Source organism: Hemiscyllium ocellatum, chromosome 2 (assembly GCF_020745735.1).
Source record: "Hemiscyllium ocellatum isolate sHemOce1 chromosome 2, sHemOce1.pat.X.cur, whole genome shotgun sequence".
Lineage (NCBI taxonomy): Eukaryota > Metazoa > Chordata > Chondrichthyes > Orectolobiformes > Hemiscylliidae > Hemiscyllium > Hemiscyllium ocellatum.
Window position 1 is genome coordinate 137,351,212 of NC_083402.1, and position 144,179 is coordinate 137,495,390.

The 144,179-nt window shown below is 43.1% G+C and overlaps 1 protein-coding gene across 1 annotated transcript; it reads left to right on the top strand.

The window, feature by feature from the left end:
* Positions 1-24,318: 24,318 nt before the first annotated feature.
* Positions 24,319-113,128, top strand: LOC132829112 (neuromedin-K receptor-like). Its single transcript, XM_060846435.1, has 5 exons — positions 24,319-24,924; positions 90,852-91,028; positions 97,220-97,370; positions 108,521-108,717; positions 112,345-113,128. Exons 1-5 carry the CDS (start codon positions 24,506-24,508, stop codon positions 112,658-112,660), a joined length of 1,260 nt encoding a protein of 419 aa, XP_060702418.1. The 5' UTR covers positions 24,319-24,505; the 3' UTR covers positions 112,661-113,128.
* The last annotated feature ends 31,051 nt before the right edge of the window (positions 113,129-144,179 follow it).

The window sequence follows — 144,179 nt, forward strand, 5'->3', positions numbered from 1 at the left end:
TATCATTTATACCATAGGAGATGAAAGTGTTGATTGGCTGCTGGAGTATAGCCATGCAGAATGCACAGTTAGATGAAGCTAAAAAGACATTCTGCTTCATACAAGTTACTAATGATGTATGAATTTAAGTGCCGGTGTGATGCTAGGGATATATCTCTATATACCAACGACTGGCAAATTGTTTCAACAGCATGTCCACTCAACTATTCACGTGCAAGGTAGTGACTACATGTAACCAGCCTCTGTTTGCAATAAGTGTGATTCCACAATTGCACACTTGCTTAGTAATAGGTAAAAACAAAGACTGCAGATGCTGGAAACCAGAGTCTAGATTAAAGTGGTGCTGGAAAAGCAGGTCAGGCAGCATCCGAGAAGCAGGAAAATTGACGTTTCAGGCAAAAGCCCTTCATCAGTGTATCTTGCTGCAGTCATATTGGGTCCTGACGAGGGCACACCTTGAGCATTGTGTGCAGTTTTGGTCTCCTAGTCTGAGGAAGGACAATCTTGCTATCGAGGGAGTCCAGTGAAGGTTCATCATACTGATTCCCGGGATGGCAGGACTGACATATGAAGAAACACTGGATCAACTGGGCTTGTACACACTGGAATTTAGAAAAAGGAGGGTGGATCTCAAAGAAACACATAAAATTCTGGTGGGACTGGACAAGCTAAATGTAGAAGGAATGCTCCCGATGTTGGGGAATTCCAGAACGTGGGGTCACAGCCTAAGAATAAGGGGTAAGGACTGAGATGAGGAAGAATTTGTGAACCTGTGGAACTTTCTAGCACAAAGAGCTATTGGGACCAGTTTTTTAGATACATTCAAGAGGAAACTGGATATGTCCCTTGTGGCCAAAGGGATCAAGTGGTGTGGGAGAACGTAGGAGTGAGATACCGGGATTGCATGATCAGCCATGATCGTATTGAGTGGTGGTGCAGGCTCGAAGGGCTGAATGGCCTACTCCTGCACTTATTCTCCATGTTAATGTGTATGAATTGAGCTGATAACAAATTTGGTTTCATCAGTCAGGCTTGCTGTGTAGCAGACTTATGCTTATCAGAAACTACAGTATATTAAAATAGACAATGGCTGTTTGGCAGACAGAAATAACATACGCACACCTTGTGCCTGTTTCAGCAGAACAAAATAGATGACTTCTATCATCTATTTCATTTCTCAGGGCAATGCCTTGACCAATCAGCTCCTAGTTTAAAACTTAAACATAACTTGGCAATGAACTGTCAGTCATTCTCTGACTGATTCATTCTTCATAGTATAGCAACCCTTCCTCTTACATTGGTAACTTTGAAATCTAAGTGGTGAGCCCAAGATGAAAGGTTTTGACAAAAATCTGTCTTTTTCAGCAATATTCAATTTCTGCATGAGTGAAACAAGGAATTTTATTACCTGGGCCCACAAAAATAACAAAGATTGACATTAAGTACACATTCAAACAGGGGTAATAAGCTTAAAAAAAGGGGTGGAGGAGGTTGTTTAACAGGAAAACAAAAGACTATTAAAGCTCTTCTATTTCTTGGGGTTGATAGATGCTCAAGCTGAGAGCATTTGTTTAATTGTTGACTTGCATTCTACAGCAGTGTAGCCGCTTTCAAATCACGTTCCAGTGAATGGTCACTGGCTCCAATTGCTTTTTCTGATTTCAGTGTTGAGAGATGTTGAGAGAGAGAGAGAGAGAGAGAGAGAGACTTCCAGTTTCTTGTTGCCCGCTGTTTATATTTATTTTTCTCTCTGTTTTATTCCTGAAAAATTGTATCTTGAAATACAAACACCTTTTGGGTTCCAGTGGGTCAGCCATCAATTGTTTTTTTTTGGAAACTGAATGAACTCCAAGCGACTTTCAGTATCACGTATAACTTCCACAGACCTGTGAATCAATCAGGAGATATAGATTTGAGTGCCAGTGCCTTCCACAACAATGTTCATTTCCTCTCAGACCGATTCTTGTTTATCGCTGGATTCATGAACTCGTCTCAAACTGGTCAGGTGATCACAGCAGTCACTTTAGATCATAGAACAGTACAGGCCCTTCAGCCCTCAATGTTATGTCAGCCTTTCATCCTACACTAAGATCAGACTAACCTATATACCCTTAATTGTATTATCTTCCACATGCCTATCCAAGAGTTGCTTAAGTGTCCGTAATGTATCTGACTCTACTTCCACTCCCAATAGTGCATTCCCATGTACCTATCACTGTCTGTGTGAAGAACCTGCTTCTGACATCTCCCTAAACCTTCCTCCAATCAACTTAAAATTATGCCCCTTCGTGATAGACATTTAGATCAGTATTAGTCCCTATTTAAAATTCACTTTAGTGCACAAAGGTGATGGAAATTGAATATTGGTTCTCCGTGTTTATGTGACTAAGGGATTAGAAATCACATCTTGAACAGCCTCAGCATTCCTTCATGTTAATTGGGGAGGATTTTGTGGCAGAATCTAACTAAATTTCACCAAAAAAAGCAAAATCTTGCTCTTATACCCAGTCACCCAAGGACAAATCCTAATAGATTTGTCTTTAATAGAAGTTTCTGTGACCTCTCCAATGTCTCCTTGATCCAGCAAACAGTTCAGTCACCAGACTGTGCCAGGTCCTGTTCTTAGGAATGAAATTCTTAATGCATTTCAGTGCATTAATGGTCTATACATAATGTAGGATAAAAGCTACTGTTCAGTCAGCTTAAGTGTTTGGTTCCCATGACGCTAAAGACCTTTTTCAATTGATCTGCTCAGCTAGGTGGTGAATTGCTACTCATATCTGAGAAATCATTCCAGGGCCTGAAGTGGCTCATTCTCCCATGGCAGCTCATTCCCCACAGGGAGCCACTGCTGGCAATATCTCTCAGGCTTGATTTCAGATAGCCTGGCATTGCCTCCAGGCTCCAACTGGTCTCAGGTCCCTTCTTATCTGGAGTTATAATTTGATTGAATGATGAGCAACTTTAAAGGGCTGAATAGCCTGATACTACGTTCTATTGCAGAAAACAGTGGAACTCCCATTCATCCCAATGGTGCTGCAAAGAAACAACACTGGTCCTGCAGCACACAAAGCTGTTATTGCAGCAGTAGGCTCAATCCTCGCATCTGAGAATGTGGGAAAAAGAGTTTAACCCTCAATCCTGTTCAGCCAGCCACAGAAACAACAGCCATGCCCTGATCCAACTCCTTCGACTTATTTCTCATATTGCTATTAGTTAACAAAAACATTTCAACCTCATCGTTAATCTTAACAACTAACTAAATATCGCCTTCCATTTACATAAAAGAGGCTTTGTTTTATTCATTTGTGAAACGTTATTTATTCCCCCTCCTGTAATTGCCCAGTTACGACAGGTAGTTAAGAATCAAACAAAGTACTGTGAGCCTGGAATCACATATAGGCCAGCCTAGTGAGAATGATAGATTTCCTTCCCAACATGATGTCAGTGAGTCAGATGGTTTTGTACAAAAATCAATATTGGTTACATGTACACCATTAGGTTAGCTTTCTCTTCATTGGATTCGGATTTCCCAATCTAACATGGTGGGATTCAAATATTCGTCTGGGATTCTAGATTACTAATCCAGTGACATTTCAACTATTCCACAGCCTCCCAGATTTTCAAACATTTCCTACCTTTGTGGATAGAAGCGTTTCTGTTCAATACAGAAAGGTTCAATATAGAATACTTAGTCTGATTCCTATTCTGTCTCCCGCTGCTCAGTCAGTCTCTGAACCAGGTCAATAATCTGCCCTAACTCTAAAGAGCTTCAACTTGAACCAACAGGTTTTTTTTCCCCGGGAGAGTTATGGGATATTTCTTTCCTTTTTCTCATTTCTCAGCTAATAACATCAGGATGTGTTTTTAAGGAGTGTTTAATGCATTTAGTTCTGTAAGTTTTGAGAACGGGCAACAAAAAGCAGGTGGTCTTCCTAAGTCCAAATGCAAAGTTAAAAATCACAGGATATCTGGTTATAGCCCAACAGGTTTATTTGGAAGCACTGGCTTTCGGAGCGCTGCTCTTTCATCATGTGGTTGTGGAAGTTAAGATCATCCTCACAGGATTTATAGCCCAAGGAGTCCAGTGTCACGGAGATGTGATACAGTAAACAATTTTAGATTAAAATTTTCATCTTTTATAATGGGATATTCTGGTTTCTGTTCTGTGATATGTAAATCCCAGAACTTCTTTTAAATTCCATTCTCGCGATAGCTCAGCTTTTAAAACAATAGGTGTGAAGTCTGTCTATGTCCCAATGCTATGTCAGACTGACAAACCCTCTGTATAGTTTTAGAGTTTTACATGGATTCATGCAGTTTTTGAGCAAAATAAAATGCAATGTAATTCTGCAAAAACCAATCACCCCATAAGCTTATATGTGTGTGCATGTAGGAGTGACAGATTGAGTGTGTACGTGAGTGTGTGCTTGTGGTGTGAGTGCACATGATAGAGTGTGTGTGTGTGTGAATATATGTATGGGCATAAGTTTGGTTAAGTGTGTGTGTAAATGTGATGGGGTATGTGTGAGAGGGTGCGTGTGTTGGTGTGAGTGTGGGGAATGTATGTGTGTGCATATGAGAGCTTATGTATGAGAGAGGGTCTACGTGAGTGTGTAAGTATGTCGGTGCGTATATGTGTGTGTGTCATGCAGTGGGGTCACCTGTAGTGTGACATGAACCCATGGTCCCACTTGAGGCCATTCCCATGGATACCATGGTATAAAAGATGAAAATTTTAATCATGATTGTTTACTATATCACAAAATATTATGTAAATGAAGAGAGACACTAGAATGCTGCAGTACAGATGCCCAAATGTATAAATCACAAAATGCATGTTCAACTTTAGGATGGAAAATGGAATGTTGCAAGGAGGATGAAGTTTATGAGATAATTAGGGAAATCTCACTAAACTGTACAGGGTATTAGTGAGCCCACATCTAGAGTAATGCAAAACATTTTAGTATCTTTACTTAGAGTTATAAACCTGCATTGAAAGTAGTTCAGGGAAGGTTGAACAGGATGATTCCTATGTGGGTGGGTTTGGCTTTGAGGGAAGAGTGGACAGGTTGGGCCTATACTCATTGGAGTTGAGAAGAATGAGAAATTATCCTACTGAAACACATAAGATCTGGAGGCTTGAGATGCAAAGAGGGGTTTTTCTTTGTGGAGAAGCTTAGGCTTCAGGGACACAAAAACAGAAAATGCTGCAGGAAAACAACAGGTCTGGCAGCACCTGTGGAGAGATAAGCAGAGTGAACAAGAACAAAGAAAATTATAGCACAGATATAGACCCTTCAGTTCTCCGAGCCTGCACCGATCCAGACCCTCGACTTAAACCTTGAGTCCAGTGACCTTCTTCAGTTTTTATTTTGTTTTGGAATTAGAGGGATCTCCCACTTAAGGCAGAGAGAAGGAAGATTTCTTCCCTGAGAGTTGTTCTTCTTTAGAATTGAGAAATTGAGGCATACTCCAGGCTAGGTCAGAAATATATTCAATCTACAAGTGATATGGAGGTGTCTGGGCAGAGGTGGTGCTGCAGGCAGGAAAAGGAAGTTAGGCCACAATCAGATCATGATTGTATTAAGTGGTGGCACAAGCTCGGTTGTCCAAATAGCCTAACTCCCCTCCTATTTCTTTTGATATTACAATACAGGAAAATAGTGTGGGATGACAATTGCTGAATGGGCATGGTATCCATCCTCGTTCTCCTCCACACCATCATAGAATCCCAACAACGCAAAAGCAGGCCATTCAGCCTATCAAGTCCACACCACCCCTCCAACGAGCATCCCTCCCAGGCCTACTACATCTCAGTAGCCCCATTTTTCCCACAGCCAGTCGACCTAACCTGCACACTTTTGGACTGCAGAAGAAAACTAGAGCACCCAAAGGAAACCCACGGAGACATAATGAGAATGTGCTAACTCCACATGGACACCCAAGAATGGAATCAAACCCAAGTGCCTGAAACTGTGAGGCAGCAGTGCTAACCACTGAGCCACGGTGCATCACCTCATTATCTTCTCTCTCTCTTCACTCCTTTTCAGTGATGAATCTGAAGAAAAGGATGAGAGAAAGAAGAATAGCTGCACACAGTAGCCTTGGGATTAAGAACGATGTGTAGGTGCCAGTGTTGGACTGGGGTGAAAAAGATCAGAAGTCATACGACACCAGATTAATTCCATTGGGTAAAAACAAGGACTGCAGTTGCTGGAAACCAGAGTCTAGATTAGAGTGGTGCTGAAAAAGCACAGCAGGTCAGGCAGCATCCAATGAGAAGGAAAATCGACATTTTGAGCAAAAACCCTTCATCAGGGACAGAGCAGCTTTATTCCTGATGAAGACTTTTGCCCAAAACATCGATTTTCCTGCTCCTTGGATGCTGCCTGACCTGCTGTGCTTTTCCAGCACCACTCTAATCTAGACTAGATTATAGTCCAACAGGTTTAATTGAAACCATAAGTTTTCAAAGCGCTATTCCTTCATCAAGTGAAGTCAGACTTCAACCTGTGGAGAGAAAAGGAGGTTAAAGGTGGTGACACCCTGCTATAGTGGTCCACTCTTGGCAGGCATTATGCGTCAGTTTTGTTTTCTAAGGAGACAGAGAGGTAGCTAGATGAGTCATGATTGAGCAAGCACATTTGAAGAGTGTTGTAAGTTGCATGATACAGGCCAAGTATTATGGACCAGACCAGACCCCCTCAAACTATTGTAAGAAGGTAGCCTACACCTTAACTTTATCTTATTTTAAAGGTAGATGTGAAGTGCATGTTCCAGAAGCAATGTGACTGATGAAACTGCTTGATGTTAGGCAAAACACCATTTATAGAAACAATGCAGTTAAAGTACAAACAAAGGAAAGACGAATTTAGAATAACTGTTGGAAAACTTAATCAAAGAATAAATACAGTACCTATTAATAATTAACTGCTCCAATATATTCATATCCCACAAACACATCCCTTGGCAAAAAAGCCAAATTCAGACACAAATTCTTACATGCAGTTCTCCAATCTAGGAGGAAAAATATCAAGAGAAAATTCAGAAAGAATAGCAGCTAGGAATCATTCACTGAAGCTTCCAACTCTTTTGAGACCCCAAAGGTTTCTGTTGTTTAAAGCTAAAAAAAATTAGGAAGCCAGGTGTGTAAGAGTTGGCCACATCCATGCTTTTTCCATCGCTCCCACTTTAACAAAAAACCTAAAGACCTCACAAGTTGTTTACTCAAATCATCTTTGGAGGCGGTTCGGCATATCTGCCTTACAATCAATCTTCAAGAAAGAAAAGGACAAAATAACCTTTTAAAGTGACAGCATCATCACAGCTCCCCACTTTAAAAAAAAATCAGAATAAAAATATGGCTTTTTTAAAAAAAACCCTTAGTCTTACTCTATTAGTACACCACAATACAAATACCTTACATTGACTCTCAGCATGCAAGTGTTCGCTACTACAATCTACTTCAGTCCATTTGCTCCCGCCACCGAATACCTCCATCTTTCTTCATCGACAACATGAAGGCAATTACAATTTCTTATCCTGCTACGTATATAACTTTTAAATTGAATGGTTGCAATAATTAGGTCAATCTAAATTGTTTGGAATTTTTGTCCTTAAATTTCTCCAAGAGGTTTAAAGGATTATAATCAGTATATACAATTGTTTCAGACACATTACTGGTGATATCAATGTTGAACTGCCAACACCAAGTTCCTTCTCAATCGTGGAATATGATGAGTATTCAATTTTCTGGAAAATTATGCAATAGGTCTTTCTATCTTCTCGCCATCTTCTTATCAGAGCACGGCACCGACACCCACATCACTCACATCAATAGTTACCTTGAATGGTTTTGAGTAATTAGATGTACTTAACACTGGAGTAATGGTTAACACAGCTTTCAGGCTGTCAAATGCCTTTTGACAGTCCACCATCCACTGAAGTTTTCTTTCAGTGAATCAGTCAGTGGAGCAACCACACTGCTAAAATTCAGTACAAACTTCCGATAAAACCCAGCAGTTCAGGCAGCATCCAAAGTGCAGCGAAATCGACGTTTCGGGCAAAAGCCCTTCATCAGGAACAAAGGCAGTGAGCCTGAAGCGTGGAGAGATAAGCTAGAGGAGGGTAGAGGTTCTTATCTCTCCACGCTTCAGGCTCACTGCCTTTATTCCTGATGAAGGGCTTTTGCCCGAAACGTCGATTTCGCTGAACTTTGGATGCTGCCTGAACTGCTGTGCTCTTCCAGCACCACTAATCCAGAATCTGGTTTCCAGCATCTGCAGTCATTGTTTTTGCCTTCGATAAAACCCACTCAATCCCAGGAATAGTAACCCTGCTGTCTTGATCGATGGTATAGGAAACTCCCCAATCACCTTTGTTTTCACATTCTGTGGGGCCATCTGTCCATGTCTGATAAGCCCAGTGACTTGGGCTTTTCAACATTTACTCTTAGCCAGGTTTATCACTAAACCGGCCTCCCAAAATCAATCAAACAATTCCAATAGATGCGGCAAATTTTCCTTCCACATGTGACTAAAACTCACCAGGTTGTCAATATACACCAGACAATTGGGTGATCCAGAAATGGCATATTTTTCATATCAAATGGCATGACTTTAAATTGGTAAAGTCCATTCGCTGTCACGAAAACTAAAATTGTCTTCGCTCTTTTGGATAAAGGTACCTGCCAGTATTCTCTGAGTAATTCCAATTTAGAAATATAAGTTGCTTGTTTCACCTTCTCAATACAGTCTTCCAAATGTGGGATAGGATATGAATCAGACTTTGTAACTACATTGACTTTGCGATAGTCTACACATAATCATTAGGTACCATCTGCTTTTGGCACCATTACTATGGGTAAGCTCCAGTCACCGTACCTCACTTCAATTATGTTATCCTGGAGCATGCGTTCAATCTCTTTTTGAACCTGTGCCAATTTTGGAGGGTTAAGTCTATAAGGATGTTCCTTAATTGGAACAGCATTTCCCATCTCAATATCATGCATAATTAGATTAGTACCTACCAGCTTATTCCCACATATCTCCCTATGCAATAGTAATAGCTACTTCAGGTCATTTAAAATTTCCACTGGAAGTTAATGCCCAATTTAAGTTGAGGAATGTCCAATTCAGAGTCCTCTGAACTTGATTCTTCACTCTGTGTTTTAATCAGTAACATATTCTCCTTTTGCTTGTCTTCCCCTCCAAAATATCTTTTGAGCATATTCACATGACATACATTGTGAGATTTCTTTTAATGATATGTCCGGCAAAATTCAATTACATAATTTTGTAATTCAGGCCAGCAAAAATGTTTTTGCATTTTGGTTTGAATTTTCCTTACTGCCAAATGACCGCCTATTGGTAATTCATGTGCTACCCTCCTTTCTATAACCCACAGGTAATATAACTTGATGAACCTCTGCCCATTTATCACCTTATTGAATATGTGATGGTCTCTATTCCCTCACCAAGATATCATTTTTAAGATAGTAACATTCTGAGATACATTCAGATTATTTTTCTGTTCCTGCCTTTTTATACAATTGCTTTGATTTTTCATCTTTCTGTTGTAATTCAGTTAATTTTTCTGAACTAAAAGTATCCACTTTTTCCTCCATTTTTCTTCTCAACCATTTGGTCAAACATGGTCTCTGATAATTGTACTTCAACTTCCTTATCTTTATTCTTTGATTTCTCCTCCTGCATCAGCATGTGGCTTTGCGACCTTGTTATCACGCAGTCAGGAAAAATCCAAGGATATACTTCCTGTAACACCTCAGTTGCCTGATTTTCCATTTTCAACCACATTAGACAGCACTCCCATGTGTGATCTGGTTTTATCATTACCATGGATAAACTGTATTCCTGGAGCTGAGAGCTCCTCCAGTAGATTAGATTAGATTAGATTTCCTACAGTATGGAAACAGGCCCTTCCACCCAACAAGTCCACACCAATCCTCTGAAGAGTAACCCACCCAGACATATTCCCATCCCCATTACTCTACATTTAACCCCAATCAGTACTCCGACCACTGCTTTTCCACTTTTCACTGGACACTCAAACCTCACTTTATATAATGGGGTAGAATTAGAATTAGAATTAGATTCCCTACAGTGTGGAAACAGGCCCTTCGGCCCAACAAGCCCACACTGACCCTCTGAAGAATAACCCACCCGGGCCTATTCCCATCCCCTATTACTCTACATTTACTCCTGACTAATGCACCTAACCTATACATTCCTGAACACTATGAACAATTTAGCATGCTCAATTCACCGGCCTGCACATCTTTGGACTGTGGGAGGAAACCAGAGCACCCGGAGGAAACCCACCCAGACATGGGGAGAATGTGCAAACTCCACACAGACAGTCGCCCAAGGCTGGAATCGAACACAGATCCCTGGCGCTGGGAGGCAACAGTGCTAACCACTGAGCCACCGTGCTGCCCTACCTCTCACTTCACCATGAATTCCACAATTTAACTCTTTTTCTGGCAATAGCTCTTCTGAATTACATATCTCATCTCTCAACATCAAAGATTGACATGCTCTTAAAATTGTAATTTCTTTATCTGTTCCTCCTGGCATATGCGAATAAACCGTAGTCTCACAAATAAAGGGTTTAAGAAGATCTTGCACCTTCTTCTCAACCAATTCTTGACCAGGGTGTACATTCCTTAGCTTCCACTGTGTTTTCCTTTACCACTTCAATATACTTCACTGGTTTATCCTGTTTTCCCACATCATCTTTCCAACTGTTTCTTCTAAACCACCAATGTTGCCACTACATGTGGCGTACTTTATTGCAGTGGAAACACCTGAACTTTTTAAAAAATTTGTCTTTCCCCTAATGGGTTTCCTTTTTAGCCTGTGGTAAGCATTATTTATTATCTTCAATGAGATCTCCTTTTCCCTTTCCATCTGAGGATTTCTCTTTTCCCCAATTTCTATTCCTCACAGATTGAAAATGATGGTGGAAGCCAAACTTTGATTTATGAACTTATTCATAACCATCAGCCATCTCAGCTGCTAATCTTGCTATTTGAACTCTCTGCTCTTCCACACTACTTCAGGAAGTGAGTTTTTGAACTCCTCCGAAATAATCATCTCTGTAAGAGTATCATATCTTTGATCTATTTTCAATACCCTTTGTCTAATCCTTTCAAACTCAACATACCTTTGACCAAGATCCCTCTTAGATTCTTGAGACGTTGTCTGTAGGCTGCTGGTACTAGCTCATTTGCACTTAAAATGGCATTCCTCACCTCCTCTTACTCCCCAGATACCTCCTCTGAAAGCAATGTGAATACCTCACTAGCTCTACCAACCAATTTTGTTTGGATCAACAAAGCACACATGGCCACTGGCCACTTCATTTGTTTAAACAAAATAAGAAAGGCTTCGACATCCTTCTTGTTGAATTTAGGCAATTCTTGGATATACTTAAACAGTTCACAACAGTCCTTTGGGTTTGCTCTCTATCACCGTCTTCATCACTACTCCCACTTTTCACCTCGACCTTTTAAGTTGACCCTGCTCTTTAATTGCCAACTTCCGAAGTTCAAATTCTCTCTCTCATTTTCCTCTGCTTCTAACCGTGATCCAAAACTGTTTAATTTCCTTTTTGCGTTCAAGCTGCTTCATTTGCAATTGTATTTTAGCCAGTTCCAAAGATTTTGATGGCATTTCCGGCAATTTTAAAAGTCGAGCTATTGCTGCAATTAATTCTCCTTTCATCCCTGACCCAAGCAACCCCAGGTCCAGCTTGTCTGACAATTTCAACAGCTTTGCCTTGTTCACATTTTGTAAAGTTCCCGAAGTCACTTCTTCCACCCCCAGAAAACCCTGAGTGACCGAAATAAACCAATCGCATTCAACACCCGAAACAAAAGATACTAACACTTACCACTCGCCACCTTTTCAATCCGACAATCCTAAACCCAACTTGGAATTATAAATTTCGATCCCAACAAGAGCTTCCAATTTGGTATGGATCAGACCAGACCCCCTCAAGATATTTTAAGAAGGTAGCCTAGACTCTAACGTTTTCTCATTTTAAAGGGAGATGTGAAATGCATGTTCCAGAAGTCATAGAGTCATAGAGCTGTACAACACGGAAACAGACCCTTCGGTCCAACTCGTCCATGCTGACCAGACATCCTAAACTAATAAAGCCCCATTTACCAGCACTTGGTCCATATTCCTCCAAACCCTTCCTACTCATATACCCATCCAGATGCCTTTTAAAGGTTCTAACAAGTACCAGCCTTTGACACTTCCTCTGATAGCTCATTCCATAAGCACACCACCCTCTGCATGAAAATGTTGCCCCTTAGGTCCCTTTTAAATCTTTCCTCTCTCACCCTAAACCTATGCCCTCTAGTTCTGTACTCCCCCACCCCAGGGAAAAAAACCTTGTCTATTTACCCTATCCATGCCCCTCATGATTTTTAACACCTCTGTATGGTCACCCCTCAGCCTATGGCACTCCAAGGAAAACAGCCCCAGCCTATTCAGCCTCTCTCTCTAACTCAAACCCTCCAAACCTGGCAACATCCTTGCAAATCTTTTCTGAACTCTTTCAAGTTTTACAACATCCTTCCTATAAAAGAGGCCAGAATTGTACACAATATTCCAATGTCCTGTACTGCTGCAACATGACCTCCCAATTCTTATACTCAATGCTCTGACCAACAAAGGAAAGCATACCAAACGCCTTCTTCACTATTCTGTCTACCTTGGACTGCACTTCCAAGAAGCTATGAAGCTGCACCCCAAGGTCTCTTTGCTCAGCAACACTCCCGAGGGCCTTACCATTAAGTGTATAAGTCCTGCCCTGATTTGTCTTTCCAAAATGCAGCATCTCACATTTGATGCAATGTGACTGGTCGAAGTACTCAATGTTAAGCAAAACACAATTTATTTAAACACTGTAGTTAAAATGCAAACAAAAGAAAGAGGAAATTAGAATAAATTAGCTATTAGAAAATATAACTGAATAATACAAACAGTACCTATTACAAATAAGTGTTCCAATATAGCAACATCCCATAAACACACCCCTTGGCAAAAAATCAAATTCAGACACAGATTCTTACATGCAGTTCTCCAGTCCAGGAGGATAAAACATGAAGGGAATGTTCAGAAAGACTAGCAGCTAGGAATCATTCATTGAAGCTTCCAATTCTTTCGAGACCCCAAACATGCTTAAAGCTAAAAAAAAGCCAGAAAGCCTGGTCTATGAGAGCTGGCCATAACCAGACTACTTCCATTGTTCCAACTTTAAAAAAAAATGCAAGGCTTCCCAAGGTGTTTACTCAATTCATCTTCAGTAGCCAGTTTGGCATCTCTGCCTTAAAACCTCTCTTTAATAAGAAACCAGAACAAAATAACCTTTCAAAGTGACAGCATCATCACACCACTAAGGAATTTAAGGGCATGTATAATGAAGAAAGTGACCTCAGGCATGTGCACATAAATACGTGCCATGAGGGTAGATGTGGAGCCTTATTGTAAGACATCAAATGAGAGGCAACTTTAACAAGGCAGAATTGTGAATGGTTCACTGTTCAATTCTTACTTTAAAAGATGAAATGAATGATGGTGCCCAGCATTCTCATGGAAGAAAAGGAGATAATAACCTGGTATCTTGAGGAGGTCAATCAATTTTCCAGCACTGGTTTGCACTCCCAGGGTCGAGAGTTGTCAGTGCCAGTCCATGCCCAGCGGTTTAGCTCTCTTGCCTTTGATTTTTTTTCTTAAGGAGGGCAAGTGGATGGGAAGCAATTCTTCTTTTGTGGCTTACTTCCAAATTCTGCTGTCCTCTCAGCTCAGATGGTGTCCTTGCCATCGTTGTATAATAATATTGCTGCAAAGTAATGAAACATCGGAACAGGAGAATCCTATTCAGCCTCTGAACTATTCAAAACTATCATGGCTCATCTGTAGGAGCAAATTACTGCAGATGTTGGAATCTGCACTGAAAAGAACAAATGCTGAAGATCACAGCGGGTCAGGCAGCATCCATGGAGAGACAGAAAGCTCATGTTTTGAGTCTTTATCAGATCTGACTTGAAGTTTGGGGTGTGAGGGGTTGACGTGCTGGAGGAGAAAGGATGTTGATAGTTCAGATTAGGTGATTGCTCCAGCATCTGCAGACCTCACTTTTTCCATGAAATATAACTAAGTCAACCCAATAAAATCAACTGAAACTCCCCCTGCAGGTTACTGTTGGGTGACCAAATTACTGCAGATGCGAGTGGTATAGGTACAATGACCGCCATATTGAAAATGTATAAGTCAATCCGAAGTCATTTATTAAACAAAGGCCTTCGGGAGAGCATAAACATCTGACCACATCGCAGCCAGACCTCCACCCTCACAGATTACAGGCAAGTATCAAGGTTTATATAGAACCACAAGATAATCATGTGACACAGATCAGTTTGAGCTCAGAAGGTGTTGTGGATTTGCTCAGTCACAAAAAGCGGAAGTTATGGCTGCCTTAGCCCTCCTGGGTAACCACAGACCGTCACCACGGAGATTTCCCTTCAATGGGCTGTGTGCACCAACTCTCACGTAATAGTTTGCAAAAGAAGGCTCAGTACCTATTTAATTTTAACCCTTCATTTTCCGTCTTCAATCCACCCCCCTCTCGTGATCGGAGGCAATAGGGGCTGTGGGTTCTAGACCCACTTACAACCAAAACCCAAGTGAGTTCCCATCACTCTGCTGGGGGTGGGGCTGTTGGACAGTAACATCAGAATAGAGACTAGCTGTTGGCAAAGTGCGAGCAGCTAAGATTCTACACATGAACTGAAAGTGCCAAAACGACACAGCCAACAGTTATAATAACAATGAGAACAATCTGAATGTAAGGGCCCAAGAACCGCCCAGTAGCCATCCTCGCCACCCAAGGGATAATAATCATTACATTGCTTCCCTTCCTGTCGGATCTTATCAGCCCCCAGGCATAAGTGATCTGCGAGGTTAATGATATTGTCGGAAGTGCCCGGAATGTAGGTACAACACTCAGGGCCAATAACAACACAGGTGTCCACCCTGTGCCTCTAGTAAATGGTCAAGGGTCAGGTGGTTCTGCAAAGCGCCTGGAGTATCATTTTTGTTTTCTCCCTATCACCACGCCCATGTTTTATGGTCAGTTTCTGTATGGGTCATATGTCAATGTTTAAACTCTGGTCTTGCGTCCTTCCAAACCACACTAATCCATTTATTAATTAGTGTATATGTCCAAGGCCCGTTCTTCAGTGCAAAAAACCATCTTTTTTACAGCATTCACCCATGTTCGTTACTTCTGAGGTAACAATCACTTTTGCACCCTTACATCAGTACTCCCAAGGCAGCCACACATTCTTGACTCCTAAACCATTTTATCAAAAGGTCTATGAGATTGTACTGACCTCTCCATGTTTAGTCCCGACGGCTCGGGTAGAGGCTTGATCACCAAGTTCTGAAAAAAAATGTGCTGCTGGAAAAGCGCAGCAGGTCAGGCAGCATCCAAGGAGCAGGAGAATCAACGTTTCGGGCATAAGCCCTTCTTCAGGAATCCTGAAGAAACGTCGATTCTCCTGCTCCGTGGATGCTGCCTGACCTGCTGCGCTTTTCCAGCAACACATTTTTCAGCTCTGATCTCCAGCATCTGCAGTCTTCACTTTCTCCTGTTCACCAAGGACAGACAAGGACACAGACATCACCAAGAGAAAGCGACCACTTTAGCAATCTCTCCTCAACTTTCTTTTCACTAAAGTGCATGGTAATTATCATCTCAATCCATTCGCAATTGTTGTTTATTCTTTCTTTAAATTTATCCATCTATCTTAAACTTATTTTATGGCTTATTCTAGACATTTGATATGTTCCCATGCAAATTTTGACCAAATTCAAAATTCTGTTTTGAGAACTCTTATAACAATAACTCTTTTCATAAGCTTAAACATTTTAGGTCGGCACAATTCTATTAATACTCGCCCACAGTGGCTAATAGGCAAAGGGCCCGGGTGAAAATGGACAAATAACACTCTGAAGCTTACTAAACGGAGTTACACAAAGGCTATACTACCCGCACCCAACAACCCGCGCTCTTGGTCCCCGCACAACACCCACCAGCTCCGAGAGGGGTCCGTCTGCAAAGGAGAGGGAGGGTGAGGATTCTCAGTCAGTGCCCATATATTTCTTCAGCTGGGTCCAGTGTTTCCAGACCCCCTGCCCTCATATTTCAATACAAGAGCACATATCCCTGCTGATGATAACCCCATATAGGGACCATTCCAACTGGGGGCAAAGCCAGTGTTACGGGGTAGAGTCTTAATCGTAACTTAGCTACCTGCCAGTGAGACCTCCGGACAATCTTCTGTTTATCCTGTTTGTCCCTGTTTTACAATCCCCCTTCAGCCGGGGTTTCCCGGGTAACGGATTTGGTGGCTGGCAAAAGGACAGCCTCCCGATTCACCCTCTCATGTTAGAGACTGGTCGTCCCGTATTCAGCATTTCTACAAGGTCATGGTTAGTATATAAAATTATATTTCCTGTCATGACTATGGGGTTCACTGAATCTTAGAGCCCATGTGGCACAGTCTAACGCGGCTGTACATTTGGACAAGCTGTTAACTCCGGGCCCCTCTGCAGTGGAGTAGTGTCCAATAGGGTCGCTGTTTGAGGATATGGATCTGGGTTATCACTGCCGACTAAAAACCCCCCCTCGTAGTTGCAATAAATATCTTTACTCGCATCTGGCAACTCCGGCCTGGGGCTGACATTAACTCTACTTTTAGTTTTGTATAGGAGCCATCGTGTTCCGGTCCCCCAATCAACTGGGTCCACCCTTATTACCAATTGTTGTATGGCCTCGACCAATTTGGCAAAGTCAGGGATAAAATTCCTGCGGTAATTAAACAAGCCCAAGACCGTTCTCACTCCACTGTCACAGGTCGTGGCATTTGTTGTATAATGGTCTTCCTGTCTGCAGGCATTTCTTTTGTGTTTTAGGAGATTGAATGTTTTCCCAATCTGAGTTTTCTTTAGATTAGATTACTTACAGTGTGGAAACAGGCCCTTCGGCCCAACAAGTCCACACCGACCCGCCAAAGCGCAACCCACCCATTCACCTCCATTTACCCCATTACCTAACACTACGGGCAATTTAGCATGGCCAATTCACCTGACCCGCACATCTTTGTGACTGTGGGAGGAAACCGGTGCAAACTCCACACAGTCAGTCGCCTGAGGCAGGAATTAAACCCAGGTCCCTAGCGCTGTGAGGCAGCAGTGCTAACCACTGTGCCACCGTGCCTTTGGATTGGCTTTTAACCCTCTGTCATGCAGGTGTTTCAGGACTAAGTATAGAGCCTCCTTGATGTCCCGGGTTTGGACTTAGAAGCCGAGGAGAATGCTATTGATATATTGGGGTAATGTACTGCCAAGGGCAGACTGATCTCTCTGAGCACATTACTCATTACACAGTGAAACGTGGCTGGATTATTATAGAATCCCTGAGGAAGCCTGGTCCAGGTGTATTGTTTATCCCCAAAGGCAAATGCAAATTTATCTTGGGAATCACAGTGGAGGGGGAATAGATCAGAATTCATTTGCAGAATTCATCCTGTACAGAAAAGATTTTATGGGACGGGGAGAACCCATTTAAGATTGTGGAATGACTAGTGACTGTAGGGTGTAATTCGGAAGTGACCCCGTTTTAGGGCCATATAATCAATTGTGAAATGGTAACTCCCGTCAGGTTGACTAACCGGCCATGTGGGGAATTAATAGTACTGGGGAGTCTCTCAGAGAACTCCCCTCTCCCCCGGTCCTTCCACAAGTTCCACAACAGCCCTTCTGGTTTCGGGTTTTACAGGGTTTTGCTGATGCGGCCTGTGTTCAGAGCCCTCCATGACGATGGAGTCGATTTTAATCAGGTTTGTATCTAAATTAGTGTCCGGCTCATATCCCCAGGACGGAGGCACAACTGGCACCAAAGGCGTAGACATTTCGTTGCTAATTGTGTCCTACAGCGGATGTACCCTGGACAATGCCCAAGTGGCTCGCGTAAGTTCCCATATTTTCCTTTCTTCCATTGGGACGGGGCCAGATTAATTCACCCTTCCCAGTTTATAGATACAGAGGCTCTCATATCCACCAGCATCTCACACCGTCTGCCCCCTACTCCAGCAGACAGGTAAATCTTACCCTCCTTATTAGCCCGTGGGGCTGTTGGATGTCAGTCGGTCGTGTTATGGGGGTGGTTGTCGGTTTGACGTGTTTTCCCCAACAAGTATCCTCAGAGGGGCCCCTTTAGCCACAGTACTGACAGACACACACTCGGACTTCAAATTGTTCTGTTTTGGGGCCCTACACTTCCTGGTAAAGTGACACATCTTGCCACAATTTCAGCAAATGTGTTTTGATTTTGTTTTTGTCCTAGCACCCACACTCTCTTGTTTAATGAACACGGGGGATTTTTCTCCCATCCCTGAGCATTCCTAATAGATCATAAAGAATCGCTCTCCATACTCGAAGGCGCCCTCCCTTTCTACTGTTCAGTATTAGTTATTTTTGCCCAGTTGGTGGGCGTTTTGCTCAATCCACCCTGACTTTCGGCCTTAAATCTGCCAAGAGGCTCCTATTGGTCCTTTATTTATACTTTCGGGACCAATGGCCATGTTGGCAGCAATTATCATCCCTCAAAATAAAATTATAATTGACATTGGTAAAAACACCACCTACATTTCAATTCACCATGGATTTCCAAAATGTCGACTTAATTCAAAATATTCCTGGAACTTGAGTTCTAGGGAACAAAAACGAATATTACACAAGACCACACGTAAGCATCAATGAACAAACGTACATTCAAAACAGACCACAACAAGTTAACACTATGTTCGGTATTCACAGTATCAAAAGCTGTGGATTCTCTCTCTCTGCAACAGCAAGAGGTGGTCTCTTTCTCTCTCTGTAACAGAAGAGGTGGTCTCTCTCTCTCTCTCTCTCTGTAACAGCAAGAGGTGTTCTCTCTCTCTCTCTGCTGAAAATGTGTTGCTGGTTAAAGCACAGCAGGTCAGGCAGGCAGCATCCAAGGAACAGGAAATTCGATGTTTCGGGCCAGAGCCCTTCATCAGGAATTCCTGATGAAGGGCTCTGGCCCGAAACGTCGAATTTCCTGTTTCTTGGATGCTGCCTGACCTGCTGTGCTTTAACCAGCAACACATTTCAGCTCTGATCTCCAGCATCTGCAGACCTCACTTTTTACTCTCTCTCTCTCTGCAACAGCAAGAGGTGGTCTCCCTCTCTCTGCAACAGCAAGAGGTGGTCCTTCTCTCTCTGCAACAGCAAGAGGTGGTCTCTCTCTCTCTCTGTAACTGCAAGAAGTGGTCTCTCTCTCTCTGTAACGGCAAGAGGTGGTCTCTCTCTCTCTCTCTGTGTAACAGCAAGAGGTGGTCTCTCTCTCTCTCTCTGTAACAGCAAGAGGTAGTATCTCTCTCTCTCTGCAATTTCCTTTTCCTTTCTAATTTACTCAAAATTTCTGCCAATTGTTTCATGCGATTGCAATTGAATGTGCCATCAGGTGGAAATGGCTTCTCAGTTCTTTATGTCCATTTCACCCATTTGTTGAGAAAGTTTTGTTTTGGAATCAGACCCTCAATGAACATACATGTACACTAAATGTGTTCCCTCTTGACTGTGTGCCTCATGAGAGACTTTGCTTCCCAATCTTTTGACAACTGTCTCTCACACAAATAGTCCTTTAATTCGAATATTACAATTTAAATTCGAATATTACAATTTACCAAGTTGACCAATTCACACAAAGAATTTACCAAAATGTCCAGTTTCTCAGAGGGGCCTTTAACCCCTATTTCTCTAAGTCGTGATTCTAAGATACTTTTCTCCTCTGACCACCTCCTTGAGGATTCTGAGGTATTGCCGATAAGGCCATTCCATTGATGCGCCAGAAGGACCCCGGTTTCCTTGATCCTACCTTTCTTTAGTCCTGAGAGCCAATTTTGCTGTTGACTAAGGGCCGAGGACAGAACCCAATCCCTCCTCTCTATTCAGTGAGTGAATGCCTGTCCATCATATACTGATTAATGGGAGACCCTGGGGGTCCCTTTTGAGCTTCCTGTCCCGGTATAATAATGATTCATTGCTAAAGTAAACATAACTGAATTGTGATCACGCTCACCAAGGTGCTCACCTACCTCCAAATCTAACACCTGGCCAGGTTCATTCCCCGGTACCAAATCCAATATGGCATCGCCCCTTGTTGGCCTGTCTACATACTGTGTCTGGAAACCCTCCTGCACACATTGGACAAAAACTGACCCATCTAAAATACTTGAACTATCATATTCCCAGTCAATATTTGGAAAGTTAAAGACCCCATAACAGCCACCCTGTCACTCTCACTCCTATCAAGGATCATCTTTACTATCCGATTCTCTACATCTCTGGAACTATTTGGAGGGCTATAGAAAACTCCCAACAGGGTAACCTCTCCTTTCCTGTTTCTAATCTCAGCCCATACTACCTCAGTAGACCCAAATCCTCAAACATCCTTTCTGCAACTGTAATACTGTCCTTGACCAACAGTGCTACACCCCCTCCCCCCTTCTTTTACCATTTTATCTGTTCTTACTGAAACATCTAAACCCCGGAATCTGCAACAACCATTCCTGTCCCTGCTCTACCTATGTCTCCAAAATGGCCATAACATCGAAGTCCCAGGTACAGACCCCTGCTGCAAGTTCACCCACCTTATTCCATTTGCTCCTGACATTGAAGTTGACACACTTCAAACCAGCTTCTTGCCTGCCAGTGCCCTCTTGTGACGTTGCAGTTTGAGCTCAGAAGGCCTTGTGGTTTTGCTTAGTAACTGGTTGCAGATAAAAAGTAGAAGTTGTGGCTGTCTCAACTCTGCTGGGTAACCACAGACCATGACCACTGAGGTCCACCTGCAACAGTCTGTTTGCAACAAATCTCACGTAATAGTTTGCAAAACAAGGCTCAGTACGAATTTAATTTGAACCCTTCATTTACCGTCTTCACAGGAATCTGTATGAAAACAAAAAATGCTGGCGATCGCAGTGAGTCAGGCAGCATCCATGGAGAGAGAGCAAGCTAACGTTCATCAGCCATGGCCGCTCCATGACCCATTGTGATCTCTAGCATTTTTTGTTTTCAGTACTGGTGGGTGACTTTTTTTTAAATCAGAAGGTCCAGTGGTCATGAGTCATTGAGGTGTACAGCACAGAAAAAAAAAGCCCATCAGCATTGGTCAATGGCCATCTGGCTATTCTAATCCCATTTTCCATCATAGCCCATAGCCTTGTATGCCTTGGCATTGCAAGAACACCACCAAATTTTTCTTATCTTTGAGAAGGGGTTCTGCCTGCACCAACCTCACAAGTAATGAGTTCCATATTCCACCATCCTCTGAGTGAAAAGAAATCCTCCAAACCTCTCTAAACCTGCTGCCACATACCTCACATCTACACCCACCCTAGTCCTCCCCCTTTTGATCCCTCCATCAAAGGGAAAAACGTCATCCTGTCTGCCCTCTCGTGCCCTTTGTAATCGTATTCATTTGGATCATTATCTCACCCTCAGTCTCCTCTGCTCCCAGGCAGCAATCCCAGTGCAGTTAGTAATATTGACATGATTTGGAGGTGCCGGTGTTGGACTGGGGTGGACAAAGTTAATAATCACACAACACCAGGTTATAGTCCAACAGGTTTAATTGGAAGCACTAGCTTTCACGGTGGCACAGTGGTTAGCACTGCTATCTCACAGCACCTGAGACCCGTGTTCAATTCCTGACTCAGGCGACTGACTGTGTGGAGTTTGCACGTTCTCCCCGTGTCTGCGTGGGTTTCCTCCGGGTGCTCCGGTTTCCTCCCACAGTCCAAAGATGTGCAGGTTAGTTGAATTGGCCATGCTAAATTGTCCGTAGTGTTAGGTAAGGGGTAAACATAGGGGTATGGGTGGGTTGCGCTTGGGCGGGTCGGTGTGGACTTGTTGGGCCGAAGGGCCTGTTTCCACACTATAAGTAATCTAATCTAATCTTTCAGAGCGTGGACACTCACCTGATGAAGGAGCAGCGCTCCTAAAGCTAGTGCTTCCAATTAAACCTATTGGACTATAACCTGGTGTTGTGTGATTTTTAACTTAGTAATAAGCGGCACAGTGGTTAGCACTGATATCTCACAGCGCCAGAGACCCGGTTCAATTCCTGCCTCAGGCAACTGTGTGGAGTTTGCACATTCCCCCTGCGTCTGCGTGGGTTTCCTCCCACAGTTCAAAAATGTACAGGTTAGGTGAATTGGCCATGCTAAATTACCTGTAGTGTTCGGTGAAGGGTTAAATGTAGGGGAATGGCTCTGGGTGGGTTGCTCTTTGGAGGGTCGGTGTGGGCTTGTCGGGCCGAAGGGCCTGTTTCCACACTGGAAGTAATCTAATAGTGAGGCAGTCTAGACCTAGGTCTCTGTTGAATTAGGCGAAAGTGAGAACTGCAGATGCTAGAGATCAGAGTCAAGCTTAGAGTGGCGCTGGAAAAGCACAGCAGGTCAGGCAGCATCCGAGGAGCAGGAAAATCAACGTTTCGGGCAAAATCCTGATGAAGCGTTGATTTTCTCTGTTGAATTAGCCCGCTCAATGATCCTTGCTGTTAGATTTCCAACAGCGGGTTTTGCAAAGCTACCCGGAATGTTGTTAACACTTACTGCTGGAAGGAGAGGTGTGTGTGTGAGGGGAAGGCAGAATTAAAATTATCGCTAATACTAGATTTTTGTCTCTGTCAAGACTCGAGGCCTTAGGGTGAACCCCAGGAGGTGAGACATATTCCAGGGCAGATCGTAAATTCAGGGGCGCGCCTGTGTGCTGGTCGCACTGTGAGGGTTTCATTCAAGGGACAGCACTCCACTGCTTGAGCTACTTTCGCCTGGAATTGGAAAACAAAATAAACAATTTATCCATTGCCAACAAATGTGATGTGGGATTGTTGCCAGATTGTATCCAGCCTGTCTGGACATTCCAATGGCGATTCGCAACCGTGCAATCGCCCAATCCCATTGCAGCACAGCAAGATCCCACAAACAGCAAGTGTAAGGAGTAACCCGTTCAAATTCTACCAGGCTGTGGGAGAAATGTTGTTCAGGGAGGGAGGGGAGCTCTCTTCCTTACCTTCTGACCCCATGCCCTCTCAGTGGTCAGTGGGCGGCACGGTGGCACAGTGGTTAGCACTGCTGCCTCACAGCGCCAGAGATCCGGGTTCAATTCCCGCCTCAGGCGACTGACTGTGTGGAGTTTGCACATTCTCCCCGTGTCTGCGTAGGTTTCCTCCGGGTGCTCCGGTTTCCTCCCACAGTCCAAAGATGTGCGGGTCAGGTGAATTGGTCATACTAAATTTCCCGTAGTGTTAGGTGAAGGGGTAAATGTAGGGGTATGGGTGGGTTGAGCTTCGGCGGGTCGGTGTGGACTTGTTGGGCCGAAGGGCCTGTTTCCACACTGTCAGTAATCTAATCTAATTCTGTCTGGTCAGGGGCTTAAGTCGTCACATCAGAGCTCAGGTTTTCAGGCGTCAAACCGAGCAACGCCTTTTTTTCAGAAATGGTAAGGGGAACAGGGTGTTGCTGTTGTTTAAGGGTTAAGGGATTCCAAATCTATTGGAGCTTTTCCCGAATTGCGATCTCTGATCCATAATGGAATACCGAGCAAAGGCAGTTCGTTGGGTTAGAGCTCACACCTAGCATGAGCTATCAGACTGGAGGGGCTGAGTGGCCTCTTTATCGAACTATGTGAATGGTGTTGGGGCATGGGACCAAGCCTCAAGCCAGACCTGAAGGGTCAGCCTGGAATTGGAGCTCAGGGTGGGAAGGGTCTGACCATGACAGAGTGTTCAGAGGAATATCTTTCAGCAGCGCGCTCTGACCCGCACTCAGACAGGAGCTGGGTCCCTTTCTCCTCGCAACTGGAAGGAACTCCGCTTGTGGTGCCGAGAGTGGATGCCCCTCCCACATGCCGGTGAGAGTGAGGTTCCTCACATTAGCCCCCTCCCCTCAGATCACCCTAACCTACCCTCTGACCATTTCTCTGGACCAACAGGCTGCTAGCGCCTGTGCCCTCCCTACCCAGAGCTGGGAGGCTGCCATCTCTCTCTCTCTCTCTCTCCCCAGCCAATGGGGTGGTGGGGGTGCTGGATCCGGCCTATCCACACCCCCGGCTGTGTCACTGGGTCCTCCCTCACCGCCCCACCCTCCCCTCCCCTACACAGCAGATTAAAAGCGAACCCAGTCTGCTCCAGCCGCTTAGACTTCTGTGTTGGTTTAGAACTGGCGAGGAGGTGGGTGGGGGGGAGAGACAGCTGATACAGAAGGGGGCACATCCCACCCCCCCTACCCCCATCACCTCAACCCTGCCCCCTTCCCCAACCCCCTTTCTCCCCAGGAACATACCGAGGCGGGTTGCACTCTCTGCAGGGAGGGATGGGCACTCTGCCATGGAATGGCACCAGCCTTTGGGCTAACGAGAGCCGGACAGATGCCCCCGGGCAGGGGCATTCGCCTTGGGCGAACCGCACCAACCAATTCGTTCAGGCCTCCTGGCAGATCGGCCTGTGGTCACTCGCCTACGGCTCGGTGGTGCTGGTGGCGGTGTTCGGGAACCTGGTGGTCATATGGGTCATCCTGGCTCACAAGCGCATGAGGACGGTCACCAACTGTTTCCTGGTCAACCTCGCCTTCTCGGACGCCTCCATGGCCGCCTTCAACACCTCGGTCAACTTCATCTACGCCCTGCACAATGACTGGTATTTCGGGGAGACTTACTGCCGCTTTCACAACTTCTTCCCCATCGCTGCAATGTTCGCCAGCATCTACTCCATGGCTGCCATCGCTGTCGACAGGTAAGCGGGCTCTCTCTTCCCCACTCGGGCTGTCAGGAGCAGGCAGGTTGGGGTACCCCAGGAGAGGGCACCCACCCATTCCCCTATGCCACCCCATCTCCTCCAGCAGCCCCAGGGTGAAGGTCGCTATGGAACTCCAGGTTCCTCGCTCTGTCCCCCTGTTCTCTTCTCTCTTTCTCTCTCCCTCTTTCTCGCTCGCCCCCCCCCCCCCTCTCTCCTCATTGACCATGGAAACAGACCCACACTATTCCCCCTCTCCGAGGACTGCAGGTCTCTTGCTCTGCCCCCCTGTTCTTCTCTCTCCCTCTCCTCACTGCTCAGGGAAACAGACCCACACTATTCCCCTCTCCGAGGACTGCAGGTCTCTTGCTCTGCCCCCCTGTTCTTCTCTCTCCCTCTCCTCACTGCTCAGGGAAACAGACCCACACTATTCCCCTCTCCGAGGACTGCAGGTCTCTTGCTCTGCCCCCCTGTTCTTCTCTCTCCCTCTCCTCACTGCTCAGGGAAACAGACCCACACTATTCCCCCTCTCCGAGGACTGCAGGTCCCTCGCTCTGCCCCCCTGTTCTTCTCTCTCCCTCTCCTCACTGCTCAGGGAAACAGACCCACACTATTCCCCTCTCCGAGGACTGCAGGTCTCTTGCTCTGCCCCCCTGTTCTTCTCTCTCCCTCTCCTCACTGCTCAGGGAAACAGACCCACACTATTCCCCCTCTCCGAGGACTGCAGGTCCCTCGCTCTGCCCCCCTGTTTTCCTTCTCTCTCCCTCTCTCTCTCCTCACTGCTCAGGGAAACAGACCCACACTATTCCCCCCTCTCCTCTAGCAGCCCCAAGGCTGAGGGTCTCTATAGGACTGCAGGTCCCTCGCTCTCCCCACCCCCTCCTTCCTCTCTCTCTCTCTCTCTCTCTCCTCTTTGATCATATAGAAGCAGCCCCACACTATTCCTTCCAAACGGTAGACGAGACAGACCCCCCGGGTGGGGGAAAAAAGTTGCATTTTCGAGAATTTCGGGAAAAAAAGTGACATTCTGTCTCTCCCCCGCCTCCACCCCCGTCACCCGAAAGTAAGAGTTGGTGGTTCAGTCCTCGCTCTCATTCAGTCAGACTGTGATTCAGCGACAGATCTGACTGTAGGGAGACCGGGACTGCAACCTCGACAGCTCATCCTGGAAAGTGAGAGAGTGTAACTCGGAAGGTCACAGTCTGGAGAAGCTGCAACACGGTTGGGAGACTTAGAAATTCTAAAATGCAGATGCTGGAATCCTGCCGGGTATACTTTTGGAAATCCTGAGACTGAGCAAACCAGGCGGTTGCGGACAGAGCCAATGGATGCGCTTTTGACAGGGATTGGAAAAGAGAGAGAATAGACAGACACTATAGGGCCGTCCTATCGTTTCTTTATCAAATCGGGGGCTCAACGGTTGCATTTTTACAAAAAAAATAAGTGGCTTCTTTCAGTTTCTGATCTGTTCGGTCAATCGTACCTGCAAATTGCTAACTGGTTCACGGCTCACATCATCATCAACGTGAGAAATAGTCCGGACCAAAGGTATTTGGCGTTAACTCTCCCTCCACAGGCCATTACCTAGTTGGGTTCTCCCTCCCTCATGCTGAGCATGACCAGCGTTCCCAGCTTCAGATTTTCAGCACATGCAGTGTTTTTTGCTTTTGTTTTGTTAGAGATGGGCCGGTTAATTCGGAATGAACTGGAGGAAAATGTAGCCGGGTTGCTCTTGGGTCGGGGGTATCTCTCTCGCTTAACCTTCATTCGGCTCATCTGAGCCCACACTGACCCTCCGAAGAGCATCCCACCTAGACCCCCCCAGTAACCTCATAGCCAACCCACCTAGCCTGTACATCCTTGAACTGTGGGAAGCAAACAAGAGCACCCAGAGGAATGTGCAAACGCCACGCAGACAGACAGTCATCTGCGGTTGGATTCGAACCCAAGTCCCTCGCGCTGTGGAGGCCACAATGCTAACCACTGAGCCACTTGCTCAGTACTTTTTAAGAACTTGCTGGATTTGCCTATTACTGGCTGATTGTACAGACAGACGACTTTGATAATAACCAGAACAAACATTTTTGGCCATGCATTGGAGCACAGAAATGTTAGGAAGCCTGTCAAACTGCCTCTGTCATTCAATGGCATCAAGGATGATCAACCTCAGTGTAACTTTCAGCACAATGTCCATATACTCCATGTTCAGCACCATCCCGATATACCTCCATGTTCACCATTATCTCCATAAACTGTACTTCCATGTTCACCACTATTTCCATATACCTCCATGTTCACCATTATCTCCATACACCTTCATGTTCACCATTATCTCCATATACTCCATGTTCACCATGATCTCCATATACCTCCATGTTCACCATTATTTCCATATATCTCCATGTTCACCATTATCTCTGTGTTCACCACTATCTTCATACACCTCCATGTTCACCATTATCTTTATATATCTCAATGTTCACCACTATCTCCATATATCTCAATGTTCACCACCATCTCCATATACCTCCATGTGTAATTAGCCTCCAGAATTAGTCTTGAACTTAATCAATGATTGAGCTTCATCCATTTGCTGGGTAGAGAATTCCACAGATTCATCATGGTCAGAGTGAAGAAATTCCTCTTCACCTCAGTCTTAAAAGGCCTATCCCTTAATTCTGAGATTGTATGCCCTGGTTCGCCAGCTAGGGAGTACTTTTTTTTAACATGACTATTAAAATCCACCTCTGAGCCCAAAAAGGAAATAAAGCCTATAAGGTGGGGGTTGCCTTTTGTGGAAGAAGGTTGGACAGGCTCAGCTTTAATCATTGGAGTTTAGAAGACTAGGATATGACTTGATGGTTGTTCCACACCCTTACCAGCCTTACCCTTCACTCTAATAGGAACATAATGCCTCTGAACTCCCAATACTTCTGAAAGCCTCCCACATGTCAGACATTTCTTTACCTGCATAAGTCTACTCCAATCAATTTTGAAAGTTCTTGAGTCATAACCATTAAAATCTACCTTACTCCAATTAAGAACTTTAGCTTTTATGGAAATTAAATCCTTTTCCATAACTATTTCAAAACTAATCGAATTATGATCACTAATTCCAAAATGTTCCCTACTAACACTTCGGTCACTTGCCCTGTCTTATTTCCCAAAAGAAGATCAAGTTTTGCTCCTTCTCTATTACGTATATCTACATATCGATGAAGAAAATTTTCTTGAACACATTTAACAAAATCCTCACCATCTAAGCCATTAACACTATGGCAGTCCCAGTCAATGTTTGGAAAATTAAAATTCCTACTATTACAATTCAATAATTCTTACATGTATCTGAAATTGCTTTAAATACTTGATCCTCAAATTCCCTCTGACCATTGGGTTGTAATCCCAATAAGGTGAACATCACTTTATTTTTCAAATTTCTACCCATATAGTTTCACTGGATGATCCCTCAGAAATATCTTCTCTAGTTGCAGTAGTAATGTTTTCCCTAATCAAAAATGTAGTACTGCTCCTCTCTTGCCTCCCTTTCTACCCGACCTATAAGATTTAAAACCCAGAACATTGAGCTGCCAGTCCCATCCCTCCTTCAGCCATGTTTCTGTAATAACTATGATATCCCAGTCCCACATTCCCATACATTCCCTGAGTTCATTAGCCTTACCTTAAGATCCCTAGCTTTGAAATAAATGCATTTTAATTCTTCAGAGTTGTCTCACTCTCTGACTTGTTCTTCTCTGCCTTTTCTGATTGAGTTGCTCTTTTCTGATTCAAAACCATCCTCATCTGTCTTTCTACTTTTACTGCTGCTTCGGAATTCCCCACCACCCCAGCTCCTGACTAGTTTAAAGGATCCCGAAATAGAACAAGCATATCTCCCCGGATACAATGAGGTCTGCAAATGCTGGAGATCAGAGTCGCGAGTGTGTTGCTGGAAAAGCACAGTAGGTCAGGCAGCATCTGAGGAGCAGGAAAATCAATGTTTCGGGCCAAAGCCCTTCATCAGGAACCAGATTCCTGATGAAGGGCTCCAGCCCGAAACATCGATTCTCCTGCTTCTCGGATGCTGCCTGACCTGCTGTGCTTTTCCAGCAACACACTCTCGAAGCATATCTCCCCATCAGGGTATTTGTTCCTTTCCAGTTCAGTTGAAAACCATCCCTTTCAAACAGATCCTTTCTGCCCCAGAAGAGATCCCAATTATCCAAAAATCAGAATCCTTGCACATTGCACCACCTTTTCAGCCATTGATTTGTCTGCCCCCTCCTTTTGTTCCTACTCTCATTAGATCATGGCACTGGGAGTAAACCAGAGATTACTACCTTTGAGGTTCTGCTTTTTAACTTTCTCCCCAATGCTCTATATTATGCTTTGCAAAGCCTGAACTCTTTCCCTAACTGTGTCATTCCTACCAATGTGTACAACATCTTTCACCTTCTCACTCTCTCGTTTAACAATATGCTTCTTAACCCTGGCACCAGGAAGGCAACATTCTATCCCAGATTTATAACAATTATTCTTTTAAATCTTGACAAACTCAGCTTAATGTAAGATTCATTCTTAGTGCCCAAGATGCAACTGCCACTTCTATTTTCCTCTGAGAGACTATTCCCTTCAACAGTATCCAAAACAGATTATCAGTTTGAGAGAGGAATACCATTCCTGACAGTCATCCATCTATCTAATTGATCCTGCCTCTGTAGTCACCTCTCTAAATTTACTAACTGTTGGAAGAATATTTGGTCTTGTGGAATGTTTAAAAGCCAGGGGTCGTCCACTTCAAACAGGGATGAGGAGAATTCTTTTCTCTCTTATGGCCATGAGTCTTCAGAACTCTCTTTTTGAAAAGATGGTGAAAGCTGAATCCTTGAATATTTTTTAATGCAGAGGTAGATAGATTCTTATGAAGGGAAAGTTTATTGAGGAGTGTGGAAATATGGAATTGAGGTTACGACCACATCAACCATAACATTATTGAATGGCAGAACAGGGTCAAGGGGCTGAATGGTCTGCTCATGCTCTTGTTTCATATGTACTCAATATAATATTTATGTTCTGTTAGTAGACTCTCACTGATGATGTTGCCAAGTATGGTGACAAAACGTCTGAAAACAAACCTTCCAGCTCAGTGAGCAAACTTAACATACTTATCATCAAACGGCGCTATAAACCTTCTCAAAGTATTGCTTTCTGTCCCTTCTCTTTCCTGTCCATAATCCAGTCATTCCCTTTTATTATTTCTGTTGTCTGCCTTACTTGTCTCCTATTCATTCCTCTGAATCATTCTTCTGGTGCTTTCTCAATCCTTCAAAGTTTGGGAGAAGATTTGTAGCTCGGGTGCTCGTTGTTGTGGTTCTGTTCGTCGAGCTGGGAATTTGTGTTGCAAACGTTTCGTCCCCTGTCTAGGTGACATCTTCAGTGCTTGGGAGCCTCCTGTGAAGCGCTTCTGTGGTGTTTCCTCCGACATTTATAGTGGCTTGTCTCTGCCGCTTCTGTTTGTCAGTTGCTGTCCGCTGCAGTGGCCGGTATATTGGGTCCACGTCGATGTGTTTGTTGATAGAGTCTAATGGCACTCATCCACAGACTCTATCAACAAACACATCGACCTGGACCCAATATACCGGCCACTGCAGCAGACAGCAACTGACAAACAGAAGCGGCAGAGACAAGCCACTATAAATGTCGGAGGAAACACCACAGAAGCGCTTCACAGGAGGCTCCCAAGCACTGAGGATGTCACCTAGAAAGGGGACGAAATATTTGCAACACAAACTCCCAGCTTCTCCATCCTTAAATTTCATTGATTAACAGGCAGAGCTGGTCCTGCTGTCAGTTAATGCCCAGTACTTTGCATGTGTTCTCAGCTTGCAGTTGCAATCAGTTATGCTGTAAAACATTTGGTGTTGAAAGATGCATGGAAATGTTTAACTAATGACACATTTGAGAACAATCCCACCAAATGTTTGCACTTACAATCGTTGCTCATGTATGTAAACACTGTGATTCAGATGCATAGCATGCCTACAGGTAAAAGCAACTCAAATTACACTCCCATTCAGGAAGAGGACATTGTGGGCATCAGTACCATTCAGCACTATTATAGAATGAGGCAGAGGGGTTACAATTAACCAGAAAATGAATTAAGCCAGTCATACAAATACTCTGGCTTCAAACACATGTCTGGGCTGGGAATTCTGCAGTGCGTAACTCACCTCCTGTCTATCCAGTGCTTGTCTGCCATCTACAAGGCATAAGCCAGGTGTGTAATGGAATACACTCCACTTAGAGTCATAGTCATAGAGTCATAGAGATGTACAGCATGGAAACAGACCCTTCAGTCCAACCCGTCCATGCCGAACAGATATCCCAACCCAATCTAGTCCCACCTGCCAGCACCCAGCCCAAATCCTTCCAAACCCTTCCTATTCATATTCCCATCCAAATGCCTCCTAAACATTGCAATTGTACCAGTCTCCACCATATCCTCTGGCAGCTCATTCCATACACGTTTGACCCTCTGTGTGAAAAAGTTGCCCCTTAGGTCTCTTTTATATCTTTCCCCTCTCACCCTAAACCAATGCCCTCTAGTTCTGGACTCCCTGACCCCAGGAAAAAGACTTTGTCTATTTACCCTATCCATGCCCCTCATAATTTTATAAACCTCTATAAGGTCACCCCTCAGCCTCCAACATTCCAGGGAAAACAGCTCCAGCCTGTTCAACCTCTCCCTGTAGCTCAGATCCTCCATTCCTGGCAACATCCTTGTAAATCTTTTCTGAACCCTTCCAAGTTTCACATCATCTTTCCGATAGGAAGGAGACCAAATTGCACGCAATATTCCAACAGTGGCCTAACCAATGTCCTGTACAGCCGCAACATGACCACCCAACTTCTGTACTCAATACTCTGACCAATAAAGGAAAGCATACCAAACACCTTCTTCACTATTCTATCTACCTGTGACTCCACTTTCAAGGAGCTATGAACCTGCACTCCAAGGTCTCTTTGTTCAGTAACACTCCCTAGGACCTTACCATTAAGTGTATAAGTACTGCTAAGATTTGCTTTCCCAAAATGCAGCACCTCGCATTTCTCTGAATTAAACTCCATCTGCCACTTCTCAGCCTATTGGCCTATCTGATCAAGATCCTGTTGTAATCTGAGGTAACCCTCTTTGCTGTCCATTACATCTCCAATTTTGGTGTCATCTGCAAACTTAATAACTGTACCTCTTGTGCTCACATCCAAATCATTTATGTAAATTACAAAAAGTAGAGGACCCAGCACCAATCCTTGTGGCACTCCACTGGTTACAAGCCTCCAGTCTGAAAAACAATCCTCCACCACCACCCTCTGCCTTCTACCTTTGAGCCAGTTCTGTATGGAAATGGCTAGTTCTCCCTGTCTTCCATGAGATCTAACCTTGCTCATCAGTCTCTCATGGGGAACCTTGTCGAATGCCTTACTGAAGTCCATATAGATCACATCTACCACTCTGCCCTCATCAATCCTCTTTGTTACTTCTTCAAAAAACTTAATCAAGTTTGTGAGAGATGATTTCCCATGCACAAAGCCATGTTGACTATCCCGAATCAGTCCTTGCCTTTCCAAATACATGTTCATCCTGTCCCTCAGTATTCCCTCTAACAACTTGCCCACCACTGACATCTGGCTCACCAGTCTATAGTTCCCTGGCTTGTCTTTACCGCCCTTCTTAAACAGTGGCACCACACTTGCCAACTCCAGTCTTCAGGCAGCTCACCTGTGATATCGATGATACAAATATCTCAGCAAGAGGCCCAGCAATCATTTCTCTAGCTTCCCACAGAGTTCTCGGGTACATCTGATCAGGCCCTGCAGATTTATCGACCTTTAACCATTTCAAGACATCCAGCACTTCCTCCTCTGTAATCTGGACATTTTGCAAGATATCACCATCTATTTCCCTACAGTCTATATCTTCCATGTCCTTTTCCACAGTAAATACTGATGCAAAATTCTCATTTTGTATCTCCCCCATTTTCTGTGGCTCCACACAAAGGCCGCCTTGCTGATCTTTGAGGGTCCTATTTTCTCCCTAGTTACCCTTTTGTCCTTAATATATTTATAAAAGCCCTTTGGATTCTCCTTAATTCTATTTGCCAACACTACCTTATGTCCCCTTTTTGCCCTCCTGATTTCCCTCTTACATATACTCCTACTTCTTCTAAGGATTCACTCGATCTATCCTGTCTATACCCGACATATGCTTCCTTCTTTTTCTTAACCAAACCCTCAATTTCTTTAGTTATCCAACATTCCCTATACCTACCAGTGTTTCCTTTCACCCTGACAGGAATATACTTTCTCTGGATTCTTGTTATCTCATTTCTGAAGGCTTCCCATTTTCCAGCCATCCCATTATCTGTGAACATCTGCCTCCAATCAGTTTTTGAAATTTCCTGCCTAATACCGTCAAAATTGGCCTTTCTCCAATTTAGAACTTAAACTTTTAGATCTGGTCTATCCTTTTCCATCACTATTTTAAAACTAATAGACTTATGGTTGCTGGCCCCAAAGTGCTCCCCCACTGACACCTCAGTCACCTGCCCTGCTTTATTTCCCAAGAGTAGGTCAAGTTTTGCACCTTCTCTAGTCGGTACATTCACATGCTGAATCAGAAAATTGTCTTGTACACACTGAACAAATTCCTCTCCATCTAAACATTTAACACTATGGCAGTACCAGTCGATATTTGGAAAGTTAAAATCCCCTACCATAACCACCCTATTATTTGTACAGATAGCTGAGATCTCCTCACAAGTTTGTTTCTCAATTTCCCTCTGACTATTAGAGGGTCTATAATACAATCCCAATAAGGTGATCATCCCTTTCTTATTTCACAGTTCCACCCAAATAATTTCCCTGGAAGTATTTCTGGGAATATCCTCCCTCAGCACAGCTGTAATGCTATCCCTTATCAAAAATGCCACTCCCTCTCCTTTCTTGCCTCCCTTTCTATCCTTCCTGATGCATTTGTATCCTGGAACATTAAGCTGCCAGTCCTGCCCATCCCTGAGCCATGTTTCTACAATTGCTATGATATCCCAGTCCCATGTCCCTAACCATGCCCTGAATTCATCTGCTTTCCCTGTTAGGCCCCTTGCATTGAAATAAATGCAGTTTAATTTATTAGTCCTACCTTGTCTCTGCCTGCCCTGACGGTTTGACTCGCTTCTGTGCTCAACTGTACCAGTCTCAGATTGATCTCTTTCCTCACTATCTCAGTGGGTGTCACCCCCTCCCCCCCACCTTACTAGTTTAAATCCTCCCGAGCAGTTCTAGCAAATTTCCCTGCCAGTATATTAGTCCCCTTCCAATTTTGGTGCAATCCGTCCTTTTTGTACAGGTCACTTCTACCCTAAAAGAGATTCCAATGATCCAAAAATGTGAATCCTTCTCCCATACACCAGCTCCTCAGCCATGCATTTATCTGCTCTATCCTCCTATTCCTGCCCTCATTAGCTCATAGCATTGGGAGTAATCCAGATATTACTACCCTTGAGAACCTCCTTTTTAAATTTCTGCCGAACTCTCTGTAATCTCCCTTCAGAATTTCAACCTTTTCCCTTCCTATGTTGTTAGTTCCAATGTGAACAATGACCTCTTACTGGCCCCTCTCCCCCATGAGAACATTCTGCACCCTCCCTGAGACATCCTTGATCCTGGCACCAGGGAAACAGCACACCATTCTGCTTTTTTGCTGCTAGCCACAGAAACGTCTGTCTGTACGTCGGATTACAGAATCCCCTAACACAATTGATCTCTTGGAACCTGATGTACCCCTCGTTGCATTAGAGCCAGTCTCAATACCAGAAACTTGGCTCTTCGTGCTGTGTTCCCTGAGAATCCATCACCCCCTGCATTTTCCAAAACAGCATACCTGTTTGAAATGGGTATATCCACAAAAGACTCCTGCACTAGCTGCCACCTCTCTTACCTTTCCTGGAGTTAACCCATCTATGTGACTGTATCTGAGACTTTCCCCCCTTCCTATAACTGCCATCCATCACATACTGTTGCTGTAGCAAATTCCTCATCACTTCTAACTGTGTCTCCGACCGACCCATTCGATCTGATAAGATTCGTATCCAATAGCATTTATGGCAGATATAATCTGCAGGGAATCCTTAAACTCTCTTTAAAATCCCACATCTGACAAGAAGTACATATCACTGTACTAAAGGCCATTTTTGCTCCTTCACAATTTACAGACCCAGAAAATAACACCATCTTATTTCTCTACAAAACACTGCCCCAGGTTAAATTAATAGTTATGGCTTATATTTTAAGTTTAATCAAAAACAAAGAATCAAGAAAGAACGCACTCTACTCACTACTGCAGCCTTTCTATTGGACAGATTTAAAACAACAATTATCTTATCTGATTCTGTGCTGTGTACTTCACCCAAACAGGTTCCTCCAAGATTAGTTGTGAAATTCACTGTTTGTTAATTTTCCCAGATGCACTCCAATGTCCAGCAACACATAAAAGGCAGTAACTGTACAAGTTCTCTCGTTCTCTCCTGCACTGTCCTCACCATGTGCTTCCTTTGTCGTCTTCTCCCTTTTAAAACTGCTGTTGTTTTGACTTTTTTTTCCCAAAATCCCAAAACAGTGCAACAGCATATAAAACAGTAATTGCTGCTCCTGGAATTTGAGGAAATCACCTCCAGCACCTAAAATACTTCAAAAAAGGAGCAGCTGTTACAGCCAGAAATTTTTCCTGTCCTCCATCTTGGATTACCTCACTTGCCTTGATAAATACAACTCCAACAAAATTTAAGAAGCTCAACACCATCCAGGGCTGAAAATGTGTTGCTGGAAAAGCACAGCAGGTCAGGCAGCATCCAAAGAGCAGGAGAATCGATGTTTCGGGCATGAGCCCTTCTTCAATACCATCCAGACAAATCAAACTCATTTCATTGGTGCTCCATCCACTACTTTCAACATTGACTCTCTTCACCACCAACACAAAGTGGCAGCATCTACAAGATGCATTGCAGCAATTCACCTAGGTTCCTATAACAGTAATCCCCAAACCTGAAATCTCCCACCTAGAAGGACAAAGGTAGCAGGTGTATGGGAAAACCACCCCTTCAAAATGTTCTCCTCCACACCACACATCATCCTGACTTGAAACTATATCACCATTCAGTCACTGATCCTGGGCCAAGATCCTGGAACTTCCTACTTATTGGTACTATGGGTAATCCATGTACAATAATAAAAGCCTTGGAGTTGATGCTGATTTCTATGTGTGAAAGTGAATTCAGTTTTTGCAAATGATGGCCAATTCCAACATTAGCTTTTCCCCTATATCAAAAACCCCAATCCCTGGCTATGCCCAAGTCGACATGGGTAAGCAAGTTGAGTCTTTCTGACTTGAATTGGAGATCTCTAAGTGTGTTACTACATTTTCATTCCTCTCAGAGAACCATTAGACTGAAACACCACTGAAGAGTCAGCAATGCAATTAGAATAAAATCAAGGAATTAAACTGGATTTGAATTGAAAAAGACACTGAAATCCATTCAGGGCAAACCAGATATATTGTCACGTAGAACTGGAAAATATCCTACTTCTTAAGAATTTTAGATAAATGAATAGTTACTGGATAAATGTGCACATGGAAAATTCATATGTCCACTGTCTTAATGACAAATCCAAATTCCACAACTTACCACTGAACAGACCTTTACTGGTGCTCAATGATTAACTGAAACTAAATAATATTACAATGCCCCCATCTCTAGCATTCAACTGTAAGAATAGAATCGAAGGATAATATTAACTTTGGGTCCAGATCAAACAAATCAAAATGAGAACTGGTTGTATCAATCTGGATTGTATTCACTTAAAATTTAAATATTGAGGAGTGATTTAATTGAGATGTTTAAAAGATTATGCTAATCCATTAGGGAAGATGCAGATAAATGATTTTCTCAGGGCAGGGTGGGAGTCTGAATAAAGGAGGCACGATTTTAAACAGATAATTACTGTAGGATATTCAGGAGTGATATCAAGCAACACCCAAGGAAAGGGGAAATCACTTCCCCATAAAGGTCGTGAAAGCTGGGACAGGATTGGGATTGGGTCATGGATCAGGGATGTGGTACAAAGATGGAGAAAAGGATTGGAAATCCACCTGGACATGACTGAACATCACAGCTCACATAAGAGGCTAACTGACGTTCTCCTGTACATATGCTCCTATGACATTATATCACTGTTAGATTCATAGTTCTTGTAAGATGGATAAGGTACTTCATTCAATACAAATTGGGATTGTAAGTGTATCTCTCAACCCCATCCTTAATTGTTACAACTGAGGTTGGAGTACGGCATCTGTAACTCTCGATGATCTTGGTCACTTCCCCACGGCCAGATTCCTCTTTAATTTTGAGCTGCAGTTCAAGCCATAGTTTTGCCATGTGTTGGTCAGGGCCCCTTTCCCTGGTGGATGTGGTGTACTCCAATAAAATGCACAGGCGTATCCTGCAACATCCAGCATTCAGCCCAAAGGTGTCCCATTTTGTTGGAATAGAAGCAGCCAGGTCTCCATGTGTCACTGCAATCCTCAGCATCTTCCTTCTGCCCTGAATGGTGGGTCTCCTTTCATGCTTGGCTGTTTGCCTTCATTTTTTTCTCTTCCCACTTTCTATCCTTCTCAGATTGGGGGGGGGGGCTTCCTTTCAGATAAGAGCTTCCAGATGGATTCATAATCATTGGGTGGCATGGTGATTCAGTGGTTAGCACTGCTGCCTCACAGCACCAGGATCCCAACCTTGGGCGACTGTCTGTGTGGAGACTGCACATTCTCCCCGTGTCTGCGTGGGTTTCCTCCGGGTGCTCTGGTTTCCTCCCACAGTCCAAAAATGTGCAGGTCAGGTGAATTGGCCATGCTAAATTGCCCATAGCGTTAGGTGCACTAGTCAGAGGGAAATGGGTCTGGGTGGGTTACTCTTCAGAGGGTCGGTGTGGACTGGTTGGGCCAAAGGGCCTGTTTCCACACTGGAGGGAATCTAATCATCAAGCACCTTAGCTCCTAGTCTTTATGTTGAAACCTTTTGGTCTTCCGTATGTGTCTTATTGATGTGGAAAGAATTTTAATTCCAAAAGGAGAATCACAACCTTGAGCTTCTCGTATGTGGCGTGTACTTTAATTGTCATATTCAGTTGCTTTATCCTCTCAAACTCAATGCAGCTCTGCGCAGGCTGCTTCTAGATGTTTTCAGAGTTCTGAATGTAAGTCTCAAGGAGCAATTTGGGCACTGACGATAGCCTTTTTGGCCATCTCCCAGTCTGCAAACTCAGAATGCAGGAAGACAGATTGCAGATCTTCAGAAAGCATGGCATTAATTTCATGAGCTTTGCCAGTCAGCATGTTCTGCATAAGCAGCATCCAGCTTTCCATGGGCCTCTTCATTTGTTTGGCTATTCTTCCAAACAAAACAAAAAAATGCCTTTACTTTCGGATGGCTTGGACACTTTTAAACAGCTCCACACTTAGCCCTGAACTGGAGGCATATATTTCCCCTTCTGAATTTCCTCTGAACTCAAGGGCATTCACCTTTCTCAGTTCCAGACTTTCCACATTTGAAATTTTTCACTCCCTCTCTCTTTTGCATCTTTTTTTTCTTTTTAACTTCCCTTTCTCACTCACAATCTATCTCCTTTTCCAATCTCTCTTATTTTTCTCTTTGAAATGCTTTTCTGTTTTCTTTTCACCTCTCTTCCTCTTTTTGAAATTCTAGTTTTAGCCTCTTCTGTTCTAACTGAATCTTTGTCACTCATCTACTTCAAGTTTTATACTTCCTCTTGCTCTTTTACAACATCCTGATTGTTGGATTCTAGGTTTCGAATTCCTTGTCTTGTAGCTTTTGATCTCCACTATTTTCAATTGCCCAGCCATAGTTTTTAGTTTGTCAGTGAGCAATGCCTTTTACGCATTAAAGTTTACTCTGCTGTACATTTTCTTTAAAAGTTGAAATTTTAGTTTGTGTGACTTTTTAAACTCTAAACAAGAAACTTTTACTGGCATTTTGTTTTTAATAAATGCCCTGCTTCTGATTATGTGTTCTTGTCTATATGTTTAATATTGGACAAGCCCCGAATATATGTTATGAACAAGGCTGGAGAGTCCCACACCTCCCTTGTCACAGCAAAGTTTAAATGTAACCATAGTGGTGATGTGACCAATTAACAACAGATAGTTGTTTAGTACCAGAAGCAAACTTACATAAAATTGCTAAGATTCTTGATGAAGAGTTTGGATTATTCAAACAAAAACAGAAATGACTGGAGAAACTCAGCAGGTGTGACAGCATCTGTGGACCAAAAGCAGAATTAACACTTCGAGTCCAGTTTGAAGAAGTTTCTTCAATTTCTGTTGTAATATCAGATTTCCAGCCTCTGCAAGTCCTTTGTTTATTTTGGATTATTTAAGTATGTACATACATACCTTTTTAGAAATATAACTAATTCACATACACACAAGGATGAGGAAAACAAAGCATTGAACATTTTGCATAGTGTTAACTTTTTAAAGTACTTTGGTCAAGTAACAGGTAAATTGATTGTTAAGAAAAGAGAATGAGACATGGATTGCCCCAAACAATCTGACTCTGAAGCTATCCTGCACACACAACTTTGCAGTGGGTCTCTTCCTGGGTAAGCTGCACTTGAGTGAATTCTCTTTGCTTGGCGGGACAATTTCAAAGAAAATCCTCTTCATAAACTCTCCTGAGTGGTAAAGACGACTTTCTGTGGTTTTTCAGTCCACATACACTTTGCTGAAAGAGATTACACAGAGAAAAAAAAATGAGGGAGCAATGGACTGTTGCTCTTTAGGTAGAGTAAAGTCTCTCTTACTGTGTTCAAGAATATTCCACTCACAAATTGAGCCTCGTGAACGCTTTCTCCAGACTATATGACTCCAACTGAGCTCCCTGCTTCTTGCAAGGTGCAAGATTGTTGCTGTTGTACCCAATGTCTTTTTATTAGCAAAGTGTCCTTTGTTTAAACATTCAAGACATTCTATACGGTCCACACAATCTTTCAAACAGCAATATTTGGATCACATCTCTTTATAGCAGCAAAGGCAAACCAACTTGCACAATATAGTGACACTTTTCAAATTCACTTTGTACAACATACTGGAGTGAATGATACTCAGCAATCTTAAGAGTCATCTTTTGTCTTTGTTGCACAGTGGTATGTTTTTTTCTGAGTGTAGGAGATGGAAAAAATCCAGATATTCTGAACCTAATAGGAAATCTTTCCAGATGAGTCTCACTTTTGGGAGTACAAAGATCCTGGATGACCACAAAAAAATTTACATTATAACCAGTAACATTTTCCTTAAAGTGGACAAAGTCTAAGATTTAATGGAGTTTCTAAGAAAATAAAGCCACAACATTCCATGCTTTTGAAGAGATAACAATGAACTTCCTCCAAACTAAAGGAGTTGCCATGGGCACTCGCATGGGCCCCAGCTATGCCTGTCTCGTCGTAGGATATGTGGAACAGTCCATCTTCCGCAACTACACTGGCACCATCCCCCACCTTTTCCTCCGCTACATCGATGACTGTATCGGCGCTGCCTCGTGCTCCCATGAGGAGGTTGAAACAGTTCATCAACTTTACCAACACCTTCCATCCCGACCTCAAATTCACCTGGACTGTCTCAGACTCCTCCCTCCCCTTCCTAGACCTTTCCATTTCTATCTCGAGCAACCGACTCAACACAGACATCTACTATAAACCGACTGACTCCCACAGCTACCTGGACTACACCTCCTCCCACCCTGCCCCCTGTAAAAACGCAATCCCATATTCCCAATTCCTTCGTCTCCACCGCATCTGCTCCCAGGAGGACCAGTTCCAATACCGTACAGCCCAGATGGCCTCCTTCTTCAAGGACCGCAGATTCCCCCCAGACGTGATCGATGATGCCCTCCACCGCATCTCCTCCACTTCCCGCTCCTCCGCCCTTGAGCCCCGCCCCTCCAACCGCCACCAAGACAGAACCTCACTGGTTCTCACCTACCACCCCACCAACCTCAGTATACAGCGTATCATCCGCCGTCATTTCCGCCACCTCCAAACTGACCCCACCACCAAGGATATATTTCCCTCCCCTCCCCTATCAGTGTTCCACAAAGACCACTCCCTTCGTGACTCCCTCGTCAGGTCCACACCCCCCACCAACCCAACCTCCACTCCCGGCACCTTCCCCTGCAACCGCAGGAAATGTAAAACTTGCGCCCACACCTCCTCCATTACTTCTCTCCAAGGCCCCAAGGGATCCTTCCATATCCGCCACAAATTCACCTGCACCTCCACACACATCATCTACTGCATCCGCTGCACCCGATGTGGCCTCCTCTATATTGGGGAGACGGGCCGCCTACTTGCGGAACGCTTCAGGGAACAACTCTAGGACGCCCGGACCAACCAACCCAACCACCCCGTGGCTCAACACTTTAACTCTCCCTCCCACTCCACTGAGGACATGCAGGTCCTTGGACTCCTCCATCGGCAGAACGTAACAATACGACGATTGGAGGAAGAGCGCCTCATCTTCCGCCTGGGAACCCTCCAACCACAAGGGATGAACTCAGACTTCTCCAGTTTTCTCATTTCCCCTCCCCCCACCTTGTCTCAGTCGATTCCCTCAAACTCAGCACCGCCCTCCTAACCTGCAATCTTCTTCCTGACCTCTCCGCCCCCACCCCACTCCAGCCTATCACCCTCACCTTGACCTCCTTCCACCTATCACATCTCCATCGCCCCTCCCCCAAGTCCCTCCTCCCTACCTTTTATCTTAGCCTGCCTGGCACACTCTCCTCATTCCTGATGAAGGGCTCTGGCCCGAAACGTCGAATTTCCTGTTCCTTGGATGCTGCCTGACCTGCTGCGCTTTAACCAGCAACACATTTTCAGCAATGAACTTTAATATCCAACGTTAGAATGGTGATATAATCTACAATCGAAACACAACTTATATTCTAACAGCAGTATTCATTAATGCTAAACATTGGTAATAGATTGTGATTGAACAGTCCATAGCACACATCAGACAACAAATGTGATAAAGATGATCCAATCGATTTTGCAGCAGTTTCCTCCAAACTTTAGCAACACAGAAACAGAAGTAGTCTGTTCACCTTGTCAAGCCTCCCCTGCAGTATGACACAGTGACTGTGATAGCACTGCTACCTCACAGCGCCAGGGACCTAGGTTTGTTTCCAGCCTCAGGCAACTGTCTGTGTGGAGTTTGCACATTCTCCCCGTGTCTGCATAGGTTTCCTCCCACAATCTAAACATATGCAGTTTAGCTGAATTGGCTATGATAAATTGCCTCTAGCTTTTAGGGATGTTAGGTGCATTAGTCAGGGGAAGTGTCAAACAATAGTATAGGCAGAATGGGTCTGGGTGGGTTACTCTTTGGAGGTTTGGTGTGGACTTGTTGGGCTGAAGGGCCTGTTTCCACACTGCAAGAATTCTTCTTCTTCTGCCAATCACTACAATCACAGGTAATCGAATGCCTTTTACTTCAGTGCTTTTACTCACCACATTTCCATAACCATGTACGCCGTTGTCAATCAGAAATGTATTAGCCTCTATCATAAAAACAGTCAAAGACTAAGCTTCCACTGCCCTCTGGAGTAAAGCATTCTACTTTCCTGTCTGTTAGCTAATCATTAATCCATGCCAGAAGATTATCTCCCAGCCAATAATCTTTTATTTTTATAATCAGCTTCCTGTGGGGAACATTATTAAAAGCCTTCTCAAAATCCAAGTATACCATGTCCATCAGCTCTCTTATCAATTTTCTTAGCAACAGCTTCAAAAAAACTCCAACACATTCAGCAAATACAATTTTCTATTCACAAATCCGTGCTGCCCATGCCCAATCAGGTCATTATTATCAGATTCAGGAATAGCTTCTTCCCTGCCGTTATCAAACGTTTTGAACAGAGCTCTCAAATGTTAATTCTGACCTCTCTCGCTCTCTCCACCTTCCCTGCAGCTGTAACACAGTGTTCTGTACTCTGTTCTGCTACCTTGATGCATGGTATGGGAGCGTTTGTATGGTACGATCCGCCCAAGTAGCATACAAAACAACACTTTTCACTAAATCTCAAAACATGTGACAACAATCAATCAATCAATCATTATTAACCAGGTTTCTGTTTTTCCATTCTTTATAATAATATGTTTTGAGATACAGTGAAAAGTGTTGTTTTGTATGCCACTTGGGCAGATCGTACCATACAAACACTCCCATACCATGCATTTTTTCTACTATAGATGTAAGGCTAAGTGGTCTATAGTTCCCATTGTCTCTACGTCTCCTTTCTTAAAGAGTGTGCTGACATTTGCTATATTTCAATCCACAGGAATCATTCCAGAATCTGATGACATGGTAAATCATCAAATCTCATTATAACTTCACAAATGATCACAGTTCTTTACTCCTGAGCTTGGAACTCTCTCTCAGGTGCCATGCTGAGTTGTCATGGACTACCTCAATAACCGATCACTCACCATCCTTTTTTTTGCCTCTATGCTCGTCTTCACTTCCAAAATCTGGTATTTATTCACAGACATAACTCCAGCTTCTCACCAACAGCTAGCTTTACTGTTAAATTTAAAATATTCGTGAGGTTTTTCCGTAAGCTTTAATCTTGCTCAGTTACTTCATCTGTTTGTGGCCTTTTCACCGCCCCCTCCATTATCTGCTGTATTGGAGTATTCTTGCAACTCCTAGGACTTTTCTAGAGCCTTGACTCTAACACCAGCTGCGTATTAACTCCTAGAACTTCTCCCTGAATTCTAACACACTAAAGCCACGTAGTTCAGTTGCTTTCCCAACAATACAACTTGAAGTCGCACTAGCTAATATGGAGGCGAAAGTGAGGACTGCAGATGCTGGAGATCAGAGTCAAGAGTGTGGTGCTGGAAAAGCACAGCAGGTCAGGCAGCATCCGAGGAGCAGGAGAATTGGCATTTCATGCAAAAGCTGGTGAAGTGGTTTTACCCAAAACGTCGATTCTCCTGAACCTCGGATGCTACCTGACCTGCTGTGCTTTTCCAGCACCACACTCTCAACTTGAGCTAACATGGAGGCAGAAGTGGGTGCTGCAAATGCTGGAGATCAGAGTCAAGATTAGAATGGTGCTGGAAAAGCACAGCAGGTCAGGCAGCATCCGAGGAGCAGGAAAATCGACATTTCGGGCATTGAGGCTGGGAGTCTTAGGAGTGGATAGATAAATGGGAGGGGAGGAGGGGGTAGGAAGAAGGTAGCTGAGAGTACAATAAGTGGATGGAAGTGGGGGTAAAGGTCAGAGGGGAGGGTGGAGTGGATGGGTGGGAAGGAAGATTGACAGGTGGGAAAGGTCAGGAGGACGGTGCTGAGCTGGAAAGTTGGAACTGGGGTCAGGTGTCCAAGATCCACAAGCCTGACTACCCCGGCTGACCCATCGTCGCAGCCTGCTCCTGCCCCACTGAGTTCATTTCCATCTACCTTGATACTGTCCTATCCCCCCACTCTAATCTAGCTAACATGGAACCTATTTTACTCTCACTCCCTTTCACACGTACCCATTGACCTTCAGACGTGCTGCCTGTCAACACTGGAGATTTAGGGCCTTGAACTGTCCTGATTCGAATGACCATCTCCGTTTATTGGCAGAAATGCATACAGTAATTTGGAACAGTCAAATATAACAGCCCCTTGAGACTGGTCTGAATGTTACATTCTCACAGAATGTGGGCTTCTGCAGCACAAAGAATATAAATAGAGGGCTTCATCATAAGGCAGAACGCGATAATGTAATGTGCTTTGCCAGCAATGACCACTTTTTTTGCTGGGCTGCAGGCAGTGGCCAGAGCTTGTGATGATGGGGTGGCAGTTGACAAAGACAATTTCACTGGGATTGTTGAAATGAGATTCAAATTGGTAAAACATGACAGAATGGCATCACAAGAAATAATGGAAGCACACATCATTTGTAAGATTTTTAGAGAAATAAATACACACTTACATAATTTTTCACTAATGCATATGACAATATACAGCTCCTGGCTATGGTAAGTCTGCATTATTCATCTGTGACTGTTGTATTAATATCAAATGTGCCACCTATGCCATCTATGAGGCCCTACAGAGTAGGAGTTCCAAGCCTAGAGGAAATATTTGTTGAAACAGTGCAGTTGCTTTCACAAACATCCCCTGAAAACTGTGAGAACTGTAAAAAGAAAGAATTCTGCACTAATGAGTTATGATGTCCTTTGGCGCGAATGAAAATTGCTGCAAATCATTCTGTTTACTCAATGGTACTTCAGTTCCTGGAATCGTATTCTAGCTTTAAATGTTATCTAAGTGCCAAGATCCTGTGGTATAAGTCATAACTCTGTAGGTGCATGTGTGTGTGTGTTCGAGTCATAGAGATGTACAGCACAGAAACAAACCCTTCAGCCCAACCCGTCCATGCTGACCAGATATCCCAACCCAATCTAGTCCCACCTGCCAGCACCCAGCCCATGTCCCTCCAAACCCTTCCTATTCATATACCCATCCAGATGCGGTTTAAATGCTGCAATTATACCAGCCTCCACCACTTCCTCTGGCAGCTCATTCAATACACGTACCACCCTCTGTGTGAAAAAGTTGCCCCTTAGGTCTCTTTTATATCTTTCCCCTCTCATCCTAAACCTATGCCCAGGGAAAAGACCTTGTCTATTTATCCTATCCATGCCCCTCATGATTTTATAAACCTCTATAAGGTCACACCTCAGCCTTCGACGCTCCAGGGAAAACTGCTCCAGCCTACTCAGCCTCTCCCTATAGCTCAGATCCTCCAACCCTGGCAACATCCTTGTCAATCTTTTCTGAACCCTTTCAAGTCTCACAACATCCTTCCGATAGGAAGCAGACCAGAATTGCAAGCAATATTCCAACAATGGCCTAACCTATGCCCTGTACAGCCGCAACATGACCACCCAACTCCTATAGTCAATAGGGCGGCACGGTGACACAGTGGTTAGCACTGCTGCCTCACAGCGCCAGAGACCTGGGTTCAATTCCCGACTCAGGCGACTGTCTGTGTGGAGTTTGCACATTCTCCCCGTGTCTGCGTGGGTTTCCTCCGGGTGCTCCGGTTTCCTCCCACAGTCCAAAGATGTGCGGGTCAGGTGAATTGACCATGCTAAATTGCCCGCAGTGTTAGGTAGGGGCAAATGTAGGGGTATGGGTGGGTTGCGCTTCGGTGGGTCGGTGTGGTCTTGTTGGGCCGAAGGGCCTGTTTCCACATTGTAAGTAATCTAATCTACTCTGACCAATAAAGGAAAACATACCAAACGCCTTCTTCACTATCCTATCTACCTGCGACTCTCCTTTCAAGGAGGTATGAACCTGCACTCCAAGGTCTCTTTGTTCAGCAACACTCCCTTGGACCTTACCATAAAGTGTATAAGTCCTCCTAAGATTTGCTTTCCCAAAATGTAGCACCTTGCATTTATCTGAATTAAACTCCATCTGCCATTCCTCAGCCCATTGGCCCATCTGAGCAAGATCCTGTTGTAATCTGAGGTAACCTTTTTTTCTGTCCACTACACCTACAATTTTGGTGTCATCTGCAAACTTACTAACTATGTCTCTTATGCTTACATCCAAATCATTTATATAAATGACAAAAAGTAGTGGATCCAGCACCAATCCTTGTGGCACTCCACTGGTCACAGGCCTCCAGCCTCCACTGACTTATGTTCATCACTGACTATTGAATCACTGCGGTCTGTATGGTGAAGGCGCTTTTCTAAGGGGCTAGCTAAGAAGTTAAGAATTTGATCCAGTCACAATGAAGAAACAGTTGTCACTGTGCATCCCTTAGCTGGTACTGAGGTACCGATCAAGTAGATTGTCAAATTCTTGATGATGCCAAACATTTTGAATGCTTTTGGAGCTGCAATCATTCAGGCAGTTGGAGAGAATCCCAAATCTTCACTTGTTTCCTCTATGACCTGGGGAGACTTTGGAGAGGCAGGAGGTGAGTCTCTCGTTGTAAAATGTGTAGGTTCTCATTTTTAAAATTCAAATGACCTGGTATTCATTAACAACTTACAATTAAGCTTTATTTCAAGGTTTTTCATGGCGAGAGCAGTAACATTTGAGGAAGATGCCTTCACAGTCACACCATGCTCTGAATAGGACAGCTGTTACTTTTATAAGAGCTCTTTGGAAGGTCTGGTATGCTGCAACATTTCAGACAGTGCATTCTGATTGTCGTCTAGAAGTATGAGCGTGCAAGCTGAAGAGGTAGCCCTGACAACCAGGCACATGGAAAATCATTATATTTGGTGGCGTTGACATGATTTGTTAACAAATTTTTGAGAATTTAACAAGCCAGACAGATAGTAGTTGACTTACAGACAAAATGTTTACGGATCTTCAGAAGGCATTTGAGAAAGTGCCACACTTTCTTTTTGCCTCATAGCACTTTCTTCAGTGCCACATTTTCTTCAGTGCCTCATAGCACCAGAGACCAGGGTTCAATTCCCGCCTCAGGCGACTGTCTGTGTGGAGTTTGCACATTCTCCCTGTGTCTGTGTGGGATTCCTCTGGGTGCTCCAGTTTCCTCCCACAGTCCAAAAATGTGCAGGTCAGGTGAATTGGCCATGCTAAATGGCTTGTAGTGTTAGGTGAATGTAGGGGAATGGATCTGGGTCGGTTGCTCTTCAGAGGGTTGGTGTGGACTTGTTGGGCCGAAGGGCCTTTAAAAAAAATAGGTTGCGAGACAGCATTAGGGCTGATGGATTCACAATTTGGTTGTAGGCATAAAATAGAGTAGAAGCCATTTTCAGGATGATAAGTGTGCATCTAGTTGAGTGTCACAAGGATCACTGCTTGGGACCCAGGAATTTACAATGAATAATTCTGTTTCAGAAAAAGCGATCAATTATAATATGTCCACTTTACAAAGAATCAAAACAAAGTAGGAAAATAAGCCATGAGGAGGATATAAAAATATTACAAAGGCATATAGTTTGCTAAAGAGATTGAGCAAGAAGGTGGCAGTTGGAATATAATGTGCAGATGTGTGAAATTATCCGTTTTGTTAGGAAGAAAAAGAGTCAATATTTTTTAAAAGGTGGCAGAAGTGTAAATGTTGGTATTCAAAACGTTTGATATCTTTATACAGAGTCACTGAGAGTATGTAGGTACAGCTGTGAGCCTTTCAGGAGGACAGTAGAAAGATTTTAGGATTGTCTTCAAAGTACTCCTGAAAAGGCCAAATACTCCCTCTGACTCATGGCAGGCACTGACTCATGACAATCACTGACCTGTGACCGACAAAAACTTAAAAAGGATTATTCAGGAATGCACTGAACACACTGAGAGACTTTGGGTACGCAGAAGCAAATTCAAGACATCAGAGGGATCACACAAATACACACACATCCAACAACCCTTCTAGCCGACCCTTCAGCCATCACCTGCTCTGCACGTGGCAGAGTCTGAAGATTGGCCATCTCAGAAACCATTGAACTGGAGTGGAAGCTAGGCACGCTTGATTCAATGGGGCTACTTGGGAAGATGATTCAACTAACGTTACTTTATAGAACAACTGGTTTGAAAAACTCTTTTGAAGCGAATCTTACGGTTTGGGAGAGGTGGGAGAGTGTGGAAATGTATTAGCGTTCATTACTGATGGTTTGAAACCTTAAACCAATTTTGAAAAGACTGTGCATTTGATATACTTGTTTTGTTGGGATAGGACCACCACAAGTTTGATGAGTAATGAAATCCTACTGGACACCACTGCCCTGGACTGGTTTCTAAAATGTGGGGCCTGTCAACTAAGCCTGATTGAAAAGAAAGGAGCAATATCATCTGGAGGTTTGGAGAATGAGTAGTCATTTCTTGGAAACGTACAATTCTGAGAGGCTGCTCCCCCGGCTGCAGAATCTCAAATTAGGCAGCAAGAGACAGACGTTACTGCCTCTCAACCCGATGCCAGCTCACAGGTGTGGTGGGTTGGCATTAAAGCAGGTGGCTCCATGGTTTTTCAGCTTATCGAAAAGACAGAGAGGTGGGCAGAGGGGGTGGGGTTGCCTTGTTAGTTAAGAACAAAATTAAATCAATGGTATTAAATGACATAACGTCGGAAGATGTGGAGTCTGTGTGGGTGGAATTGAGGAACCACAAAGGCAAAAAAACCATAATTGGAGTTGTGTATAGACCTCCTAACAGCGGTCAGGACCAGGGACGCAACATGTACCGGGAAATAGAGAAGGCATGTCAGAAAGGCAAGGTCACATTGATCATGGGAGACTTCAATATGCAGGTGGACTGGGTAAATAATGTTGCTAGTGGATCCAAAGAAAGGGAATTCATGGAATGCTTACAGGATGGCTTTATGGAACAGCTTGTCATGGAGCCCACAAGAGAGCAGGCTATTCTGGACCTAGTGTTTTGCAATGAACCAGACTCTATAAAAGATCTTAAAGTAAGGGAACCCTTAGGAAGTAGCGATCATAATATGGTAGAGTTCAGTCTGGAGTTTGAAAGAGAGAAGGCAAAATCGGATGTAATGGCGTTACAGTTGAATAAAGGTAATTATGAGGGCATGAGAGAGGAACTGACAAAAATAGACTGGAAGCAGAGGCTAACCGGGAAGACAGTAGAGCAAAAATGGCAGGAGTTTGTAGGTATAATTGAGGACACTGTACAGAGGTTCATTCCCAAGAAAAGAAAGATTATCTGGGGAGGGATTAGACAACCATGGCTGACAAAGGAAGTCAGGAAATGTATTAAAGAAAAAGAGAGATCCTATAAAGTGGCTAAAAACAGTGGGAAATCAGAAGATTGGGAAGGATACAAAAGCAAACAGAGGATAACAAAGAGTGTAATAAGAAATGAGAGGATCAAATATGAAGGTAGGCTAGCCAGTAATATTAGAAATGACAGTAAAAGTTTCTTTCAGTACATAAGAAACAAACGACAGGCAAAAGTAGACATTGGGCCACTTCAAACTGATGCAGGAAGCCTAGTGATGGGAGGTAAGGAAATAGCAGGAGAACTTAACAAGTACTTTGCGTCAGTTTTCACAGTGGAAGACATGAGTAATATCCCCAAAATTAAAGGGAGTCATGGGGCTGAGTTGAGTATGGTTGCCATTACGAAAGAGATAGTGCTAGAAAAGTTAAAAAGTCTTAAAATTGATAAATCTCCTGGCCCCGATGGGATACACCCTAGAGTTCTGAGAGAGGTGGCTGAGGAAATAGCAGAGGCATTGGTTGAGATCTTTCAAGAAAGGATCAAGGCAAAAGATGGAAAATTATAGGCCAATCAGCTTAACCTCAGTTGTTGGTAAAATTCTAGAATCCATCATTAAGGATGAGGTTTCTAAATTCTTGGAAGAGCAGAGTCTGATTAGAACAAGTCAACATGGATTTAGTAAGGGGAGGTCATGCCTGACAAACCTGTAGGAATTTTTTGAAGAGGTAACAAGTAGGTTAGACCAGGGAAACCCAGTGGATGTGGTCTATCTAGACTTTCAAAAGGCCTTTGATAAGGTGCCACACGGGAGGCTGCTGAGCAAGGTGAGGGCCCATGGTGTTCGAGGTGAGCTGCTGGGATGGATTGAGGATTGGCTGTCTAACAGAAGGCAGAGAGTTGGGATAAAAGGTTCTTTTTCAGAATGGCAGCCGGTGACGAGCAGTGTCCCGCAGGGTTCGGTGCTGGGGCCACAGCTATTCGCATTATATATTAATGATTTGGATGAGGGGACTGGGGGCATTCTAGCGAAGTTTGCAGATGATATGAAGTTAGGTGGACAGGCAGGTAGTACTGAGGAAGTGGGGAGGCTACAGAAGGATCTAGACAGGTTGGAAAAGTGGTCCAGGAAATGGCTGATGGAATTTAACGTGAGCAAGTGTGAGGTCTTGCACTTTGGCAAAAAGAATAAAAGCATAGACTACTTTCTAAATGGTGAGAAAATTAGTAAAGCCAAAGTACAAAGGGATCTGGGAGTGCTAGTCGAGGATTCTCTAAAGGTAAACATGCAAGTTGAGTCCGTGATTAAGAAAGCGAATGCAATGTTGTCTCTTATCTCAAGAGGATTGGAATATAAAAGCAGAGATGTGCTACTGAGACTTTATGAAGCTCTGGTTAGGCCCCATTTGGAGTACTGTGTCCAGTTTTGGTCCCCACACCTCAGGAAGGACATACTGGCACTGGAACGTGTCCAGCGGAGATTCACATGGATGATCCCTGGAATGGCAGGTCTAACATATGAGGAACGGCTGAGGATACTGGGATTGTATTCATTGGAGTTTAGAAGATTGAGGGGAGACTTAATAGAGACGTACAAGATAATACATGGCTTGGAAAAGGTGGACGCTAGGAAATTGTTTCCGTTAGAGACTAGGACCCGTGGACACAGCCTTAGAATTAGAGGGGGTCAATTCAGAACAGAAATGCGGAGACATTTCTTCAGCCAGAGGGTGGTGAGTCTGTGGAATTCATTGCCGTGGAGGCCGGGACGCTAAATGTCTTCAAGGCTGAGATTGATAGATTCTTGTTGTCTCGAGGAATTAAGGGCTACGGGGAGAACGCTGGTAAGTGGAGTTGAAATGCGCATCACCCATGATTGAATGGCGGAGTGGACTCGATGGGCCGAATGGCCTTACTTCCACTCCTATGTCTTATGGTCTTATGGTCTTATGGTCTATGTGTATGGGGGTGGGAATCCTGCCTTTTTCATGACCTGCCGTGTCCCAATAAAGCTGCACAAGGAAGCTTCTGCTCAGGAGAAGCACCAGTTAAAAAAGAAACAGTAATACTTAGAAATTAACGTACACATCATACAGGCACTCTCTTTGTAAGAACAGGTCATTCTGTTATAATGCACGTTTCATCATGCGAATTTGATTGATGAACTGGGGACACTGTTTCTAAAGCGCGAGCTTTTAAAACATGTTAGGGTTGTAAGGCGATCACAGCACCAACACTTTAAGCACTTTTTCTAAAGCGTGATTTTTCTACAACATGGGGTTGCACAAGAACGCAACCATCATATTATGGAAGAACTGGCTATATATTAAGACAAATTAGAACAAATATGTTTCATCAGCATGCTTTACCAATTTTCTCCTCTGGGTTGGAGTCAAATTGAAATTGTTAAGCAGTTACTTACGTAGCCAATGGTGATTTATGCTCCATCGGAGACTTTATCAAGTGGGGGGCCCACAGTTGTCTAGGCCGAGTGCCAGTTTATCAGGCATTTGTAACAGGCCTCCCAGAGAGAGGTGATGGGGGCGTTCCCACTGGTTCTTTAAAATGTTGCACTTATTAAAATGTGTCATTGATTTCAGAATAAGGGATTGGGTATATATGACGGAAATAGGGAGATATGTCTTTATCCTGAGGGTTGTGAAACTTTAGGATTTTGTAATTCATGGACCTATGGATAGTTAGTGCCTGAGTACATTCAATACTGAGATGAATATGTTTTAGGGCACTAAGTGAGTCAGGAACATAGGGATATCGTGGGAAAGTGGAGTTGACCGAGAGTTTTAGCTGTGAATTTGCTGAAAAGGTAAGCAAGCTTAATGGTGCATATGACCTACTCTTGCTCCTATTTATAATCTTCGAGTCATAGAGTCGTTCAGCACAGAAACAGACCCTTCTGCCCAACTCGTCCATGCTGGCCCAAATTTCCCAAACTAAACTCGTTCCAGTTGCTCGCCTTTGGACCATATCCTTCTAAACCTTTCCTATTCATGCCCCTGTCCAATTCTCTTTTAAATATGGTAACTGTATTGGCATCTATACTTCCCCTCTGGCAGTTCATTCCACATACGACCACCCTCTGTGTGAAAATGTTGCACCTCAGGCCCCTTTTCAATCTTTCTCCTTTCACCTTAAAAATATGTCGTCTACTGCCCTTTTGATCTCCCCTAGCCAAGGGAAAAGACCTTTTCTATTTACCTTATCTATACCCCTCATGATGTTATAAACCTCTATTAAGTCACCCCTCAACCTCCTATGCACCAGTGAAAAAGGTCCCAGCCTATCCAGCCTCTGCCTATAACTAAAACCCTCCAGTCCAGGCAACACCCTGGTAAATCTTTTCTGAACCCTCACCAACTTAATAATATCCTTCATGTAGCAGGGTGACCAGAACTGTACACAGTACTCCAAAAGTGGCCTCCAACGTTGTTATGTAATTTGTTACGTAACTACAGTATAAAGACATTGAAATAAGGCAATCCATAATTATTCAATGTTTATTTGTATGTGATGAATTTTATTACCTGCTAATATATTCAAAGGTGAAGAACATATAAAGTAGAGCTACCTTCCTGTCCACTTGACCCCTGCATTATGGGGTGTCTGTAAGGCATCATTGTGTCACCATAGCCTTACCAAATCATAGGGGCTGCTGTCTCATTAGAGAGAAGCAACTGGTGGTGATTTAACCTGAGAGCCACCAGACCTCAGTGGAGGAAAAAGGTTGAGAAGGAGAGTCCTTCATGGTAACCTCAAACCAGTGATGGGAATTGAACACACACTGTAAACCAGCAATCCAGCCAACTGAGCTAAGCCAATTCCCTGGTAAGGCAGCAGCTAGCCCACAGCCATTTCAGCCCATTGAAATAGGGAGATATGTCTTCATTCTGAGGGTTGTGAAACTTTGGAATTTTGTAAACCTTTAAGTGGGTCATTAACCACCATCTAAACCCTTCATTCAACCTCCTTCGCAATTCTCCTGCTTGGGGGCTGAGGCCAAAAGATGGTCAACCATTTGTCAGTTATGGCAGCATGAACTGTTGTTGGATAGGACACTTTTGGCAGCCCCCCGTACCAATTTAGGGTACACTCCCTTTGACTCTTCCACCTGAACTCTTTAATCTGGATCATACCCCTGCAGCATTCACCCTATCCCCTCCCTCTCCCTACCGCACTGAAGGTTTTTATCCCAGCATGCACAAAATCCTCAGAGTTACCCAAAATCAAGGAAACATAGAGTCAAAGAAAGGTGCAGCAGGGAAACTGACCCTTCAGTCCAACTTGTCCATGCCGACCAGATATCCTAAATTAATCTAGTTCCATTTGCCAGCCATTGGCCCATATCCCTCTAAACCTTTCCTGTTCATATACCCATCCAGATGCCTTTTCAATGTTTAATTGTACTAGCCTTCACCACTTTCTCTGTTCGCTCATTCCATACACGCACCTCCCTCTGTGTGAAAATGTTGCTCCTTACGTCCCTTTTAAATCTTCCCCCCCTCACCCTAAACTTATGCCCTCTAGTTCTGGACTTGCCCCACCCCAGGGAAAAGACCCTGTCTATTTACCTTACCTATCAAATGAAAATATGCTGATTTCTCACAATGAAATGAAAAACTGATTTGATGCACTTATTTCTGTCGATAATGAGCGTTTTGAATAAGATTAACTGAAATGCAAAAGAAAATTGGATATCATAGATAAATAGAATAGAGAAAAAAAATTTTAAAAATGAATATTTGTTGAATATAGGAGTAATACAGAAATATAAATATTTAAAGAGTATTGAACAGAAGGTTAACAGACTTAATAAAAATAAAGAGCTAGCAAAGACCATAAACAGAAATAGTGTCAGTTTTATAAGCATTCAGAATTATCGGGTTGTACGACATGGAAACAGACCCTTTGGTCCAACTCGTCCATGCTGACCATATATTCTAAATTAATCTAATCCCCTTTGGTCCAAACCTTCCTATTCATATACCCATTCAAATGCCTTTTAAATGTTCTAATTGTACCAGCCTGCATTACCTATAGAGTTATAGAGATGTACAGCACAGAAACAGACCCTTCAGTCCAACTCATCCATGCCAGCAAGATATCCCAACCCAACCTAAGTCCCACCTGCCAGCACCCGGCCCATATCCCTCCAAACCCTTCCTATTAATATACCCAACCATATGTCTTTTAAATGTTGCAATTGTACTAGTCTCCACCACTTCCTCTGACAGCTCATTCCATACACGTACCACCCTCTGTGTGAAGAAGTCGCCCCTTAGATCTCTTTTATATCTTTCCCCTCTCACCCTAAACCTATGGCCCTTAGTTCTGGCCTCCTCCACCCAGGGAAAAGTCTTTGTCTATTTATCCTATCCATGCTCCTCATGATTTTATAAACCTCTCAGTCTCCGATGCTCCAGGGAAAACAGCCCCAGCCTTTACAGCCTCTCCCTATAGCCCAAATTTTCCAAACCTGGCAACATCCTTGTAAATCTTTTCTGAACCCTTTCAAGTTTCACAACATCTTTCCGATAGGAAGGAGACCAGAATTGCATGCAGTCTTCCAAAAGTGGCCTAAACAATGTCCTGTACAGCCACAACTGTGCAAATTAAAGAGTTGAACCAATTAGAAATGAGGGAGACCATTTTGTACTTGTGTGAGTTTGAAATGTATTTAATTTCATTTTCTCCAGAGGAGGATAAGTGTGGGACTGTAAGAGGAAGGCTTTGGAGAAACCAACTGGTCACAAAGGAGTACAGTTTCCATTTTGCCAAATCTGAGTGTCAATTATGTTCAAGCGTGTTTATTTGAAGAGTTGATTTTATTCAATCAAATGTATTTACAATTGCCAAGTTTAAAATCTGTCATGAATCAATGCAACCTGACAGTATTTTAGAATTTTAAAAAAAGTGTTTTCTTTTAAAAGTATCCTTCGAGAAGCAACTTTATTAAGGTTTAATTAATGTAGCAGGAAATGACTGTTTTGGAAAACAATATAAACATTTTTGATTAGTCTAGTTGAGTCAGTTTAATCATCTGTGATTAATGCGACTTTTCAAAAAACTGAAAATGACAAACCATACTGATTCATTAAGGCTGCTTACAAAGCACCTTCCAAACCCACAACCAATACCATTCAGAAGGACAGGAACAGTAGACGGATGGGAGCACCATCTTCCGCGAGTTCCCCTTCAAGCTACTCACTATCCTCACTTGGATGTTATACCCATTCTTTCAGTGTTGCCGATCCAAAATCCCCAATTGCAATGTGGAGCTACCTCCACCACATCGACTGCAGCAGCTTGAGAAGACAGCTCAAAGACAATTAGAGATGGACTAAGAATGCTGGCATAGCTTTAAGACACAGATCCCTTGAATGAGTTATTAAAGTGTTAATTACATTGGTGTATAGTTGTCTTAAATTGAAATAATTATTCAAAAGCTTTTAAAATCTGTCAGCATATCCATGCTTCTAAAAGAATTGGCTTAATTTTGAGATCATCCTCAAAGTAATAAAGAAAGCTAAATTTCCAAAAGGGGTAATTAAGGAGACTACAAGTAGAGAATACACAGGCTGAAATCAATGATGGAGTTTTGGGAAGGAGAATAGAATCTACTCAACAGCAACAATTTGCTTTCATGCAGGATGCTTAACTCGGTTAAAAAGAAGTAAAGTGTTTTCACAGGAATGTGATCAAAGAAGAATTCACATTGAGCTAAGGAAGGAAATATTAAAACAGGTGATTAACGTTTAGTCTGAGGTAAGTGTTAATGAGTTCTTCAGGAAAAAAAGGCAATGTGAAGGAAATTAAAGAGTGTGAGGCCAGAAACCCAAAGGCATAACCACCAAATAGCTGAAAGTCATCATGCCAATAAACATAAAAAGTTAAGGTTTGAGATGGCAGGATTAGTGGAAGGTATATGTTTGAAAGCAAGAATGGAGATTTGAAGCTGGAGTTAATTAAGCATGAAGATCCTGATGAATGAAGGAAGAAATATCTACATGTTAGAGGCCACACTCTCACCTCTTCCAAAAAAGATTTTTCCTCATATCCCCTCTAATATCCACCTTGTACTTTTGGTAAGGTGGTAACTCACCTCTCCTCTAAGAGAAACTAGTCTTCCCTAGGTACTGTATCGAAGCTCCCAATTAATGTTTTAGTAGGTTCGGACTGATAAAATGTAGAGCTATTGAAGGCTGTCGCGGTTACATTGAAAAGATGAAATGAGGCCATGGAAACAACGATTTGAATTTTAAAATTGAACTATTGGTGGACCAAAAGGCAACGCCAGTCAGTGAATGTGCAGATAACGGAGAACAGGAATTGGTGCAGGTTATGATACAGATAGCACAACTATGAGTGATTTCTGAAAGAGTAGATAATTGGAAGCTGGCCTGAATTGTTATGTCTGCTTGTAACAAAACCAAGGAGAGATTTTCAGAGGCAGATGAGCTCAGATAGGTGCAGAAATTGGTTGCATTAACAGAGCTGAAACAAAAGTGTCTTTATGCCAGAGCAGATGTAGGTTGGAAGCTTAAATAAAAATTAAATAAGAGGCTAGATTTGTCCAGCCTGAAATACTGACCAAGATAACTGAGATGGAAACTGAATTTGAGATGAGATCTTCCCAATGTTTAACTGGAGGAAACTGAATTTGAGATGAGATCTTCCCAATGTTTAACAACTCCTCCAAGTCTGAATGCTGGACAAACAGGCTGACAAATCAGAGACAGTTGTGAGGACAAGAAGCTTGTGATGAGATAGAGCTGGATGTGATCAGGTTACATGTTGTGGAGGCGCTGATGCTGGACTGGCATGGACAAAGTCAGAAGTCACATGGCACCAGGGTATAGTCCCACAGGTTTATCTGAAATCACAAGCTTCCGGTGGAGTTTGCCCACTCAATCTAACAACCTACAAAGTGCTTTAAAAGCTTGTGATTTCAAATAAACATGTTGGACTATAGCTACTGTCATGTGATTTCTGACCTTGTTCAGGTTACATGTGATTGAGTGATGTTGCTGACTCCAGAGGTAACGGTGTAGTGTCGGGAAGAGAAGCTATTGCAGGAGTTCTCTCTTTGCCTGTAGCTGGATAGACAAGTGTGATGGTGGTCAACTGTGTGAGCAACAATGTCAAAGGTTGCAGACAGGTCAAGGCAAATGAAGAGGAATAGTGCACCACAGTAACAGTAACAGGATTTGTGACTTTATCTTCACACCAAAATCTTGTTGTGTCTAATTCTTATACAGTATCAGTTCTGGTTAAAATGTGAAAGTTTGTGGCATAATTTTTCCAGTTAATAACTGGGAATTCATTTTAAAGAAAAATGTTACTACTCTGCCTTTTGATTGCCAACTTCCATCCAGACACTTGAGTACATAATCTGTAAAGACACATGGTAAAATTCTGGGGAGATCCTGCCTGTCACCTCAAACTGATAAGTCCGCTCATTATCATTAGTACGTGTGGGACATTACGGTATGGGACTTAACTGCTGCATTGCCATATATAACAACTGCTCAAAAATACTTACTTGCCTAATTCATATTGGGTTATACTGATTTTGTAAGAGTTTGCCTTTGCTTTTACACATAGACCCTATGCCTGTCCTTGGCTCTGCACCTGTGACTGAAGCTGGGACTGAATTCCTGTTTCTGGTATGATCACAGGAGCAGAGTTGGGGCAACTCCAAAGTAAAACTTGAAGGATGGATTTTCCTAAACCCACTGATTGTCTGTAGGACAGTGTTTTGGGCAATAAAGCATATGGTTCCAATGATATCTGATCTAGGAATGGTCATCAAAAATTAATTGCAGATTTCATGCAAAGGTACCTTGAGTGTGTCAGAAAAGAAGTGTATGATAGAAAAAAAAATTAATCAGGACATAGATAGTGTATCATGTGTAGTTGTGAGCATGATTATAAGAAGGCTGTTTGAGCTTTCGAAAGGGGACAACCTTAGGATTGCAATGCATTTTGTCAGTATATTTTATCAAGAGGTGAGGCATGACCGTATGTATCACAGAAATATAATTGACAGGAAACACAATGATGCATAGTAGCCATTTAGCTCCTTGAGCTCACTATGCCAATCAGCAAGCATCTAAGGAAGACTAATGGAATGTAGCCTTGATTGTGAAAATGTTTAAGTACAGAGTCATGCTTCAGTCATATGGGAGTTTGGTTAAACTCCACATCGAGTACTGTGTGAAGTTTTGGTCTTGATTCCTCAGGAGAGATATTGATGCCATGGGGGATGTGCAATGAAGGTTCACCAAACTTGCCCCTGGGATGGTGAGACTGTCCAATGAAGAGAGATTGGGCAAACTTGACTTGTGTTGTCCAGAGTTTTGAAGAATAAGAGATGATCTCATTGAAACTCACAAAATGCTCAAAGGGATAGACAGGGAAGATGCAGTAAGATGCGTCTCCTGGTTGGGAGTTTGGATTTAACCATTTCAAAATAAGGAGATGCCAGATAGATCTGAGATGAAGAGTTTTTATTAGACTCAGAGGGTTGTGAACTATTGGAATTCTCTGCCCCGGAGGGTCTGTGGAAACCAAATCCATGAGTATGTTTAAGATAGTGATTTTTGATTTCTGATTACCAGGGTTTATGAGGAAGGGTTGAGTAAAAAACATTGAAGAGTTTGATCTGCCATGATTGTATTGGATGGCAGTGCAGCTCAATGGGCTGAATGGCCTGTTCCCATCTTCCTAGGAGAGGGTTATTTGTACCTCAGCCCCATTTAGTAGTGTTTCCTCCATATCCCACAGAGGAATTCTGGCCAGGATCCAGTTCCCCTGCCTGAGGCTGTGGAACACCAGAAGGCCGGAAATTCTCACAAGGAAACAAAAGAAAATTGCTGACTTCCTGAGGGTTAAAACAGTGCATCCCGCAGCATTTCTTTCAAGATTGATTTGATGATGGTTTCCTCCGAAGCTAACAAATATAGAGTAATAGCCATACAGCTAGCAACTGGCTCTTCGGCCCATCATTCCCAAACAACACTTGCTCCAAAGCCTACTATTCACTGGCATTTTAGGTGTTCACTCAGATGCTTTTTAAAATTTGTGAGATGATCTGTCTTCACCAGCCTCCCACGCAGTGTGTTCCACGTTTCCATTACTCTCCGGGTGAAAAAGCTTCTCCCCAGATCCCCCCAAATCGCTTAGTCCTTACCTTTAAACATATATCCTCCAGTTTTAGATGTATCTGCCATGGGGAAAAGCTTCTCACAATCTACCTTGTCTATGCCTCTCATAATTTTGTATGCCTCAAACAGATCCCCTTCCCTGTCTCCTCTGCTCCTGGGTAAACAAACCCAGCTGACCTAGTCTCTCGTCATTACTGAGATTTTTCATCCCAGGCAGCATTCTGATGAATCTATTCTGCACCCGCTCCAGTGCAATCACATCCTTCCGATGGTGTGGTGACCAGAACTACACACAGAACTCTGACAGTGGCCTAACCAATGTTTTATAAAGTTGTGAAGAGACTTCCTTGCTCCCATTACCGATGTCCTGGCTAATGAAGGCAAATATCCCATTTGCCTTCTTCCCCATCCTGTCTACTGTCAGAGATCTATAGAATTGTACACCAAAGTCCCTTTGTTCCTGTCGTCCCTAGGGACCTACCACTCATTGTGTACATCCTTCCCTCATTAAACCTCCCAAAATGCATCATCTCCCACTTATCAGGATTACATTTCTTCTGCCATTGCTCTGCCTAGTTTATGTAGCCTGAGACCATCCTCCTCACTTTCGACATCACCACCAAATTTTGTGTCATCTGCAAACTTACTGATTACTCCTTCTACATTCATATCCAAGTCATTAATGAAAATAACAAACAGCAAAGGTCCCAGTACTGAGCCCTGTGTTGCATTGCTGGTCATAGGCTTCCAATTATAAATCAACTTTCCACCATCACCTTGCGCCTCCTTTCTCTTAGGAAAAGACTAGATTACCTACAGCATGGAAACGGGCCCATGGGCACATCAAGTTCACACCGACCCTCCCAAGAGTAGCCCACCCATACCCATTTTCTCCTGACTAATGCACCTAAAACTATGGGCAATTTACCATGGCCAATTAACCTAACCTATACATCTTAACATTGGGAGGAAACCCACACCGACACAGGGAGAACGTGTAAACTCCACACAGATGATCACCCAAGGCTGGAATTGAACCTGGGTCCCAGGTGCTGTGAGGTAGCAGTGCTAACCACTGAGCCACTGCGCCACCCTATTTGCAAACTTATTTGGATCCAGTTTGCCAATTTGTCTTGGATCCCATGGGCCCTTATCTTTTCGACCAACTTCCATGTGGGACCTTGTCAAAGACCTTCTGAAGACTAGGTTTATTGGTTTATTGTCATGTGTACTCAAGTACAGAAAAGTAGTGAAAAGTTTACACTATCACCCCACATGACACCATATTAGGTACAATGTACCTTGGTATAAATCTTAGATACAAAATAGAGAGATAAAGGAAAAAAAGTTACATTATCTTATAACTATTCATAATATATGGGTGGCACGGTGGCACAGTGGCTAGCACTATTGCCTCACAGTGTCAAAGACCAGAGTTCATTTCCTGCCTCAGGCGACTGACTGTGTGGAGTTTGCACATTCTCCCTGTGCCTTTTTTGGTTTCCTCTGGGTGCTCCGGTTTCCTCCCACAGTCCAAAAATGTGCAGGTTAGGTGAATTGGCAAGGCTAAATTGCCCATCGTGTTAGGTGAAGGGGTAAAATGTAAGGGTTGCACTTCAGCGGGTCGGTGTGGACATGTTGGGCCGAAGGGCCTGTTTCCACACTGTAAGTAATCTAATAAGCTAGAAAAATGAGAACTAAAGTTAAGAAGATAAACGTTACAGTCTTTCTGTAAAGGGCCTGTGGTAGATCAATGCAGGGGCTTCCACATATGGTCTGACTAGGATCTCAAGCTGCTGACCACCTGCACTGGTTCCAGTCCAATACCTGTTCCCGTTCCACTCGGGCATTTAGTCTGCTGGCCTATGGAAACCACATTAACTGTACAACCCTCAATAATGTAAGTCACCTTTTCAAAAAAACTCAATTAAATTAGTCAGACCGGAACTCCCTCGAACAAATCAGTGCTGCAGACTAACTCTGTTTTCTGAAATGTTGGCATCAGAAACAGTAGGACACCATCGAAATCCTTTTATGCGATGTGTACTTTGATACTTATTGCCCAGTAATGTTGGTCAAGCTATTATATCATAAACAAGAAAGAGGCAGGTCGTGCAGGAATCTTCTGAGAGTGGAGCACTCTCAAACAAGCCCCACACCTCCCCACCACCCCATGTACTGCGACTAACACCATCACTCACTGTTGGCCTGTTCTGCTCCAGGGAATAATGACACTTTCACCACACTATTACAAAGGTTTAAGGTGAGTATTATACAAGACGATGAGGCAATTTGATTTCTTTTTCATTTATGTGCTTCTACTATATTTAAGGTCAAGTTGTATACTGAAACTTAAGACAATAAAATCTATCAATGTCTTGAACATTTCAGTTGAGCCAGTATGACAGGTTGCTGGGGAAGAGAGATTTCCACATTGCTACCAGCCTTTGTGCAATGCATTAGCATCTGTGGCAGTGAACTCAGGAGCTTTACATTATCAGGATAAAACCAACAGATGGAATGCAAGGATGGTCAGCCAATTAAACAAATTACAGTCCAGATCAGGTCCGAACTATCCACAATAATTCCAGAAAACAACACCCACTTCAGAGAACAAATCCCTCATCTTTGACTTAAATGGGACACCCTTGTTTTTAGATCATTCCCAAAAGTAAAATATCCTCTCAACATTTACCCTATCTAGCCCCATCAAAATCTTGGATGTTTCTATACGTTTGTTCTTTGTTCTTTTAAACTCTAATGAGTCTGGTTTCTTATTTTTTCCTAAAAAGACAACCTTATCACATCAGGAATCACCAAGTAAGCGTTCTCTGGACTGCTTCCATTACAAGTAATTCCCTGTTTTTGAGAAAGAAGAACAAAGCTGGACATAGCATTCCAGCTACAGTCTCACCAGTATCCTCTAGGATTAGGTACAGATTTCCCTACCTCTGTAGTCCTTGTCCTTGAAATAAAGGCCAACATTTCACTTGCCTTCCCAATGTCTTGCTGCACTTATGCTAACTGTTAGTGATTTGTTTTTAATGAGGCCACCTAAAACACCCTCCACAGCATTCTGTAAGTCGTCTCCATTTAAGTAATATTCATCTTTACTATTCTTCCTGTCAAAATGGACAACCTCATGTTTTCCTACATTATAATCCATCTGCAAATTTTTGCTACACTCACTTATCCTTCTGTCATTGCAAATTTCTTGTGTCCTCCTCAAAACGTGCTTTCCTACCGAAACTCATAGCATCAGCAAATGGTGCAATTGGCTCCTTCATTCAAGTCATCACTAAAGGTTGCAAATATTTGAAGCGCCAGCACTGAGTCCTGTGGCATTCCATTAGTTCGAGTTTGCTGATCTGAAAATTATCCATTTATCACAACATTCAGTTTCCTGATAGTTCGCCAATCCTCTCTCTATGCTGATATATTAACCCCAATAGAACTAGCTCATATCTGGCATAGTTACCTTTCATGCAGTCCTCACTTCCTCCTAGTTACCTCTCACATTGAATACTTTGTTGAAATCCAAATACATTACATCTATTTGTTCCATTTTATTCACTCTGTTTGTTGCATCCTCAAAGAATGTTAATAAATTCATTAAAAACAATTTTCTCACCAGTTCCCCCCCGCCCAAAAAAATGTTGTTTTTATGATCCTCCAATTATTTCTTAAGAAATTCCACAATTTCCTAATGACAGATACTAGGCTAACAGGCTGATAGCTTCCTGCATTTGCAGTTTTCCAATCTGTTAGAACCTTTCCAAAATCTAGGGAATTTGAAAAGAGTACAACCAATTAATTTACTATCTCCGCTGTCATTTCCTGTAAGACCTTGAAGATGCATAGCAACAGATCCAAGAACTTGTCAGCATTTAATCCTTTTAGTTTTTTGAGTGTTTTGTTTCTAATAATGGCGATCTAACTAAATTTTTCCCGCCCTTTTACTTGCAATTTCCTCCAATTGTTATTGAGATCCTTTCTGTGTCTTCTTCCGTGAAAACAGCCTCAAAGATTTCTGCCATTTGCTTGCTTCTGATTATTAAAGTTAAAAATCACACAACACCAGGTTTTAGTCCAACAGATTTATTTGGATGCACTAGTTTTCGGAGCGCTGCTCCTTCATCAGGTGATTGTAGAGTATAAGATCGTAAGACACAGGATTTATAGCAAAAGTTTGCAGCGTATTGCAACTGAAATGATATTTCGAAAAAGACCTGGATTGTTTGTTCAGCCGTTCATCTTTTAGAATGACCATGTAAGATTCTATAAATCCTTTTTTTAGAAATAGAATCAGTCTGAACATTGGGTCACAGACAGACAGACTATAACCTCACACCTTCAATACATTATCTGAGCTGACATGGCACCTATTGTTAAAGTTCACTTGAGAATGTAAGGTTAAAAAAAATTCTGGGATTTGCATATGAAAGAACTGAAACCAACATGTTCATTCTAAAAGATGAGACACTTGACAAACAATCCAGGTCTTTTTCAATATACTATTTCAGTTGCATCACACTGTAAATGTTTGCTGTAAATTCTGTGTCTTATGATCTTATATTCCACAACCATGTGATTAAGGAGCAGCGCTCTGAAAGCTAGTGCATCCAAATAAATCTGTTGGACTAAAACCTGGTGTTGTGTGATTTTTAACTTTAATAATCAGAAGCAAGCAAATGGCAGAAATCTTTGAGGCTGTTTTCACGGAAGAAGACACAGAAAGGATCTCAGTAACAATTGGAGGAAATTGCAAGTAAAAGGGCGGGAAAAACTTAATTAGATCGCCATTATTAGAAACAAAACACTCAAAAAACTAAAAGGATTAAATGCTGACAAGTTCTTGGATCTGTTGCTATGCATTTTCAGGTCTTACAGGATTTTGCACACCCCAGTCCAAACCAGCTCCTCCAAATCATGATTTCTCATTATTGATGACCAATCCTCAACACCTAAGGAACTAATGCTCACTTTATCTTCTATCTTCCTTCTTATATATTTCACAGAAGCTATTACAAGATATGTTTCTTGCTACTTTTCTGTCATATTATAATTTCTCCCTCTTTATTATTTTGTTTAGTCATCATTTGTTTTCTAAAGGTTTTGCTGCCTAATCTTCATTGCATGAAGCATTTTTTTACCATTTCTTCCTGTTTGATACTATCCTTTACCTGTTTATTTACCCAAGATGGTGCATCCTTCTTGTAGGGTCATCTTTTCTCAATGTAACATTTCTTTGTTCAGAGTAATGAAATATCTCCTTACATATAGTAGAGGGATGTCAGGGCTGTGTTATTAAGTATATTCAAGACCTAGACAGACTTTTAATCAGGGAATCAAGGGTTGGGGGCTAATGCAAGAAAGTGGAGTTGAGGGTCATCAAATTAGCCATGATTTCTTTGAATAGCAGAGAAGACTTGATGGGCTGAATGGCCTACTTCTGCTCCCATGTTTTAAGGTCTTATGGTCTTAATTGTGCCACTGGCTTTCTACCATCTTACCTTTTAACCAAGTTTTCTGAGTATACTGCAGCCAACTCAGTTTTTGTACCTTTGTAAATATCTTCATTAAAGTTTAAGACATTAGCTTCAGACCAAGGTTTCTTATTCAAAAAATGAAAGTGGAATTCTGTCAAGCTACTATTGTTCTTCCTTAAAGCATTTGGGTTCATTCGTCATTTATTAAGCATCAGGAGCCTATGTGTCCTACTTAATAGAACAGTGAGAGCAGATGCATTCAATTTGGAGGCTGTCTTCAGGAAGATGTTTGTGCTGTTAATAAGTAGCCTTGGGCACTCACTTGGAACAAGTTGGGGTCTTGAAGCCCATGATAAAATCCAGTCCAAAAACCAGGGATATTGTTTCACACCACTCTGAGTTGGAAATATATTGCTATTCGCTCAATGCTACTGGATTAAAATCCAGGAATTCTCTCATTAACAGCATTGTTGACATGCTTACACCTCCAAGAACTCCAGTGCTCAAGAAAGCAGCTCACTATCACGTTTCTAGGGCAATTAGGAATGAACAATAAATGCTAACCCAGCCAGCTGAGCCTACACCCTGTAAGTGAATACAAGAAATAATCAGGAAGGATGCCCAAAGATTGGCTTGAGGGAAATTGATGATCATTAATGGGATGAATAGAGCAGGGGGAATGTATACAGGGTCAGAATCAGAAAAACAAAGCCCATGGACGATGACAGCTAAAGTACACTGAGGAACGGCTTGTGTTAACCAATCTATAATCAGCATCACTGATGTGGTCGCTTTTCCAAACAGTTGGTTGGTGAACTGTATGTCTCCACGGTCCGTGGATCTCCTCATGGAACTGACACCCATCTTTTTGTGTCTGAGGTGACCATCAAGCCACAGTTAATGTAGACCAGAATCACTCTGATCAGATAGGGAGAGTGATTCGAAATTGGTCTTGTTACGATTGATGCAGCCTTGTTCATTATTTCCAGGAAATGCATCAAAATTATCAGTCACTCCACCAGAACAAATCCTATCACTTGAAACTTCTTGAAGGCTGGAAGTGAAATAATGTTTTCAGATGAAAGTGTGATTTGCTGAGGGGGCAAAGTGGTTCCAAGGTTAAAAGCCGTAATGGAGAAAACATTTTTATGTGACATTTAATGTGCAAAACATGGCGTTGCACTTAGACTACGGGGAAAAGGTGATTTCTCTGGGCAAGAGGCTTAGGGTAGAGTGCATGAATTTCACATCAAAACCTTATGCTTATGGACAGAAAGCATGCTTGCCACTCATTCAAACTCTCAAAAAGCTAATTTAAATCTCTGCCTTTCATGTTCATTTAATTAAGTGCATTGTGATAGCCATGGAGACAACTACAAGATAACAAGGAATGTGTATTTGTCGATCATTTTCTACTTACATTTAGCCATAGAGTCATACAACATGGAAACAGACCGTTCAGTCCAACTTGTCTGCACTCACCAGACATCCAGTCTGACCTCATTCCATTTGCCAGTACATGGCCCATATCCCTCTGTACCCTTCCTACTCATGTAGCCATCCAGATGTCATTTAAATGTCGTAATTATACCAGCCCCCACCACTTCCTATGGCAGCTCGTTCCATACACGTAACACCCTCTGCGTGAAAAAGCTACCTTTTCCGTCTCACTTTAAACCTATACCTTCTAGTTTTGGACTCCCCCACCCTGGGGAAAAGACCTTGGTTATTCTTTGCATCCATGCCCCTCAAGATTCTTGAACCTCTATAAGGTCGCCCCTCAGCCTCCGATGCCCCAGGGAAAGAAGCCACAGCTTATTCAGCCTCACCCTATAGCTCAAACCCTCCAGTTCCAGCAACATCCTTGTAAATCATTTCTGTCCCTATTTTTCTCTGCTGAGGAAAAGTGCCTGCAAGTGCCAAGAATGTAAAATGTGAGCAAAGAAAATCTAGAAATACGTAGCAGGTCATTCAGAACCGACTTAAGAGGTAGAATTGCCTGCACATGGTTCTCGGTCACTACATGAATGGGATGTTAATTGTTATGTTGTAGCCCATTACTTTGGCTATTTTCTGATAAAGGTATGCACTTTTATTTAGAAAAAAATTAACGTATTACATATTCAACTCTCTTGTCGACGTGGTGGTCTTGAACACTGAGTTTCCATGGCACTAAATACCAACTTCTACCTGCTAACATAATATTATCAGGGTCTAAATGAGTTAATCAGACCCTGATATTTGGAATTCAATCAGGTCTCTTGTCTTGCCAAGATAGCACCTTGGAACTGCTGAAATTGAACAACATGCTTATGCAAAAGAAATGCCTATATTGCTAATATTTTTACCCCCAAACCTCGAACCCACTCTCCATATATCACATTCTTGTCAGAGTCACAGGTTTGAAATCAACGCTTCAATACAAGGTGTGGAGGAGTTTTAAGATAATGAGATTCTTCACACAGCGGTGTTGGGGCAGTAATCAGTCAGATTGTGGATGACGGTCAAAGGAAGCCCATAGTATTTGCATCATGTACACCAAACAAGAACAAATGTAACTATGCCCAGATAGAAAAGGAAGTGCTTTGATTACATTCAGAATCAGTTTCTGTTGGAAAGAAATTTCACATTATTTACACATCATAAAGCCCTTGTAGCTACTCTGGGTCTAAAATCTATAACTGTGATAATGGCCGTAGCAGGGATGTAATGGCGAGTTGACCTTGCTTCACAGTATAACAACAACATTGTACATTGTCGTTCAAAGAAGAGTACAGGATGTTCCCAATTTACAAACACTTGTATATAGAAATGCAATCCTACAAAGGGATGTAATCTTAAAGAACTGACACACAAACATTTCCCGTACTTATCAGCAACCATTTCATCTTTTCCTGCATTGTATTCCAACTCACGTAGAAATCAACTTGCAGCTGGACTCAAGAACAAACTTTACAATGGGAGTTTTAGATGAGAACTTCCAAACACTGTAATTGAGTTGGACTTCCAAAGAAATTAGTTTTAAAAGGAGTCTATAAACTGTCTTTGAATAAATAGACAGAGTTTAACTGGTGTACAGTGGGGAAATTCCATAATTGATCTAACGAGTTGTCATGTGAATATGGCTCATGAAATGGGATCCCAGTGATAGATCTGAAGAGACAAAATGCTGGGAGAACTTCATGCTGAGAACACAAATATAGAACAACCTCGATTATCTGAACAAGATGGGCAGGAATATTTTGTGCAGATAACTGATTGTTCGGATAACTGATTGTTCGGATAACAGATAATGTTTTCATGGGACCATGAGAGCTTGTTCAGATGATCTGGAATTCAGATAATTGACATTTGGATAACTGAGGCTGTTCTGTACAGTTAGCAGTGAAAGCCTTGACCAGAAGTTGTATTTATTGGCCTGATCATGTTTTAGAATCATTGTTAGTACTGTGATCTGGTCTCTCCAGGTTTAAAAACATTTCGTTTCTGATTGTGACAGTCTTTTGGTTTGCCCCATCACCACCAACTGTTTCAGTTTTGCGCCCAAAATCTGATATTGTCAGCTGTGATGGAAGCCTGTCCAGAAAATTAAAAATCATTATGGACTGTTCTAGTGGTAGTACCAGTGGTGATGTATCTGCCAGCGGGAGGCAACTGAATACATTTGTATTCACTACTTGTTCTCCCTGACAGTGTTCCAACTTGCAATTATATACACTTACTATTATAGCCCACTACTGTTATACCTTGCTCCATTTAAGTAGACCTAGCCTGTGTTTTGTGGGTCATTATTATTATAAATTTATGTCCATAAAGATATTGATTGAGTCAAGCTTCCCAAATAACAGCATGGTGCCAGAGATCCTTACCCCAAATCAAAGACCACTATTGTGAGCAAATTTCTTCAGCAGTGTCCTTTTCTCTCGTTGCTACTGAACTAACTCCTTGAAGGCTGGTGTCTCATCACCAAGTCATCCTTGATCTACACGTGGAAATTACTTGGCACTGGTCTGACTCTCTCAGAACCAGCTCTCAGGGTAAACAGAACCTCTGACACACCTGTTTATATCTGTCAGCCAGGGCTCCCTGATTGAGCCAGGTTAACAGCCCCCATCAGGGAACTCATACTCTATGAGCTCCATCTGGCTGACCTCGTTACAATCACTATAGGGGCCTGGGAAATATTTGTGGTACTAAGAGATACTTAGTTGAAATTTTAGGAAAAAGTGAAATTGTCCACGTAGATCACATGATCGTAGTGAGAGATTATCCCAAATTTGAATACGAGCTGTTTGCCACCAAGCTTCTTCGTGAACAGGAACGAGTTTGAACTTCAGTGACTTCTAAGCAATTCCAGAAGAAGAAACAAGATTTTCTGTAAGACCTGCAGGTAAATTTATAGCTTTGAGCCAGCCTTTCCAAAGATTGGAAATCTCACACTGATTTTTATTCATGAAAGAAGGGAGATTCCAATGAGGGCTCCTTCACGCTTCCATTCTGACAGCTCTTTCGTCAGTGCCCCCTCTCCACATGAGTCACCTGTTGAATTCTGACATTTAAACATCCTGACAGCTAATTTGACAACTGCAGTCCAACATTAAGCACCTTAGGTAACTGTGATCATTGGCTGCTTAGAGGATATGGGACAACATATGTATGGTACCAGGTGGGTAGGCATATGGTGCCAGCAGAAGGATGCCAGATACATTGTGGACAGGGTATCAGATGAGTAGAATGCTGGGTAAGTAGGGTGTCATCCTAGAAGTGTGCCACATGGGTGGAGGGAGGAGATTGCCAAGAGGATTGGATGCCAGCTGGGTAGGAGTGGGGTGTCAGGTGCCAGGCAGCATGCCAGCTGGTTAAATTACTGGCAAGGGAGACAGTGGTATGCCAGCGATAGAACGCCAAATGAGTAGAACAGGGCAGGACGTACACAGTTAGTGGTAGGGGCTTGGGAGTGTAGTCAAACGCTCCAGTACGAAAGTGGCATCATGGGTAGACAGGGTGGTGAAGAAGGTCTTTGGCATGTTTTACCTTCCTCGGTCAGAGCATTGAGCACAGGAGTTGGGATGTCAAGTTGTGGCTGTGTAGGACATTGGTATGGCCACGTTTGTACTCTTGAATACAATTCTGGTCGCCCTGTTATACAAAGGATGCCATTAAACTAGAAAGGGTGCAAAAAGGATTTACAAGGATGTTACTGAGACCAAAGGATTTGAGTTATAAGGACAGGCTGGATAGGCTGGAAGTGTTTTCTCAGGAGTGTAAAAGGATTAGGAGTGACCTAATAGAGGTTTATAAAATCATGAGGGGCATAGATAAAGTGAATAGCAAAGATCTTTTTCCTAGAGTAGGGGAGTTCAAAACTAAGGGGCATAGGTTTAAGGTGAGATGGGAAAGATTTAAAAGGGACCTGAGGGACAACATTTTCAAACAGAGCATATAGATATATGGAACAAGCTGCCAGACAAAGTGGTAGAGGCAATATTTAAAAGACATTTAGACAAGTGCATAGATAGGAAAGGTTTTGAGGGATTATGGGCCAACACGGGCAAATGGGACTAGTTCAGTTTTGGAAAGTGGGTCGGTGCAGATGAGTTGGACCGAAGGGACACTTTCCATGGTATATGACTCCGTCTACTAGCATTGGGTAGTGTAGCAGCTGAGTAGATAGAGACATAGAGTCTCAGGGACAATATCTCTGTAAACCTTCCCTACTCTTGTACTTGGTCCAAATGTTTTTTTAAATGTTGTAACTGTATCTACATTTACCACTTCCTCTGGCAGTTCACCCTCTGTGTGAGCAAGTTACCCAATTGGGTAGGATGTCACGTGCAAAAGTGTAGAGTGCTAGATGGTTCAGGTGCCAAATGGGATGCCAAGTGGGTAGAATGTAAAGGTGCAACGTGCCAAGTGGGGCTGGTAGGTGATGCAGGGGTTAAGATAGGTTGGTGTGGATAGGAGTAATGAGCTGTGGTGGGGGAGGGGAGGGTTGCTTTCAGGTCTGGGAGTTTCTGGCTCATCTTTGGGGTGGTTGCGTCAGGTCCAGCCTGGTCTGGTAGGTTCTGCTTTGGGCAGGGGTGGCAGGGTTTTGGTTGGATCGGTCCAGCAAGGTGTGGGGTCACCTCCTGCAGCAGAGGTAGGAGGGTCAGATTTGATCTGATCTGACCACTCCAGGTGGCAGGTCTGGGTCAGAGGACTGTAGTATCAAGTTCAGTGGTGAAGGAAGGAGATAACATATCAGCTGATGGGGAAAGACGTATTGGGGTCAAAGTGGGGTAGGAGGATTGTGCATCAGAGGGTGTTGGGTCAGGTTCTGAGGGGACTGTGGGGTGTAAATGATCTGGGGGAGGTGTAGTTGTGTGCTTTCTGTTAAACAGTTACATGGGAGTTGGACTGTGTATTTAATAATCCAACTTTTCCTTAAGTAACCATCTTACTTAATCCCATCAGAACCCTCTGAAGTCACCGCTTGTAGACTTCTGGAAGACTCCAGGCTCAGAGGAACTGCCTATTCAATTAGATTCTCTATAGTATGAAAACAGGCCCTTCAGCCCAAGACCACACCGATCCTCTGAAGAGTAACCCATCTCCCTATACTATATTTACCCCTGACTAATACACCCAACACAATGGACAATTTAGCATTGCCAATTCACCTAATCTGCACATCTTTTGTATTGTGGGAGGAAACCAGAGGAAACCCACACAGGTGCAGGGAGAATGTGCCAACTCCACACAGACAGTCACCCAAGGCTGGAATTGAACCCGGGTCCCCAGAGCTGTGAGGCAGCAGTGCTAACCACTGAGCCACCATGCCACCCTTGGGAATCTTTAATTTCCAGGCAATTCCTTCAGAGTTTGCCTCAATGCAGATTCCACAGGGTCCTCTTATACAGTTCCTATTTGCTGGCGATCTGAAAATCTGAGCCATTGTTATAAAAGAAAAAATGTCTGTTGTTATTTCATCAAGGGTGTATGTTGACAGAGACCTATTTGTTTTTTTGATTTTGTGGTTAGTAACTATAAATATTTAATAGGAAAAGAGGAAGCAGTGTAATATATTAATTTGGAGGGACATTATAAAATAAAGAGTACTATAATAAAGGAACAGAGAAGTCCTGGTTAAGTTATTAATGGTGGCGAGACAGCTGGGGAGAGCTGTTTAATAAACATACTGCATTCCAGACGTCATTAATAAGGGCACAGAGTCCAAGAGCAGGGAAGTTATGACAAACTTATTTAAGTCACTGGTTAGACCTTATCTGGAGTATTGTGCAAAGTTCCTGGTGCCACACTGTATCTGAATATATTGGAGGAAGTGCAGAAGATGTCAACAAGAATGGTTCCAGAAATAAGACTCGCCAGTTATGAGGATGGATTAGAGAGGTTCTGACATTCTCCTTGGAGAAGACAAGGCCAAGAGGAGATTTGTTGGAAGTTTTCAAAATCACGAGGCCTGGACAGTGTAACTAGAGAGTAACTGTTCCCAAACAATATTTTTCACTGTATCCCAGTACGTGATAATAATAACTAAATAAATCACCAGAAATGGATGGAGAATCGGGGGCAGTTTTAAAGTGATTTGCAAAAACAGCAAATGTGAGGTGTGAGAAATCTTCCCACATGGGGAGTAGTTAGGTTATAGAATGTACTGCCTGGTAGTGTGGTAGAGACCAGTTTAATTGAGACACTCAATAGAGCATTCTATGTAAACAATGCGCACGTTCATAGGGAAAAGGTAGGAAATTAGCACTGTTCCAATGCTCTGAGAGCCAGTGCAGAAATGATGGGCTGAATGCCCTTCATCTGCATTGTAACAATTCTATGATGTTTGTGCATATTTACATCATTGAATATTGTGGGATCTGAACATCCTAATGCCTGTGTTTGCAAGTTTCTTTCAATCTGCACCCATGGGTGGGGGAAGAGGTTGGTGACCTTACCTGCTGTGCTGAATTTATAAACCTTTTCTATGATGCTAGCCTGATGGTAATGACACACAGCGCTACCCTCTTTGAAGTGATTTTTATTCTTTTTCACTCTTACTGTCCTGTGTGCCTACATACAATACACCTCCTGCATCAGTGTCCTCTGAGAGGCTTAGAGACCTAAATTAATGATGTCCCACAGTCTTCCTTTCTGCGTACTGCCAGATCCTGCTGCCTTGCCTGGTGTTCCTGTCAAAAAGTATGATGAATAGACAGAAACATGCAGTGAAGTTATCAAAGAGCAAAGTGTGTAAGTGAAGTACTTCTTCCTTAAATGGTTAGCTTCTTGTGCAGAGCTGAAGTTGCACACGCAACTGTTTTTCTTAAAGTCTAACTAAAATTTCTTTACATTCCAGCAAGCGGGCCTGAATCTTTCAGTTCCCAGAGCAATGTAAAAGGGACTGAAGTCTCTGTTATGCATTGAAACCCTGTGCAGTCATTGCTCACGTTATAATTGCACACAGACCTATTAGATTTCTGGGGGGGATTCATTCACGTTACTCAGGACACTCCATTAATGAACTCAGGATTACAAACTTGAGTCACTTTGTGCAGGAATTACTTGAATACTTACCCTGGAACTATTAATTTGTGGTGTAACTTGCAGATTACCCAACGTGACTGAACTGAACATGTTGACTGACTGCTACTCCCTCCCCAACTAATTAGTCTTCCCACTGACCTGACACCCCCTCCATCCAAAGCCCACCCTAAGTACTCCAGGACCTGGCTTCGCACTCACTCACTCACCCAATCACTGACAGGCTTAAGAACTTTAAAATCTGTTCTGAAAGTGGCAGATACTGTTATAAAAAGCAGCACATCCAATCTTGGTTCAATTACCTCGGTAGTCATTTGCCTTGCCCTAAAGATGCTGCTCTGGCATAATTTGGTTATTTTCGTAGTGGGATCAGAAGTCCCAGTTGAAAATGTGCAATATCATTGAGATGTAGAAAGCTTAATGGCAACTCAGTAGGTCTAGCATTGTCATCAATGGCTACACAAATGGGTCATCAATGAAATTGTCAAATTCTGGATACCACTCTCTTTGTTTCAACAATTAAAAATCACGCAACACCAGGTTAAAGTACAACAGGTTTATTTGAAAGGACAAGCTTTCGGATCGCTGCTCCTTCATCAGGTAACAAGTGGGGCAGGATAATAGGACACAGAATTTATAGCAAAAAAGATCAAAGTGACATCAACTGATGTGATGTATTGAACGAAGCTCGATTGCTGTTAAGTCTTTACTCACTTAGAATGGAGATCAGGTTTCATTGATTCATATATAAATCCCAGATATTCTTTCAAGCCACAGCTCCAAGATAACTTATGGTTTTATCAGTATATAAAAAAAAGGCCAGCTCAGCTCAGACAATGCGTTAAAGGTGTGAGGTTAGAGTCTGTCTGCAACCTTACCCTGAGTCAGACCAGTTCTATTTCTCAAGTAGAAATTTATAAAATGTCACATTAACTGACTGCCTACAGATTGTGAGCTTTTTAAACAAAATAGAATGTATCTGCAAATACAAACCTGAAAATGCAAATTCACCCCATAGATGCATATGTGTGTGTGTGTGCATGTGTGTCTGTGTGTGTATAAGGGAGAGAGAAAGTGCGTGTCTGGAGGGTTGGGGGGAGAGAGAGAGTGTGTGTGGGAGAGATGGAGAGAGTGCGTGCGTGTCTGTGTGAGAGTGTGTGTGTGCATATTTGATAGACTATGTGCATGAGTGTGATGGAGTATATGGCTGTGAGAGGGTGTGTGTGAGAGAGCGAGAGAGAGAGAGACAGAGCGTGTGTATGAGAAAGGGTCTGTGTGAGAGTGTGCATTTATGTATGTGTGTGTGTGTGTCTGTGTGTGTGTGTGTGAGAGAGAGAGAGAGAGAGACAGAGCATGTGTATGAGAAAGGGTCTGTGTGAGAGTGTGTTTATGTATATGTGAGTGTGTGTGACAGAGAGAGAGACAGAGCGTGTGTGTGAGAAAGGGTCTGTGTGAGAGTGTGTGTTTATGTATGTGTGTATATATGTGTGTGTGTGTGTGTGAGAGAGAGAGAGAGAGAGAGAGAGAAAGAGCATGTGAGTGAGAAAGGGTCTGTGTGAGAGTGTGTGTTTATGTGTGTGTGTGTGTGTGTGAGAGAGAGAGGGAGAGACAGCGTGTGTATGAGAAAGGGTCTGTATGAGAGAGTGTGTTTATGTATGTGTGTATATGTGTGTGTTTGTGTGAGAGAGAGAGAGACAGAGTGTGTGTATGAGAAAGGGTCTGTGTGAGAGTGTGTGTTTATGTGTGTGTGTATATGTGCGTGTGTTATGTGTGAGAGAGTGAGAGAGAGAGAGAGAGAGAGACAGACAGAGCATGTGTATGAGAAAGGGTCTGTGTGAGAGTGTTTATGTATGTGTATATATGTGTGTGTGAGAGAGAGAGAGAGAGAGAGAAAGAGACAGAGCATATGTATGAGAAAGGGTCTTTGTGAGAGTGTGTGTTCATGTATGTATGTACGTGTGTGTGTGTGTGTGTGTGTTTGTGTGTGTGAGAGAGAGAGAAAGAGAGACAGTGCGTGTGTGTGAGAAAGGATCTGTGTGAGAGTGTGTGTTTATGTATGTGTGTGTATGTGTGAGAGAGAGAGAGGGCGAGACACAGAGCGTGTGTTTGAGAAAGGGTCTGTGTGAGAGTGTGTTTATGTATGTGTGTATATGTATGTGTGAGAGAGAGACAGAGCATGTGTATGAGAAAGGATCTGTGTGAGAGTGTGTTTATGTATGTATGCATATGTATGTGTGTGTAAGAGAGAGAGAGACAGAACGTGTGTGAGAAAAGGTCTGTGTGAGAATGTGTGTGTGAGAGAGAGAGACAGAGCGTGTGTATGAGAAAGGGTCTGTGTGAGAGTGTGTTTATGTATGTGTGTATATGTGTGTGTGAGTGTGTGAGAGAGAGAGAGAGAGAGAGACAGACAAAGCGTGCGTGTGTGAGAAAGGGTCTGTGTGAGAGTGTGTGTTTATGTGTGTGATAGTGTATAGCATAGTGGGGTCACCTACACTGTGACATGAACCCAAAATCCCAGTCAAGGTTGTCCTGATGGGTATCCAACTTGACTATCAGGCTCTGCTCGCTTATAAATAAAAAGTCTGCAGATGCTGGAATATAAAATAAACCAGCAGAAAGTTGGAAGATCACAGCAAGCCAGGCAGCATCAGGAAGTGGAGAAGTCGATGTTTTGGGTATAACCCTTCTTTAGGACTTGGGGGGGGGCGTTGGTATAGGGGGAGCTGCAGGTAAAGGCCTCTCATTGGTGAGTCTGTCCCTCAATAACAGGGAGGGATGGAGATCCAACCTTTCACTGTGGCTTTTGGACTTTCAGAGATAAAGAGAAAGGGAGTGTAAATAAGCACTGCACATCTGGGTTTTCACTCAGGCAATGTTTATCATCATACAAAGTTAAACCTTTCAAGTGCAGACTTGTCAGTATTCCTTAAGCCAAGTTTAGCTCCCGTGTTCCAGAGTTTCCAACCATTAGACTTAACTGGAAGAAAGGAAGTATTGCAGTGCATTGCGAATTATCGCAGAGAAATATTACAGTTACAACAAAGTGTTTACTTTGGATGATGGACTTGCAGACCCATTAGACATTGTTTGTGAATTACCATTTATCTAGCACAAGGAGAATTTTAAACTTCTCTAGTACCTTTGCATAAGAGTTGTAACCCCAATTCAATCTGGATATATTCCTGGAGGTTTCATCCTTTGGCTGTGATCTTCCCACTCTGAGAAACAGCCCTTTGTTTCAAAATAAAACTCCAATACTTTTGTAACTAAAAAGAGAAATGTTTGAAGAAAACAATTTCAAGAACAAATATTTAACACCCCTTTCCCTCACCAAAGCAGTGTCTACAAATTTAATATTTAATTTCTGGAAACAATATGAGATTCATGAAGGATTAGTAGTGCAACACAATGGCATTTTGTCTTTGTCGGTCATTTGGAGTCCTGAGGCCAAATGTAAAGGGATTTCTGCTTGATGTCCATATCGGGAAGTTTTGTAGCATCTGGTGACCTTATTTTCTTTGATGGTGAATATGTAAGAAATTGTCCAAAAGTTGGCTCTAAGGCCTGAGTTAGATTTTCAACTGGCCATGGAGTGGGGGCTCAGAGTAGGTAGGAATTAAAACTTGAGATCCCAATGCCCCTGGGATGAGTTGTCACTGAGTCCCATCTGGAGGAAATGTCAGCTTTGGTCAGCAAGATAAAAACATGTCCGGCACCAGAGATAAGGGTGGAATCTTTCAGGCCTGCCCAAAGCTTTTTGAAGGGCATGCAGAGGGAGCTTAATTGAGCAAGAGGCAAAAATACAGTTTCCTGAGACTGGGTTATAGTTTTGCTATTAAATTCTCAAAACTGTTCAGCAGCCTTTCTTGCAGTCAGTAGTATGTCTCAGTAGTACGTCGTGAATACCCATAAACACCCAGCAAGCCGGAATTATGTTCATGGGGACAATTTTGGATTGGTCCAAAGCCATAAACATTTGTCCAAAACGCTGATCGTAAATATGAGGTATATGTTCGGTGGGGTAGACTTCTTTCTAGGTGCTCTAGTAAGTATGCACCCTTTCATAGTTCCCACTGAGGCTTCAGAATAAATCTTGCAAGGCCTTTCTGTGGTCTTAATGTTAACATTGAAGGAAATTAGAGTTTAGATCAGAGTGGTGCTGGAAAAGCACAGCAGGTCAGGCAGCATCCAAGGAGCAAGAGAATCGACGATTCGGGCAGAAGCCCCTTCATCAGGAATAGGGAAATCAGCCTATCTGGCAAGAAAGAGTGGGGCATCTGAACCATTAAAGTTTCTCAATGAATTTTGTTTTTGCCTTATTAAAGACTTAGAATAGTTGTAAACAAAGCTCAAGCAGTACATGATGCATCTCTCAGGTACCTGTGAGCTGAGAAGAGAAGAAACCATATCTTTGAGGACCTATCCTTGTTCCATCCCTTTGCTGAAACCCTTTGCTAGATTTTTACGTTTTTCTATTAAGATGGAAGGTCAGAGTTCTTGCAATGCCTGGCTTGCTAAGTATTCTACATCCTTTTGTGATTGAACAGTAGACTGTGGTACATGTATGAGAGTTGAAAATGTGTTGCTAGAAAAGCGCAGCAGGTCAGGCAGCATCCAAGGAGCAGGAGAATTGACGTTTCGGGCATGAGCCCTTCTTCAGGAAAGGGTTCTCATACATGTATGAGAGTCACAACCAATGTGTTGTGGGTGGTACAACATTGGTAACGGTAATAAAGTGCCACACATTCAGGGCAAGATTTGATGGAGATGCCTGATACCGAACCTCTCGGTGTGACAGTCTTCTCAGAGGTAAAGTTGCACTATTTCACACTAGCGCCCCCACCCCCCCAACCCCCACCAGCCCCAACCCCCAAAGAGCTGGAGTGGAAATACCTTTGACTTTTGACCCATCTCCACAGTGAGTGTGCTAAGAGGAAGGTTTCTTCCAGAGACCCAGAACTCATCTGGGTGTCAGATTCTCAATTCCACCCTGCTGTGTCAGAAGATTGGGTCTTCCCCTGCAGAATGGTCTTTAGCTTCTGCAATGCTTTGTTCCCAATTCTCACTTTGGACATTCGAATTTCTCCTTCCCTCTCCAAAGTAACAGCTGGAGGAGGGAGGAGACACTATCAGATCCTTGTAGCCAGCTTCTGCTTCTTTTAGCTGCAGTGTGCTGGAAGGTCATGGGCCATTCCTACAGACACAACGGAGATGACTACACTGGTCTCTGCACTCAAAGGATCATCCCCTGTGTCCAGTTCATTCCCTGTACTGTTAGAACTCCATGAGAACTGTTCCCTCTGTGACACCCTGGTCCACTCCCCCATCACTCCTTACATTTATCCCAGAAACTGTAACTCTTGCCCATTCACCTCCTCCCTCCTAACCATTCAAGGCCCCAGATTTGCCTTCCAAGTGAGCATTGTTCTCCTTGTACTTCTTTCCGTCCGGTCTACTGCATTCACTGCTCACTACGAGATCTCCTCTACATTGATGTGGAGGTGCTGGTGTTGGACTGGATGGATAAAGTCTGCCATAAGCTTGTGATTTCAAATAAACCTTCTGGGCTACAAACTATTATCACATGACTCCTGACGTGGTCTACATTGGTTAGACAAAACATAGTTTGGGTGACCACTTTGTGGAACATGACAGCTCCGTCTGTAAGAATAGCCCTGACTTGCCAGTTCCTCGCTATTTCAGTAAACCACCTTGCTTGTATGTTAACATTTCCACCTCAGACCAGCTGCAATGTTCCAAAAAAGCTCAATGCAGGCTGAAAGAACAACACTTCAGTTCAACTTAGCCTCTATGACTCAACGTTGAGTTCCACAGTTTCAGAACCTGAACACATGATATCAGTCCTCCATGGTGGCTCAGTGGTCAGCACTGCTGTCTCACAGCATCAGGGATGCGGGCTCAATTTCACTCTTGGGGCACTGTCTACGTGGAATTTGCATGTTCTCCCCATGTCTGCATGGATTTCCTCTGGTTTTCTCCCACAGTCCAAAGGTGTGGATTGTCCATAGTACGCAGGGATGTATAGGCTAGAGGATCAGCCACAGGAAATACAGCAGAGTGGGCCAAATGAGATGCTCTTTGGAGGATCGATGCGGACTCATTGGCCGAATGGCCTGCTTTACAATGAAGTAATTCTATGACTTAATTTACGTTCTCTCCCTGCACCTCTACCAGATCACTATAATCCTCTTATTTGGTAATATTAAGGTTGCTTCCCAGACCATGTTAGCCAATGCCTTAGAACGACCCATTGGCATGTTCCCAGAGCCATTTTCTGTTTAGATTAGATTAGATTAGATTCCCTACGGTATGGAAACACGCCCTTCAACCCCAACAAGTCCAGACCGACCCTCCGAAGAGTAACCCATCCAGACCCATTTCCCTCTGACTATGGGCAATTTAGCATGATCAATTTAGCATGGGCAACACGGTGGCACAGTGGTTAGCACTGCTGCCTCACAGCACCAGAGACCCAGGTTCAATTCCCACCTCAGACAACTGTGTGGAGTTTGCACATTCCCCCAGTGTCTGTGTGGATTTCCTCCAGGTGCTCCGGTTTCCTTCCACAGTCCAAAGATGTGCAGGTTAGATGAATTGGCCATGCGAAATTGCCCGTAGTGTTAGATGAAGGGGTAAATGTAGGGGAATGGGTCTGGGTGGGTTACTCTTCAGAGGGTTGATGTGGACTTGTTGGGCCAAAGGGCCTGTTTCCACACTGTAAGTAATCTAATGCATCTGACCTGCACGTCTTTGGACTGTGGGAAGAAACCAAAGCAACCGGAGGAAACCCACACAGACATGGGGAGAATGTGCAAACTCCACACAGACAGTCACCCCTGGCTAGAATTGAACCTGGGTCCTTGGTGTTGTGAGGCAGCAGTACTAACCGCTGAGCCACCGTGCCATCCAGGTTACTTAAAAAAGTAGACTGAATCTGGAAGGTAGTGTGGTTGTGAATGGTAGGTGCAGTTTGAAATTGAACTCTGTTCTTTGCTTCTGCAATGGTTTAACATGTGAAAGAGAGGACTGAAAGGTTTTCAGACATTGCATTGCAGTGGAGGTCTTGGTAAAAGAGGTGGAAGAGAGGAGAGGAGAGATGTCCAATTAAAATGAGAGGGGCTGGAGGTTCACTGGATAGAAAGGGGAGATTGAGAGAAGCTATTTTCTACTGTTTGGCAAGTATAGGGCTCGTTGGCTAAGTCAAACATTTAAAGGCAGATCATTAGGAGTGAAATTTGGAAATATTTCTTCAAGTACAGGATTCTAGAAGTTTGAAATTCTATTGCACGAATTTGATCAGCCCAGATCTTTTAAAAATTTTAAAACTGATCGTCAACAGTTTGCTAGCCACTAACAGTCACCATTAACAGCTATACACCTGAGCAGCCAGATCATTATCCACTCACTTGTCTGTCCAATTATTCTCCTCTCTCTTTGGGATCTATCCCCACCTATTGTTTACTCCTTACCTGCTCCTCAACCCATCTTCTGCATATAAACCAACATTTTCCTGGCTACCATCAATTCTGAGGAAGGGTCACCAGACCTGCTGAGCTTTTCCAGCAATTTCTGTTTTTGAACCAGTGTTAACGTTTTGAATTCTTACTGTATCAGTTAGATCTCTTACAGCAACTATGCCAGGAGTTCATTTTCTCCTTTTCTCAAGAAACCTTTTCTTACAGGGGACTGTTTTAAGGCTGGTAAAGTATCACTACTCTCCTCAGGGCAAACTGTAAGGGCGACGGGGAGGGCCAATCAGTAAGGGGATGTTGGATGGAAAAGCGAGAGTTGAAGAAATTTCATTAATTATTACATGCAGATCCAGGTTTCAAGATTGAGTCATCGGACCACACCCACAGAGTTTGTAAAAACACGAGGAGTGAAAGCTGTCCACAGCTGTTCACTCGGTCAGAGCTCCATAGCATCATTAATGTCTCTGATCTCACAGTTTGGGATGCCCTGAATTATGCTGCGATGTTTCTAAGATCACAACTGTAACTTTTTTTGGGCTCTGTTGCAGCCTGACCTGTAGGCCTATAATTTCAACTTTTTGCATATCTATTTATCCTGCTTGAAATTCCCGGTTTTCTGCATGCTCTGTGGCATTAAATTCTAGCATTATTCTTTGTGCTATTTCTAGCTGGAGCATTATATCCAAGAAAATTAAGATCAAAAGTTCAAAAAGTTGACAGACAAAAGACTTACCAGATTACTCACTTGTTCTTGGATGAAAGTTGGCTTTTCATATCACCCTGCCCAATCTGGGTTCCACTTCACATTTTGTTGGTTGATGCAAGAAAGCAAGTCAGACTCTACCTTCCCATCCCATTGGAAGTTTTAGCTTTATGTTTTTAGATGGTTCCTAGTTGTACCTTTATAAAATGTCCTTATGTATTCTTTTCATTGTTAGGTTACTCAGTCTGTATCATTCTTTACTTTTTGTCAGGAAGTTGGAAACACATGGTGGCATGATTGCTCAGTGGTCGTCAGTGCTGCCTCACAGCACCAGAGACCTGGGTTCGATTCCAACCTCAGATGACTGACTGTGTGGAGTTTGCACATTCTCCCCATGTCCATGTGGGTTTCTTCTGTGTAGTCTGGCTTCCTCCCACAAACCAAAGATGTACAGTTTAGGTGGATTGGCCGTGCTAAATGACCCCTAGTGTTCAGGGATGTGTAGGTTAGGTGTTTTAGCCATGAGAGATGTGAGGATGGATCTAAGTGGAATGTTCATTGAAGCGTTAATGTGGACTCATTGGGCGAAATGGCCTGTTTCCACAACGTATGGATTCTATGCATATAAATTGTTCTTTGAATTAATGCTCACACATTACTTCAGATCCTAAAGATAGCAGCTAAGACATCATTTACTTAATTGTTAAGCAAATCTCTATGAGGTAATCTGCCTGACGTAGGATGCTTTTTGATGTTTAATCCTTTAAGCTTTTGCATAACATGGCTTAGTTTGTAACATTTCTGGGATTTAGTCTACTTTGTGGGAAAAATCCATTTAAACATCTTGCTGGCCAGCTGTGCTGATTCTGTTGTATTGTTCATTAGACTTTCTGATGTTTTGACCATTCTATTATTTATTTAGCTGAATCAATGTGCTTTTGTCTATCTGTCTCCTTTCTTGCCTAAAGGTTATGTTTCATAACCTTTGCTTTGTCCAAATACCAACTTTTCTTACTGCTTAGCGGAAATTCCCTTGTGTAAGGCTTCCAAATAATGTTGGACAGAGGGTAAAGGCCACAATACTAAGCAATGTTTCTGTCAAATGGATTCCTATGTGATGAATTATTGAACTTGCTTTTTTTGTGTATTTAGATTCTGGACTAATTCTGATCGTTTCTCTGGTTGTTTCGAAACAATGCATCAGGCCGCATTGCAGTACCAAACTAATGGGGATCTGTGCTGAAAACAAAAAATCATGAAGATCGTAGCGGGTCAGACAGCATCCATGGAGAGACAGCAAGCTAACGTTTCAAATCCAGATGACTCTTCATCAGAGCTGACGTGAAGTGTGGAGGGGACAACATTTATACCATAGTTTGAGGTGGAGGGGGTGGGGGTGGGAGGTAGTGGGTGTAGGGTGCTGGTGGAGAAAAGATGCTGATAGTTCAGGTTAAGTGATTGGAATGTGAGAATGGCAGAACAATGGTGTGTCATCTGCCAGACTTGAAAGGAGAGCACCTGGGATGAGGGGAGGGGAGAAAGGACATGATAATAAGCTAATGGGTGACCTGGTGGCACAGTGGTTAGCATTGCTGCCTCACAGCGCCAGAGACCCGGGTTCAGTTCCTGCCTTGGGCCACGGTCTGTGTGGAGTTTGCACATTCTCCCTGTATCTGCGTGGGTTTCCTCCGGGTGCTCCGGTTTCCTCCCACAATCCAAAGATGTGCAAGTCAGGTGAATTGGTCATGCTAAATTGCCCGCAGTGTTAGGTGAATGGAGTAACTGTAAGGGAATGGGTCTGGGTGGGTTGCTGTTCGGAGGGTCAGTGTGGATATGTTGGGCCAAAGGGCCTGTTTCCACACTGTAAGTAATGTCCCTGGTGCAGTGGTTAGCACTTCTGCCTCACAGCACCAGAGTCCCAGGTTCGATTCCAGCCCCGGCCAACTGTCTGTATGGAGTTTGCACATTCTCCCTGTGTCTGAGTGGGTTTCCTCTGGGTACTCCGGTATCCTCCCACAGTCCAAAGATGTGCAGGTCAGGTGAATTGGTCATGCTAAATTGCCCGTAGTATTAGGTGCATTAGTCAGAGGGAAATGGGTCTGGGTGGGTTATTCTTCGGAGGGTCGGTGTAGACTTGTTGGGCCAAAGGGCCTGTTTCCACACTGTAGGGAATCTAATCTAATCTAATCTAAAAGAATGGGAAGAAATGGTTCACAGTTTGAAGGTGTTGAACTCAATATGAAGTCCAGAAGGCTGTAAAGTGCCTAGTCTGAAGATGTGATGTTGTACCTCCAGTTTACGCTGTGATTCACTGCTGAGGACAGGCAAATGGGCATTCGAGCAGGATGCTGTGTTAAAATGACCAGGAATGGGAAGGTCAGGGTGCTTCTTACACACAGACCAAAGGTGCTCTGCAAAGCAGTCATCAAGTCTGCGTTTGATTTCTCCAATGTAGAGTAGGAGCACTCATTTTGTATGTTCATGACTTATCCTCTTTCTAGTATAGTTTCCTGCTTGAATTAAGTTATTGCTATGCCTTCAAGCACAGAACTCACTGGGATCCTGGCACCCACACAACTTCAAGCCCCTAACCAGTTCAAGTCTAAAGCTAAATGTTAATTCTTCTGGTTGGGCTAATAGATTAAAGAATACTTGGCTTTTTTTAATCTCAATAATTGTCTGCCTAACTGGTCTAGATGAATTATTATGGGCAGTGAGGAAATGTCAGAGACATTGAGCAAGTATTTTGGCTGAATTAGCATCAAGCTGGAGAACTTCTCTATTGTTATGAAAATGGCTGGGGACGAACACATCCAGAAGTCTCGCCCTCGAACCTGACATCTATTACTTCCTAAATGACACATCGGCAGTTCACAGATGCTACACATGTTAAAGTGCAATTGTCGCAGGCTGATCTGATTTTCACTGACTGGATGAAGTGATGCACTTTTGACCTGGTAGGAGAAGATCTGAAGCAACTGAAAGCCTTTGGCGAGGCAAAGTATCCTTTCGGATATGATTCCAGGCACCTTTGGGGGTGGTCCGGTGCCTTTGGGAAAGATAAGGAGTCCTATGGGATAGAAAGATATCCTTTCAGACTGTTAAATGTAGATACGAACACTCAGAAAGTGTGCATAAACTCATTGGAGCTGAAGAAGTGAGCCATTGAAGGATAAGTCAAAGGGAGCTGTCACACAGTCAAAGTATTTAAAACATTTGCTCTTTAAATACTTTGTAAAAACTGTCAGAAGTGTTTAAAAATACCATACTTGTTGTTTCATTCCACCTTTATAATTCTGAGGTTTATCATTTCAGGACTAATGCTGCATGGCTGACTCATCACAGTGGAGTATTTATCACTTCACAGATTAATTGACAGTTGTAAATGGCTAATAGATTTTTGAACTGAGTCTGGTATTCCACTTTTTTTTAAGGGATTGAAGAAAGCTAAATCAAATGAATAGATTTCATCAATTCCTTTTTTTTAGAAAATAGTCATTTCATAGATAAATACCGAAGAGAATATGAAATATAAGGGTACGTTAGCTAGTAATATAAAAGAAGATTGAAGTACTTTGTTTAGGTATCTAGAAGTTAAGAGAGAGGCAAAGAGTGGATATTAGAAAATGAGGCTGGGAAAAAAGAAATGGCAGATGAACTGAATCGATATTTTGCATCAGTTCTCACAGTGAAAAACAGCAGCAGCATATCAGAACTTTAAGAGTGGCAGGAAGTAGAGGTGAGGGTAGTGGCCATCACTAAGGAAAAGATGCTTGGAAAGGTGGAAGGTCTGGAGGCGGATATATCAGCCAGATCAGATGAATTACACCCCAGAGTTCTGAAGGAGATAGATGAGGAGATTGTAGAGGTAGTGATGATGCTCTTTCAGGAATCGCTGGAGTCAGGGATGGTCCCAGAGAATTCGAAAATAGCTAACGTAACATCCCTGTTTAAGAAGAAAAGGGGCAGAAGACAGGAAACTGTAGGCCGATTAGTTTGACCACAGCCGTTGGTAAGATTTTAGAGTCTAGTATTAAGGATGAGATTATGGAGTACTTGGAAGTGCATTGTAAAATAGGCAGAATCAACATGTCTTTGTCAAGGGGAGGTTATGCCTGACACATCAATTAGAATTCTTTGAAGAGGTAACAAGCAAGTTCAACAAAGGAGAGCCAGTTGACATGATCGATTTGGATTTCCAGAAGGCCTTGGACAAGGTGCTGCACAGGAGGCTGCTAAATAATGCTAAATAAATTAGGGTTGCACGGTGGCTCAGTGGTTAGCACTGCTGCCTCACAACGCCAGGGACCTGGGTTCGATTCCTGCCTCAGGCGACTGTCTGTGTGGAGTTTGCACATTCTCCCCGTGACTGCGTGGGTTCCCTCCAGGTGCTCCGGTTTCCTCCCACAATCCAAAGATGTGCAGGTTAGGTGAATTGGCTGTGCTAAATTGCTCATAGTGTTAGGTACATTAGTCAGGGGTAAATGTCGGGGAATAGGTCTGGGTGGGTTACTCTTCAGAGGGTCGGTGTGGACATGTTGGGCCGAAGGGCCTGTTTCCACACTGTAGGGAATGGAATCAACTCAAATCATAAGTTAAGAGCCCATGGTGTTAGGGGCAAAGTACTGGCTTGGATACAGGAATGGCAGGACTCAGAGAGTAAAGATAAACGGGTCTTTATCAGGAATGGCAACCAGTGACGTGTGGAGTTCCGAAGGGATCTGTGTTGGGACCACAGCAAATCAGGTTATACATTAAAGATTTGGACGAAGAAACTAAGGGCATTTGCAGATGACACAAAGATAAGTAGAAGGACAGGTAGTGTTGAGGAAATAGGAGGCTGCAGAAGGACTTGGACAGGCTGGAGAGTGGGCAAAGAAGTGGCAGATGGAATACAATGTGGGAAAATGTGTGGTCGGAAGAATAGAGGCATAGACTATTTTCTAAATTGGAAAGCGGTTGGAAATCTGAAGTACAAAGGGATGTGGGAATTCTAATTCAGGATTCTCTTAATGTCAAACTGCAGTTTCAATTGGCAATTAGGAAGGCAAATGCAATTTTAGCATACTTTTCAAGAGAGCTAGAATACAAGAGCAGAGATGTTCTGCTAAGGCTGTATAAGGCTCTGATCAGACCACATTCAAAATATTGTGAGCAGTGTTTGGCCACATATTGAAAGAAAGATGTGGTAGCATTGCAGGGACACCAGAGAAGGTTTACAAGAATGCTCCCAGGAATGAAGGGCTTGTCATATAAGAAGCAGTTGAGTACTCTGAGTCGATACTCAATGGAGTTTAGAAGGATAAGGGAGCTTCTGACTGAAACTTACAGAATACAGAGAGGTCTGGATAGATTGGACATGGCAAAGATGTTCCACTCGTCAGAGACTAGGACTCAATGGCACAGCCTCAGTGTGAAGTGATGACCCTTTAGAACTGAGATAAAGAGGAATTTCTTCAGCCAGAGGGTGGTGAATCTATGGAACTCATTGCCTTAGAGACAACAGTGGCCAACTCGTTGTGTGTATTTAGATAGGTTTTTGATTGGTAAGGGGATCAAGGATTATGGGGAGAAGGGAGGAGAATGGGGTTGAGAAATATATCAACCATGATTGAATGATAGAGAAGACTCAATGGCCTGAATGGCCTAATTCTGCTCCAATATCTTATGGTAATTGTCTTGGCCCATAGCCTTGTATACCTTGGCATTACAGATGCACGCCAGTATTTCAAATTCCCATCTCCTGGATGAAAAAAATGTCCCCACATCCCCTCTAAACATCCTGCCCCTGACCTTAAATCAATGTCCCTTGGTCATTGATGCCTTCACCAAGGGGAGAAGTTCACTCCTGCCTATCCTGCCTATGCCCCTCAATTTTATCCATCTTAATCAAGCCTCCTCTCAATCTCCTCTGCTTCAAGGAAAACAATCCCAGTCTCCTTTTATCTGAAACTCTTCAGTCCAGGGAATATCCTGGTCAATCTCATCAGGACTCTCTCCATTGCTATCACACGTTTCCTATAATGTGGATTCCAGAACGTCACACAATTCCCAAGCTGCGGCCTACTCACCGTTTTATACAGTTCTAGCATCACCTCCCCGCTCTAACACACTGTACCATGGCTAATAAAGGCAAATATTCCACATAGGAGAAAGTGAGGACGGCAGATGCCGGAGATCAGTTTCAAAAAGCGTGGTGCTGGAAAAGCACAGCCTCTTCTTTCATCAGGAAGAGCTCATGCTTAAAAGGTTGACTCTCCTGCTCCTTGGGTGCTGCCTGACTGGCTGTGCTTTTCTGGCACCACAAATATTCCATATGCCTTCTTAAGTAGTTTATCTAACTATCCCTCTATCTTAACATACAAAAAAATTTGACTAATACACAAGAATGCTTAAAAACAAATATTCTTCACTGCTGAATAGTGCTTCATTTAAACATAGAGATGGAATTAAAAAAACAACCTTTTTGTATAAAAACTGAAATGACTGAGGATGCTGAAAACCAGAAAACAGACATTGTTGGAAAAGCTCAGCAAGTCTGGCAGCATTTGTGGAGAGCAATCAGAATTAACATTTTGGGTCCAGTGACCCTTCCTCAGAACTCTCACTTCAATCTATTTGTATCATGTCCCACAAAACCACAGGATGTCACAGGGTACTTTTCAGCCAATTAAATATCTTCTTTGAAAATTTGGCTAATATAATATAGGGAGTCACCTCAAGAGGTCAGAGTTTATTGAGTGATTTATTCAAGGGTGAATAGCTCAACCAGACAGGCAAGACATTCTAGTCATTATATTTGCAAATTGAATACAAGTAAAAAATACATTTATGTTCATGTAGGAATAAGCATTAATTTAAATTCCTACTTGAGTTCACAATTTATATTGGTTGGGTTTGACACTATAACCACTGTTGCCTATTATTTACTTTCTATAACTTGCTGCTAGTTTAATTGACCAATATAATTCACAGAAGCCCAGCCTGACACTGAGGCACAGAAATGTTAGGACAAGTGATCAAAAACTTGGGCAAAGAGATAGAACAGTCTGACCATCCAATGATCTTGAGGAGGAGAATTTTAAAAAATCTTTACTGGAAACTGAGCCTGCAATCTTGCTGAAGTAATTACTGGGAACTGATTATTATCATTTGTTCAAAACATTCTTCCACCTCAATAGATATGGCCAGCTAAGTAATAGAACTGGGAAATCTGTTTGATCAGGTTTAAAAGAGGACCATGAGACTATGTTGTTGCAAGAATTGGGAATGATATGTTGAAGCAACAATAACTTCTTTTTATGTAACATCTTTAATGTTATAAAATGACTAGGGCATTTCATAGATATATTATAAACAAAATATGCCAGTGAGCCACATGAGGAGATTTTGTGTCAAATGACAAAAGTTTAGTCAGAGTAGTAGGTTCCATGGTGTGGTTTAATGGAAGAAAGAAAGGTGGAGAGGCAGACAGTAGGGAGGTTATTCCAGAGCTTGAGGGTGAGAGTAAAGTTGCTGTCACCGGTGGTGGAGCAATTAAAATCCACACGCACAAGAGACCAGAATTAGCAGGGTTCAGTTGTCTTGGATAGTTGTGAGTCTGTAGGAGATTACAATTAAAAGAAAGGTGAGACCATGAGGGATTTGGAATGAAGGATGAGAATTAGAAAATCACAACATTGCTTGACTGGGAGCCTAATATAGGTCAACCATCGCAGGGGTAAATGGGGAACTTTGTGCTTGTTAAAACATAAGCAGCAGAGGTTTGGATGACCTGAAGCATATGGAAGTTAGAATGTGGAAGAATAGTCTCGCGTGCGCTGCCCATAACCCTGCAATTTTATCTCTCTTAAGTGCCCACCTAATTTGTTGCTTCTCTAAGCAATGAAATTATGCTCACTAAATCTCAATGTAGACATTTTTTACCTGTGGACTTTATTGCTGTAGTGCTGTCTTTGTTGGCTATATATTCTTCAGCTTGTCAAAAATATAGCTGCTCATATCCAGATCTATTATGTCCAACTCATCCATCATCAAGCCCTCTGATCCGTTCTCGCTCCTGTCTCCAACTGTATTGAATTCAAACACCACTTTTCATCCTCAAATCCTCTTGCTACCACTCTCCTGAAGCCTTTTTCACTTGAATGAATCCTTTGTATTTAGTTTTTTTTGCACCTCCCTTTGCTTTGCAATTGGTATCACATTCTCCAGATGCAATGGACACCCTCTTTTAAACTACCATTGCATCTATGCATCTTGATACTTATTTAGAAAAACCTATTCTTCAACAGTTTTGGCCTCAGGTCTTATCTCTGGATGAATTAACATCTGTTTGTTCCATTTTTTCAGTAATACAGATGCTACATGATTGTGACTTCAGTAAGTTGGTTTCAAAGAATATTGGATAAGATAGTCATGAATTTATTCATGAAGAATTTTTTTTTCAGAGAAGGTGTTGCATTCATTTAGCTTCATGTCATGAATTGCTGAAGTACTTTCATATCTAACACTACCTACTCTTTAAAAGACTGAATCCCTGGAGCATGGAGTGATTGTTGCACTGTTGGAGGTGTTGTCTTTCAATGAAAAATGTATCAAAAGATTATGTAGCATACATATAATATGTCCAATCGACCAAATTAACTATAGAAAGGAGTGATTGATTAATTCCCTTTTCTGTTTTTGCAGGTACATGGTAATTATACATCCTTTACAGCCAAGACTGTCAGCAACCACAACAAAAGTCATTATTATGAGCATCTGGGGTCTGGCTATTACTCTTGCATTTCCTCAGTGCTACTATTCAGAAATCAAGCATTACCCAGAACGGGTCCTCTGCCTTTTAAACTGGCCAGGAGATTTCATGTAAGTGTGAGCTGACCTTATACATGAGAGAAGATTTACAGGAAAGATACTTAACCTATGCATAGTACTAACTGGGATAAGCAAGCAGCACTGAAAGAGTTGGAGATGCACTTATCAAGGTTTCATGAGACTCCCATTGTACGAACATAGAAAAATAGCCACTGGCACACTTGGATTCCAGATGCAGGCTGTTACTTGTGGCAAATTTGGGTGGGGGGTGTGGTGCGGTGAATGAAATGTTGAGTCAAGATTAGAATACTGCTGGAAAAGCACAGCAGGTCAAGTAGCATCCAAAGAGCAGGAAAATCAACGTTTCATTCCTACAACAGTATCACTGTCAACCTCACTGAGACTTCACCTGACAAAGAAGCAGCATCCCAAAAGCTTGTGATTCCTGAGGAAGGGCTTTTGCTCCAAATGTCGATTTTCCCACTCCTCGGATGCTACCAGCTTTTCCAGCATTACTCTAATCTTGATTCTAATCTCCATCATCTGCAGTACCCACTTTCGCCCACGTGAATGAAATGTTATTCCATTTCAGGTAACCAGTTTCAACATCAAAGATATGGGCATATCATCCAGTGACCCTCAGCAATACTCCTTTTACAGTAGGTCAATCCACAAACTCAATCATGCATCAGCCCGACTTAGATATTTATTGTTGTTCCTTCTTTATTGCTGGGTCAGATTCCTGAAGCTCCACAGCTAACAGTGCTGTGGATGTATCTCCACCATGTAGACAGCTATTGTTCAAGAAGAGGGTCACCATTACTCATCAAAAATGGGTGATCAATAAAGGCTAGTGTAAAGAGCAATAATGGACCTTTCCTCATATCCCATTAAATATCCTGACACATCTGAGTGAGATGATCATGTTATCGTTTCGCTTCCTTTGTCTATCTAAAAAATATTTTTCCTCATTCTAAGTTAGTCCTCAGAGCTCCAAATTGTTGATTCAACAGGGTTAGTCAAAGCCATGCACAGTTTGACCACCACAGACAATGCAATTATTGCCCTATATTGAGGGTCAAATTGTGATTGTAAACAATTAGCAGACTTCACTGTATAAAGAAGTACTGCAGGCTTGGGCTCAACATGATTAAATCGTTAATTGGCAGTTCCAGTAAACTCAACTACACCTCCCTTTCACCAACAGTCCCACAATCCTGAGCTTCCCTTTATCACTGACAATAATTTTCCACTCTTCCAGACCATGCAAAAATGGAAGTTTCTGGAAGGTGGTCAATGATCCTCTCCACTCCACCGAAGGATCACCACCTTCTCTCTGCTCCTCATACTCACCCTCTTACTGTACCCACCTCCTACTAGGGCTCAGATTCTACCATTCTCACTATTGCCTGCAACACCTTCTTTCACTTGCTCCATTCTCTCTCTCCTGACCCTGCATAGACTCTGCACTGCCTAGTCACTCACTTAAGAAAACCTTTCTGCCACCATCGCATCAGCGCTAACTACTGAATTAGCCACTTCCATCTCTCTCAAGCCCTCTCTTTCTGTCATTCCAGGAGAAAACTCCCGCAAGAGGGGGGAAAGAGATGGGATGGGTGGTGGGCAGCTTGACATTTGGCTTCCATCTCCTATGAGAAGAGAATCTTGACCCTGACCATCCTGAGTGTCTGACTGACTTTGACAAGATTGACAATGGAGGCTGCCCTTGATGCACTGTACTAGGACAATATCACTGTCAACCTCACTGAGACTTCATCTGACAAAGAAGCAGTGTCCCGAAACGTTGTGATTTCAACTAAATCTGGTCAACTATAACCTGGTGTCATGTGACTTCTAACTTCACTGAGGAGTCTGGCAGCCATGACAAACATTATGCGCTAACTGGCACGCAAGACAGAAATAATGTCAGCCTGGTAGCTCCGTCTGGGTGGGGTAGGGAGAAGGGGTATTCCAGAAAGGTAAGGCAGGGATACTGTGAGCACCAGGATAGCCTCAAGGTGAGTAAACACTAAGAGTGTAAGTGAACAGTTTCCTATGGACTGTGGTTAGCACCGCTGCCTCACAGCGGTGGGGATCTGGGTTCAATTCCAGCCTCGAGCGACTGTCTGTGTGGAGTTTGCACATTTTCCCATGTCCGCGTCGGTTTCCTCTGGGTGCTCCAGTTTCCTCCCACAGTCTAAAGATGTGCAAGTTAGGTGAATTGGCCATGCTACATTGTCCGTAATGTTCAGGGATGTGTAAATTAGGTGTACTAGTCAGGCGTAAATGTAGGGTGATAGGATAGGGGAATGGGTTTGGGTGGGTTACTCTTCAGAGGGTTGGTGTGGACTTGTTGTGCCGAAGGGCCTGTTTCCACACTTAGGTCTTAAGTCAATAAGACATAGGAGAGGAAGTAAGGCCATTTGGCCCCTCAAGTCCACTCCGCCATTCAATCATGACTGATGGGTATTTCAACTCCACTTACCTACACTCTCGTTGTAGCCCTTAATCCCTTGCGAGATCAAGAATTTATCAATCTCTGCCTTGAAGACATTTAACGTCCCGGCCTCCTCTGCGCTTCGTGGCAATGAATTCCACAGGCCCACCACTCTCTGGATGAAGAAATGTCTCCTCATTTCCATTCTAAATTGACCCCCTCTAATTCTAAGGCTGTGCCCACAGATCCTAGTCTCCCGCCTAACAGAAACAACTTCCTGGCGTCTACTCTTTCTAAGCCATGTATTATCTTGTAAGTTTCTATTAGATCTCCCCTCAACTTTCTAAACTCTAATGAATACAATCTCAGGATCCTCAGCCATTCATCGTATGTTAGGCCTACCATTTCAGGGATCATCCGTGTGAATCTCCGCTGGATACACTCCAGTGCCAGTATGTCCTTCCTGAGGTGTGGGGACCAAAATTGGACACAGAATTCTAAATGGGGCCCAACTAGAGCTTTATAAAGTCTCAGTAGCACATCTCTGCATTTATATTCCAACCCTCTTGAGATAAATGACAGCATTACATTTGCTTTTTTAACAGACTTGCAGGTTGAGTAGTTAGTTTAGGGGATTCTATGATTCTATGGTTAACTGTGAAACACTGCCTGTTCCAAGCTGTGACCTAGGTTGCTGTTCCTGCTTGCAAACTATAGTTGCTGGCACATCTCAAAGTGTGGCTTTAAAGTGCATAAAATCCTACAAATAGATTGGAAAGGTGCCATGGGATTCCTGAGAGATGGTGAGGTGACAGATCCTGTCAGCTGTGTCCACGGGCTCCATGCTGCTGGTGCCGTGGACTCTGCCCTGAGACATCGTTGATGGGTGTCCCAGAGGTGCAAGCAGCCGGCTGGCATCATATTGACTGAACTTGCTGCCGTGAACTGCCAGGATCTGGTCTTCTCGCAGTGAGTGGTACAAGAGGAAGCTACTTGTTAATAAAGGTGGGATTTTCAGTGAATGAAGCCAATAGGACACAATAAGCTCCATTGCTTGATGAGTGTCGCATCTTGAGTCACAGGACTTTGTTTTGAAAATGCAAGGGGTTGCTCATGATTTCGAGAAAGGTCTTGTTGAAACTTCACATGATTCTCCCAGATTTCTCATCACACCCCAGGGTCATTCAAACCCCTGTATGATTTCACCCAATGAGCTAGACTGACCTAAAACCTAAATCTTGGAGTAGGGGGAATGGGCAAAACCATTTTCTACAGGATAAGCAAGTTAACCTATAGACTAGTGAGCCTGACCTTGATGGTGGGCAAACTGTTGGAGGGAATACTGAGGGACAGGATGTACATGTATTTGGAAAGGCAAGGACTGATTCGGGACAGTCAACATGGCTTTGCGTGTGGGAAATCATGTCTCACAAACTTGATTCAGTTTTTTGAGGAAGTAACAAAGTAGATTGATGAGGTCAGAGTGGTAGATGTGATCTATATGGACTTCAGTAAGGCATTCGACAAGGTTCCCCATGGGAGACTGATTACCAAGGTTGGATCTCATAGAATACAGGGAGAACTAGCCGTTTGGATACAGAACTAGCTCAAAGGTAGAAGACAGAGGGTGATGGTGGAGGGTTGTTTTTCAGACTGGAGGCCTGTGACCAGTGGAGTGCCACAAGGATCGGTGCTGGGCTCTCTGCTTTTTATCATTTACATAAATGATTTGAATGTGAGCATAAGAGGTACAGTTAGTAAGTTTGCAGATGACACCAAAATTGGAGGTGTATTGGACAGCGAAGAGGGTTACCTCAGATTACACCAGGATCTTGACCAGATGGGCCAATGGGGTGAGAAGTGGCAGATGGAGTTTAATTCAGATAAATGCGAGGTACTGTATTTTGGGAAAGCAAATCTTAGCAGGACTTATATACTAAATGGTAAGGTCCTAAGGAGTGTTGCTGAACAAAGAGACCTTGGAGTGCAGGTTCATAGCTCCTTGAAAGTGGAGTCGCAGGTAGATAGAATAGTGAAGGCGGCGTTTGGTATGCTTTCCTTTATTGGTCAGAGTATTGAGTACAGGAGTTGGGAGGTCATGTTGCAGCTGTACAGGACATTAGTTAGGCCACTGTTGGGACATTGCAGGTAATTCTGGTCTCCTTTCTATCGGAAAGATGTTGTGAAACTTGACAGGGTTTAGAAAAGATTTACAAGGAAGTTGCCAGGGTTGGAGAATTTGAGCTACAGGGAGAGGCTGAACAGGCTGGGGCTGTTTTCCCTGGAGCGTCGGAGGCTGAGGGGTGACCTTATAGAGGTTTACAAAATAATGAGGGGCATGGATAGGGTAAATAGACAAAGTCTTTTCCCTGGGTTCAGGGAGTCCAGAACTAGAGGGCATAAGTTCAGGGTGAGAGGGGAAAGATATAAAAGAAAACTAAGGGGCAACTTTTTCACATAGAGGGTGGTACATGTATAGAATGAGCTGCCAGAGGACGTGGTGGAGGCTGATACAACTGCAACATTTAAGAGGCATTTGGATGGGTTTTATGAATAGGAAGGGTTTGGAGAGATATGGGCCGGGTGCTGGCAGGTGGGACTAGATTGGGTTGGAATATCTGGTCGGCATGGACGGGTTGGACCGAAGGGTCTGTTTCCGTGCTGTACATCTCTATGACTCTATGACTGTATGACGTATTCATCCCAAAAGTCCATGGGTTATGTTTGATCAAAGTAAACACTGAAAGAACTGTAGATGCTGTAAATCAGAAACAAAAACAGAAATTGCTGGAAAAGCTCAGCAGGTCTGGAAGCATCTGTGGAGAGAAATCAGAGTTAACATTTCGGTTCGAGTGACCCTTCTAAGAAAGGCTGTTTTTGAACCTTTGGAAATTGTTCTCACGATTGCTACAGAGTTCCTGCTGAATGTGGACAGGAGCTGTTTCATCCTCCGAGGAATTACAAATGGAACTGAGCTCTGTACAATCATCAAGAAACACCCTCATTCAATTTACTGTTTGTATTGCAATAGAGGGAACTGGAATGTAGCTTGGAGATAAATGCATGCTATAACTCATGCCTTGGGATACTTCTGGCTTCCTCATCACTGTCATTTCAGGCCAGCAGTTCCTTTCTGTTTGAATATCAAACTCCAAAGACGTGCAGGTTAGGTGGATTGGCCATGCTCAATTGCCCATAGTGTTCAGGGATGTGTAAGCTAGGTGGGTTAGCCATGGGAAATGTGGGGTAACAGAGATAGGATGGGGGAGGGGGATTGTGGGTTTGGGCGGGATGTTATTCAGAGGGTTAGTGTGGATTCGATGGGCCAAATGGCATGTTTCCACACTGTAGGCATTCTATGATTCTATAATCAACATAGCCTCTCCAGCTTCTTGCTATTTGGGTGAGATTTTTCTGAAAATGGATGCACGAGGAAACTAGCACAGTGTACCGGTATACCCATTGCTGAGAGAATTGGTCCAAATATCTTTGCTTACTCCTGACAAGACATAGAGCAATAAGAAAAATATTGTCTTAGTCCCCAGCTGTAAGCATTAATAATAAACAGATCATCCTGTCCAGTGATGATCGGTGCACAGTGCACAGGAGGGTGTGGGGGCTAGCCAAGGGACCTATACTAGATATTTGTTGATCACCTTTGCCCAGAACAGCAAGAGTATCTCCCAAGTAAATTAGATTTAGGACTTGTGATGGGTGAGTGCCAGAAATATATTCGTGGTGGTGAGCAAGAGCTGTCAGTTGGTTGCAGGTTTGCAATTATTCATTTTTCACCATTCTCTTGCAGATACCAAATTGCTGTTCTTGTCCTGGTGTACCTGCTGCCATTAGTTGTGATGGCCATTACATACACCATCATTGGATTCACACTGTGGGGTGGGGAAATTCCTGGCGATACTGTGGAAAACTACCACGAGCAGCTCAAGGCCAAACGAAAGGTTAAACCGAAATATGTTTTGAATGTGCAGAAAAGTTAATGTCGGTTTCTGTGGCAGAACTCATCATTGTCTGCGGGTGTGCGCTAGTCAGTTTTGCATTGTGACATTTAAGCTTTTCATCCTTGTTTGTCAGCACAGGTGCATAACATGTAGCATTTTAAATTAATTTTACCATTAGTTCATCTATCGTCTCGCGTTGGTTAAACTAACACATCCTACATGCAACATCTTGCCTTTAATTAATTCTAACCTGTTACACTCAGCTGTCAATTTCTTCAGGGCAAGAGGCTCAAACCTGGAATCCATTTCAAATACAGCTCTTCTCAGATTTGAGTCTTGGTGTTCAAAGAAATGAGAGGGTGCAAGCTGTGCTTCCACTATAGCATGCTCAAAAATAACTGCAGCCCAAAGGTTAAAGATTTCAGCTACCTGAAGTAACGATTCATTTGTTTTCTTTGCTGGCAAGTAAGGCATGAAATGGAGAACCTTTCAAGACTCACATATTTAATACCAGTGCAATTGCCCACATTCAAAGGAATGGTGATGCGGAACAATACTATGAAAATCCATATGATCTTGTCAGAGGCAAAGTGCTCCATTTCAAAATAAATAATTCATCTTTCATGATCTGTTTGTCAGCTGTCTTTTAAGATATAGCTTGGTGCTCCGGGAGTCAGAATTTAAATTGTAAAACTCGCTCATTTGACAATAATCTAAACAGTCATATTTAGGGAAAAAAAACAGGAACAGTGGGGGACAGAAAATCACAATGCACAATATCGCGATGGGATGTTGGAGTTTGGATTTTAGATATTAAGAAGAAAGGGAATTTTCCCAAGTATCTGAGCTGGGGATGTTTGCTTTGATATCTCATGGATTCCAAACTTGTTCCTCTCAAGCCACAGGTCACAATGAATCTTCCCAAGGTCACCGTTCAGATTTCCCTTTCATAAAATACTCCAGCCTGATGAGTATTTCCTGATGGATGTAACCCCTCAATTTTGCTATTCTTCTAATTCTCTTCTCACCTTGCTCGATAACTCGCTATCCTTTCCAATCAAATGCAGACCAAAACTCCAAATACTTTACAATATTCTGAGTGTGAGGTATCAAAGTTTTTAATGCAACTTCTATTTCAATTCTATTCCACTAAAAATGACCCTAGTGTTTTGTTTTTGCGTTGTCAGTAATAACTTGTCTGTAAAACGAATCTTTAACATAATAAAATGTTTCAAGTCACTCGAGATTGAGAAAACAAAATGTGACATCAGGCCAAGGTGTCTAGGATAGCTGATGAAAAGGGGAAGGTTTTAAAAGAGTATTTTAAAAGGAGGAAAGAGAGGTGGACAAGGTTAGAGAGAGAGGTCCAGTGCTGAAAGTGCAACCACCATGGAAGTCAGACTCAGATGAGCAGAGATGTCTTGGAGGGTTGTGCAGTTGTAAGAGTTTACAGGGACTTGAGTCCAAGGGCTGACACTAAGAAGAGATTTAAATTTTAATTTCAAGATATTGCTTCATCAAGAGCCAGTTGACGTTATTGAGGATATGGATGATGGATAAATGGGACTGGGGGCAAATAAGGAGGGGCAGCTGAGCTTTGGATGTCCACAGGTATGCAGGAGACTGAGTAGGAGTGTACCAGGCAGTTCAAGCCTCGAGGTAACTTGGGTGTGAATGAGGGTTTCAGCAGCAGACAGTCTGAGTCTGAGGTGAAGCCAGGTGCGGATTTTAATGTGGAAATAGATAGAGTGAATGATGTATACCCCTCTGCCATTCCATCATAGAACTGAATTCAGTTAATCTTTTCCTGTAACAGCCGGATGTCATTAATTTAACCCATTTTGTTCCAAATTATTTTTCCTGTGTTTGTTGCATCTCAAAGCTTCCCAGCACCAACATTAGGCTGACCAGCCTGTAGTCACCGAGCTTAACTCTCTCTTCATCTGTAACAGGGTGTAACCAGCCTCGCACATCCATATCTAAGGAAGCATGGGAGGCTGTGTTCAGATCCTCCGCAATATTCACCCATACCTCTCTTATCAACTGGGATGTATCCCATCTGGACTGGAAGATGTGGAATGGGGTTGTGGGAAAACAGTTCCCCTCTGAGCTATGTTCACCTCTGTTTTTTAAGTAGCACTTTTTATCTATTTTTCAATTTCTTTGCAACCTCCTCCTTTACTGTAATGTTTGCAGTGACCTATTTTATTTGGTGATGACAGATGCCACAGACACATTCCATCGGAATACCTTCTGCTCTTTGTGGTGGTGAACTTTGGGGACAGGAACGACACACCATTGTGTGGGTGGTGGTCAAACCTGACCCCACTGCCTTCCTTCCTGCCTCAGCTCAGGGTAGAAAATAGTCAACCTTCCTACCCACAGCAAAATGTGACCATTAAGGGGCCAATTAATGACCACTTCAGGCTATCGCTGCTGGTGAAAACCTGCCAGTGGGTCTGTTGCCATGCAACAAGCATGATAGGTAAAATTTACATCCTGATTGTCAGCTGAAAATGTGTTGCTGGTCAAAGCACAGCAGGCCAGGCAGCATCTCAGGAATAGGGAATTCGACGTTTCGAGCATAAGCCCTTCATCAGGAATGAGAGATAGTAGCCAAGCAGGCTAAGATAAAAGGTAGGGAGGAGGGACTAGGGGCAGGGGCGATGGAGGTGGGATAGGTGGAAGGAGGTCAAGGTGAGGGTGATAGGCCGGAGTGGGGTGGGGGCGGAGAGGTCAGGAAGGAGATTGCAGGTTAGGAGGGCGGTGCTGAGTTGAGGGAACCGACTGAGACAAGGTGGGGGGAGGGGAAATGAGGAAACTGGAGAAATCTGAATTCATACCTTGTGGTTGGAGGGTTCCCAGGCGGAAGATGAGTCGACATCATCGATGACTGTATCGGCGCTGCCTCGTGCTCCCACGAGGAGGTTGAACAGTTCATCAACTTTACTAACACCTTCCATCCCGACCTTAAATTCACTTGGACTGTCTCAGACTCCTCCCTCCCCTTCCTAGACCTTTCCATCTCTATCTCGGGTGACCGACTCAACACAGACATCTACTATAAACCGACTGACTCCCACAGCTACCTGGACTACACCTCCTCCCACCCTGCCCCCTGCAAAAACTCCATCCCATATTCCCAATTCCTTCGTCTCCACCGCATCTGCTCCCAGGAGGACCAGTTCCAACACCGCACAGCCCAGATGGCCTCCTTCTTCAAGGACCGCAGATTCCCCCCAGACGTGATCGACGATGCCCTCCACCGCATCTCCTCCACTTCCCGCTCCTCCGCCCTTGAGCCCCGCTCCTCCAACCGCCACCAAGACAGAACCCCACTGGTTCTCACCTATCACCCCACCAACCTCTGCATACAACGTATTATCCGCCGTTATTTCCGCCACCTCCAAACGGACCCCACCACCAAGGATATATTTCCCTCCCCTCCCCTATCAGCGTTCCGCAAGGACCACTCCCTTCGTGACTCCCTCGTCAGATCCACACCCCCCACCAACCCAACCTCCACCCCCGGCACCTTCCCCTGCAACCGCAGGAAATGTAAAACTTGCGCCCACACCTCCACACTCACTTCCCTCCAAGGCCCCAAGGGATCCTTCCATATCCGCCACAAGTTCACCTGTACCTCCACACACATCATCTATTGCATCCGCTGCACCCGATGTGGCCTCCTCTATATTGGGGAGACAGGCCGCTTACTTGCGGAACGCTTCAGAGAACACCTCTGGGCCGCCCGGACCAACCAACCCAACCACCCCGTGGCTCAACACTTTAACTCTCCCGCCCACTCCACCGAGGACATGCAGGTCCTTGGACTCCTCCACCGGCAGAACATAACAACACGACGGCTGGAGGAGGAGCGCCTCATCTTCCGCCTGGGAACCCTCCAACCACAAGGTATGAATTCAGATTTCTCCAGTTTCCTCATTTCCCCTCCCCCCACCTTGTCTCAGTCAGTTCCCTCAACTCAGCACCGCCCTCCTAACCTGCAATCTCCTTCCTGACCTCTCCGCCCCAACCCCACCCCGGCCTATCACCCTCACCTTGACCTCCTTCCACCTATCCCACCTCCATTGCCCCTCCCCCTAGTCCCTCCTCCCTACCTTTTATCTTAGCCTGCTTGGCTACTCTCTCTCATTCCTGATGAAGGGCTTATGCTCGAAACGTCGAATTCCCTATTCCTGAGATGCTGCCTGGCCTGCTGTGCTTTGACCAGCAACACATTTTCAGCTGTGATCTCCAGCATCTGCAGACCTCATTTTTTACATCCTGATTGTCAGCTCTAAATGGGGGCCGCTTACTAATCAATAGCTGTTTAAGACACTCGGAAAGGGAAAGGGAAAGGGAAGGGTTTTCACTGAGATCCACTTGCTGCCCATTCTCTGTCCAACTTTGAACCTGGGAAATCCCGCTTAACGTTACTTATCTCTGACCTTGGATGTTGAAGCCTGTTGTTCTAGCAGCAGCCACCACCTTCACCTGTGGCACTGCTGAGCACGAGAGCTGCTGGTCTTGGACTGGCCAGCAGCTCTTGCTTGGCAAAATTTCTGCACCTGTCCCCTGTTTCTAGGGAGGGCTATCCAATGGCTGTTAGGCTCCTGGTATGGAGGACCTTCCCAAAATGAGGCAACGCATGTCTTTCACTGATTTTCCAGCTGGCAATCAAGACGAGTGTAGGAGTTGGGAGTTCATCTTGCGGCTGTACAGGACATTGGTTAGTCCACTGTTGGAATATTGCGTGCAATTCTGGTCTCCTTCCTATCGGAAAGATGTTGTGAAACTTGAAAGGGTTCAGAAAAGATTTACAAGGATGATGCCAGGGTTGGAAAGTTTTTAGCTATAGGGAGAGGCTAAATAGGCTGGGGTTGATTTCCCTGGAGCATCAGAGGCTGAGGGGTGACCTTACAGAGGTTTATAAAATCATGAGAGACATGGATAGGGTAAACAGACAAGGTCTTTTCCATGGGTTGGGGGAGTCCAGAACTAGAGGGCAGAGGTTTAGGGTGAGAGGGGAAAGATTTAAAAGAGACCTAAGGGGCAACTTGTTCATGCAGAGGGTGAGCTCGAATGAGCTGCCAGAGGATGTGGTGGGGATAGTGTGGGAAATAGGGTTGAAGTAGGGGATCATCCATAACCTCATTAAAAGAAAGAGGAGGTTCGATCAGCATTATGGCTTATCCCTATTTCCTACGTTCCTCCTCCACCATAATCTCTATACTGACCTAACCACCTAGGATTGTGGTGGAGGAAGATGGGTATATGAATAGGAAGGGTTTAGAGGGATATGAGCCGGGTGCTGGCAAATGGGACTAGATTAGGCTGGGATATCTGGTCAGCATGGATGAGTTGGACCAAAGGGTCTGTTTCTGTGCTGTACATCTCTATGACTGCATGAGGTGGGGCTGGAGTGATAGACAATGAGCAAATTAACAAATTGGCTTTGGAGGGAATGTCTTGATATCAAAAGGGGAAACCTGGAGCAGGGTTTGGGATCTAAAATGAGAATAGGAATAGAGTTGGGCAGGCACAGATAATCCTAATGCTAGTCAGTGTGCCAGTGCTATGCAAATGCAAGTGACCATTAGATGGTTAAATTGATTTAAATGACAATAAAAACAGTTGATCAGAGCCCAGTTGGATTTTTAAAATGAGCCTGCCAGACCCTTCCATACCATCAGAAGTGTGGCTGAGGGCCAATAGATATCTTCCTAATAGGAGACTGGAGGGCTACATTCTGGGATCACTTTGATGTGCAGCCCTACTCCTCCCAGATAGATCAAGGGATATGGGGATAGTGTGGGAAATAGGGTTAAAGTAGGGGATCATCCATAACCTCATTAAAAGGAAGAGGAGGTTCGATCAGCATTATGGCTTATCCCTATTTCCTACATTCCTCCTCCACCATAATCTCTATACTGACCTAACCACCTAGGATTGTGGTCATAAAGCTGTGGCCATATTAGTTTTCAAATATTTAAAAGCGCTGAGAGAACATCTCAAGATTGAGCCTGTCTGTGTAGGGTGTCTCCTATTAGCCCTTCAGCTTTGACAGCTGTACAAGCAGTAATTCCTGTGCCTATTGATGGTAGTTAATTCGACATGGACCTTGCAGATGTTACTAGTATGAGGATTGGAGCAGTAGAGGGTACTTTTCTGAAAGTGAGAATTAACATGTTGATAGAAGATCCTTTAACCTTCACTGTAGGGAATCTAATCTAATCTAATCTAATCTAGTATTTATAGCCCCTCTTATGGAAGATTTGATATTGCTTGATACTGTCTATGGATAGATACGTTTCCAAAATTGTGCTGCAGAATTCAGTTCCTATAATACACATATCAGTATATCTTGTTGCCTATTGTTTTCTATTCATTTCTTGGCTGTCTCTGCAGGAACATCTTTTGTGACTGATATCAATGTCCTAGAGAAGGGTCTCTTCTACATCCTGCAAATGATTCTGAATCGTGTTTTATTCAGATAAGCAATCAACACTGTGATGATAAAGATTATTATTTCCCACAGCGATTGATTTCATTTACTGTCAAACTAACTCATGATTCATATAACTCAATTTACTAGCAGCCTTGAATTTAAATTCAGTAGATCAGAACACACACATTGATCGATGTTTTGAAATAAGATTCAATTACATTATGAAAAAACATTCATTTATATAGCTTTTTTCACAATCTCCAGTCATGCCAGAACTATGAGCAATACAGAACTACTCCATTAGTTGTAGTAACTGTTGTAATGAAGGAAACATGAGGAGCAATTTCCCTTTGGAGAGGTTCAATATACAGCGATAAGAAAACGACCAGATAATCTGTATATTGGTGATTTTTAAGTTGTTCAAGGGATGTGGGCATAGCTGGCCATGCCAGCACCTAGTACCCATCCCCAATTGCCCCGGGAGAGGCTGTTGGCGAACAGTCTTCCTGAGCTGCTGCAATCCTTGGTGCGTAGGAACACCCACAGTGCTGACAAGAAGGGATTTCCAGAATCTTGAACAAGTGAGAGAAAGGAATGGCAAATACGTTTCAGGATGGTGTGTGATTTGGAGGGGAACTTGAAGGTGGTTGTGTACCTAAGCATCTGCTGCCCTTGACCTTCTAGATGCTGGAGGTCACAATTTTGGAAGCTGTCATCAGAGGAATCCTGATGGTTTATTGCGATGCATTTTGTAGGAAGTACACAGTTCTGCCACTGTGCATCAGCAGTAAAGGGTGTGAATATTGAAGATGGTGGATATACTGTCAGTCAAACAGACTGCTTTGCCCTGGTTGGTGTCTAGGGTCTTGAGTTTTGTTGGAGCTGCACTCATCCAGGCAAATGGAAAGTATTCCATCATCAATTAGAGTAAATATTGTCCACGTTTCATGGAGCATGCCCTACACTTCACCCTATAATATTAAGGATGTTTGTTTAACATGTGACTGACATGATGGCCTCAATTTAGCTTCTGTAGACAACATGGTGGTAGTATGGCTGTCTTACAGCACCAGGGACTCAGTTTTCGATTCTAGCCTTAGGCAACTGTCTGCATGGAGTTTGCACATTCTCCCTGTGTCTGTGTGGGTTTCCTCTGGGTGCTCTGGTTTCATCCCACAGATCAAAGATGTGCAGGTTAGGTGGGTTAGCCATGGGAACTGTAGGGTTACAGGGATGGGGCAGGGGGTGGGTATGGGTGGGGTGATTTTCAGAAAGTCAGTGTGGACTCACTGGGGTGAATGCACAGCAGGTTAGGCAGCATCCAAGGAATAGGAAATTCGACGTTTCGGGCATAAGCCCTTCATCAGGATTCCTAATGAAGGGCTTATGCCCGAAACGTCGAATTTCCTATTCCTTGGATGCTGCCTAACCTGCTGTGCTTTAACCAGCAACACATTTTCAACTGTGATCTCCAGCATCTGCAGACCTCATTTTTCACTCACTGGGGCGAATGGCCTGCTTCCACACTGTAGGGATTTTATTTCTCTATTTTCTGTTTTGAAAGAAAGCACCTCCAGAAATGCAGCGATTCATTCAGTCATGCAGTGAAGCGTGGGTATATATTTTTAGGAAAGTCTGATCGTGTTGTTCAAGTGTCTGCATAATGCTGGTATTTACACTGTCCATCCCTCTTACCAAATGACTGTCTTTGCGTGTAATGTTTTTAGATTTATTTCTGTGTCATCAATTGACAATAATCTACACCAGAGTCCTGAAGATAGAAGCAAAGGTTACATCCTCAATATCGTTAGATTAAGAAAATTGGAATTATTGCACAAAACAAGATCAGAATTGCATCTAAGACCTGTTTTTAATCAGGCAAAATCATAGCTCAGAATGTTTCAGGTCATAAACTGATAGATAATCTGGGATAGGCTCTTCAATACTGATGCTCTCGAGTTTTGCTTCGTGTTACCAGAGACACTAACATTCTGGTGGGGCCTGGCTGTGTACAAATAAGCTATAATTTTTAATACACAATAAGAGTACCCCTCCTAGCCACTCACCATCCTGACTTGGAAACACACCGCCATTCCTTCACTGCCGCTGAGTCAAAATCTTGGAGCTCCCCCCCCCAAAGAATATTAAGAGTATACCTACAGAACAGAATCTGGAGCAGTTCACTACCACCTTCTCAAGGGCAACGAGGGACCAGCAATAAGTGCTGGCCCAGCCCATGTCCCACAAGAATTTTTTTTTCAAAAAGTGACTTGATTTCAAAAGCACTTGGATGCACTTGGAATATATTGAGAAAACAAACTTCCTTATGTGCTTCCTTCATTTCAGTGCACTTGGTATTCTGTTAAAAGAAAATGGAAAGAAAAAATTGTTTGTCAAAGGCTGAGCTGAGACTCATTTCTACCTTCAAGAAGGATGAGTGAGCCATCAAAATGCCAGAGAATTGAGATGCTTGGGTTGGAATGTCAGGGTGATATTGAAATCAGAGGTACTCTGGGCGATGTTGAGGTCCAGTTCCTGTGGGAAATATCCAGCTCTGAAGTGGTCCCTGTGATACTGAGGTCCATGACATGTAGAAAAGTTTGGTCTCCAACACTCTGTCTGATGTATCAAGCAGCACAATATCTTGATCTCTTCAACTGTTAGAGCATGTGTCTTTGTAGTAGAATCACATACTCCAACCTTTACATGGGGATGAGGGTCTGTTAATATACTCTTTGGGATCTGGGTGAATTAAATTTGAGAGAGCAAAATGATTGAGGAAATGTATATGTAGTACACACCATCTTAATCATGAATGTTAAAGCAATGACCATACACTTCATTCCTGAATATCCCAGGAATATCTGTGGCAGTGGAATTCTTCAAATTATAGAATCCATACAGAATGGAAGTAGGCACTCATCCACACTGACCCTCCCACTCAGACACACTCCATCCCTGTTACTCTGCATTTCCCAGGGCTAATCTACTTAGCCAACACACCCTTAGCCACCACAGGCAATTTAGCACAGCCAATCCACCTAACCTGAGCATCTTTGGACTGTGGGAGGAAACCAGAGCACCCAGATAAAACCCATGCAGACATGGGGAGAATGTGCAAACTCCACACCTGAGGATAGAAGCGAACCCGGGTGCCTGGCACCCTGAGGCAGTAGTGCTAACCACTGAGCCACTGTACCACCTCATGTTATCCCTCATTAAAATCCTGTTATTTTGTTTTGGAAGCTGCAGTCGAGAGGTTTCAGTGCAATACGTGTGCTATATGGTTGGAGGTGCTGTTTGTCAGATGAGACATTATGACAAAGCCGTGTGTGTCCTCTTGGTGTATATTGGGTCTCACAACAGCACACTGAGCCTTTGCCAACAATTGTCCCTCAACCACCTTACAAAAGAGAAAGAATCCAGCCTTTCACTATTTGTAGAGGTATGCTGTGGCAAATTGATTGCACATTCAGGACATTTATGTGACTGCTGGACAAGCACATGGACAGCAGGAAATTGAGGGGTGTGTAGGTTAGGTTGATCTTAGATTGAGATAAATGCTCAGCATGACATTGTGGGCTAAAGGGCCTGTACTGTGCTGTATTATTCTATGTTCTATGTTGTATTTGCAAGGTTTGTGAAGGTTTGTAGCTCAGGGTTGAGGTTTAGAGTGTAGGTTTGCTCGCTGAGCTGTAGGTTTGATATCCAGACGATTCATTACCTGGCTCGGTAACATCATCAGTGGCGACCTCCAAGTGAAGTGAAGCTGTTGTCTCCTGCTTTCTATTTATATCTTTCTCCTGGATGGGGTTCCTGGGGTTTGTAGTGATGTCATTTCCTGTTCGTTTCTGGGGGGGTTGATAGATGGTATCTAGATCTATGTGTTTGTTTATGTTGTTGTGGTTGGAGTGCCAGGCCTCTAGGAATTCTCTGGCATGTCTTTGCTTAGCATGTCCCAGGATAGATGTGTTGTCCCAGTTGAAATGGTGGGTTTTTTTCATCCGTGTGTAGGGCTACGAGGGAGAGAGGGTCGGGTCTTTTTGTGGCTAGCCGGTGTCCGTGTATCCTGGTGGCTAACTTTCTTCCTGTTTGTCCTACGTAGTGTTTGTGGCAGTCCTTGCATGGAATTTTGTAGATGACATTGGTTTTGTCCATGGGTTGTACTGGGTCTTTTAAGTTTGTTAGTTTTTGTTTGAAAGTGTTGGTGGGTTTGTGTGCTACTAGGATTCCGAGGGGTCTTAGTAGTCTGGCTGTCATTTCTAAAACTTCTTTGATGTATGGTAAGGTGGTTAGGGTTTCTGGCTGTGTTTGGTCTGCTTGTCGTGGTTTGCTCTTGCGGAATCTGCGCACTGTATGTTGTATTCCCTGACACTAAGATAGACAGATTCTTAATCAGTAAGGAAATCCAGGTTTCTAGGGAAAGTGGAGTTGAAGATGATCAGATCAGCCATAATCTCGTTGAATGGCAGAGCACACCTGATGGGCTGAATGGCCTACCTCTGTACTTGGTTATATCATGACCATTGCAATGATGAGAACACTTCAAATATATTCCATTTCCACAAAACACTTTGGGACAGCCTGCAGTCACAATAGGTGCAAAATAGTGAAGCGTCATTCAGCCACATGTTTAGAGACAATTAAGGTACTGATATTTTGATTATAACACACTTCCTTTTCTACAATTCTCTTGCAGGTTGTTAAAATGATGATTGTGGTGGTGTTTACCTTCACCATTTGTTGGCTGCCCTACCACATCTTCTTTCTCGTGTCCAAACAGCATTCGCATGTCAACAGCTGGAAGCCCATACAACAGGTTTACCTAACCGTGTTCTTGTTGGCAATGAGTTCCAACATGCACAACCCAATCATATACTGTTGTCTAAACAGCCGGTAAGTCTGGCAATGTCTAACTTGGGGACATAATGGGAATGGGAAATTTCTCTACCCAGCATCTACTTTCACACTGGTTCCTTATCCCTGCCATAGATGCTTGGCAGCCATTTTCAATTTATCCAGTCATTTTTGGGGTTGCATGGTTTGTTTTAACTTTTGGGGGTTTTTTTCCACATAAAATGGGTCAAATGCTGACCTTTTCAGGCTCAGGAGGTCTCAGTTTTGACTGCAAGTTCTGGCCATGGTATTTCTAGGGTTGTCCCCAACTTTCAGCAGCATTCCTGAGAAAAGTAAGGGGAAACCTATCCATAATCCTCACTCCCAATCACTTCCGGTAATCTCTAATGGAAGCATGTAAGGTGTGTATGGTAACATGGGGTTTGAATGCCCAGGGAAATCATTATACCTGTGAAGAAAACATGTGGGGGAAATTATCTGTAAAACTAGCCTCCTCAGCAATCACCCACACCTCTCACAAAACTACCTCATAAACACAGTATGAATCAGCAATACCTTTTCTTCAGCAGTTAAATGACACTCCCATGAGAGGTGTGCCTCACCTTCTCCCCCACTTGTACCTTAAAACTCACTCCCTTCTGAAGGTGGTCAAACCTGCCCTGCCCAATGCTGATTGACCTGAGAGAGCTAGTTTGGCTGGACGGCTGGATCGTGATACACAGTGATGCCAACAGTGTGGATTCGATTCTCGCACTGGCTAAGGTTACCATGAAGGATCCTCCTTCTCAATCTCTTGCCTCGCCTGAGGTGTGGTGACCCTCAGATTCAACCAATACCAGTCGTCTCTCTAATGAGAGAGCAGGTCTGGGTAAGAGTATGGCAACTTGAGCTTTACTGGCCTGGCTCAGAGGTTCCATTGAGCCTTCTTTCTAGGCCTGCCCAATGCAGACGTCCAGCGATGTCAGAACTGCTGCTCAATCTGATTGGCTGGCAGCTTCAGAAGATAAGGCTTCCACTCACTAAAGGGCAGACTGATGAGCACTCTGCACTAATTTATCCACCGTATTGCAGAGGAGGCTTCTTCAGAGCCTGTCAGCTGGCCACTAACTTCCCTTTTGGGATAATGCGGAAGAGTCGGTGTTGGACTGGGGTAGACAAAGTTAAAAATCACACAGTATCACTCAGTCCAACAGGTTTATTTGGAAGCACTAGTTTTCAGAGCGCTGCTCCTTCATCAGGTAGCTGTAGAGAAGGACCATAAGACACAAAACTTATAGCAAAGGATTGCAGTGTCATGCAGCTGAGATGATATATTGAACAAACATTGTCAATTCACAACAATCTGGGTTTGTTCAGTATATCATCTCAGTTGCATGACACTATAATCTTTTGCTATAAATTCTGTGTCTAATGGTCCTGCTCTACAGGTACCTGATAAAGGAGCAGCGCTCTGAAAGCTAGTGCTTCCAAATAAACCTGTTGGACTATAACCTGGTGTTGGTTTTAACTTTCCCTTTTGGGAGAATGGGTTGTTTGTTCCCCCACTCCCTGTGAAATTCTACTCCATGTTTAAGCAATCTGAAGGCATGTGTTTCTCATTTGCTGATTATTTATGGGCCATTCTGCTGAGATTAGCTTTTAATAATATCTAAATATATTTTTAAAATATTAATGACCCTGATACTCAACTTCACACAATGGAAGTACAAATCGGGAATCCAAGCACATGCCTCAATTCCCATTGGTTGCACAGCATCAGAAAGTTCTATGCTCAGTGCTAAAAAGAGGAACATTTACCATGAACTTAACTCACTCTCTAGAGCTTGTGATTTATGAAAGGTTTTGCTTGCTAACTCTGTGTCCATTTTCCCACAACCTGTTATTTGAGAACTTTTTGCATTTACCACAACAGAAAACATCCCAAACCAAAACAAGAGGATATTCCTGATTAATTATGATGTTTTCACCCTTCTTCATCTTCCTTGGCCTCGTGACAAACTCAATTATACCATACCTCTCCAACTGTTCTCCTGTATTGGGACTGCCTCATTTGGTTCCTCTTTTACTAAACCAGCTATAATTAGAACATCTCCAATAGTAATTTGTATTTCCATTCCCAAAATATCTCTTGCAGAGATCTATTCTTGGACCACTCTACAATCTCATCTTCATGTTATCCCTTGGACACATCATCTATAGAGATAGGGTCAGCTTCATCAGTACACTTATGATACAGAACTTCACACTTTCATTATCCCTAGTTGTGTTCTTTTTATGTAAATTTATGATTCGCCTCACCATTAACAGCCAGAATTTCATATGCTTGAATCCCTATTTTTGAATTCCATCCAGAAACCCCTTGGAGCTATTTACCTTTCTATCCTCCAAAAAGGACTTCCTTTAAATCCCTTTTAATGAAGCTATTGATCACCAGTCTTAACATTTCCTCTTTTGACTTGGCATAGTTTCAGATTGTGCTTAGAATATTTTCAATGCAAAATGAGCTGTTTAAATCCAACTTGCTGTTAAACTTAGAAATTCGTAACCTCTGCCTCATCTTCTACTATTTTAATAGTAAACATTATTGATCAAGCAGAAATAGGACAGGTGGCAGATAAAGACATAAATGCAATCGATCCTACTCCATTCCAAGTGAATGAAGGAATGGCCCTATGTGCTAAAATCTGTGATGGACGGATGTGCCCATACCACGGCTTTTTAATTTGCAAACATTGGTAGTTATGAAGGTATAATGAATTGAGCTTCTTTTCCACTCAGCAATGGAAGGTTGGTTCCTAAACTTTTACTGAAGTTTTGGAACAAGCAGCCAAAATGGTCTCCTCTGCATTGGGGAAGCCAAGTGTAGACTGGGTGAATGTAGAATATTTACATTCTGTTTGCAAAAAAGACCCTGACCTTGGAGTTGTCTGCCACTCTAACACACCACTGTGTTTCTTGACAGCACCTCTGTCTCAGGCTTGCTGCAGTGCTCCAGTGGTGTACCCCTCTAGTGTGCACAAGCTGGAAGAACAGCACCTCATTTTCCACTTGGGAATTCTACAGCCTTCTGGACTCAATATCGAGTTCAATAACTTTAGGGCTTGAGGCACCTTCTCCTATGACCATACCCCAATCCCCCTAAACCCCCCCAAGCACTAGCCTTGTTATCACATGATATGTTACCTACACAATCCTCCAGACTGACCGTTATCCACTCCTTTGTCTGTCCTGTTGTTTTTCTCTCTTCTTCAGCTCTATCTCCACCGATCATTCACACCTTCCCTCACCCCATCGTCTGAATAAAACTAGCTACCATCAGTTCCAAAGAAGAGTCGGTGGACCTGAAACATTAACTCTGATCTCCCTCCAGACCTGAGCTTTTCCAGTAAATTTGGATTTCCAGCATCCACAGTTATTTCCTTTGCTTGTTTAGCCAGAGTTGATATTGTTCTGATCTGTAATGTTGACATTGAAGGGGTGCTGGAGGCAGATTCCAAAATGAATGTGGTCCTGCCTCCTGAGCCCATGGACCTGGACAAGGTCAGCTTTAGAGACAGTGAATGTGCACCCTGGAACATATCCCAAAATGTATTGGTTTCAGTTTTGGGGTAATGCCACACCAAGGCCTGGCAGCTTCACCATTCTCTTTTGTCTGTACACTCACAGATTTCGAGCAGGATTCAAGAGGGCTTTTCAATGGTGCCCCTTCATTGAATTTTCCAGCTATGACAAACTGGAACTGCAATCATCCAGATTTCAGCCCACCCGACAGAATAGCGCCTATATCATCTCCCGCATGGAATCCAACATGACGGTGGAGTTTGACACGTCAGAGAATGATAACGCAGAAGCTGGCAGTAAAAAGGGCACTACTTTAAGGAATTTGAGTTTTAACGGACACTCTCGAAGTAATTCGAAGAACGCTTCCAGAAGTTCAAGTTTTTTCAGTCAAGCAAACACGTCTTTGGATGAATACTCATAAAGCTGTAAATTGTATTTTATTAGTCAACTGGGCATGCTTAATTGGTGCAGTTCAACATGGAAGCTGATTCCTTTGTAGTAGCTTGCCTCAGGTGGAGGCATTATTGTGATAAATGACCATGAGGTCAACCTGACTCCAACAATGAATTCAGAACCTAGATTGATGCTGTATTGTCAGGAATGCCATCCTTTTGAGTGAGATAATCGGTCCATCTTTTGTGGGGTTTTTTGACCAGTTTTGTGCAAGTAAAACTGAACATACCGTTCCATTCTTGCTGTAAATTCTGACCCAAGGTAGACAGGCAGGAGGCTGGAAGAACATAACAAGCCAGGCAGCATCAGGGGGTGGAGAAGTCGTCGTTTCGGGTGTAACCCTTCTTCTGGGTTGGGGTTGGGTGTAGGTGGAGCTGCAGATAAAGGTGGTGGCAGGGGCAAGGTGGGGATAGGTGAAGACAGGTGGAGAGTACAACCTGGTTGGTCAACAGGAGGAATGAATCCGGTTGGTGGCAGGGAGGAGTGGAAGGGAGGGAGAGGGGCTGGGAAGGGAGTCAATGAATGGGAAAGGAGGTTATTTGAAATTGAGGGACTCAATGTTGAGTCCTCCGGGCTGTACAATGCTGGCCAAACTTCCTTCCAGGTTTAGGCAAGAGCCTCTGAAAACTGGGTCCCTTGTTGTTGTGTAGACTCCTACTACACTGTTCATGTTCCAGTCAGTCATCAGGGTATATTTTAGGCAAAAGTGAGGTTTGCAGATGCTGGAGATCAGAGTCTAGATTAGAGTCTACATTAGAGTGGTGCTGGAAAAGCACAGCAGGTCAGGCAGCAGCCGAGGAGCAGAAAAATCAATGTTTCAGGCAAAAGCCCTTCATCTGGGTATATTTTGTCCATTGTTTTAGGACGTAAGACAGCATAGCCACTATTCCTTAAAGGAAACGCTACAAACCACTCAAGAACCACATTAGTAGTGGTCAATGAACTGAGGGGGTCAGGATGGGGTGGAGGGGCTGGTGTTGTGGAGGTAGGAATGGCACATTCACACTGCCTGGAAGTTGTCTCACTAACATAAAAATCATCCCCATTAAGAGAAGCTCACTTCTCTGTTGGGGTATTCATCAGCTACATTCACCCTACAGCACCAGTTGAAGATAAGCAGAAACTTGTCCTGTCCTATGACCATTCCTCAGCCATCAGCAGATTAATTCAGATTTGCCAAATCGGGAATTTTTTTGACTGCAATTTTGGCTGTGATGCATTCCAAACAAAACAATCATGCCTGCAGTGTTAAAATTGTGGAATGCATCAAGACTTGCTGTGACTGTGATAGGTGCAATCACATTGTACTTATATTTAATTATTTTCCCTCTTAAAATGGGAAGCAGAGTCCATGGTGTACTTAGCACCTTTTACAAATGCTCAGTAGTGTGTATTTTTATGTGCCATTTTTGTGAAGTGTGTGAGTATTGTTTTGTCTGAATGGAAATGGCCTGGGATTTGAAGCATCCTGTTCCTTGGATGCTGCCTAACCTGCTGTGCTTTAACCAGCAACACATTTTCAACTGGGATTTGAAACAGTATTGCTTTCGATAATCCCTCAAGGATATCTAAAAATACATGCAGGGATGAATGTTTACTACTGGGAATGTGAGGGTTAAGGAAGAGATGCTGATTAGAGCAGTTACAAATTGCCTGCAATTTTGTTTATTGCATTATCTAAACTTCTCAAATAATTACCAAGATATTGTGATAACTCCAGTAACTCTCCAGAATCCTTAAGGAATAGGACCTTCAGCTAGATTTTTAGCCTTGCAGATCCCTCAAGTGCATCAAGAGCTTGAAGTTGAACAGAGGATGAAATAAGATTTTTAACATTTATTCTACCTTAGAATGAGGGTATCCCAGACAAGGCCATTTATTGTCCATCCTTCTTCACCTTTGAACTGTATGGCTTGTCAGAGGACAGTTTAGAGCCAACTGTCACTTCTGTAAGCAATTACTTGGTACCCCAATGACAAGCAAGGATTGAGACACTGGGAAATTTAGTTTTAACATCACCTATAATATCATAGAGCGATAGAACAATTGACACAGAAAGCGGTAACTTGCTGCATCACTGGGTAGCATCCATCAGTCCCATTTCTCCACATTGAGCCTAATAATCCTATACTGATAGTCAAAACAGTGTTTGATCCATTATGTGTGCAAGATATTAAATATTATATATTAGCTGAGCAGATCCATGTTAACATGTTGTTCTATGCAAGTAAATGAGAGCCAACGACATAGCTATAGGCCAGATCTTAAATACATTCATAGGATGTGGGTATCACTGGCTAGACCAGCATTTATGGCCATTCCTAATTGCCCAGAGGGCAGTTAAGAGTCACTTCTCTGGAGTCATGTGCAGTTCAGACCAGGTAAGGATGGTCAATTTCCTTCCCTAAAGGACATTAGTGAGCCAGATGGGTTTCCATAACAACTGATGATAGTTTCATGGGTCTCCATCATGGATACTAGCTTTCACCTCCAGCTTTACGTAGAATGTGATTCAAAACAGTGTCCAGAGACAGTGTAGAAGCTAAGGCAATGGAGAACAGCAGTTAACCCAGTTTATCCCAGTGAGAAAGTGTTCCAAATATTGAACATATCAGCTAGTTGCCAAGGCAACTGTCATTGATAGCATCTGAACAGTCAGTCACATTTCTAAGATACTGCTAATCTCCACATGAGAAAGCACAAAGGCACATTAATGTCACATTTTGAATGGCAATGCTCATGTAAGACTCCAACGGATAGCCGGAGTTTACTGGATCCATGGAAGTACAATTACCTGTTATCACAGAGTGATGGCATTCATCTTTTTGTAAGGGAATCTGTATCCAAAATTAACTTAAAGTCTCCTAGCAGGTATTGATGTTTGAATTTTAGTCTGAAATGAAGGCTGCAGGATGTAAGATATCTCATTGGCTGTTCTTAGTGGAAGTAGTGGTGAATCAACAGTCACTTCTGTAAGCAATTACTTGGTACCCCAATGACAAGCAAGGATTGAGACACTGGAAAATTTAGTTTTAACATCACCTATAATATCATAGAGCTACAGAACAATTGACACAGAAAGCGGTAACTTGCTGCATCACTGGGTAGCATCCATCAGTCCCATTTCTCCACATTGAGCCTAATAATCCTATACTGATAGTCAAAACAGTGTTTGATCCATTATGTGTGCAAGATATTAAATATTATATATTAGCTGAGCAGATCCATGTTAACATGTTAAAATGATAGCTACTTGCTGATACTAAGGCTCATTTGGAACCATGATCCACAAATAATATTAAGTTATAAGCTGTAAAGAATCTTTTATTCCCATTTATCTTGTCATGTTATATTTAGTTCAAAATGCCTGTGTAAGATTTTGGAAAAGAACACAAAAAATGGTGGTCTTTCATCACCTTTCCTTCTCAAAGCAAGCAATTGTTGCATTGTGAGCTTCCTATTTTTTAATCATGCTGCAAATCAAAGAAAATATTCACGATTTAAGGCTTTCTACAATTTTGCGGGGTGGGTGTTGCAAGGACAGCACTTATCTCCTGTCCCTAGTTGCCTGAAAAATTGATGATGGATCACTTTCTTGAACTACTTCAGTTAAAAGAAAATTATTAGAAGTGAGTATCCTATTAGCCACCGCAGACAACAGTTAAGAATGTGGAATGGGAATCATATGTAGTTCACACCAGAAAGGGTGGCAGATTTCACAACAGTGAGCCTGTTAGGCGTTCACAATAGCAAACTGCTTCATGTTTATATCCAGATTTTTAAAAGAAACGTCAATTCGTAAACTACAGTGATCAAATTTGCATCGGATACTCTGGATTAACAAACCTAGTAACATTATGCTGAAACTAAAATAACCAGCCATGCTTTTAAGGGAAATGAGTTCCCTTCACTGTTGCAACTGCTCAAGTCAGAAAACACATCATGTGATGAACTTCTTACGAGTTAATGATGTCCTAACTTGTTCTGAGCTGCTTGCAGTCTGTCTTGTGATGCTAGGAAGAGATTTTGAGGAATTTGATCCAGGGACATTGATGGAAAGGTGATGTACTTCCAAGTCAGGACAGTTTGTGACATGGAGGAAACTTGTAGTTGGTTTTGTTTCTGTGGACATACTGCCCCTGTTCTTACTTGTGGTATTGCTCATAGATTTGAAAGGGGCTAAAAAAGAAGCCTTGATGACCTTCTACATCTCACCTTCTCAATGGTACACACTGCAACAATGCCTCCTTTGCGGTGACCAAGTGGACTGCAACCAATGAAGGTTTTACCAAATTCCATAGGCTTCAATTTTTACTGGGGCTCCATGATGCCATACTCAGTTAAATGTTGCCTAGAGGTCAAGGGCACTCCCTCTCACCTCACCAACACCCCCCAGCCCCCCCACCCCCCGAAAGTTCAGCTGGTCTGCCCATGTTTGGATCAAGGCTGGAACGAGGTCAGGAATTAGGTAGTCCTAGTAGAACCCAAACTGAGCATCAGTGATCAGGTTGTTTGAAGTGTTGCTTGATAGCATTGTTGACAATATGTTCCATGGCTTTCCTTATATTAGAGAGTAGACTGATGTGGCAGTTTTTAATTAGTTTAGATCGTTCCTACTTCTGTTGACAGGCCTTGTGTGAACAGCTTTGTACTTTTTTTGGGCTGATGCCAGTGTGCTGAACTGTACTGAAGCAGCTTGGCTATTTTTGGAGCACACGCTCATTACCATAGCTGAAATGTTATCTGGTCTCAGTTATAGAATCATAGAATCCCTACAATGTGGGAGCAGGCTGTTCGGCCCCTTGAGCCCACAATGCCCCTCTGAAGAGCACCCCACCCAGACTCACCCTATCCCTAACCCTGCATGTGCTATTCCCAGACACTATGGGGCAATTTAGCATGGCCAATCCACCTAACCTGCACGTCGTCGGAATGTGGGAGCAAACCGGAGCACACAGAGGAAACCCACATAGACAGGGAGAATGTGTAAACTCCACACAGACAGTCGTCCGAGGCTGAAATCAATCCCGGGTCCCTGGCGCTGTGTGGCGGCTGTGCTAATCACTGAGCCACTGTGCCACCCTATATGTAAGCACTACCTCTTCTGTGTGGAAGAAGTTTGAGAATTTAAGTCCTACTCCAGGGCTTGAGTATTCTAGGGAACTGAGGGAGTACTGCACTTTCAGAAGTGCTGTATTTAAGATTTTGCCTGACGCCTCAGAAAGATGCAAAAGGCACTGTGTAAAAAAGCAGCAATGGTATCATCCCCAGTGCTTTGACCAATATCCACCTCTCAATCAATATCATGAAAGCTAGTTGTCTGGTGATTTAGCACATCATTCTTTCTAGGAACTTGTTGTGCACACACGGGCTGTTGCATTTATCTACAAGGATAATAGCAACATTTCAAGATTTTTTTTCCTGTTGCCTTTGCTTTATCCAGTACACTCATATGGCTGCCATATATTCCATAAAACCACTGTAGTTGAATATAATTCTGCCACCGATTACCCCGAGTGCTGCATGGATGGCCAGTTTTGATCAGCTGAGTCTTTTCTAAATGTATCCCATTTAGTCCGGTGATGGTCTCACGGTGATGGTTAGCACTGCTGCCTCACTGCGCCAGAGACCGGGGTTCAATTCCCGCCCCCGGACGACTGACTGTGTGGAGTTTGCACGTTCTCCCCGTGTCTGCGTGGGTTTCCTCCGGGTGCTCCGGTTTCCTCCCACAGTCCAAAGATGTGCAGGCCAGGTGAATTGGCCAAGCTAAATTGCCCGTAGTGTTAGGTAAGGGGCAAATGTAGGGGTATGGGTGGGTTTCACTTCGGCGGGTCGGTGTGGACTTGTTGGGCCGAAGGGCCTGTTTCCACACTATAAGTAATCTAATCTAATCTAACATAATGCAGGATGCTTGCAGCATGAAATTTGGACTTTGACTCCACAAGGACTTTCATCGAGCGATGGATCTATGACTGGTGGATTGGTGAGCAGACTTGTAGGTTCTTACTCACCTTGTACACCACAAGATTTGGTTCCACTCAGAATCCCTCATGAATAACCTCAGGTAGATGGTGAAAACCTATTTCATTTTGAAAGAAATGCCAATCACCAGTCACCCACTCCCCCCCACCCAAACAATGCCAGCCAAGCCAACAGATCATGTAGATGGAGTGTTAGCTATAAAGGAGCTAGCTTTCTACCTGATATGATCTCTGCCCCAATCAAGAATCAGTCCAGATTCTTGAAAATTCCTATCGTTTCTCCAAGTTGCTCCTTGGTCCTGCCCACTGAGTTTCTGATTTACCTTCCCTGATTTTCACCCCCATTGTGAGATGCTTTTATCAACCCTCTGCAGCATGCTTTTGCAAACTTTCCCCAAAGCTGCCTTTCATTCTTTCCCTAACTCTTTATCTCATGCCATGGCTCTCCAGATCATCCATGGCTCTGAGTTTCTCTGGAACACCACCCTTTAGACAAATAATAGTAAACCTTCTTATCTGCCTCCCCTCCAGAGTTACACCTGAAATTCAGGGCTGAGACATTACCTAATACCAAATAAATAAAACAGCAGGACAATGGAAAGAAACATAGAAAATAGTAGCAGGAGTAGGCCATTCGGCCCTTTGAGCCTCCTTGAAACAGCTAATGATACTGGAGTCAGTCACATGCTAAAACATTGGTTGAACTACTCATTTGCTTCTGATGGAGCCTATTCTACAGTGGGGAAAGCGAGTACAGGTTAGGTGACCACATCAATGGAAACCAACATTGTGTTTACAGAGGTGATCCTGAACACTCCCATTGCATGTCATTTTAGATCCGTCCTATTTTCAGTGTCCATTCACAGTTTGGCCTTTATCACAATTTCAGTGTGAGCTCGGGGATCAGCTCCTTGTCTTTTCACCATGCTTTTTTTGTGGTCCCTCTAATCTGAAAATGAGCACAATCATCTTTCAGGCTATAACCACAGCTCCTCTTTCCTCATAGAGCTGGTACTGGGATGATGGTGTATATATTTCTGAGGTCAGGCAAAGAAAGTAGTTGGGCTTGGATTGTTAACCTGCTTCCTGTTTTCTTCAAATCTCCAGGTTACTAAGGCTGATCTATTTTGCTGGATTATTGGCTTTCCCTGTCTACCCAACCCTCTAAATATCTGCCTTACATATGTCTTTTAATTTCATGTTAAAACCACTCCTGCCATTTAACCATCTCCCATCCTTCATCCAAGCACTTTTTAAGGGGATAATTGGATTTTATTCCCCCTTATCTCTTTCACTCATTATTTTCATTTTTAATTTTAAAAAACATTAATCTTAATTGCAATTTTAAAGAGGAGATGCTATTTGGAGAGCCAATGTAGACTCAATGGGGCAAATTCTGCACTGGAGGGAATCTATGAAGCGATAAAGTACTTCTAACAGAAAAGAGAAAGAAAAGGGCAGCATAGTGGCTCAGTGGTTAGCACTGCTGCCTCCCAGCACCAGGGATCCAGGTTCAATTCCACCCTTTAGTGTTTGTCTGTATGGGTTTGCTCTGGTTTCCTCCTACAGTCTAAAGATGTGCATATTAGGATGGATTGGCCATGCTAAGTTGCCCATTGTGTCCAGGGATGTGCAGATTAGGGTGGATTGGCCATGCTAAATTGCCCTTGTGTCCAGGGATGCGCACATCAGAGTGGATTGGTCATGCTAAATTGCCCATTCAATCCAGCGATGTGTAGAGTGGGGGGGGGGGAGTGGGTTAATCATGAAAATGCAAGGTCATAGGGAGGCGTGTTGATGAGTGTTGATGTGGAAGCAGACAATTCAGCCCATCAAGTTAACACCAACGCTTCAAAGGGATGGTGTTAACTTGATGGGCTGAATCATCTGCTTCCATATTGTAGGGATTCTATGATTTCTAAGAATTGTCGCTTATCCATAAGGTTGCTTAGTCTTCAGGAAGAACTAGATAATCTTAACAGTCAATACTTTATCCAACAAGTTGAGTGTTTGCAGCTTTTTTGCAATTATATTTTATTGTATAACCTTTGTATAACCTAATTGTCATGATGCAGTTATGACTACATGAGACTGTAAGATGCAGTCAAAGGTTTCAATTTCATGTATTTGAACATTGGAATTGTTTAACTTGTGATGTTTTCTTCAGTGTGTTTGAGCTATGGTTTTAACCTTTTAAAAGTGGATTTTCATTACAGCTTTCAATGTCTATGTTTTGGAACATAGCTACACATTTCTTTATTGTAAATTACTAAAAATTATAAAGTGAAATTAGGGATTCCAAACAGTGCAGTTGTGTGCTTCTGTGTAAATTCTGTATCAAAATGTGAAACATGCAATTAGATATGTTTTGATCTGTCTCAAAGTACCTCAAGTCTACATTTTACTGTATTGCATTTTACTCAAGTCTGTGTTGTTATTTAAAATAAAGCCAAAAATACAGAACAATATATAACATCAAAATGTGTGAAATTCACAGCATAACAGCATAGTGTCATAGAGTAGTAGAGATGTACAGCACGGAAACAGACCCTTCGGTCCAACTCATCCATGCCAACCCAACCTAGTCCCACTTGCCAGTACCTGGCCCATATCCCTCCAAACCCTTCCTAATCATATACCCATCCAAATGCCTTTTAAATGTTGCAATTGTACCAGCCTCCACACTTCCCCTGCCAGCTCATTCCATACATGTACCACCCTCTGCATGAAAAGGTTGCCCCTTAGGTCCTTTTTATAGCGTTCCCTCTCACCCTAAACCTATGCCCTCTAGTTCTGGACTCCACCAACTCCAAGAAAAATAATTTGTCTATTTATCCTATCCATGACCCTCATACTTTTGTAAACCTCTATAAGCTCACTGCTCATTCTCGACATTCCAAGGAAAATAGCCCCCCCAACCTATCCAGCCTCTCCCTATAGCTCAAATCCTCAAACCCTGGCAACATCTTTGTAAATCTTTTCTGAACCCTTTCAGTTTTCAAAATATCTTTCCAATAGGAAGGAGACCAGAATTGCACACAATATTCCAACAGTGGCCTAACCAATGTCCTGTACAACATGACCTCCGAACTCCTGTATTCAACACTCTGACCAATAAAGGAAAGCATACCAAACACCTTCTTACTATCCCATCTACTTGTGACTCCACTGTCAAGGACCTATGAACCTGTACTCCAAGATCTCTTTGTTCAGCAACACTCCCTAGGACATTACCATTAAGTGTGGTAGCAACACCAGTGGAGACAAAATAGAGGGAATATGTACTCTGACACATATTGTCATGAAAAAGAAAAAGCCATGAAACAAGATAAGTATATTGAATGTCCAAAAGTTCAGTTAAGAGGTTTTGAGTTTGGAAGCATGGGAAACCAAATCCTTTGATGAAGCTTCACTCTGAGCTTCCTGTCTCTTCCATCTCCTCATCATAACAAACAGATTTCCATTGAGACACCACTGAACTGAAACTGTGCAAAGCTCAGCCCGGAGACTGTGATTTGAGTACATTATCTAGGTCATGTCTCGGGTAAGTCTTTAAACTGAACTTCTTCTCAGATTGAGATCAATGATGCTGTTTACTCTTTGGATGAATGCCATGGAAGCTCTCCTGGTTAATATTTATTCCTCATCAACTTAATAAAATAATTGAATATTTGTTTATTATCTCACTTGTTTATAAAATCATAAGAAGTCTCTGATTCTCAAGTACCAGGCAACATTTACACTAGAGTATTGCCAGGTAATGACTGCAAAACCAACACCACAGATGCTCAACATCCTGCCGCTAAATTCAACATCCACTCCCTCCGATTCTGGTAAGTTGTGGCTGCATTATATACTGGAGGTATTGTAATAACTTACTGAAGTTCTTCATTAACCACCTCCCTGCTCCTCCCAACCCCAAATCCACAAGCTTTTCCACCACCTCCAACATGAATCCCTTCAGTTTTGCGGGGATTTCATCGCTGCAGGTTCCCCTTCAGGGATTGCGCTATTATGGGTGAAATGGTTTAGCAATAGTGTTACTGGACCCATCCAGAAATCCAAGCTCATGCTCTGAGACACAAGTTCAAAACTTGCTCAAATCTGTGTGGGAGGGTGAGCTGTGAGGAGCTTCAGTATGCGTTGGACACATTGAGTGAAGAGAAAAGCATTGAGACGAAATATAGTGTATTAAGTGTGAAGATATCCACTTTGGTAGCAAACTCAGGACGACCGGTTATTATCTGAATGGGATCATATTGGGAAAGAGGGAGGTGTAATGAGACCTGGGTGTCCTTTTACACAATTCAGGATTTACAAGGATGTTGCCAGGATTGGAGGATTTGAGCTATAGAGAGAGGCTGAATAGGCTGGGGCTGTTTTCCCTGGAGCGTCAGAGGCTGAGGGGTGACCTTATAGAAGTTTACAAAATTATGAATGGCATGGATAGGGTAAATAGATAAGGTCTTTTCCCTGGGGTGGGGGAATCCAGAACTAGAAGACATAGATTTAAGGCGAGAGGGGAAAAATATAAAAGAGACCTAAGGGGCAATGTTTTCACACAGAGGGTGGTACGGGTATGGAATGAGCTGCCAGAGGCTGGTACAATTGCAACATTTCAGAGGCATTTGGATGGGTATATGATTAGGAAGGGTGTGGAGGGATATGGACCAGGTGGTAGCAGACCCGGAAGGCGCGCTAGGTTACCTGGGTAAGGTTTTTTTTTCTCTCCCCTTATTTAAAGGCGGGCTCCGAGTTTTAGGCCTCAGTCTCTCGGAAGACTTCGCGACGGCTGGTGGGTAAGTTTGGTCGCTTATTTAATAGTTGTAAATTTAAAGTTTTCCTTTAAAAAAGCGGTAGCAGACCCGGAAGGCGCGCTAGGTTACCTGGGTAAGGTTTTTTTTTTCTCTCCCCTTATTTAAAGGCATAGGCGAGTCACCCGAGGCACTACACGAGTAGTGCCTCCCATCCTTCCACCTCCTCTAACCTAATAATAAGACCAATTGTGACTAGCGGGTAAGTGCTGCATTTTCCTTGTTTGTTTCTTTAGATTTAGTTGGTTTTTGTTTTTTTTTAAGGAAAGCTTACTTTTAGAGGGATGGCAGTGCAGAGAGGGCAATGTTCCTCTTGCAACATGTATGAGGTGAGGGAAGCCATTAGCATCCCTGCTGAGTACACTTGCAAGAAGTGCACCCATCTCCAGCTCCTCCAAACCCGTGTTAGGGAACTGGAGCTGGAGTTGGATGAACTGCGGATCATTCGGGAGGCAGAGGAGGTCATAGATCGGAGCTTTAGGCAAGTAGTTACTCCGAAAGTTCAAGATAGATGGGTGACAGTGAGGGGGAGTGGGAGGAGGAAGCCAGTGCAGGGACCCCCTGCGGTCATTCCCCTCAAGAACAAGTATACCGTTTTGGATACTTGTGGGGGGGATGACTTACCAGGAGCAAGCAACGAGGTTCAGGCCTCTGGCACGGAGCCTGGCCCCGTTGCTCAGAAGGGAAGGGTGGAGAAAGGTAGAGCAATAGTTCTTGGGGACTCGATAGTGAGGGGTACAGACAGACGGTTTTGTGGGGGCGACAGGGACTCACGTTTGGTATGTTGCCTCCCAGGTGCAAGGGTACGTGATGTCGCTGATCGTGTTTTCCGGGTCCTTAAGGGGGAGGGGGAGCAGCCCCAGATCGTGGTCCACGTTGGCACCAACGATATAGGTAGGAAGAAGGGTGAGGATATCAGACAAGCTTTCAGGGAGCTAGGTTGGAAGCTCAGAGTTAGAACAAACAGAGTTGTAGTCTCTGGTTTGTTACCCGTGCCACGTGAAAGAGAGTCGAGGAATAGGGAGAGAGAACAGTTAAATGCGTGGCTACAGGGATGGTGCAGGAGGGAGGGATTCCGGTTTCTGGACAACTGGGGTCCTTTCTGGGGAAGGTGGGACCTCTATAAAAAGGATGGGCTACACCTGAACCTGAGGGGCACCAGTGTCCTTGGGGGGAGGTTTGCTAGTGCTCTTTGGGAGGGTTTAAACTAACTCCGCGGGGGCATGGGAACCAGGACTGTAGCTTTAGGGTACAGGACCTTGAGTGTAGGGAGGTTAGGAATAATGCAACGATCTCTAAGGAGGGTGCCTGTAACCAGAAAGGTGGATTGAAGTGTGTATACTTCAATGCCAGAAGTATAAGGAATAAGGTAGGTGAACTTGCAGCGTGGGTTGGTACCTGGGACTTCGATGTTGTGGCCATTACAGAGACGTGGGTAGAACAGGGACAAGAATGGCTGTTGCACGTTCCAGGGTTCAAATGTTTTAGTAGGATCAGACATGGGGGTAAAAAAGGGGGAGGCGTGGCATTACTTGTCAAAGACAGTATCACAGCAGTGGAATGGACGATGGAAGAGGACTTGCCATCTGAGGTAGTTTGGGCTGAGGTTAGAAATAGGAAAGGTGAGGTCACCCTGTTAGGTGTTTTCTACAGGCCTCCTAATAGTCCTAGAGAAGTAGAGGATAATATTGCGAGGATGATTCAGGAAAAGAGTGAAGGTAGCAGGGTGGTTGTTATGGGGGACTTTAACTTCCCAGATATTGACGGGGAGAGCTATAGCTCGAGTTCATTAGATGGGTCGGTGTTTGTACAATGTGTGCAGGAGGGTTTCCTGACACAATATGTCGACAGGCCAACAAGAGGGGAGGCTATATTGGATTTGGTTCTAGGTAATGAACCAGGCCAGGTGTTAGACTTGGAGGTAGGTGAGCACTTCGGGGACAGTGACCACAACTCGGTGACTTTTACTTTAGTGATGGAGAGGGATAATCGTGCGCCGCAGGGCAAGAGCTATAGCTGGGGGCAGGGAAATTATGATGCAGTGAGGCATGACTTAGGTTGTGTGGATTGGAAAAACAGGCTTCAAGAGAAGAACACTAATGAGATGTGGGGATTGTTCAAGGAGCAGCTACTGTGTGTCCTCGATAGGTATGTACCAGTCAGGCATGGTGTAAAGGGCCTTGTGAGGCAGCCGTGGTTTAGTAAGGAATTGGAGTCCCTTGTGAAAGGGAAGAAGGCGGCATATGTAAAGATGAGGCGTGAAGGTTCAGTAGGGGCGATTGAGAGTTATAAGGTAGCCAGGAAGGAGCTAAAGAGGGAGCTAAGAAAAGCGAGAAGGGGACATGAAAAGTCTTTAGCTGGTAGGATTAGGGAAAACCCAAAGGCTTTCTATAGGTATGTCAAGAATAAAAGGATGACTAGGGTAGGTATCGGTCCAGTCAAGGATAGTAGTGGGAAGTTGTGTGTGGAGGCGGAGGAGATTGGAGAGACATTAAATCAGTACTTTTCATCAGTATTCACTCAGGAACAGGACACTGCTGATGTGAATATGGAATCACAAATAATTAGAATGGATGCCCTGGAAATATGCAGGGAAGAGGTTTTGGGAATATTGGAGAGGATGAATATAGATAAGTCTCCTGGGCCTGATGGCATTTACCCCAGGATCCTATGGGAAGCTAGGGAGGAGATAGCAGAGCCATTGGCCTGGATTTTTATGTCGTCATTGTCAACGGGAATAGTACCAGAGGACTGGAGGGTAGCGAATGTGGTCCCATTGTTCAAGAAAGGGAGTAGGGATAGCCCTAGTAACTATAGGCCAGTGAGTCTGACTTCAGTGGTGGGCAAAGTCTTAGAGAGAATGGTAAGGGATAAGATTTATGAACATCTGGGTAGGAATAACGTGATCAGGGATAGCCAGCATGGTTTTGTGAAGGGCAGGTCGTGCCTCACAAACCTTATTGAGTTCTTTGAGAAGGTGACTATGGAAGTGGATGAGGGTAAAGCAGTAGATGTTGTGTATATGGATTTTAGTAAGGCGTTCGATAAGGTTCCCCATGGTAGGCTAATGCTAAAACTTCGGAGGTATGGCATTGAGGATACATTAGAGGTTTGGATTAGGAATTGGCTGGCTGGAAGGAGACAGAGGGTAGTAGTTGATGGATTATGTTCATCTTGGAGCGCAGTTACTAGCGGTGTACCACAAGGATCTGTTTTGGGACCATTGCTTTTTGTTATCTTTATAAATGATCTAGAGGAAGGACTTGAAAGCTGGGTAAGCAAGTTTGCGGATGACACGAAAGTCGGTGGAGTTGTGGATAGTGAGGAAGGAAGTGGTAGGTTACAGCGGGATATAGATAAGTTGCAGAGCTGGGCGGAAATGTGGCAAATGGAATTCAATGTAGCTAAGTGCGAAGTCGTTCACTTTGGTAGGAATAACAAGATGATGGATTACTGGGCTAATGGTAGGCTACTTGGTAGTGTGGATGAGCAGAGGGATCTTGGTGTCTATGTACACAGATCTCTGAAAGTTGCCACCCAGGTAAATAGTGCTGTGAGGAAGGCATATGGTGTACTGGGCTTTATTGGCAGAGGAATTGAGTTCCGGAGTCCTGAGGTCATGTTGCAGTTGTATAAGACTCTGGTGAGGCCTCATCTGGAGTATTGTGTGCAGTTTTGGTCGCCATACTATAGGAAGGATGTGGAAGCTTTAGAACGAGTGCAGAGGAGGTTTACCAGGATGTTGCCTGGAATGGTAGGAAAATCTTATGAGGAAAGGCTGAGGCACTTGGGGCTGTTCTCATTGGAGAAGAGAAGGTTTAGGGGAGATCTGATAGAAGTGTATAAGATGATTAGGGGTTTAGATAGGGTAGATACTAAGAACCTTTTACCGCTAATGGAGTCAGGTGTTACTAGGGGACATAGCTTTAAATTAAGGGGTGGTAGGTATAGGACAGATGTTAGGGGTAGATTCTTCACACAGCGGGTTGTGAGTTCATGGAATGCCCTGCCAGGAGCAGTGGTGAACTCTCCTTCTTTATGTTCATTTAAGCGGGCATTGGATAGGCATTTGGAAGTTATTGGGCTAGTATAGGTTAGGTAGGACTCGGTCGGCGCAACATCGAGGGCCGAAGGGCCTGTACTGCGCTGTATCCTTCTATGTTCTATGTTCTATGTTCTATGTTCTAGGTGCTGGCAGGTGGGACTAGATTGGGTTGGGATATCTGGTCTGCATGGATGGGTTGGACCGAAGGGTCTGTTTCCATGCTGTACATCTCTATGACTCTATAAGTACATAAAACAGAGGAGCAGAAATAGTCCATCAGTCTATTGAGTTTGCACTTCATGGCTGATTTGATAATCCTCAAATCCATTTTCCTGCCTTTACACAATAACACTTGATTCTCTCACTGATTAAAAATCTATCTATCACAGCCTTGAATGGACTTAATGATCTAAGCCCTTTGTGGTGGTGAATCCAACAGATTCACTATCCTCTGAGAGAAAATAATCCTCCTAATTTAAATGTGCAAAGCCTTATTCTGAGATTATTCCCTTTAGTCCTGGACTCTCCCACAATGGGAAACAAACTTTCCGCATCTACCCTACCAATCCCCCAATACCCTGTATTTTTCAATAAAGTTGCCTCTCATTCTTCTAAACTCTGTTAATACAGACTCAAGCTACTTAAACTGTCCTGATACGCAATCCTTTCATATCCAGGATCAATCTATGAACATTCTCTCGACTGCCTCCAATGCCAATATATCTTTACTTAGATAAGGAGACAAAAACTGTACCGGATTCTTGACATTGTCTGACCAGTGACTTGTTTAGTTTCAGTAAGTCTTCACAAGTTATATCGTCCAGTGCTTCCTCTTTATCTATCCCGCTTCTCAAAGAATTTTATTCAATCTGTCAGACACGTATCCTCTTTCTGAAGCCATACTGACTCTGCTTGATTATTTTATCTATTTCTAAATACTCTGCTATTGCATCCTTTATAATAGGCTCTAATATTTTCCTAATTACAGATGTTACACTAACTGGCTTATAGTTACCTTTTTTTTGGTCTTCTTCCCCTTTTAAATAAATGTATTAAATGGCAATTTTCCCATCTTTTTGGGATGTTTCTATGACTACTTTTTATATATGCTACAATGCATCCCACTGGATCCAGGTTACCTATTTGTCTTTAGTTCCATTAATTTCCCTAATACTTTTTCCCTAGTGATTGCTACAGCATTTCTTTTCTTTCCCTCTTTTGTCCTTGATTAATTAGTTTTTATGGAATACTATTGGTGGCTTCTGCTGATAGACTGATGCAAATTATTTATACAACTCCTCTGCTATTTCCGATTTCCCATAATTATTTCCCCAGCCTCTCGCTCTAAGAAGCCGATGTTCATTTTATCCTCCTTCTTAAGGAAGCTCTTGCTATCTATTTTGATATTACTTGCAAATTAGCCCTCAAAGTTTATCTTCTCGCACTTGATAATTTTTTGGTCATCTCTTGTTGATTTTTAAAATTTTTCAAAGCCTCTGGCTTACCACTAGTCTCTGCCACATTAATGTTGTTTTCTTTAAATTTGATGCCATACTTAACTTCCCTAGTTAAACACGGCTTGCTCAGCCTCTTCTTAGAATCCTTTGTTCTCTTGGGGATATATTTTTGTTCCTCAAGCAACTTTGCTGTTATGTGCCTTTCGGAATCTACTCCAATTAACTCTGCTGTCATTCCTTTGTAATTACCCTTATTTAAGTTCAATACACTTGTTTCCATCCAAAGTTCTCCCACTCAAACTGAATACTAAATTCTACCACATATGTTTACTGTTTTCTAGTGAGATAATTTATTAAACTAACTTCATTACACAGGGCCAGATCCAAAATAGCCTGATCTTTGGTCAAATCCACATTATGTAGTTCTCAGAAACATTCCTAAATACACTTTATGAACTCGCCCTCGTGACTCCCTCTGCCTTACTGACTTTCCAATTCACACAAAGATTAGAGTCACCCATGATTAACGTATTGCATTTTTTTGTATGCCCTTATTATCATCTGATTTATTCCCTGTCTTATTGTATAGCTCCTCTTACCAGTGAGTTCTTCCCCTTGTTATTTCTTACCTCCACCATTGGATTCAACTTTTTTTAATCCAAGATCATTTCTTGCTATGGTACTTATTCCATCCCTTACTAACAAAGCTACTCCATCATGTTTCCCTTATCTTCTTGAAAAGTCCAAAGATGTGCAGGTCGGGTGAACTGGCCATGTTAAATTGCCCATGGTGTTAGGTGAATTAGTCAGAGGGAAATGGGTATGGGTTGGTTACTGTTCGGAGGGTCGTTGTGGACTCATTGGGCTGAAGGGCCTGTTTCCACACTGTAGAGTATCTAATCTAATCTAACTATCATAAAAAAAAGTCACATACCCACCTAAATATTTAGTTCCCAGTTTTGTTCTCTTTGTAACCATGGTTAAAGGATCATACTCATTAGTCTCTATTTGTGCCATCCATTCATTTTGTTCCGAATACGATGTGCATTCAAGTAAAGAGTCGTTAGCTTTTTAACCACCTTTCTCCTGCTTTCATCTTATTTACTTCTGTCCTTCTATGTTTGTATACTTTGTCCTACTCTGGATATCATTATGCAAATATTTTCACTGTAACACTGTCATACCTAATTTCCCATCTCCCAAATCTCCCCCTCACTTACCAGTTTGAAGCCCTTTCTACAGCCCTAGTCACTTGATTCACCAGGACACTGCTCCCAGCATGGTTCAAGTGAAGCCCTCCCAGCAGAACAGCTCCCTTCTACCCCCGTACTGGTGCCAGTACAGCATGAACTGAAACTGAGTCCACCCACGACAATCTTTGAGCCATACATTTAACACCTTGACTTTATTACCCTAAGCCATTTCACTCGTGGCTTAGGTAGTAATCCAGAGATTATTACCTTGGAGGCCTGCTTTCTAACTTAGTTCCTACCAGTTCAAAATCTTTCAGCAGCACTTCATTTCTAATCCCACCTATGTCATTGGTATCAATGTGCATGGTGACAAGTGGATCCCTCTCTTCCCTCTCCCCCCCCCCCCCCCCCCAAGGCGATGCCCCTAACCCCAGATTGGGCAGGCAACGGAGCCTTTGGGAGTCCCACTCATGGCTACAGAGAACAGTGTCTATCCACTTAATTATATAATACATTTCTCTTGAACTAAGTTTCTATGGTGAGTTCACTCATCCTCCTCATAGTCCCCGCATCCATTCACACAGGTTGCAAGAACCTTGGACAACTTCAGGGGCTGAGGCTCCTCAAATGCAACTTCTCTGGGTCCCGATACCTGCCTCATCTCCAGTCATGCTCATCTGAAGAACATAAGAGCAGAAGAACTAGGAGCAGGAGTAGGCCGTCTGGCCCTTCGAGCCTGCTCCACCACTCAATAAAATAGTGGCTAATCTTTCCGTGGACTCAGCTTCACTTACTCGCGTTTTCACCATATCCCTTTATTGCCTTATTTTTCAGAACAGTATCTACCTTAGCTATAAAAACGATTAATGAAGGAGCATCAGCTACTTCTCTAGGCAAAGAATTCCATAGATTAACAACCCTCTGGGTGAAGTTCCTTCTCAGTTCACTTCTAAACCTGCTCCCTCTAACCTTGAGACCATACCCTTGTGTCCTTGTTTCACCTGCCAATGGAAGGTTTCTATTTCTATTTTATTGATTCTCTTATAATTTTATATTTTTATATAAGATTGCTCCGTCCCACCCCACCCCCCACATTCATCTGAATTCCAATGAATATAATCCCAGTCTATTCATCATCTCCTCATAAGCCAACCCCCTCAACTCTGGTATCAAGTGAACATCCTTTGTACCCCATTCCAGTGCCATAACATCTTTTCTCAAGTAAGGAGACCAATCTGCAGGTGTGGCCTCATCAGCACCTTGTACAGCTGTAACATTACCTCTCTGCTTTTAAACTCAACCCCTTTAGCAATGAAGGACAAAATCCCATTTGCCTTCCTAATTACTTGTTCTACCTGCAGACCAACCTTCTGCGAATCATGTACAAGGACACCCGGGTCCCTTTGCAAATCAGCATGCTGCAACGTTTTATCATTCAAGTAATAATCTATTTTGCTGTTACTCCTAATAAAATGTATGACTTCACATTTATTTACATTGTACTCCATCTGCCAGACCTTTGCCCACTCAAGTTTCACAGTCCTCTGCACACTTTGCTCTGCCACTCCTCTTAATGTCATCGGCAAACTGACACCGTACACGTGGTCCCCAACTCTAAATCATCGATATAAATTATGAGTAATTGTGGTCCCAATACCGATCCCTGAGGCATACCACTAGTCACTGATTGCCAGCCAGAATAGTACTCATTTATCCCCACTCTTTGCTTCCTGTCAGTCAATCGATCCTCTATCCACGCTAATACTCTACCCCTAACACCATGCATCCTTATCTTATGCAGCAGCCTCACGTGTGGCACCTAATCAAAGGCATTTTGGAAATCTAAGTACACCACATCCACTGGGTCTCCCTTGTCCACCTTGCTTGAAATGTCTTCATAGAATTCCAAAAGATTTGTGAAGCATGACCTGCCCTCTGCCCTTCATGAATCCTGTCCCTGATCACAGGCCAGTTTTGTACTTCCTAGTTAAAGGAGTGTGATGTCCCACCTGGAGGAAAGAGTCCGAGTCCCTTTCCCCACAGCACAATATCAACAGCTCAAACTCCAGTTCCTTAACCTAGTTCCAAAGTTCCTTGAGCACTTAATGTAGATGTGTTTGCTTTGTACCACAATGCTTTCCAGCAGCTTCTATATGTTGCAAGAGCAACACATCACCCATCCCACCATCGCTATCGTATTTGCTTTATTTAATTGATAAATTAATTTAGATTCCCTGCTCTTTACACTTTGCTGAAACTAAATGTTATTTTTGTTTTGAAAAAAGGTACCAGTATGAATCTTACACTTAACCAATGATATTTTTTAAAAAAGAGAGAAGATAAACACTGGAGACCTAAACATAAACTGAAGACATTAAATTTATTTTAAAGGCTAGAAATATTCACTGATTCTACTCACTAATCAGTTTCTTTTCCTGCACATGTGTCACGCTGTGGTTTGTGAGCTCACTGTCACTGGTCTCTCCGTTAACTGCCTTCTTGATCCACATGTTTCCATCCTCTCCCATCCACTCCCCACACAGGAGAGTTTACCACTTTCAGTAAACCTTCGTTAAAGCTCCCCTGTCTGCCTTTTGCACCTAATTCGGACAAATTTCCAGCAGTTCACTCCCTCAGCCTTCATCTTCCTCCACTGAAATCTCCCACACACTGACTGTGCTTCTTACCCTGGTGTGCACCATTCAATCCCTCAAGGCTACTCTGTCATTGGATAAACTTATGGCTGAAATGACTGTGGTTTGCTTATATCCTCCCTGCCTCCTACCCCCTTGACTCACTTTCAGATTAAACATGTGTCTAACTCATCCTTGATTGTAAGCAATTGCTCAGAACCCAGCATTCCCTGTGGAATTTAATTCCAAAGAGTATGATTCTCTGTGAGAAGACATTCTTCCTGACCTACATCTAAAATGGGAGCTCCCATAATTTAAGCGCTGACTCAGGTGCAAAATCCCCACTAAAGGAAGCACCTTTCCAGTATTTATCTTGTCAAGCCCCTTTAGTATCTCAGGAAGGGTCACTTGACCTGTAACATCAACTCTGATGTCTCTCCACAGGTGCTGCCAGACCTGCTGAGCTTTTGCAGCAATTTCTGGTTTTGTGTCCCTTCACAATCTTATTTGCTTCAATAAGATCACTTCTACTTTTTCAAACTGCAATGAGTTATCAGCACAACTTGCTCAAACTTTTATAATTGAACAATCCCTTCATTCCAGCATTCAGCCTAGCAAAGCTTCCTTGTACTGTCTCAAAGCAAGCACATCTTTCCTATGGAAGGAAACTAAAACTGTACATGGGACAGGTGCAATCTCATCAATGACCTGTACAAATTAATTTTCTCTATTTTGACACTTCATCCTTCTAACAGTAAAGTCCAACTTTCCACTTGCCTTGCTGGTTCTCTTCTGTACCTTCATGTCGACATTTTATGATTCATAAATATTCAGGACACTCAAATCCCTCTATACTGCAGCATGACGTAGTCCCTCTCCTGTTAAATAATATTCTGCTGTTTTGTTTTCCTCTCAAAGAAGAGAAACTCCCATGTTCCTGCATCATATTCCATCAGTTAAGTGTTTGTCCATTTGCTTAACATATTAATATGTCTTTGCATCATCTTCACAAATTGCTTTATAACTCATTTTTTGTATAATTAAACATTTGGTTGCAGTACGGTTAGTTCCTTCATCCGAATAATTAATTTAGATTGTAAACATTCAAGACCAGCACTAATCCATATTTATAGGGCTTTGCTTGATATTAAGTGGGAAGAGGGTTAGGGGATAGAAAATAAATGAAGAAATCATGATGGGACTAGATTTTCCCACAGGCTCATAATCCCTTTGTTATCATTGGTTCAAATATAGAACCTAGAGAGAGCACCAGAATTGGATCACAGATAGTACAGAGGTGATACTGTGAGAATAGGAAACACAGGTTGTTAAATAAAACACAGCCATAAAAACATAGTGATATTAAAGTCGTACATGGCCCTAATTACCATTGTTTCTGGGGTGTCTTATGCAATTACGATCTGGAGATCCTCAGGAATAGACATGATCAACCTTTGTTGTCCTTTCCAGATGTGGAGGTGCCAGTGTTGGACTGGGGTGGACAAAGTCAGAAGTCACACAACACCAGTTTACACTCCAACAGGTTTATTTGAAATCACAAGCTTTCAGAGTGCTGCTCCTTCATCAGGTGACCTGGTATTGTGTGACTTCTGACTTGGCCCTTTCCAGAGAGTACTGCTGATTTCTTATTTCACCACTAACCTGCAGACAGATCCCACAGTGGCTACCAGCAACAGAACTCAAAACAACCAACCAAATTAGGATGTGAAATGACAAGATTTAAGAATAGGTAATGCCATACCCTGTCTACACAATGAACAAACGTTACTGACGGTTAAACTTTGAACCCCATTAATGTAAACCCCCAAACTAATGATCATGCGTTATAGTACTGTCTTTCTATTATTTTCTGTACTTTATATTTTGCTTATATATCCTTTCAGTTCATCCCTTAGCCTCAATGGAAGTTGATTTTTAAATAAATAAAACTTTGATGATAATAATAATAATATTAAAATTGTTTGGTTTGGGGTAAACAACAAGGCAAAGACTGTGCTAATAAACAGTATATACTTTGACAGTACTGGTAAGCAACACAGACATTGCACTCATATTTGGACTGGGACTGAACAGATAACTAATACAGACAGGCTGGATGCAGTACTGTCTAATGTACTACTACTGTCTAGTTTTATATGTCAATTGGGTCAGTTACTTCAGGGTATGTCCTACTGCTACAACTTCAACTGAAATTCAGCTTGCACACATAAACAAATTTTACATCAAAGCTGTGGTGGGTGGGACACTTAGGAAACATTGTGCATTGCTAGGGAAACAATGTTGTACTACAACAAGAATGCATGCACATTTACACCAGATCCATGAATCAATGCTGTTTTGTCGAAGGCAACACTGATGTGTGAGGGCATAAAGCACAGAAGTGTTCCGAAATGAAAATTAATGATGTTTGGCAGGTTGGTGGGTAGCATTTTCATCTGTAAGTCACACAGCTGGAAATTCAAATCCCACGCATAAACTCAGATACACCGAGTTGGAAATTTGTGTTGCAGACATTTTGTCCCCTGTCTAGGTGACATCCTCAGAGCTTGGGAGCCTCCTGTGAAGCGCTTCTGTGATGTTTCCTCCGGCATTTATAGTGATATATCTGCCGCTTCCGGTTATCAGTTCCAGCTGTCCACTGCAGTGGCCGGTATATTGGGTCTAGGTCGATGTGCTTATTGATTGAATCTGTGGATGAGTGTCATGCCTCTAGGAATTTCCTGGCTGTTCTCTATTTGACTTGTCCAATATCTCAGTCAAACCTCACCCACCGCCAATATTTCAGTTAATATCTCACCTACTGCCAATATCTCAGCCACAATACCGCCAATATCTCAGTCAACATCTCACCCACAGCCAATATCTCAGTCAACATCTCACCCACAGCCAATATCTCAGTCACAATACTGTCAGTAACTCAGTCAACATCTCACTCACAGCCAATATCTCAGTTAATATTTCACCCACTGCCAATATCTCAGTCAACATCTCACCCACAGCCAATATCTCAGTCAACACCTCACCCAAAGCCAATATTTCAGTCAACATCTCACCCACAGCCAATATCTCAATCAACACCTCAAAGTCAACACATTCTCCCCATGTTTGTGTGGGTTTCCTCCGGGTTCTCCGGTTTCCTCCCGCAGTCCAAAGATGTGCAGGTTAGGTGAATTGGCAATGCTAAATTGCCCATAGTGTTAGGTGCATTAGTCAGAGGGAAATGGGTCTGGATAGTTTACTCTTCGGAGGGTCAGTGTGAACTGCCTTGGCCGAAGGATCTGTTTCCATACTGTAGGGAATCTAATCTAATCTCAGTCAACACCTCACCCACAGCCAATATTTCAGTTACTACCTTGCCCACAGCCAATATCTCAGTCAACACCTCACCTACAGCCAATATCTCAGTCAACACTTCACCCACAGCCAATGTCACAGTCAACACCTCACCCACAGCCAATATCTCAGTCAACATCTCACCCACTGCCAATATCTCAGTCAACACTTCACCCACAGCCAAGATCTCAGTCAACACCTCACCTACAGCCAATATCTCAGTCAACACCTCACCCACAGCCAATATCTCAGTTAATATCTCACCCATAGCCAATATTTCAGTCAACACCTTACCCACAGCTAATTTCTCAATCAGCACCTCACCCACAGCCAATATTACATAATGTTCAGCACCATTAGTGAATACTCAGATCCAGAAGCAGTCCACATCAATTTGCAGCACAACCAGGGTAATATCTAGGTTTATGCTGGTAAATAGCAAGTAACAAGCATGCCACACAAGTGCCAGGAAATTAACTTCTCCAACCATCGAGAATCATCAGCCCTTCTGGTTTCTCAAGAGATTCCCAGGCTTAATGGTTGAACTGCTCATCATGTTTTCAATATATCAATTTGTAATCTATCTCAGATTTAAATTCCTTATTAAAGCTTGGAATAGTTCCCACTGGCAAAATGACAAACAGCAAGAGTGGGAAATCAGGAGACTGTGAACTTCGTGGCTTCCAAGTGACCAGTATTTTCCACAACTGCAGACAGAAACACGTCACTTCTGCATTCCTCTCTTGTATCTGCAGCATGCACTCGTGAAGTTTATCCCCGTATTTTCAGATTCAGGAATAACTAACTGCCTTATGATGCTGAAGGTGACCTGCCTTCATAGACTCAGGTTTTAACTGAGGAGCATTTTGCTGCAAAGGTCCCAATCGAAGTCTCACAGACCCATGGACCAGATGCTTGGCTCATTATTCAACAGGACCTTCACCTTCATGATTTTCTCAAGGAAACGAGGTGGCTGCAAGCTGTGGAGTACACTTTCATAAAATCCCCGGATTCTCCAAAAGTTAGAGGTTTATTAATGTCCCATTCCATCACCACCAGCACCACCTTAGCAGTCCCTCACAGATGAGGTTGATTCTCTCCGACTGTCAGGGTGAGTTTAGAAGTGGCTGTACAGGTTGATAGGGCTACCGCAGGCTCTGTTATACTTGGGGCAGGTGGTGGTCATGGGAAGGGGTGGGTGGGGCATTGTGGTGGCAGCGCGCTCCTTTCCCCTGGCTTCCATGTTTCCCGACCACCAGTCTCGAGGTGTACGAGACCTTCCCAAATGCTCTTCCTCCACTTTAGATGGTCTTGGGCCAGTGCTCCCCAGGTGTCTGTGGGAATGCCACAATTCCCAATGAGGGTATCACTGTAATGCCTCCTCTGTCCACCCGGTGCTCGCCTGCTGTTTCGGAGCTGAGAGTAGAGCACCTGCTTGGGGATTCTGGTACCAGTCATAGGCATCGTGTGGCTAGCCCATCGCAGCCAAGCAACGGGGGTCCGTGCCTCGAAGCTGGGGATGTTGACCTAGTTGAGAACTCTGGGGTTGGTGTGCCTGTCTTACCAGAGGATTAGCAGGATCTTGCGCAGACACCATTGGTGGGACTGCTCCAAGGTCTTGAGGTCCCGGCTGTAGATAGTCCACGTCTCAGAGACATATAGAAGGGCGGGAACCACTATAGCTCTGTAAACCATGATCTTGGTGTCGGATCTGACGTTATTATTCTAGAACACCCTTTCCCTCAGGTAGCCAAAGGCCACACTAGCATACATGCCAGCATCACCAGCTCCATTACCACCATCACCAACATCATTATCACAATAACCACTGCCATCACCACCATCACAACTACCATTACCACCAATACAACTACCTGATCACCATCACCACAATTACCATGATCACCACCACCATTACCACCAGCATTATCACCATCACCACTATCATTACCATCACCACCATTACAACAGCTATTATAACCATCACCACCACTACCACCATGACCACTAGTGCTACCACCACTACCATTACATCTATCACTATCACCATCACCACCACCACTGCCACCATCACCACCACCACTACCACCATCACAACTACTATTACCATGATCACCACCACAAAACCATAATCTTGGTGTCGGATCTGATGTTATTCTTGAACACCCTTTCCTTGAGGCTACCAAAGGCTGTGATAGCGGACATGCTAGCATCACCACCACCATTATCACCACAATTACCACTATCATCACAACTACCATTGACACCATCACAATGATCATCATCACCATCATCACCACCACTACCATTACCGCCATAACAACTACCATTATCACCATCACCACCACCATTATAACTACCATTATCGTCATCATCACCACCAGCACCATTATCACCAGTACAATGACCATTATCACTATCATCATCACCACCAAAACCAGCATCACCACCATCACCACCATTATTACCATTACCATTATCAACATCACCACCAAACCATGATCTTGGTGTTGGATCTGATGTTGTTATTCTTGAACACCCCAAAGCTGCGCTAGCACACATGCTAGCATCACCACTATCACCACCACCATTACAACTACCATTACCACCATCACCACCATCACCACCTCCATTACCACCATCACCACCTCCATTACCACCATCATCACCACCATTACCACCATCATAACTACCATTAACACCACCACTAATCAAAACTACCATTATCATCATCACCACCGCCATTACCATCATCACAACCACTATTACTTAGCAGTTCTTGGATCAACAAAATGAATACAAAAAGAAACACTTTGAATGCAATTACAAAGAAAATTAAATAATGGACTTTAATTAAAAATAATGACAATATGTCTTGAAATGTTGCAAAACGTTTGGAACTTTTTTGTGCAAGAACAGGAAGAGTGTTCTCCATTGATATACACATGGTCAGTGGCCAACATCATAGGAAGTAGTTACACTGTTTTTCTTTCAATACAATGCACTGTGAACTTTACTTGAAAGTAAAGAGAGACTTGAAAGAGGGTGTCTGGGAGATCTATGGGGTCCTTTCCAGCCAAATCCAGTAATATCTTTGTGTCAGCCACATTCAGAGACTGACGGCAGATAGAATGAGACCCTGTGGTGCTAGAAACATGCAGTCAGCCAATGGTATAGAAAACAAGGCAACAATTTGGCCCAATAACTGGGCCTTTCAGATCAATCCAGTTTGACTCATTTCCTCACGTTTCTGCAATAATTGCACCTTTGGTTATTTATCCAATTTCGCTTCAAGTGATATCATTAAGTGAGTTCATACTTCCTTATCTGATCTGACTTTGTACAGTAATCCTACACAGGCATGGTATAAAAGTGATTGCCTCTGCGTCTGGTTCTTTTTCCATTCACTTTAAGGCTGTGAATGCTAGATGGTGGCTTTTCTACCTTTGTATTTACTCTACTTAAACCCTTTGTGAATTTATAGTCCTCTGTGTAATTTCCTCATGGCTTTCCCTGTTCTAAGGAGAATAACTGTCTATCCACATAACCCATCTTTGGAAGCATTCCAGTAAATCTCTGCTGGATCTTTTCAAATGCCTTTATATCCTTCCTCCCTTTGGGGCTAAACTAGTGTTTCCTATCATTTCAACATTAAATGCTGGATTTTGCACTTTTAAAAGGACAAGATCCCAAAGTAGATTACACACCCCGTCCCACCTCCAAATGTGCTCATTGAAGGGGTGGGAGGGATTAAATTCTACTCAACTTTTCATTTCTGTGATCAAGAAACAGTAAATGGTAGTTGTCTTTTCCCTAGGCTGAGGGATTTCAAGTCAAGGGGGCACATTTTCAAGAGGAGAGAGATTTTAAAAAGTTAATTTTTTTACACAGAAAGTGGCTTGTGTCTGGAATGAACTTCCTGAGGAAGTGGTCGATGTGGGTACAACTATAATGTTGAAAAGATATTTGGATAAGTACATGAATAGGAAAGGTTTGGAGGGAAATGGACCAGGAGCAGTCAGGTGGGACTAATTTAGTCTGGTTGGACCAAAGTTTCTGTTTCCGTGCTATATGACTCTATAACTTCATAACTCAAATACTTTAAGACTGCAATAAATCACCAGAGGATGAGTATTGCATGCTATTTGCTGGTTGGTGACAGCAGATGGTCAGAAAGAAGGGCATATGTACATTAAAGTGGGTGGAAACCCTTCCTTGTTCTTGCTCACTGCAAATGTTTTCTGTTGGAAATTTAGATACACTTCAGGCTTCTTGAAGTGCCTGACTCTTCATTCGAGTAACCAAGCCAAAAATACCTCTTTCAGTTGTAAATGGAATAGAAGAAAAAAATGATCCAAGAGGAGGAGAGGTCTCATTGTCAACATGTCAATGTACCTTTAAGAGATACAGTAAGTCAGTGCACCTTTAAGAGACATTCTCCTGACACCATCACTGTACCATAGCATGAGGTTATGAAAGTCACATAGCTGAAAATGTGTTGCTGGTCAAAGCACAGCAGGCCAGGCAGCATCTCAGGAATAGGGAATTCGACGTTTCGAGCATAAGCCCTTCATCAGGATGAAGGGCTTATGCTCGAAACATCGAATTCCCTATTCCTGAGATGCTGCCTGGCCTGCTGTGCTTTGACCAGCAACACATTTTCAGCTGTGATCTCCAGCATCTGCAGACCTCATTTTTTACTCGAAGATTTTATGAAAGTCACATATACTACTTACTTTGGATCACTTAAAGCACAACATGCTACTAGAAGCTTACTGCTCTTTGCTGCACTCTAGCATTTTTAAGACGCTATGTGCCGATAAATGTGAAGTTTGTATATAAAAGCCAGCTGTAATAAATGTCTGTTGAATTCCTTAATACCACAATATCCACATCCAGTTTGTTTTGTGAAGGAAGTAACACAAGCATTGCCACATAACATCAGCTAAAATACTCTGCAGAAGACAAAACCCACCTCATTGTTAACAGCGATGGCCATCTATAAAAAAAATTCCAAAACATCAGTGACAGATAGTTGGAAAACTACTTACAGAGAACAGAACAACAACTTTGGATATCGGATAACTCAGACAATCAGCTGTATTCATTTCTTGAGTACAAGCAACCATCAAGATCTGAAGACAGAGCATTGACCAACCATTAAGATAAATTTGGCTTCTTTCTTGATTCTAAGATTCGCTATACTAACAATAAAAAAAGGCTGAAGCAAAGCTAAAGACGACACAAAGAGCACTCTCTCTTTCTTGAAAGAAGAAAAAACAAGAACAGGCTAATCAATTTTAAAAAAGGCAGTCACACAAGAAGTGTTTTTCTATGTGAAGACAGCTTGCCTGTTTCCAGAGCTCAGTCAAATCCACCAATCTCTCAGTGTGAGAGAAAAGGGAAACCCATGTGGTGTCATTACACCTCGTTTGGCATGAGGTCACCTACAGGCAGAAAGCTGCTACTACAGCCATGTAATTCTGAAACAATAAGACTGCCATTCTTAAAACAGCAATTTTAAAAGCATCAAGTTCTGTAAGGGAGCAGTAACAGAAATGTGATGGAAAACAGAAGCAATAAAGGGGAACATGAAAGGAGAAAGAAGCAAAACCAAATAAAGAAATAAACTTTGGACTCTGCTCTACCTGTCAAAAACACAAAGAACTGCAAAGAGTATTGCAAGGTGAATACTTAATTATGGACTGGGCAACATTCTGTCATACCTTTACTAAACTACAACTGTTCAAACAGCTTACATTCTTTAATTGCAGCCAACACTATCGCTACAGCCAGGAAATCCAGTAATAGATGACCCTGAGGAAAGAACATAAAATATTTTGCTGACCATCAATAAGGAGGAGAGTCATGGAATGGAGACAGCTGATATTCCTGTGGACAATGCGAAAGGTCCAGAAAAGATGTCGAACATTCTCACAGAGCAGCCCTCATATGACTTAACTTCACAATTAACAGACTGCAATCATGGAGTGTCAGTGACTGAGACATGACCTTATAGTGGTTTAGAAAATCATGAGAGGCATGGATAGGGTAAATAGACAAAGTCTCTTCCCTGGAGTGGGCGAATCCAGAACTAGGGGGCATAGGTTAAAGGTGAGAGGGGAAAGATATAAAAGGGACCTAAAAGCCAACCTTTTCATGCAGAGGGTGGTACGTATATGGAATGAGCTGCCAGAGGAAGTGGTGAAGGCTGATACAACTGCAACATTTAAAAGGCATCTGGATGGGTATATGAATAAAAAGGGTTTAGTGGGATATGGGCCAAGTGCTGGCATATGGGACGATATTAGTTTAGGATATCTGGTTGGCATGGATGAGTTGGACCAAAGGGTATGACCCTATGTCATGCAGGCAGCAATTCCGGGAGTCTATTGGACAGTTGGTCAGGAGATGCCACAGTAAAGTGCAATTTACCAAAGAACTATCAGAGTGACTCACTGAGTTAGTCATTGCCTCTACATCAATTAAAGCCATCAGAAGGGATTTTCTAGGCAAAATAATAGGGCATTATTTGAAGTTTGAAGTATGAAGGCATAGTATCAGGCTCACAACAATTACATTCTTTAATTGCAGCCAACACTATCAGTAAAGTGCAGGAAACTGTAACAGATGCAGTTTGTTGCATCAACCTAAAAGCTGTCTAGCTTTTCTTGTTTACTCTAACCCTGATGGCACCAAGAGTCACTGGGCAAGGACATGCAGGAGAGCTGCTTCCAAGACCCAGCCATACTCTGAAATAAAGCAGAGTGACCAAGAAGATGCAATAACACCACAATGCTGGCATCAAGGAAAGGCTGATTAAATGAATGAAAGCAAACACACCAATGACTGTCAGAATCAACCAAATGAAAGACAAATTTCAGAAGATGGCCAAGATTTCCATATCAATGCCCTCATACACAATGTTGGTTGTATAAGGCCACCAGTAACTTCTGCAACCACTTATATCAAATCTCCTGAAAAGGCGGGAAAACAAATCCTAAAGCTAATATCAACACAAGAACTAGTACCCATTAAGTTACCACTAGCCATCCTGAAAGCTGTGTACCTGAGCAAGTAACACTCCATGGTACAGATCATGAGAGACCGTCTCACAGAATCTCGCTGATCAATTCATCAATTTTGTGAATTGGCAGAATCACACTGAGGTACCAAATGCAAGCTCCATTTGGTTTCCCACGATCTTCTGCCTGGCAGATATCAATGGTCCAGTAGTGACAGATTCACCTGTATGCAACAATTTCAGTGCTGTCATAATTCTTGAGATTTATACCACACCCACACTTGCAGAAAAGACCACACAAGACTCAATGATCCAACTTGCCCAGGCAGATTCAATGTGGTTGTAAATTTCAAGGAGAATTCAGAATGCACCTTAAGGATGATGCAATCCCAATTATTGCAGGAATCAGTGTACACGTTCTGGAGAAACTTTGAGTGGAACTGAAAGAGATGGAGCAAATGGTATTTCTTGGAGGGTGGTCCACCACACAGTTTGGAAAAATTCATTGTGTGTGTTTTGAAAACTGTTGACACTATCAAAGTATGCCTAGCTCCAAGGCACTACAAATTTTCAATTAAAGGGTGTCAACATAGGATACCAATACTAGAAGTCCATGTGCTGCTGGAATATATCTTGGCTAATTGTTAACGCAAATGGACACCGTCAGAAACAGTACCGTCTAGTGGAATCCTAAGTATTGTAAACTGTTGGGATTCTTCTGCTAAATAAACAGCCCCATATCCAAGCTTCACACTCAGCTTGGAAAAGAATCTTGCTTTGAAAAATTCAGGATTATTGAGGATGAACTGGTTCATATTTGTAAAGCTGATGATATCCCAACCATGGGTACAATGAAAGCAGGCATGACCACAAATGTCTCCACTGATAGCAAAAGTGGAACACCATGGATTAGCATTTAACAGCACAAAGTACAGATCAATGTCATCCAGATAGACTTCTTTGAATTCATTTACTCCATTCAAGGA

Excerpts from the sequence above, each read along its gene's own strand:
- LOC132829112 (XM_060846435.1), top strand. The coding sequence starts at position 24,506 with ATGGGCACTCTGCCATGGAATGGCACCAGCCTTTGGGCTAACGAGAGC. Across the intron at positions 91,029-97,219 it reads AACTGGCCAGGAGATTTCAT|ATACCAAATTGCTGTTCTTG; the intron begins GTAAGTGTGAGC and ends ATTCTCTTGCAG. Across the intron at positions 97,371-108,520 it reads AGCTCAAGGCCAAACGAAAG|GTTGTTAAAATGATGATTGT; the intron begins GTTAAACCGAAA and ends ATTCTCTTGCAG.